This window comes from Centroberyx affinis, unplaced genomic scaffold, assembly GCF_046629955.1.
Source record: "Centroberyx affinis isolate AG114_WGS23_722 - 3 ecotype Tasmania unplaced genomic scaffold, CSIRO-AGI_Caff_v1 ptg000530l_1, whole genome shotgun sequence".
In the NCBI taxonomy this organism is placed as follows: domain Eukaryota; kingdom Metazoa; phylum Chordata; class Actinopteri; order Beryciformes; family Berycidae; genus Centroberyx; species Centroberyx affinis.
In genome coordinates, this window is record NW_027279178.1 from 6,857 (window position 1) to 151,035 (window position 144,179).

At 41.8% G+C, this 144,179-nt stretch overlaps 4 protein-coding genes across 5 annotated transcripts in view; all 4 read left to right on the top strand.

Annotated features, from left to right (window-relative positions):
* Nucleotides 1-3,944, top strand: part of pde9ac (phosphodiesterase 9ac) — an 8,914-nt gene extending 4,970 nt beyond the window's left edge. For both annotated transcript variants that reach the window (XM_071517848.1, XM_071517849.1), the window contains exons 11-18: nucleotides 309-413; nucleotides 626-708; nucleotides 1,332-1,488; nucleotides 1,687-1,800; nucleotides 2,118-2,222; nucleotides 2,473-2,601; nucleotides 3,240-3,335; nucleotides 3,894-3,944. In XM_071517848.1, coding sequence (XP_071373949.1) covers nucleotides 309-413; nucleotides 626-708; nucleotides 1,332-1,488; nucleotides 1,687-1,800; nucleotides 2,118-2,222; nucleotides 2,473-2,601; nucleotides 3,240-3,335; nucleotides 3,894-3,944 — 840 coding nt within the window. The remainder of the gene's footprint in view (nucleotides 1-308; nucleotides 414-625; nucleotides 709-1,331; nucleotides 1,489-1,686; nucleotides 1,801-2,117; nucleotides 2,223-2,472; nucleotides 2,602-3,239; nucleotides 3,336-3,893) is intronic.
* Nucleotides 3,945-17,720: 13,776 nt separating this feature from the next.
* oafa (OAF homolog a (Drosophila)) lies at nucleotides 17,721-34,732 on the top strand. Its single transcript, XM_071517850.1, has 4 exons — nucleotides 17,721-18,460; nucleotides 30,384-30,518; nucleotides 31,524-31,704; nucleotides 32,670-34,732. Exons 1-4 carry the CDS (start codon nucleotides 18,230-18,232, stop codon nucleotides 32,942-32,944), a joined length of 822 nt encoding a protein of 273 aa, XP_071373951.1. The 5' UTR covers nucleotides 17,721-18,229; the 3' UTR covers nucleotides 32,945-34,732.
* A 1,964-nt stretch (nucleotides 34,733-36,696) lies between these two features.
* On the top strand, nucleotides 36,697-37,945 carry LOC139642823 (TLC domain-containing protein 5-like). Its single transcript, XM_071517851.1, has 2 exons — nucleotides 36,697-36,892; nucleotides 37,407-37,945. The coding sequence occupies exons 1-2, from the start codon at nucleotides 36,697-36,699 to the stop codon at nucleotides 37,943-37,945; spliced, it is 735 nt and encodes a 244-aa protein (XP_071373952.1).
* A 4,315-nt stretch (nucleotides 37,946-42,260) lies between these two features.
* On the top strand, nucleotides 42,261-84,311 carry arhgef12a (Rho guanine nucleotide exchange factor (GEF) 12a). The gene is made up of 40 exons (XM_071517847.1): nucleotides 42,261-43,658; nucleotides 57,731-57,751; nucleotides 58,951-59,042; nucleotides 65,695-65,793; nucleotides 67,449-67,498; nucleotides 67,739-67,796; nucleotides 67,912-68,081; nucleotides 68,391-68,468; nucleotides 68,928-69,047; nucleotides 69,455-69,562; nucleotides 69,898-70,032; nucleotides 70,308-70,409; nucleotides 70,614-70,724; nucleotides 70,813-70,911; nucleotides 71,487-71,529; nucleotides 71,861-71,966; nucleotides 72,425-72,562; nucleotides 72,696-72,728; nucleotides 73,396-73,510; nucleotides 73,616-73,721; nucleotides 73,867-74,070; nucleotides 74,155-74,293; nucleotides 74,385-74,417; nucleotides 74,519-74,670; nucleotides 75,015-75,161; nucleotides 75,534-75,619; nucleotides 76,417-76,542; nucleotides 77,498-77,612; nucleotides 79,137-79,237; nucleotides 79,527-79,604; nucleotides 79,811-79,886; nucleotides 80,043-80,210; nucleotides 80,462-80,549; nucleotides 80,648-80,725; nucleotides 80,823-80,917; nucleotides 81,035-81,238; nucleotides 81,371-81,607; nucleotides 82,217-82,446; nucleotides 82,564-82,639; nucleotides 82,738-84,311. The coding sequence occupies exons 1-40, from the start codon at nucleotides 43,627-43,629 to the stop codon at nucleotides 82,746-82,748; spliced, it is 4,260 nt and encodes a 1,419-aa protein (XP_071373948.1). The 5' UTR covers nucleotides 42,261-43,626; the 3' UTR covers nucleotides 82,749-84,311.
* The last annotated feature ends 59,868 nt before the right edge of the window (nucleotides 84,312-144,179 follow it).

Consider the following 144,179-nt stretch of genomic DNA (forward strand, 5'->3'; position numbering starts at 1 on the left):
AGTCAGAACAGTAGAGAAACACTTAGTATGGATACATGCAGCAATGCACATGCTATGTAGGCCAGATTTAGATCAAGCCTCTGAAAGTCTTATGTTGGACTTCACTCCGACAGACTGGTTCTCTTTTGATAAGGAGCTGCTGATTAGGGCGAAGCTGGTTAAATGAAAATCAATAATGGGTACAGCACAGATTAGAAAATACTCATTAAAGGGTGCAGTGTCAGGAATACTTCTATCTGTTTTGAGAATCTGTACTCTGTGTTTGGAGAATCTGTAATATTTGTGACCACTACATTTTTGTCTTCTAGTTGGGCATTCAGGAGAACTATCGCAGCAACCCCTTCCACAACTTCCGCCACTGCTTCTGTGTTAGTCAGATGATGTATGGCATGATCCATCTTTGCAACCTACAGGTGAGAAGTGTGTGAAAAGTGAAAAGTGATGGAAGTAAAGTACATGTTGGATTTTACCATTTAAGTACTAAATCATTTTAACACCTCTTCTTACAAATCACTTACGGAATCATCTGTCTTTTTGAAACACTGACGAATGAATTTCAGGTTGCACAACGTTTCCAAAAGCATTTTGGACTTACACCCTTCATATATATGTGTCTGTTCTCCAGGAGAAGCTGACTCTCACAGACATGGGCATTCTGATGACAGCTGCGGTGTGTCATGACCTGGACCACCCTGGCTACAACAACACGTAAGGCTCACATTTTTCACACTTTTACCTGTCTGTCTGGCCACAATGTCAGGAGCCTAAAACAACTCCATCAACTTTCATCCTGTCTTCTCACATTGTTACCCCTCCCACACCAAAATTATGTATCATTATGGAGCTAATATATACAGTATCCTGCTAACCATGTATACATAATATCCCCATATACATAATGTACCAATATAGACCATGCAACTCATTATAGCACATGTGAAGAGCGGGAAAGAGGGATGGAACTCTATAATTAGACATGCGAGACGCAGCCATTGCATCTGCAGCATTAACTAGCTCTGTAGGGGTGCTGACAGATTGAGCACTACAGATGCCCATTCACCACAGTATGTTTTGAAATACCCTGCACAACACTGTTGTCACTGAACTGTGAAACTAGTTCAGCATGGAGAGAGTTCAGGTATGAAAACATGCTGACTCAGATTATGCATGTTGTTTGTGGTCAAAGTTCTACCCGGTCGCTTCTTCAGGTGAGAGGATTTTTAGGGTAGTCAGGGATACTTTCTGACAGTATGCTGTTAATAGGGATGCTTCAATGTAATCATTCCACAGTTGGAGTGACTAACTGATTTGTCCATCCCTCCATCCATCAGGTACCAAATCAATGCCCGTACAGAACTGGCAGTGCGCTACAACGACATCTCTCCGCTGGAGAACCATCACTGTGCTGTGGCCTTCCAGATCCTTTCTCTGCCTGAGTGCAATATCTTTGCGAATGTGGATCCTGAGGCATTCAAACAGATCAGACAGGTGGGGAAGATGTGCAAGTATAGCTGTCCTTAGTGAACAGTGAAACAGTTCTGTAAAAGCAAAATGAAGCCAGGGATTTCTTCATCAAGTCTTATGATGTACAGGATTAATCTGGAGAATATGTTGACTTTGTGACTTGATTTGTAAGACAATGTTCATGTAAACCACAGGACTTTGACTTTGCTCTTGCGCCTCCAGGCAATTATCACCCTGATTCTGGCCACTGACATGGCCAGACACGGGGAGATACTAGACTCCTTCAAACAAAAGGTGGACAACTTTGACTTCACCAATGAGGAGCATGTCACATGTGTGCGTATACATTATCCCTTAAAATATCACATTGCATCTCCACCTGACAGAGATCAGCTGTTTATTGTACACATGAAGATGTGACCTCGGCACAAGCCAGCCTTTATCTGTCAAGTCTGTTGTAATCAGTATAAGCCATAGGGATTGTATTAGCGTAATTGGGTGAGTGGTCACAGTAATGGATGCTGTAAGGCAAGGCTGTGTGCGTTGATGTAGTGTATAGTGAAAAGGCTTCTTTATCCTCCATTTGGTGTGTGTGTGGGCATTGTATATGTGTATATGTGTGTGTGTGTGTGTGTGTGTGTGTGTGTTTTCAGCTGAAGATGGTTTTGATCAAGTGCTGTGACATTTCCAATGAGGTGAGGCCCACGGAGGTAGCTGAGCCCTGGGTGGACTGCCTACTGGAGGAGTACTTCATGCAGGTGACCTCAGCCAAAACGCTCACTTTACCCCTGAACCCATAAGGTGATGCTCAACTCATGATACTTGACTGAAAACAGCAGTAGAAACAGTCATGGCGATCAATAAACAGCCACAATAAGTACAGCTTTTCACGATTGTCCCTCATATATCTAAAGTGGTGATCAATTAATACACACTACAGTGTAATGGTAAGAAACTGCTCCTTGGTGAGGATGGAATGACAGTGTTTTGCTCCTGTGTGGCGGTCAGAGTGACAGGGAGAAGTCTGAGGGCCTTCCTGTGGCTCCCTTCATGGACAGAGATAAAGTCACCAAGCCCACTGCTCAGATTGGATTCATCAAGTTTGTCCTCATCCCAATGTTTGAGACTGTCATGAAGGTAGGCCTGTGTGTCTACGCATGTGTGTCTATGAGTGTGTGTATGTGTGTGTGTCCTGCATACACACATCCGCTTTGATTAACACTTTTTTCTAATTTGGCACACTGACAAAGAATGGTACTGATTGGCCCATGAGGGGCGCTATAATAACCCCTGGGCCGTTTGCCATAGAGATGTGAAACTGATATGTATGTGGACCTGCTGAACTATTTTGCCTGTAGGACCCCTAAAAATTGCCGCCATTTTTGATTTTTTTTTTTTTTTACTTTTCGTCTCTCGTCTTCTGAACCACAGGTCAGAATTACACAACATTTGTCAAGTAAAAATATCAATTTTTTAAATTTGCACAAAATTTTCAACTGTCTGTAAAATGATGACATAGTAATCAATCCACTTGAAATTCTACAGGTTGGTCAGAAACCTAATTTTAAACAGATCTACCAAGACACATGCTGATATGTTGAGATTTGAAGAACCCTTTTGAACTTACAGTATGTTGTGTTGTGATAATAACAGAGACTCCAATACCCACAATGCCTTGTGGGGCAATCAGGGAACTCAGTGCATTCTTTGTCACATTGTGGTAACCTGTTCATTGCTGCTAGCAGCTATATGTTTTATACTGTGGTGTCCATCAGCTTTTCCCTCAGATAGAGGAGATCATGGTTCAACCTTTGAGAGACTCTCGTGATCACTATGAGGAGCTGAAACAGATCGATGATGCCATGACAGAGGTATAACCTATTCTATCTATCTATCTATCTATCTATCTATCTATCTATCTATCATCTATCTATCTATCTATCTATCTACTGTATCTATCTATCTGTCTGTCTGTCTGTCTATTTATCCATCTAGATACAGTATCATCCTACTGTATCTGTCTCCCTCCCTCCCTACTTTGATGCATATTGTGCTGTGCTGTGTGTGTTTCTCAGTGTTTCTTTCACTAAGTGATATAAAACAATGCCACCTATGCAGGTTTTCCACAGTAAGATGAAGCCTAATAGTAAAGAAATCCAATGTAGTCAGTGTAATTTAAGCCTAGTGCTTGGTGCTTTTCACCTGTGGCTAGCAAACAAACTCTACAAATCATCAACCATGCTACTTGTTTTAGATGGGAGGGGTCACACACACCCACGCACGCACACACGCACTCACATACCCACCCACACATACACACACACACTCTCTCTCTCTCTCACACACACACACACACACACACAGTCACATGCATACACACACCCATCCAACCACTTGCTAACATAAAGGTGTGTCTTTTGTTCATTGAGGCACAGAAGAAAAAAACTGAAAATATGTCATTAGGCGGGAAGAAGAAGTAAGCTCTCTCTGCAGTGAGTGAGTGCAGTGGTAACTGTGTAAGTAAAAGCAACTGACTTGGTTGTGCTCTAGTGTTAGTCATGAGTGCCCCCTCTGTCTGCCTCTCTCTAGCCTCCCCATAGCTGTGGAAAGCCCAGACCTTTAGGAATGCACAGCACTTTCATCACTTTGTATATTCACCTGTTAAACAAACACCAGTGAGTTCATATCAATTTAGTCACGAAAAGGAAAACCATTTTCGGTAATCCCTTTTAGTTTGCTCAAACAAAATTGGTCCAAAGTCAGAATGTTTTGGCCGATGTGTAGCTCTCCATAGTAAAGAAGTCCAATAGTCTACAAGTTAATGAAAAAAAACAACTTAACAGCTAGAGACAAAATCAACCCAATTAATTATCAGATAAATACCATTCTTGCTCCTTTTCACAGCTGTATTATCAAGTCAGAATAAGACTTTAAATATGAATTTCGGTAACACTTTATAATAACCATCATTAATAAATGGTAAATTGATAGTTAATTAAACTTTAGTTAATAGTTATTTTACTGTTAACAAACAATGAAATGATCATTAATAATGTTTACTAATTATTAGTAATGCTATAATTTATGTTATTTTATCATTTGTTTGTGTAATATAAAATCATTTGTTTATAAATTATATATTGTATCATAGCTTTTTACCCTTTTTACCGTCTCTTATCAGCTATGATACAATATATAATTTATAAACAAATGATTTTATCACGAATGATAAAATAACATAAATTATAGCATTACTAATAATTAGTAAACATTATTAATGATCATTTCATTGTTTGTTAACAGTAAAATAACTATTAACTAAAGTTTAATTAACTATCAATTTACCATTTATTAATGATGGTTATTATAAAGTGTTACCTGAATTTCTTCAAAAGATTCATTTTGCCACTGCCATTTAAACTAATGCTTAAAGAATGCTGTTAAGTTTTTTTTTTTTTACCCCTGAAACCCAAGCAATAGTGATATTATCTGATTAAAAAAAAGAAAACATGACTCAAAATATAAGTCCTAGGTCAAAACAAAGTGGTGAAGTTGTTGCTCATTTCTACTAGATTTCCCTCTTAACCCAATTTTACTTATCTTATTTTACAGTGACAAGATGCAACATTATCTGCTTCTGAATTAACCTATAATTTTCTTTTGTTGCATCTGACATTCAGCTTTTCCACAGAGTAGCATGAAGTTGCCACCAGACTCTGTCTGGGTCAGTTTTGACATTTCCCCACAAATGGAGAGGGAAGCCAATCCTCACTCAGAACTCAAGGGCAACGTCAGTCGGGAGCATTTTGTTTTTTGATTTTATCAATGAACACTCTGGTGGAAGAGAACCACACAGACTTTTGGTGGTCAACCATGCTTTTGTGCTGACTTTGCCACAGTGTAGCTGCTGGCTACACAATTGCTGTCTGTCAATGAGTTGTATGAGTATTTAAACCTAGTTTGAATTGTAAGTTTCCTCTTGAGATTCTTCCTGTCTCCCCCTGCCTAATTCAAGCTGTTATTCCATTGTAGGGGACTCAATTTGTGATCAAATTCAAAAAAGAGTTAAAGCATGAATAAGGCCTGGTTGAGGTCATTCTGCACTGCGGCCTGGAGGATTACAGATGGAGCAGGAAGGAAAGAAAAAGAGACTGCTTGGCTACATACTGAACTAAACTTAGGCATCAAGGTGGCATATGTTGAACTTTGACTTAGACTTCTGCACTGGATGTAACAGAGAGGGACCTGGTGACCTCTCTGCATGTTTATGGTGTTTATATTCTGCTCTCTACTCGTTTTTCTTTCATCGTGCTGCAACTGTATGAAAACTCAATTTCTCTCCAAATAACTAACTTTTGGGAAATTAAGAAAAACAACCTTATTTTCAGATTGATGACCATGCATTTTTGAAAATATACAATGGCTTTTGAATAGGCCTCACGGACCATAGGTTCATGACACTACTGAGCACATAAATGACCAGGTTTTTTCCAGTAGAAAAATAAAAAGCACCAAAGTTTCAAGGAGGAATGCAGCAGCAGTTAAAACAACTTCACACCTACACTCTTACCTCTTAGCTTGCACACAATCAGAAATTCATTAAACCTTCAAAATTCTATATTCTCATGTGTTCAAGAGTTTGACTTGTAAATGAAAAATAAGCCAAATTCACATATATAATAACAATAGTAATAATAATAATAATAATAATAATAATAATAATAATAATACCCAAGTGTACCCAACATTTAAAATGTAAAGTGTTGTACAGCCTCACAATACATGGAAAACTCATGTTCATTTGTCACACATTGTAAGTCCTTGTATATAAAGGTTAGACAATATATTTCACAGTGAACAGGTATCTTCTATCTCAAGGCCAATACTGGGATGATGGTGTTTCCACAGAGGAAACCATACTGCGATCACAAATTGGGGCTTTAACACAAATGAATGAAGCAGTCTTTAAGTTGGACTGAGAACATCCTCAAATATAAATTGACACGGTCAATAAATTTGCCTTGAGTCTGTTCAAATACATTGATTATGATACAACTCATGAATGTGAATGAACTCTTGATGTGCGCTTTGTGTAATAATGCCACATGTGAGTCGTTAAATATTAGCATTGTGTGTTGTCATCCTGTTGTTAATGCATACAGTAGAGACCAAAATACACCACAGCAAGTGCCTCTCTATATGTCATTGTAGTTGCTATTATTATATTTAGTTAACACTAACATGTTGTTTTATATCTGTTATGAAGAAAGGTTTAAGTATTTGTGCAAACAGAATGTGCTCTTATTAATCTGAGTCAATAGAGTTTAATGGCTTGATAAATTATTTCTCCCGTTGTTTGCTTCCTCATTGCAGCACATTCTGCATACATACTGCTGATTACCTGTTAAAAACATAACATTGATACCTAATTACCATCCAAGTAATTAAGGGAAATGTGTGTGTTCATAAGGTAGACTAGTTCTAACATCAACACCACATCATATCTGATAAAGTGTGGACATATTTCATGGATGTGCTTGGCTTTCCTACCCATTATCCTGATGGAGATCCATTTTAGGACTGTATTTTAGACCTGAGGGCTACAATACAGTCAGGATGTGTTGAAATATGACTTGTTACCTGGTCGTGTACCACCCAAAGGTGCCACTTATCTCAGCCCACCCCACGCCCCCCTCTCTCTCTCCCGGGGTGCCTCTGAGCCCATATCATAGGTGGGTGGTTTTCCTCCAGATAGATTTACTGTGCAGTGTTTTTATAACTGTGTTTTTGGCACCATCTTCCCCATACTTCATAGAGATAATTGTCTCTCCTGTTGGCTGCCACTCACACGGTTACACCATACCACCTACACAGTTCTGATGACATCATGTCAATAATACAAAATAATGCTCAGTATGTATCACTAAAGAATCCAAATACATTCATTATATACTAACCGTTGTTTTTGAGGTTTGCTCAATGACTTGTTATTGTGACTTTTCAAATCAAGTAGGAGAATAAGTTATTGCTTTAATTTCTCTACTGTAATCTTTAGCTTAATTTGATGATTGATTTGAAGTCTCAGAGACACCACTAATTGATCTATTCACCTGTTTTATTGTAATGGCCTGATGGTTTCTTGGGGCTGTATTTTTTGCAGAAATATGATTTCACCATTCTGTTAAAATCTATCTATCTTACTGTTGAATGTCATGTTAATGTTGTGTAATCTTGCATCTGTATTTCCTTCTTCCATTCTTGTTATTCGCAATCCCACTTCTGTATAAGTCGAAAATCTCAAAGCAATAAGAAAGGAAAACTGACTTGTGGGATGGAACATTAGACCATGTTTTGTTATTCCAGATAATAGAAATTCAGGTTGTGGGCTGACACATTTGAGTGTGGGTGATGTTTGAATGAGCGTAATTACCCATCGGCTTCTCCCACTAGCGTGCCAGACTGTGTATTTACATTAACCTGGAGGAATGCTCTAATTAAACACCAAGCTCTCTTATCACGAAAGGATACTGCACTGCACTTTGCTGCATGGCCACTGATAAAAGCAGTCCTATCCACAGATAAATGGAGCTTGTTAGACACGTAATGAAGTTTGACAGTTGTGACAATGTGCATTAATTTTGCTATATTTTAGTGTCTTGTTTGTTTGTACCTCTTTGAAATGAGAAAGAAAAGGCATAAGATGTGGTTTTTCAAAATGTTTTGCTGTTCAGTTTGTCTTCTCTAGATTGTTAAGTGACAATATGTGTGATAGCAACGTGACGCTGCACACTGCAACATGAATACTCACCATGAAAACACGTTGGATGTTTTCATCTGAGTGCCTCTCTGAATATCATTCCACTGCTCTTCATCTGTTTACATTTCTGTTCTCTTTCCAACATCAAAAGATCAATCACTCAGACTGAGCATCCACCCATTGTTAACTTTTCACTCTGTAGCCTGTTAGAAGTTGTTTTCCTAAGTGCAACTCTAATTAAAGTAACTGATCACCAAAAGCCCTTCTATTTCTTTTGCCTTGAGGTTGGGTGTCACAACAATAAAGTGTTGAATTTTTTCCACCACGATTGCACTATATTGGACCTTAGCATGCAAAGGAAGGTGTGGCGGTTTAGGATTGAAATTTGATCAAACAATCCGTGCAAAGAAATGAATGCATTATCATACTACCTCATACTCAACATTGCAGTAGTTATATTTACTTTTTTAGCATGAGTGCAAAGGTAGACTTCTACAAATAAGTGCTCTTCTTTGCTCTGAAATGCTGAAATGTAATTTGACCCAACTTAAGTTTTTCTCCCCAGTTTTTATCGCAGCTTATCGGGCAGAGAGTGTGTGAGAAAGACGTTCACAGGAATGTTAATCAAAATAGATCAAATCTTCAGTTTGCACAGCAGCACAGAGAAGCATATCCACTGTCTGTTGTGTCTACAGTGTCATTACTCCTTAAAGGCCTGCGCTGTGCAACTGTTCTGACTCATCTGTAGGCTGCCATACTATGTTAACGCAAATAGAAATAGATAGTGCTTAATCCAAAGCCTTAGAGGGGAGTAAAGACGTGTCCTGAAGAAAGTTTCACCCATTCGCCATCCGAGGAGCAGCTTGGACCCGTCTCTGGACAGCTCTGTTAGCTTTAGTGCGCTCTGCGATATTCTCATAAACGAGACAGTTTTATAGTAGCAGTTAAACCTTTTGGCTGCTGTTCCATCTGCCTCTCTATACCTCATCCCCTCTTTTTTCATTTCTCTCTCCCTCACTCTCTACTTCCTCCTCTCCTCCTCAGTCTTATTCCTTTTCTCTCTCTCTCTCTCTCTCTCTCTCTCTCTCTCTCTCTCTCTCTCTCTCTTCCTCCCTGCGTTCCCAGGTCAGAACGCACCATGGAGAATATCTCCCAGCATGTTTTCTTCCAGGGAGTTGAGGTTAAAGGGCATTTTGTGTTTTTTTTGTGTGTGTCTGCGTGTGTGTGTGTGTGTGTGTGTGCGTGTGTGTGTGTGTGTCAGATGAAGCCTTGTATCTCTGTGATCTGTCAGCAGGCATTCCAGAGAGAAGTTTTGCAGCTGGAAGCCCTGGATGATCCATGGCCTCTCTAGTTTCATAGGAAACTGGGTAAAATACAGCACATGGCATGGAATGAATTGTGACAGTGCAACTACTAGATAGCTGTCTCATTATCCTATTATCCTTTACATTACCCTGTTCTTCTTTATTATGTACTCCCAGCCTGTACGCACTCATTTGAATGAATTATGAATAAGCTGCAGGATTCTCCACCACGTCTACATAAAACACACGCAATTCCCTGCTTCTCTTTTGCCAGACCACAGATTACACTACAGCGCAGGTCAGGGGCTTGAGTCAGGCTTTTCACCACTGACCAGACAACAGACAGACAGACACAGAGATGGCTCAGTGCGGTGCAGACCTGTTTCATGTGAGCAGACACGCACCCACACAAAGGCGTGTTTATTAGAAAGGCAGTGAAATCATCATAGATGTTCTGTTCCCTCGACTCCCACGTTCCCAAGAATGCCCAGTGCCTTGTTTGACCGCTGGGCTGTGAGGACAGAGGCGAGATAGATGGGATAGACAGAGACGCACATGTCCCTCTCCTTAAAAAGGAAGAGAATGGCAAGAATTAAGGGTCAGAAGTGAAAGTTTACCCTAAGTTATGGCCTTTGCATTTTTGTCTGAGTGACTTAGGAATCTGTAGCAGAAGAAACAAAGAGTGATGTCAAATAGAGTAAATCTGGGAGCCGAGCCAAAATAATTCTTTCCCTGGATGACTTCCACTCTGACAGTTAATTCTGCAAATAATTGTCTCTGTAATGTGGCTTTGTCCTCTCCCTCTTTAAAAAGTGCTTGTTAATGTCTTCGGTCAAGTCATAAGAATAACCTGATCCAAAAACTCATAAATTGGTTTAACAGCTACACTTTTTACAAGCTGGGAGGACCTCACACACTCCGAGAGAGGGAAGACACCTGTGCTCCATCCTGATGAAACAGGTCTTAAACTAAATGTCTCGAGGCGCTGAAGAGAGACTATATGATTCCTGTAAGTGAGAAGCAGAAGGCCTCCCACACTGATGAACAAACTGGTAGATTCACTACGATCTCATTATTACTGAAAATGAGTTTGGTGTCTTGCTTGAATGGCATAATTTGGCCTCATTCTTCAACTTGACTACGGCATTTGAACCAAAGATATTCTTTATACAGGGAATATTGCAGCATCTAGCTTCCTCATGGGGCCATCTTATTCAGTAACTACATCATCCATCGTCAAATCACATATCAACCCCCTTCCATGCAGTTTTAGGTTCCCGGGACTGAACTATCAAAGGCAACGCTTGCTTGAGTAAATATTGAGCGATCTTATTTCCAATGAGCTGTGCACATAGAGGCTAACTCAGCTTTAAGTATCCGTTTCCTGCATACCAGCATAGTCCAGTATCCGCGGTCTTCTGGGCTCCCTCATGCAGGCTAACCCCTACGTTAAGACAAGAGTTACTAACGCTCTGGTGATGGATATTGTCAGAGAATGGCTTCATCTAAGCCTGTCTGCTCTGTTTTCCCTCTACTTTTTTTTTTTGGTTGCAAAGGTCATTTATGGTCACACAACAAACCGGTCTACCTGTCTCGTCTGATTTTTGTTTCCCCCCTCAACCCATCATTTTTAGTTTCTATGAGGGGGCCATATTGCAGTGATTGAAAAATGTGGTGTTTATTTTGGAGAGGGAAAGAAGAGTGGATGGGAGCTCATTGATTTGAAGCAGACACCAGAGGCACAGAAAAAACACAAAAGAGACATGGAAGGATATTTGTTTTCCACAAGCTGCCATGCTAAACGGATAGCCATTGTGAAACACTAAGACATATTTTGTTCTATTTCATCACTGTACAACACAGTAAACTAACAATGCAGCCATAGTTTTTCATAGTCCCTGTGGTTATTTCTTAATTGTAACCTTTTTTATTGCGCTCGAATAAGAGCAACTATTTTACATTTACCCATTAGAATGTTAGTTTCTTCTTTTAGTTCAAATTAAACTCTACACATATAAAAACAAAGGCTCATTGACGCAGATGTAAAAGACAGCTTCAGTGTTTCCCCTCATTTACCACTTACAGCATTCTAAAAACAGATATTTTACTGGTCTGCTGTTCTTATTGGGAAAGGCAGTTAAATTAATAGTTGCTCAAATCAAAATCAGACAACCAGGGAGCCAGAAATGATATGGTTTCAAAAAGAAAACATCATCATATCGTACGGTCAAAATTATATTCTAAATCATTACAGATGTTGCAGCAATTCTTTATGCTTTCCTGGAGTGCTGATTGGACTTTTGTGACAGTTCATCTGATTCCATCGTGCCAGACACTTTTAGTAGTATTTCAAAGGAAGGAGGAGCTCAAGGTCTGGCAGCTGACAGTCGGAGATGGTAATCCCAGTGCATGAAGGAGGCCTGGCAGCGTGTGGAGAGAGAGGCCCAGACCGGTTTGTTTACAGCGTGATAATCTGGAGCAGGCATCTTGATTGTGCGCTGGCAGAGCATCAGCAGCCGTGCCACGACCGCCGGGCCACACGGCAATTACACTGGCCTCTTATCTGTATGAATAGCAGGCCTGTTAGCGTAGCGGGGCAAGCCCAACGACAGATGGACATGTGGGGTACGGTCACAGAAATGGAAACACCGGCTTAAAGAATTCCCACAATAATTGTAGCATGCGGCGGGTGTGGAATTGGTTCAATCGTCTCAGAAAGGGCAAGGTTCATGCTAATCACTTTTAACATGATGATTTTCTGGGCTGTCCATCCATATAATGGTGGTGAAAACCACTCTTTGACATTGTTCCAGAATATCCCTTAAATTCCCATCCAAAATATCTGGTTGTTGAAAGGGTTTAAGCTTATGGGCAAAATCGTAGTCCTACTTTTCAAACTATTGGATAACTAGTCATTCCTTTTTTATAGGTGCAACATGGAAGACACCAGTCCTCTTAAGAAAGACATGGTATGTGCTATGGCAAAAAATATGACACTCACACACACGCATGAACACACACACACACACACACACACACACACACACACACACACACACACACACACACACACACACACACACACAATTGCACATCATCCACGGATATGAAGAGTATATAGAGTACAACACTCTCACTCTATGAAGCAAATATTTTTAGGACTTGCACAGCATAAATACAAAATAAAATTTATCCCACCAGAAATCTGAATGTAACTATCATGAATAAACTATGAAGTTTAATTGCAAAGAGAAACTGTGTCAAGTCATTCCCCTCTGAATGACCCCCCACTGTGAATTAGCAGTAATTGCTACTTTAGCCCCAGCGGCCCTAATACCATTTGCAGTCACCGTTGCATGAGTTTGATTAATTGAATACTGGGTAGATCTTCCCTGTATCCCTGACAGATGTTTTCTGAGTCATGTGCTTCCTCAGACCCAAGGCTTTAATCAACACCATCTGATGGAGGAAGAGTTGCTGTGTAGCTTCTTGGCCAGTCATCAGCCATCTTGAAGGTCTATCCACAGTTCCCCGCCACTACCGCTAGTATAGTGACAGATTTTTTCCTACATCCTCATATCGGTTGGTCATTCAACTCCTGGGCTGTAAGTTTTATTACTACCAAGGGTGTTGGAAGATGGATGTATTCATGCTTGTAAAAAAGGACAAATCAAGGTTCACCAGATGTGTACATACAGGCTAGCATGGGACAGACCGGCTCCTTCTGTCCTGTAATTATGAGCACATAGAAGCTCAAGACAAAGTCTTTGTATATGTATTCTCTAGACAGATAGAGAGAGAGAGAGAGAGAGAGAGAGAGATAGAGAGAGAGAGAGAGAGAGAGAGAGAGAGAGAGAGAGAAGTAGCTCCACCTCAGCTATTAGATCATAACAGCTTTGACCTCCCATAATGGGGAAAGATAAATGATATGTTCCTGCGTCTGTGTTTAAAGTGGGATTGTCTTTCATCTAGTGCTGGGGCTCTGCCAGGAAAGATTCTCACTGTGGGGTTTAATGCTCCGAGCTATGAGTCCAAACATGTTTGTTTATTTTTACAATTCAAAAGAACCTTTTTTTCCCCCTTCTCTCTCTCTCTCTCTCTCTCTCTCTCTCTCTCTCTTTCTCTCTCTCTCTTTCCCTCTATCCTTACGGGAATTTCCATGGAACTGTGTTGTAATATAAGTGATTGAGGGATAGGGAACCATCTGTGGAGCGGTGATGCATGTGCTTTCTTTGGAGAGGCAGGGGTTAAATGATCCCTCGCCTACTATTTCACTGTGTTTTTCCTTTGAACTGAGCCTCTGGTAGTGGTGACATATGAACATCTGGATGCCACTCACAGTGTGGTTGCTTTGCATAGCGTAGAAACATTAAACAGCATCTGCTTATTTGATGGTTATTTAACATGAACTGACAATTTACCTATTCTGACATCATGATTAAACATTTCCAAACACTCTGCCCAAGCATTGATTTTCTGTACACATTAACTTGCTGGTAAATTACCTAGCAACTAGATGTCGTAATTAAAAGCTTATTCATGATAAGCAGAGCTAATCCTCTTTTTGCCGTCACAGTCTTAACCAGGTCAAAAGTGGCATGTCAGGGTCATCTTCTCTTCTCTTCTCTTCTCTTCTCTTCTCTTCTCTTCTCTTCTCTTCTCTTCTCTTCTCTTCTCTTCTCTTCTCTTCCACCACCATTCAGCTTTCCCCTGCTCTGCTCTCTTTTCCTCCATGCGAGCCTGTGCTCCAAAAGGGTTACCCAGGCCCCAGAGCCCCACATGTGTAAGAGGATATCTCCTCAGTCAGCCTACAGCAGGGAGCTCACTGAGAGACTGGCTGCTGCCCCTACATACTGGAGGCAAAGCAGGCAGACAGAGGAAAGGAAGGAGGGGGAAGAAAGATATGAAAATATCATCAGAGGAGCTGGAAAGCAGCTTGATTTCAACCCCTGCAATCCTTGTGTAAATACACACACTTATGAGCACACACATACACACGCATACGCACACACACTTCTGACATCTGTCTGGAGGAGAGATCAGCCTCAGATCAACCACAGAGCTTGCCTCTCCCCCAGCTTACCTCTCCCCCACTGGCTCGCCTCTTGCAGCAATTCTACAGTGGGGAAAAATCATCTGCCTGTTGCTTTTGGAGGCTTTCTGATACCCAACATTTGGGCCGGTCCAGCAGATTAACTCTGAACACATTTGTTCAAGCAAATCATTATGGAGAAAAATATCAGGGCTTCACAGGGAGAGTTAGGGGTATTAGGGGGCTGGGTTACCCGCCTGCATGTGATGGTGATCAACCTACAATGCAAATATTGTCTCTCTCTATCTTGAGTTTTCAATCCCTACAATGAAAGCAAAGCTGCTTTTACAGTAACAAAGTGTGCCAGTTGAGTAATAAGTTCTTTATCCATGTCGTTGCCTGTATATATTATATGATACAACTGATGAGATGCGTAAGATTTGGCCTATAGCCTATTGTTCAGTTCACTGGTAAAGATTACTGTTTTGGGGAAAAGCTCTGTCTGGGTGGTACAAATCCCCTGTCAAAAGCAACCGTTTTATACTAACTTTGTGCATGTCCACGCACATACACACACATAAACACACACACACACGACTGGAATGCAGTATTAGCACCCTGGCTGGCTCACAAATAAGCACAATTGTCCTTCATCAAAGGGTGGAAATACTTCACATTTTTAACAGTCAAATCAGTTAAGTGTGTGTGTGTGTGTGTGTGTGTGTGTGTTTGTGTGTGTGTGTGTGTGTGTGTGTGTGCGCGTGCGTGCGTGTGTGTGTGTCAGCAGCAGTTGAGTCCTTTTTGTATGGATTTGGCGTGAATAATTTCACAACTGAAGAAATGCAAAACGATGTTGAGATTACAGATGTTTCGATAAGGGAAACCTCTGCAGCTGTGTTGTTAAGATGAAAAAGCAAAACACTTTTAGATTCTATGGGAGACTGACCAGACAAGACTGCAGTGTCTATTTCACAGGTTCTGCCCGTAGGAATGCAAACAGCTTCTCTCCATCACAACTGCGACATTCAACTGAAAGTCCCAGTGAATTTGAGAATTACAAAATTGAGAGAAAGACACTGAATAAGGAAGGCAAACAGTCTGTGAAATAGGTTTGAATTGAGTTGGTGTCACACCATGTTGTATCATTGCAAAGTTGGAGTTACCAGGTATAAAAAAATGTATAACTGAGCAGACATGGAATTTGTTGCCTTTGCTTATCTGGCACATTGTTTATGAAAGGCCAGTGAGGTAAGGCACTGACACGGTCACCCATAGACCGGTCATTGTATCCCTAATTACTGCAGGACGAAGCAATTGCTAGTTAATCATAAACACGTTCTGTACACTGTAGCCGGGTGGCCTGATTATCTACCTGTGTTATTGCCAGGCAAACAGCCGCACACAACTACTGCACTTTGGACTGCTGTGTTTGGAGAGAGCATGAAAATTCGGAAAGCCGAGCAAGTGCGACACGCAAGCACATGATTTTGAATGAAGCCGCAGCACTGTTGAGGCTCCTGAATGAATGTGACGAGTGTGAAGGACCGGTTTTATATGCTTTTTGCTTGCTGGCAGCCTAGAAAGGATTATATTCTTACACTTTGAGAATCACAAGACTTGGTAAAATGCTTTTGATAATACGCATCCCATCACCTACAACAATTATACAGTTGTCAGCCCAAACCTATAGGGATCATTTGTGTCCAGCTGTTTGATTTCTCTACCAAATCCGGGTGTTCCTTCCTAACTAAGATGTTTCCTGAGACCACTTGAGGACTGAAATCTCATCACAAAGAGTCTTGTTTGCCTGACCTCCTCTCCTCCTCTCTGTCAGGGTCCTGGGCCCAGTTTGCCAGGCCCAGCTAACAGTGTTTGCTCTGCTTTATGGCCTCTCTGTTTGTTTTCCCCTTCACTGGAGCGACCACCACTTGGTCTCAGCAGCGCTCGAGTGCTGCCACTGCCGGGGTCACCAACCTGGAGCCCGGCCCACCCAGAATGCAGTGCGTCAGCCAGCACAGATAACAGATCTACTCAGGTGGTTTAGTGCAGGAGCGTCACACCACCTTCGCAACACACATACACACACACACACACACACACACACACACAGACACACACACACTGGTAATCTACCGTTTAATGCGGCGCTGAGATCTTCCTTAAGATATACAGCTTTTTCTCTGTTTGGCAGGTCTCACCTCAGATTTGTCAAGCTTTCCCTCGAGGACATCATAAAAGTGAAAAACATGAGTCAGGAGGATAAAGGAGTAACAGTGTGTTTTTTCCCTCTGAGGGAACCAGAGAATCAACCATATGTTGTCATAGAAGGCAATAATTATGTGATGGATTTATTTTAGAAGGGTGGCATCGCAAGTAATGATTGAAATCATAAATAAAAGAGAAGAAAGTAAACAACTGTGATGCAAAGGAGTGAGCCAGCCCACAAAGGAAAATTACTACTCATCTTCATTTTTATACAAGTTTTGTTCCGCTGTTATGATAAAAGTGGCTATTATAAAAATCAGGGGAAATGTGCAGATTTATAAAATACGCCTTCATTCATTATGGCTCATATGGCTAATTTTAACAGTAATACTCTCAATAAGCCACAATGTCACTTTGATATACGAAGAACATGGAACAGTACAGAACCTTTTTATGTCTTATAAGCAGGAATGTTGTGGAGGGTAAACCCACCAAAACTCAACTTACCCACTTTTTTGGTCTTACATAAATATTTAGAACATAAACTCATTGCATGCATTGTATGCATCTTAATAAATACTATCTAACTTAAACTTAAAAGTAGTCTGTTTTAAAAGAAAAAAAGCACAAATGAATGCTTTTCCAAAAAAATATAAGTGATTTTTGTATGTGCCAGTGGTTTTGCTTTATGATGATCACCAACTGGAGCTCATAGTTTACCCAGCCTTTTTTTTATTTACCCCTACATCACAAGAAGACAGGCAACAACACCCACAAAGCTATGATTTAAAAAGCTAATAACACCTTTGTTATAATTGTTGGGGGTATTATTAGCTCAGCCTACTTGTTGGAGTGGAAGATCACATGAGGCCTTAGGGGGATGGGCAAAGTTTTCAGAGGGTGGTATAGCTTTAAGAGTTTACTACCATCACTGCACTCACACACAAGTTTGGAGGCCAGGCAAGCGAGCAGTGGGATACCGACGGATAGGAAGTGACGGGACTGCATGAATTGCAAAAGGGGAAAAAAATAGACGGGAATATCAACACAATGCAGAATGAGAAGCAACGTGCCATCATCGGAGTATTGCCTGTAGTGCGGGAGAAACTGAATTGCGCATGATCCTATTAATAACGCCCAGACAAGTTGCGGACCCAAAGACTTTCAATGGAAGTGAACTAAGCTGCTAGTAGTGAAAAGCAGAGATTTTAGAGGGGGGATTGTCGACTCGGTGTAGTCTAATTTCCATGACCGATCTTGAAAGTCTGGAAAATACAGGCACTAGGGGTAGTTTTAGAAGGACTTAAAGAGTATGGAAGAGGAACGCGTAAAGTATAATCCTACGCTGAATAGGTGGGAAAAGGCTTTCCGAAATGCGAGAAAATAATTAGGGGATATTATGAACGCAGATCTTTGGATTTCGCCTCGATTTTTTCCTCTGTCCGGTTCAGTTTTGCGTCTTTTGGGATGTTTGCGAGTTGCATCTCTCCGGCGTCAGTTCGGATATTGACTTCACTTTGCGCCCTGCTGCTGTTCGTAACTCTGGGACTCGGTTCGGAGCTGCGGGTCCGGGTCCGGCTCTCTGACGGGTTGATCACCGAGGAGGTGCTGGAGGCGGACAGCGAGAGAGACTTGATATCACTTGAATTCAAGCAGGGAGATGGGACGCTCATTACTTTTGTCGCTGACTTCAAACAGGTGAGGGGGGGTCCTGTTTACCACTTACACCAAATGTTGCCGTGCCTTGCAGGGTGACTGCCCGGCCACCTAGTTTGACACGTTTATAATGTGAGATTAAGATGCTTTCAAAACGTGTAAAATCACCCACTATACAGCTGTAAATGTTGTCAGTGAGCCGACTTTTAACACAGTGGGTCCCAAAGTGAGGGGACCCCCGGGGGTCTTTCAGGGGCCCCAAGGGGTCCCCGAGTAAGGAATAGTTACATTTTGTTATTATTACATTTACTGGAAGTTAACCCAATGAGAACAGAATATAGTAAGTATGAATGACTATTCTCATGAGGTTACCTCTCTGCCTGCAGTATAAAGTCTGTGTTAAATCATATGTAGCAATAAAACTCTCTCCAGATCAGTATACCTAGGACAAAATCATACCAAACAGGGGTCTGCGACTTTATTTATCTGTATATATATATGTAGGGGTCCTTGACACTCTTGGAAAGCCCTTCTTTAACAAATCCAAAGCATGTTGCTGTGTGTGTGGTAGGTAGTGGAAGAAGAGGTGTGCTGTGTGTGTAGGAGTAAATGTCCACTTACTTACCTTTTTACTTTAATATCTTTGACTGAACTTTTCTTTCTTGGTTTATCTCATGAGCTCTGCCTCAAGTCTACTGCTCATTCAAGTCCGCAATTCTCAAACCGGTGAACCACGATGGCCCCTTGGCTCAGGCTAAATGGTTGCCTCTTCTTGCTTGGATGTAGGGTCACAGATCTGAAGCTTAAAGGGAAACATCCCACCAGCCTGAGCATCACTGGAGCAGATGCTGTACCTTGCACATAAACCCAACAGTAGGGCTCATAGGTGCGTCCATCCTGCTCCGTCTCCAGTGTCGCTCAGTGTTGGCGCCCCCCAAACATCAAGTCGGCTATTCTGCTCCTCTCAGATGTGGATGCCCGCTGACCCCGTAGCCTTAAAACCCAAAAGCTGCTCATGTGTTCAGCCCACAGGCCATCAGCGGCCATATTTAGCATTCTTCTAAAAGTAGAGGAGCGGATCACGTATCACCGCTCCCTTCATGATGATCTGAAAGGTGAAACCGCATCACTTTTGACAATAACTACTCGAAAGACACGTGAATGCCAGTCTCTGGACGGGAGGCTACAACTGCTGAGTGTTCGGGGGACTCTATGAGACTCACAGAGCAATGGCATGTGTCTGTGATGGTTGCTGTCACACGGAAGCTGACAGGCTGGCGAGATGTGAAGAGGGAGATTTACCAGGATTAAGTGGGCATGTCTGACCTTTTTTGATCTGGACGTCTGGTTCACTAACCAAAACAGCTAATTTAGAGTTGAAAGAGAGGAGGCCGTCACCCCCAATCACTGGTGACACACCAAGATAAAGAGACATACACTGATCTGCGAGCAGGGAGCCGACACTTGGTTATGTAGGCGCCTCATGTTGCCGTCTCTCCCGTGCGTGCACAAGTGCGTGTACACACACACACACACATATGGTTCGGTTTATTTGAATAAAGCCAATAGAACCTCTTAGATCACTTAACTTTTCCGCTGGCTGATTTATCTCTTCCAGTTGTAGGTCACTCTCCCTCGCTCTCTCCCTCCTTCTCTCTCATTCTGTCTCTTACTTTCTTTCTTTTTCTTTCTCTCTCTCTCTCTCTTTCTCACTTCCTGCTCTCTCCTCATTCCTCCTCCATGTGGTTTTCATCCGGCCCTCGTTGCAGTATCTCCAAGATTTATGGAAAGTTGGATGCACTGTCACTTCCAGCTGCCATAGAGAATTTACAGTCCAGATGAACACATGTGGGAAGAAGAGTGTTTAAACAGGGATGTCAAACAAAGGAGGGTTATAACTTATAATGAACCTTACAGCCAAAGGTGGATAGGTATTGAACAGGCTAAAGTTCTGGTTGGAAGCATTATTCCATTTATTCTCTGAAGTAGTCACAGACTGAATATAACTGGATTGGTCAAAGTAGTATTTCATGGTATAACTTCCACCAAGAATAATAATAACACATCTGAGTTTCTTTTTTTGCAAGGAATTACATGTTTGAGTCATTCAGTTTTCAGGTCCATGATTTAAACATTGACGTAAGTCGAAGTTTAAATATCGAAATGCCAAGTCACTCTTTACAGAGAGTTTGTCTGTAATCACTTCTGACTTTGGCAATGGCTGTGATAGTTTCATTTCAACAACGAATCTTTCATAAACGATCAGAGAGCAGCAGTTTCACTTTCAGCTGCTCTTAATACAAGGCCAAGATGCGATGGGAAATGGGTCACATGCTTGTGCCGTTACTTAGCAGATAGTTAATGTTCTAGTCATTAAACATTGCCAGAGTGATGAGCTGGCTGGGGATGTGAGAAGGAAGTTTAGTCAACCTTGTCCAGGCAATGGATCACTGTGAGAATGAGTCATACTGTGATTTCAAGAGGGTTGCGTTTGCGCTAAAGGCATGTGGACATATGGAAAAGATGATACGCTTTAGCTTACACATTACACCTCTTTGGAACTGGTGAGTGAAACTGTTTGGTACTGTGGGCTTGCTGTGAGGATCCTGGAATCGACAGGGTTTGAACAAAATAATGCACAAGCAGCATAAAGATCTCCCCTACTGATACTGGGTCTGTAGCAGCACAGGTTAATTTTCTGTCATGGTTTTAGATTTAGATTTAGATTTATTTGTCTCTCCGTAGAGAAATTTGTCTTGGACCATAAAAAAAAGTTGCTGTCATTCCATTCCATTGCACACTGCATTAGACAACACATTAACACACACATAAGCAAGTATATCACGTATTCACAGTAGGCTACAACCATTGCATTGCATATCAGTCATCTGAAAAGAATACATGCATATCAATGTAAATGTTTTGCTTGACTCATCTCCCATTAGGCAATGTTACTAATCATAACAGAGATAATTCTGAATAATTTGGGGCCTCAATCTTGTATACTGGCGGTGGAAAACGCTGCCTCAGATGAAGTCTCACATTCCCATAAATATTTATTACGATCATATGTGGTTGTTGAGAAAACCTCAGCATATTAACAACATGTTGTCTATGAAGCTCAAACAACCGAGCAACTGTAACATTATCATTTTGGAAGACGCATCAGGAAAGAAATCCATAATGCAGTGAAGCTGATCATTCAAAATTATTCTGCAGTACTGATTTGAATTTGCTTAACATTCTAAGGACTGAGTAAACCCAAATTCTGCCAAAAATAAATGCACCACCCACAGGTGCTGAACAACCAGAGCCTTCACTGTCAGGAGCACTTTATTTTAGTGATTTCATCATTTTGTCCATATCCTGTATCACGGTCGAGTGTTAACAGCTGAATCTACTCCTGCAATTGAACTGTACATTGAGCTTAATTCAGTAATATTCTGACAACCTGCTCAATGTCCAAGTACAATTGTGCAAAACTAGACAAATCTGAACACAACTGTGCCTTGAATGGACAGATGAATGTATCTGTTACTCCCGTGTACTTCTGCTTTTCCTCCCTCATCAAAAACACTGTAGCAGTTTGCGGTCACACGCAGTCTAAGACCTTGAACAGAACATAAACCATGTCTTGGAGATTAATCAAAGGGAAATGTCTCACATATTTTTTAGAGGTTTTAAGAAATGGATGTATTGGGTCTTTCCAGATGTATGAACTTTTGTTTGTGCCTAGCAGCATACATTCAGACCCCAGACTAGTGGGTTTGATCAATGCAGGAATGCGAGTGACTTCACTGGCGTCCCAGTTGAGTTAACACTTGAAGCAGGTTTCATCTCTGAGACGCAGTGAGGCAAAATCTTAGTACATTTATGGTTCCATGTGCCTTGGCTCTATCATAATACGTTTAAGTTTGTTTATTTAGCCCTTTATCACAAGCATGTCTCAGAGGACTTTACAGAGAATGATCCTAACTAGATCTCAACTGATCAACAGTGAGCTGTAGAACAAAATGATATAGGACAAACAGAGAAAAGCATAAGACACAGATCATAATACGTTGACAAGGCAATCTTATAGGTATGGTGTTAACTTTTTAACCTTTTTTTAAAGGAGATGAGACCTTAGTGATTGGTGCTCCCTGATCCACTCCACACTGAGCTGTTGGTTCAAGTGAGCAACAGATGTTGGGAAGCCACTTGACACTCAATCTCACACTATCATGTTAAATAAGTGGGGCTTTTGCTGTAAACAATGGCACAATGGTGTGAATGGGCACGTTAGTCACTTTATTAATTATCTTTTCAAGTCAGCCTTATAAACAGGGTTGTGTTTCAGCCGGGGCCTGTTTTGCCCGCAGGTCAATTCACTCTGCTGCATATCCTGATTCTCTTCAAAGGTAGGAGGCTTTATGAATACACCCAACAGTTAAACTTGCTCTGAAAATGAATTGGAGATTGTTCACGCACACCCACATGTGAGCGCTATGTAAAAAGCAGAGTGAGAGGTGTGTGTGTGTGGGTGGGGGGGGGTTAGTTGGCCTTTCTGTGTGCCCTCCCTTTGGGATATACAGTATCTGTGACCCATTTTGGCAGATGCCCATCCCTAATTCTCTCACAGCCTTCACATGTCCCCCAGGGAAATTGGGCAAATGGCCTAAAACTTGAGCAAGAACGTGGACGCTTTAGCTGTGCCCTTTATTAACTATCAGGCAAATTGGTGCGGTGCGTGGGCGGCCTGCTGGCGATCCATTATGTTCGTTTTAATTCGCGGGAAATGGCAGTGTTTGTCACGAGAAGCAGCTCTGACTTGTTTTTTCCCTGCTTGTAGGTACATCTGTTTCAAGTCAGTGCAGTGCAGTCACCATGCTTTTTATGCTTGACTTTTTTCTATTCCGCTGCCACACCTTGCCTCCCACCCAACCCTGAAACATCATACCACTTTGTCACTTGCACAAACTTGTAAGGTCTTTTTTACAGGTGAGTGTCACCTATTCCGGGAAATGTTGTGGTTTCAGGTGCCGCTGAAGACACGCTAGAACAGAGGGGCACCTCAGGCCTCCCCTCCACTGTTGTGTAAGGTCACTGTGAGTCATCTGCAAGTCAATAACGGTCACTGAACTCAGCCATTCCAGGTTGAGTGAAAATGAACTTCAACTTCAAATGAACCTCAGTGTCATTTGAATAAGTATCACATCCCCAACAAGTGCTCAGAGATATCCAGGCTATTGTTATTTAAGTGGTTTAAGCAGTACCTTAGAAGACCTCCCCTCCTACTCAGTTTCCCTCTCCATGCTATGGCTCATCTCCATGTGGGAGAGATAAGCTCCACAGATAGCAAGGTTATTGCATAATAAAACAGGACATGTTATGCACAGGAATTGCACTACTCTGCCTTGGCTCCCCTGAAAAAGTGATTTAATCTCTCTGACTTGTTTATTTTAATAAATGCGGGTCCTGTGAAATACCTGTTGAAAGGGCATTGCATTTATGCACAATTAAGAAGCATGCACTGGAATTCTGTATTTTATACCTGAAATGATTTAAGATGATATTTATTTTTTAAGAAAAGCTGTTGGTTATATTATGTTGCCTCTGTTTCTGCATCCATCTTTCTACATTGTTCATTGTAGCAGAAATGTATGCGATGTGTGTAGCAGGTGGACCTTTTCTGAAGATGAACTCATACTCTAAGAAGCCTTTCTCTCCTATAGCCACCTTTTGTTCCCTGCTGACTCGGACTAGCATCTTCTATGGCCTCGTCGTGGCCCCTCTTTGGCCTCCCATGGCCCCTCGGCCCCCGTTGATGTCTTTATCCTTTATCCTGCTCCCACCAGCAGGCCAGATGTTGGCTTCTCAATGCTGCTGATAAAGAAAAGGCTTCCCATTCCCACAGTCACTCCCAGGCAAGGAGGGAGGCCAGAGCAGACAGCAGACGTCCACCTTTTTTAGATTTTTTTCCTACAATCAAATGATTTGGGAGGCTTGGCTCCACAGTGCTGCAGTTAACAGGCTTTGATTGAAGAGGAGACAATGGTTGTGGCTTGTGCTGTGCATAGCTGTGATCATTTGTAACCACTTCAGGGGTTTTAAGATTGCAGCTAACAGAGAAAGTTAACAAAGGAGTAAGCGCTGCCAAAGCTTCTGTTCGCTACACAGTGTCCTGAAATGTCCTTTTGTCAGTGAAACAGTTTTGTCTTTATCTTGTTGGCTAGGTCAACTGGGTTCGTCCAAGTCAAACCTTACTTGACCTCTCTGTGTGACCCTCATGATAGTTCAGTCAGTTTTAGTGCTAAATGTAAGACGGTCTGTACCTGAGATAGTATTGCATTGCCCTTTTTGTTCTTGCCATGGAGACTGTTCTTCTTGTCACCTTTCAAGTGTTACTTCTGTTGATTCAATTCTGGGAAAAGGGGGAAGGATGGATGGAACTAACATCTGCTGTTCTCAGAAATATTGTAGAAACTAACATGAGGCTACATGATTTTCCACTTTATAAAAGAAGGCCAGTAAAATTGACAAAATAGGCTGTTAAAAAAGCATATGCTCGACAGGAAAAGCAGTTGTATTCTGTAATTCCAATTTATCCTTTTCTTTTACCCAGAAGATAATCTGGCACTTGTCAGTACTTCTAAACTATTACCCACACAAAGAAAGCACCAAAAGAAACACCAAACAAATACCATGTGTCTGATCACAACCAAACCTTTACTGATGACAATTCCAAAAATTCAATTTGGGTGTTTTGAATTCAGGCGGTTTAAGACTATTTGCATACAAGGCTTTGATAAAGACAACTTTAATCTAGGCCTTTGCATAAGAAAGATTAATAATGATATAATGGAAATAATACCATTGTTTTTGGCCTTGGCCGTTAATATTGTGTGTAATTAGCTGTTTGCGTGTCCTCGGCAACAGGATATGAAAACTGAGGCACAAAGGTTGGAGGCTGAATGGGACTGCAGCCATCACTGTTGTTTATGCCTTATCTATCTGCCTCATTTCCTTCCCTGTTAGCACTCACTGTTTTTCTCCCTCTCATTTCCTGAATGCAAAGTCTCCAAAAACAGTTTGGGTGTCTGGATAATTGCGTGCAGATTCTGTGCAAGCGAATAGATCCCTCTTTGTGGCCTGCACATATTTTGCACAGGTGTGTCAAGTCTTTAAAGATTAAATTAGTGGTTGTTGCTTTATATTTTTTATGGCTGTATAGCTGAGTTCATGTGTAATACTTTTTTCTATTTTTTAGCATGTTAACGCTCAAATCCTCTAGCCGTTTAGTTAGTTAGTTGCCCTCCATTGTTGTTGAGAGAACAGCCAAGGGGAACACCTTTCTTTCAGTGGCCTCCAGTGTTTGCATTGTCCATTCACTGCCACTGTTTACTAATTGGCTCGCTACTTTGGACAGCCAGGTGTGACCAGCCCCCAAATGTGACTCCACATTCCTGCCTTTAGAGCCTCTGTAATTAGCCTCAACTCAAGCATTTCTCAGCACGGCAGCTTTTCTCCCGCTCCTTTTGTCTGCGTCTGTCTGTGTCACCCTCTCTCCCTCTGTCTCCAAACCTGATCTTTAATCCCTGGCTACACCTGTGCCTTTTGACTGGGCTCCCCCTCACACACCAAGACAAATATCCTCCCCGTCTCCGAACGCATGGTAAATCCTCATGTTGTTTTTAAAGGGGGATCGGAGACATTTAGGCAGGGGGAGAGATCTTAAAACTTCAGATTTCATCGCTGATTCGTCTACAAATAGAAGTCAAAGGAATCAACTGGTATGATGCTGAAGCTGTGTGCTTTTATATTTGAACAATGCAAAGCCTTTTCAGTCTGTAAATGTATGTAAACTCAGCGGGTTCATTTTTATAAGGATCCTAATAGAGAAATTGTTGTTGTTTAATAATTGAAAGGACTTGTTGGTTTCAGCTCTGAACACTTGATTACAAAGATAATTTCTGTCAGACACACTCAAACACGCACACATGGACCCACAGTGATCCCAAATGACTCATCAGAGCGTGGCTGACCAACGAGCCTCCCCAGTCAGCCATCAGCCTTATCAACAGACAGGGTCTTAGAGGGGATTGGAAAACAGGAAGAACCTCCTGCCCTGGGGAACAGCCACTGGCGCACTCTTTGTGTGTGTGTGTGTGTGTGTGTATGTGAGTGTGTGCATGTGTATGTGTGTGTGCATGTGTCCATCCGTGCATGCAGGCGTGAGCTGGCACAGTTAGCATGGCATCCAAAGTGAGACTTAAATGTCTGGCAACAGTCATTTCACTCTGACAGCTGAACCACTCTTAACCACAGAGACCCTCATAGAAAACAACCTGCTTTCCTTTCAATAGGGGCTCAATGTTATGACTTCACACAACGCTCATTTTCACAGCCAGTAAACCAGTTATATGCTCTATGAACAGAACGCATTTGGCCGGCCTGGTTACAGCTACAGTGACGGAGAATGTTCACTGTAAATGGCACCCTTTGAGTGTCTGAATAGGCTTTTGTGCACCTCTTAAATAATCTGGCCCACCAAAGGTAACCACCAATAAAACGGACCCCCAGCCCCTCTCCTGTTTAACAGGTCTTAGTATGACCCACTAGTCAGGTTGCATGAATACACACTTGTGTTTGGCTGTTGGCCAGTGGTAGTTTGTCTCCAAAATGGACTTAGTCCCTGGTGTCAAGGAGCAAAGCTGAGGAATCTGTACTTGTGTGGATTATTTATAGCTGTGCTGACATTTACACAACTGTGGCGGGGAAAACTCAAGGCTCCACTGTCTTTGATTATGGTATTATCCGTCTTTTTCAAGATGAGAAAATGTCACTCTTTTAATTCTTAACGTCCACGCAACGAACTACCTGGTGATTTTCCCTAAATGTTGGTCTGCAAACCTTTAATTTTATGTTCTTATGTGGAAATGTGCTTTTAGCGGCTGACTCATTCTCCTGATATAGGCTTCAGTTCTTCAGGAAGTCGTGAATTTCACTGACCTTGCTCTTCAGTTTTAATGCCATTTCAGGGAATTTGTTCTATGACATTCTAAAGCTGAATTAGGGTGTGTTTTCTCACTCTATGTGTCACCCGGGGTTATCTTTGTCCACTGATTGATAATGTGCGGTATTTGGGCAGCCATTTACAGGATCTGTATTTATACCCATAGCACAGAGGAAGCAGGTTCTGCCACAACAGGAACCCCTCCCCAACACACACACACACACGCACATGCACACACACACAAACACACTGGTGACCTGAGTTTGGCACCAGCCTCAAGCATATTCTTCTGATCTTCCGTGAAAGTCATCATTCCAGTATCTTCCACCATCAGCGGTTTGCATAACGCTCTGATTTTTAAAAAACGCTACCAACCCACTTGGCGGATTTTAAAAGCAAGAGCTGTTGTTTGATCAGTCAAGTTCAGAACTCTCTCTCCCTTGATGTTTGGTTACTACCTGTCATCATCTGAGCAGGTGTAGAACTTTCTTTAATCATTAATGTCTTGCCACTGCACATTTCACTCTTTTGCTATATTTTCTTTTATCTTGCATATTGCTTGTACAGTTTGTGTGTGTGTGTGTGTGTGTGTGTGTGTGTGTCTGCCTGCACACACGCTTCAGTGCGGATCCTCGTGTGTATGTGCCAGCCGAGTGTGAGTGAGTGAGCACAGTGCTGGTTTGAGGCAGGCAGAAGTGAGTCTAGTCTTGTCCAAACAAACACAGTTGAATCCTACTGGTTCTGTCTGGGTATTTACAGCGCAGATGATGTCATTGTTATTACCCTATTTGCTTTTACAAGCCACACCGATTATTATCTCAGCAGCACCTAAACCACTAAGACATCAACATGGGTTGGTTATTGCCATTTTAAGGCCTCGGTTAACCTTCATTTCCATTAATTGTTGGCTTGAGATCCATTGTTTGCGGACAGAAATGTGTTGTGTATTCGCTGTTACCTGTGTGTGTGTGTGTGTGTGTGTGTGTGTGTGTGTGTGTGTGTGTGTGTGTGATGATGTCAGTGTGCTGCGAAGTTACATCAGGAAATGTTGTTGGCGCAACAGGTCTTGGTGCCCTCCCCTTGCCCTCCTGGCCTATATCCAAGAGCAGACCAGCGGACTTGGAGAATCATTAATCAGGACACATGCATTCACCACATGCCTGGTGCACACACACACACACACACACACACACAAACACACACACACACACACACACACACACACACACACACACACACACACAAGCGTAGGAGGAGATATTGGTGTCTACAGTATAGTATTGAGTAGGTTCCAGAGAAGCAGAGTTGGTGGAGCTCCTCTGTAATTACCCAGAGAGCCCTGGGGCAATCCATGTGGCTGACAGGAATGCCCTCCCCCTTCTTTTTCTTTCTCTGCCCCCTCACACACATACATACACACATGCACACACATGCACACACATGTGCACACACACACACACACACACACACACAGTGTCCCAGCCTAGCGCCATGTGTCTGCAGTCTGGGAGGTCCTGAAGTCACGGCCTCGGTGTCTCCCTGCTCTTGAGGGGAAATGACACTCTTATTTGCTCGTCTCTCTATCGGCGTTGTCCTCCCTCCCTCTCCCCTGCGTCTCCTGTGGTCTGTCACTGTTCACTGTGATATATTCATGCTTCCTCTTGACATACTCTTTAATCATTTGGACTTTGTTCTTTCCCAGAACCTAGAGTGCCGGGTTATTATCACAGTATAAGAAGATCAGTCGCTGAGGTGGATACTTTGGTCTATGTGTTTTCCTTTCTGTCTTTGTCCTTGTGTTTTCATGCCGCTTTAAGCCGCTTACAGAGATGTGTGTGTGAAATCTCTGAGGCTAATATCACATCAAGCCCATAAATCAATATTTGCTCAGTAATTTGCTTTCCAACGGTCAAATAGTATCGCATGATTGTCTTGTGTAATACCCTTGCTTGTCCTGTACGCCTGCCAGTAGTTCTTTGCACAGACAAAAGCAGTTCTCAGAATGAGAAGCCAGCGGTCATGCAAAGTAGTCTATAAACAACAGGAGAGCGTAAACACCTCTGAGGCAGGTTGCATTGCTTTCTTGCCAGTGTGTACAGTTCTGCATACAGGAAGTGGGACCAAAGAGCTTAAGGAGACAACAAAGGCTTCTCTCTGGCCTGTTTATCTGAGTCGTCCCAGAGCTCCTCCTGCCCGCGGAGTGAAAGCCTCGAAGCTGCTACTCCTCTGCAGCCTGTCTGCTTCGGACGGGTGTGTGAAAAGCGGAGGAGGGGTGTTTGGGACTGTGTGTGTCTTGGGGGTGAAGCCAAGAGGGTGTCATGGTGGGGGGGGGGGTCAGATGAATAGGAAGACAGGTCTGTTGCTCCGCTCTCCCCGCTGCTGGAGCTTCCCATCATGCTTTGCATGCCCTCTCACAGAACTCTTTATGGCCTTGGGGCTGGCGCCAGATCTCTCACACGCTTGCCAACAGCAACAAGTTTTTTGGTGAATTCTCCACCATCTTAATTTTTCTACTTCCACGGTTCGACGTATAACAGTGTGAAATCGTTCTGACTTGTGATGGCATGTGAGAAACACTGTGATAATTATGTGAAGAGAAAGTCCCAAAGCCCTAATTTGACAGCACAAATAAGCAGGGCTGGAATGGAGCAACACTGCGCAGGCCTACAGACAATTAAAATGATCAACAAACTGTCAGATGAAGCACTATTGGTGCAGTGAACATAAACCCCTCTTGGCTTTTAGTGGACAGTTGTTTGAACATCTATAAACTCCACATATTAGATTACTGTGAGCGTCTGGAAAAGTGCTATGTTAAGTACACACACGGAAAGAATATTTGTTATAATCTGTTTTGAGCCTGTACAAATAAACAGTAAGTTAATATAATCCTGTCTTATGCACCACTTCAATGCCTTCTTGGAATCAACTGTTTATCCATTCAGCCATTGCTGTGTCTGTGCGTTGCAGGATGTGAAGATCTTCCGAGCTCTGATCCTGGGGGAGCTGGAGAGAGGGCAGAACCAGTACCAGGCCCTGTGCTTCATCTCCCGCCTCAGCCACAATGAGATCATCCCCAGTGAGTCCATGGCCCGACTCAGACAGGTAAGCAACAATGACGGGATGGAATGGGAGCTGAGAAGGCAGCATTTATGTCTTGTATTATGCATATAACAGGGCGTGTATGCTAAATAGAGTGACAGCTGAATATACTCCAAATCACAGAGCGAGCACGAGAGGACATGTTCACTGATTTGACTTAATAGGAGTGTTGATGTTAGCGTTCTTGTTTGGAGCGCACTGCCCTGTGTTTCTGCACCCCCAAGATGTTAAGAGAAGGAGGGTATATTAACAGGATGGGGTTCAGGAATAGGAGAAAGATTTACATTGTTGACTACCTGGAGGAGACTGTTATTGTTGGGATTGGGATGCGATATTTAAGATAGCTAGTGAGGTACAGGTAGCAAGCGGACATTGTTATAGGAAGGGGTGGAAGTAGAAGTACTGTTATCTTGCTGACATTTTACTTAAGTAGAAGTAAAATTACCGGTTGAAAAACCTGCTGAAGTAAAATTAAAATATACTCAGAGTAAAAGTTACTGAGTTACTTTTTAGACAAGAGAACATTGTTACATGTGATCTTTTCTGTGCAATTCTAAACGGATGAGAGGACAGAGTTCAAACTAGATTATTTTCACTAGAAAAATGAGAAATTACTAAATAAAGTGCACAAACAAAAAAGCCAGATTACTCTTCTCTTCTTTGCTGACTGACCGTTCACTGTGAATGGCTTCATGATTGACTTTCTGATTCTTATGGAAAGGCTACAAAATGTGTTCTCTGGAATGGATGTTACTTAAAATGTAGTACAATACTTCAGCAAAAACGTGCTTAAGTAAAAGTAAAACTACTGAATTTAAAAAATACTCAAAAAAGTACAAGTACATTAAAAAGCTACTCAATTACAGTAACTGGGGTAACTGTAATTAGTTACTTCCACCCTTGTTATAGCCACTGTCTGAATAAATGATGCATTATTGGGAATGCTCCTGCTCCACAGGACATGTGAACATATGAGTGTGAACACTGATCATATTGTTGTCTGCTCAGAAAAATCCTCAGGCCATCCGCCTGGCAGAGGAGCGCAGAGGCCTGGAGCAGCTGACCATGAGCGTGGCGGTCAACCTGAGTCGGGCCTGGCAGCTCAGCTCCCACATCCACAACATGTGCAGCGAGGCCCGCGAGGCCATCTACACCAGGGAGGCCGACGTCAAACACTGGCTGGACAAAGGTCAGGGGTCATCGCACTGTAGCTTTCTCCACCACTGTCACTAACGTTACTTATGGTGGGGGTTTGAGCAAATAATGGTGTCTCTTTCACTGCTTTCCACATTTTGATGATGATACTGTCTGAGTTCTCTCTCTCCCTCTCTCTCTCTCCCTCTGTCACCCCACCCCCTGCCGTCTCTTTACTCTATATCTGCTTCCCCTCTTTATCTCCCTAACACTCTGTCTCTTCCCTGTGTGTATCTCCTCAACAGCTCTTTCCACTTTAGTTTAGAGACGCGACTTCAAGTGTTATCTCCACCGCTTTTGCTGATAAGATTAGACTCTATTACTGTGGTCTTTATGCTATCTGCCTGGTATTTTTCCCCCCTCCCCCTTGTCTCTTTACATGCACATACTTTCCAAATGTTCCACTTTTCCACTTTTTTCCACTTTTTAAAAACCACTTTCCATCTTTGAAACAATGTAGACTGCTGTTAAGGTGCATTTTAGCCTATTCCCCTAAGAGTCTGTCACATGTTTATACTATGCTCACATTACCGTAAATTGAGAACACAAAAAAAGAAGATTTTATTTCCAGTAAGCAGTTGTTTGTATGGGCTATTTAGCAATGAAGTCCAAATTATCCAGGGTGAGGAGAATCTGTATGACAGCAGTATTGTACAATGACAGCACTGTTATAAAGGAAACAATGTTGATGGTCATGGTTCACCAAGCACTCTGCACCATTATCTTTGGAGGGAATCACAGTAGCATCTCCTTTGCATAACAAAGTCCCCTTTTTACTGCGCAATCTCCCCTCCTAGCCACTTTGTTTGCCCTCTCTCCAGTTAAATACAGTATTTAATTGAGTGAAATCAGAAAGAGAATCATTTTCAGTATGATTTGCACATCTCTAGATATTGCTTACCTTTTGTTTTTATTACCACAAGCGCTGGTGTTTACTCTCCCTTCCTGCCTCTGTTCCAGGAGTGGACGGCTCTATATTTGAGATCCTGCCTCAGACAGCAGAGGTTCCCAGCTTTCAGGCCTGCCGCTCCACTAAGGACCTGTGGCAGCCGTGCCTCTGCGTATACAGCCTGCGTCTGGAGTGGTACCCTTGCCTGCTAAAGTACTGCCGCAGCCGGGACAGCACGGGCAAAGGCACCCCCTACAAGTGCGGCATAAAGAGCTGCAGCAAGGGCTACCAGTTCTCCTACTACGTTCCTCAAAAACAGCTCTGTCTATGGGACGAGGAGACCTAGCATTTTTTTTCTGGATTGTAAAAAATAAAACAAATGGCGAGAAATCAGTTTTCCCCAGCCAAGCCAATGCCTCTCCACCCTCCTATTCAGAGATGATTACGGTGACACCGGATCTCTGTTTATAAGATGTATAGTGAAGCTGTCTCAGGTGGGGAGCGGTGAGATCCCAGAGGCTGAAATAGAAAACAATTCAGGTTCTAAATGAGACCAAAACCTTTATGGAAGCAGAGCTGCAGTACGTATGTACAGTCTAAGAGGACCCACTGACTTTAAAACTCATAGGGAAAAATTACGTAATTTCAATTTTGAAGCCGTTACTTTTGTGCCTTTTTTTTGGGAGAGAATATTGGAGCAGAAAAATGTCAAAAACAACAACAACCTCTCATACAAACTTTATGCACAAAGCTGGACAGTGCATTCTCTTCTACTTTTCTGGCCAGTTGGACACCAGCAGCGGAACAGCAGAGTCCCGTTCTCATCAAAGGAGCCGTAGGAACAGAATCCCCATCCTGGTGAAGGAAAATTTGGATGGCGGATCGATCTGTCAGTGTAAAAACGTGGCGTGGTGAGAAACGGCTTCAGCCAGCTGAAGTCCTGTTTGTAACAGTGCAAGTTGGCTCACAAGGAAAATGTCTCTCTGATGCTGGCTTTATTTATTTTGGTTGCAAAGTGAAATTATGGAGGATTATTTTTGTACCTTTTTTTTGTTGAAAATAACCTCATGAGATTTTGTGTTTTCTTTTCGTCTTCGCATCACACAAGCTCTTAAATCATGCATCCACACTGCCTCCTGTCCTCGTTTAACAAGAAGTTTGCTTAAGTAAGAAAACATTTTGGATTCGGACATAGTGTGAAGTCCCGTCTATATGTCATGCTACTTTGTTGTCAGGTTTTCGTGGTTGTAAAGAGGGTGTGGGTTACTAAACAGATTTATTATCTTCTTTGAGTGGGACAATTTTAGCTCCACCTCACCCTCCCACCACCCACCTCCCCCCCCCCATGCCCATAGCTCACATTCTCATGCTCTTTTTAAAAGTGTCAAGTAAACCAAAGTCAGCATTCTCAAAGGAAATATTGTCAAAAGAATGGTGTAAAGTTTCAGTTTCTAAAAGCAGGCTCTACAGTAGTTTTTGTCATTTTGGAATACACTTAACACTGCAGGATATTATTTTCTCATAATCTATACTGCCACCTTCTGGTTATACAATATTTCAGTTTCTTGTATTTCCTGCTAACAGTGATATATCCCTGTGCCATAATTCTGGTTTCTGGTGTCTGTTCATTTCAACAAGTAAATGTGTATCATTCATGCATCACAAATCCCTGATAAGTTATATTGTGTAATTCAAGGAGCACTTCTTGAACTTGTGGGACCAAATTTCATTTGTCTGTCTAATTGTATGTAGAACAATGGTTTGAGTATGATTTTTATTTTTTTCCAACCACAGTTGTTTTGTCTTGCCTCCCTCTTCATTTCACTCTTTACTGCCATATCAATGTTCATTTTGTTGTGTGTTGGTCTGTCCTCCTAACTGAAGAACCAAATGAGTGAAACATTTCGATTTGTGGCCTTTTCCGGTGATCAAGTGCCTTAACATTTCCACTGATAACTTTGATATGTAATTCTAGAATAAGTTGTTAAACATATTTTTCTATGAAAGAGTTTTGAATATGTTGTAAAAAAAAAAAAAAAAAAAAAAAGTTGCCCTAATGAGAAAATGAAGCAATTAGCTTATGTACCATTCAAGAGTTGTGTTTTACATGAATTGTTTCAATAAAGTCTTTCTTTGCACTGCATTAATAATAATAATAACGATTATGTGATGCCTTGTTCATCCCATGGGGAAATTATCTTTCCACTGCCCTCTGCCAGGGAGGTCAGAGGTCAGCACTAGTGAAACTGGTAGGGATTCAATGTCTTGCTTAAAGACACTTCAACAGGGAAGATGCTTTCAGACACCAGGGTTTAAAGCCAGATCATCCAGGTGAAGGACTGTCTCTAACCACTAGACCACTCTGCAGCCACCAGCTATACTTACACTGCTACATGAACCAGTGTATTACTAGTATTACCTACTTCCATTTTGTTCCCCTGCTGGAGGCTGCTTTGCTGCCCCTTCTCAATTATACAACAGAAATGTGTAATGCGTGCTATTGACCACAAGGTGTCGCTGCTTTTCAAAAAGACGATCCAACCCTTCACCACAACGGAAGAGATCCAGGAGGATGCCAAGGAAACAGGCAGCCTTTTTGTAAAACACCGAACAAGCTGGCCATCACCTGTACACTACAGTTCAGTACATTACAAATAGGGAACCATCCTTGTCAGTAAATGTTAGCGACCATACCCGCATCTATACCGAGTAAATGGTGGAGGGGGAATTAAGGGATGCTGAGGTTGTTGTTGCCACCGGCGGAGCGCAGATAAAGGGACAACAAATAGCAAACAAACCTGTGACAGTTCCCCCAGAAACATGCCTTTACAGGACACAAAAGACTCAGGATATAAGCGAACCAGAGCTTCGAGGCACCGTTATTTTAAATAGCCACATGCTCAGCATCAAGGTAATGGTTTCTTACTGTATTTGTGAAAATGCTGTGCAGTGTTGGAGTGTGTTAGGAAGGCGTTTCGTTAGCCTTTTTAGCTTGCAACTAGTTAGCTAGGTTAGCTATCCGATCCTGCTAACTGGGTAGTTAGCCTGATGTAAGAGCATCCTCCTAACTTGGGGCTCAGCTCGGGTCCTGCCCAACTCAGGCAGCCAACATGAGCTGCTGTCGTTGTAAACACATATCAACTAGTGTAGCAAGAGAATAATAATATTGAGTAACTACTATATACGCTGCAATATACAGTTTTACCATCCTTTCTCATATGGGTTTGCCGAGACTAAGACAAGATTTGTGCTTCATGTAATTTTGTGCATTTAAAAAAAAAAAAAAACTTGCTGAACCACGCCATCATCCTCCCATTCAAACAGCCTAAAACAGGCCCATCTTACTCATCCGTCCTATTCCTCATCGTCATTGCTATGTGGAAAAAGATTACCAAAAAGATTATTAAAAAGATTTGCCTGGATTTATTGGGAAATCTACCCCAAAGCCAGCTAATGTGAGAGCTTCATTAATACATCCATGATCCTGACATCCATGACATGTATCCGTGTCACTGTTAATTCTGCTGCACATGACAGTTTTTTATACAATCCAAATGACTTTTTAACTTTGCTTTGAGAAGTGCTATAGAAATAAAGTTTATTATCATTATTGTTATTATTAGATCACTGTTTGAGGAGGCTTGCATGGAATGTGCAGTCTGTTATGAGGACTGTCTGTAGCCCAGGACACAATAACCTCTGATCTAGTTTTGAAACTCCTTGAAGTTTGTAAGCATTAAATTTCCTTGTTGCCAGTGAGGGTGTAGGCCTGTCCATCTGTATGGTCTCATCTCCTAGTACAAACGTCACAAGAGCAGAAGAGACGTCCCCCTCACCCCACAGCCAACTGTAGTGCTATTATAGTTCAGGCAAAGGCTACTTGTTGTTCACATACAAAGGATTTCACAGTGAAAGTCTTTGGATGGTAATTCAGTTTTTTTCTTACTGTAACTGATATTATTTTATTTTCCTCTTTCTCTTTTGATGTCAGTCAGAGTTGACTTGCTGACTGCTGACAGAGTAGTTGTTGACGAGAGAGGGAAACCGTAAGTTGGCTCTATCAATAGTTTGCTTGTTTGTTTTGTCTTTAGCTAAAGGATGCCATTGCTTGTGGTTTCTGCGCTGCTGTGCCTGTCTGCTTGGGTCTTTCTCTACGTTATCCTGTGTAACCTTAATGGGTCCCGGGGTTACGAATGGAACTGTCGTCTGGTCACCCTGTTACATGGCATCCTAGCGGTGTGTATCACAGCATACATAGGCTATGTGGATGGACCCTGGCCTTTCACGCATCCAGGTAGGATGCTTACCATTGTGGATCTAAGTCTCTTAAAATATAATCAAATTTACTTGTACTGTATAGAGATAATCAGTGAAATTGTCACAATAGCCACAATAGACATCACAGATACGTGATTAAAATATAGGCTTAAACAAAGTAAAGACATATAGTCCTACTTTAGTCAGTTGTAAATGTTAGTTCATTAACATTGCTTAGCAAGCTGTTGAAAATGCAGAGTGATGGCTTATTTGAAACAGCTGTTAGTGAGCAGGTTGATGGCCTGATAACAGTCACTGTTATTGCTATTCAGACTATTGGAATGAGTCACAAAGTGGAATAGGTCTCAACCCTTGAGCAGTGACCAAATAATCTCACCTTTCAAATAAATAAAATGTTCTGCACAAAGTTCTCCTTAACAATGTCATGCTCTTGTAACAGTAATAACTTGTTTCATTACACTGATTGCTATCTATTTTCTTGTATTTTCAAAAATATATTAACACCGTATGTTTCTATTTATGCTTTCCAGGCACTAAGAACACCCCTCTGCAGATAAGTGCCATGGTGCTAAGTCTAGGCTACTTTATTTTCGATATGGGCTGGTGCGTGTACTTTCGCACAGAGGGCCCCGTTATGCTGGCCCACCACACCATGAGCATCCTGGGAATCCTGCTGACCCTCTGGCTGGGGGAGTCTGGCATCGAGTCCTGCGCCGTGCTCTTTGGCAGTGAAATCACCAACCCCCTCCTTCAGGCACGCTGGTTCCTCAGGCAGACGGGACACTACGCGACACTGCTGGGGGACGCTGTGGACGTCCTGTTCGTGCTGCTGTTTGTGTTGATGCGGATCTTCGTGGGAGGCACAATGTTGTACTGTGAGCTGATCTCCCCCAGACCCAGGTTCTTTATCAAGTGTGGCGGAGTGGCCATGTACGCTCTGTCCTGGGTGTTCATGGTGGACATCGGTCGATTTGCCATCAGGAAGAGCAAAAACTGGAACAGACAGAGGAGAGACCAGCACAGGGAGGAGATAGTAGCAGTCAACGGTCATGAAGGGAAAATGGACTGATGGGCAGATTTCTTTTTCTACACTGTATTGCTTTTCTGAAGGAAACTAATGCACATTATGTCTGTGTACCTTACTTTGGACCCGCGAGTACGAAGGGAATCAACTTTTTGTATGTTATACTGAGATAAACATAGGGAGGTGTCAGAGCCAAAATATTCTTATGATTGAGGAATATTCTTTGACATCTGTTTGTACGGTCAAACACTTGTGCATTTTGAAAAACTAACTTTTTTATGAGGACACTATAGAAAAAACTATGTGTTGTAATAACATAGTCTAAAAACTACAATTAGCTAAAAGAAATTAAGACCAAAAGCATCTACTATGAACACATGAGCAGATGTTGCTTTCAAAACCTAATTGCAGTGAACTGTAGCCCAGTCAGATGTTCTGGTCTTGATCCAAAAGGAAGCTCACTATTAAGAAATTGAGAGTTTTGATGTCCTCAGTCATTGTGAAACATTTTTAGTCACATTAAAAAGTTAGGTGTGTCGTGTCACAGCGCTTGAACCGGTCGTGCCGGACATTTTGAGCGAGTGAAGGTGTGCAAGGTATACTCAGGGATATGATGTCATACCAGAAACTTGGGGTGAATTTTAGCAGGATGTTTGATCATTTTTTTTAAATATCAATAGCTATATAGAGCTTTCACCTGCTCATTTCTGAAATCCTATCCCAGAGTCTGCCCTAAAGACCACTCCTGTGACTCCTACCAACACATTTCTTTTAATTCCCTCATGTGAAGGGATGCAGAGAGGAGAGACCTCTCGTCACAGAGACCTACTTCAGTAACACTAATATTTGCAATGCACTGGAGATTAATGGAAAGTGGAAATGTAAATGTAAACTGTTTCAAATGTTTAGTGAAAGTGGTATCAGAATTTGTAGCCTATATTGTACTTATATGTAACTAATCTCATTATTGTGGAAAAGCCGTGCACATAATTAAGCCATTTTACGTAGGCTATACCTTTGCCTTCAGCCCTGAAAATGTCATGTTGCTTTGAGTTTTAACACAAATCAGTCAAACATTTGGAAATATTTTATTGCATAACACATTATTGGAATGTCGGTGCATGGCCAAAATTAAGCAAACACGAGCGTAAAGACTGTTTTGTTGCAGAGTGATTTTTGTTTTTTTCCTGGCATGGTCGTGGTTCAGTTATCTCCTGGAAGCAAGGTCAGTCTTTAGTGAGGTAATAATTTTGAGTTATCACCTGGGCCCTCCATCTTTTTGATGGTCATTTCAGAATGCCTTGTTTATAAAGGCATTGCCATCCTGGAAGACACTTCCTCTGCCAATAAACAAATGCATCATGGGATGAAGGCAAATGATCTCTCAGAATTATTATGTGTACTGAGTATATTGCCTAGCCTTCTTGGCCGTGATTAGATTGGTTCCCTGCCAAGAAAGTTATCAAACACCAGTGTGGAACTACCAGCATTCTTCTTTGTGCTGTCGGTGTTTCCTTTATTTTGGCTATTTCTTGTATATTATTTTGCTGCAGGTGAATTTCTGCAGTAATATGCTAGAAATGCCTGTATTTCCATTGTTTACATGTCTATATGTTTGAAATTCAATTTGATGCTCTCATACGAGGTCCATGTATTTGGTGCCGATGTGAAGAATCCTGTGAGCATCATTATCTCTATGAAGGGGAAAAGCTAACTGGTGTGTGCCTTAGTGATCTGAATGTACTTTCCTTTTAATCGTTTTTAGTTTGTTTTGGGGGTTTTTTTTGTCTTGTGCTGTACCGTGAAACCCCCGACACAAGTGTAGGAGTAATAAAGAACCCTTTTCAATTTTTTTGTTTTATGATTTGATTATACACTTTATTATCCCTGAATGAAGTGAAATACAAGTCTAGTGGGTTGTTTATATGCTTCTGAATTAATTTTAAATAACAAAAATCCTAACTCAAACATTAGATACCATAAGAAGCATTTGCATTAAATGCCACCGTTATACAGATACAGCATTGGATTGAGACCTGTTGTTACCTAAACTATCCACATGATGGTGTCATATCGGTTTTGTATGAGTGATCAAGTGAGGAAATGAGGAGACAGTCATTTGGCAATGCTAAAAGAGGGATACGTTATAAAAAGGCTTTTACAACTTTCTCATTTGAAAATAGTGTCATAAAATCTATCTTAATCAGACAAAGATGACTGCAGTGATTCCTAAATGGCTTCAAGGCTGCAGTGACTCCAGCCTGCCTATACAATTTGCATCCCTTGGGTAATGAATCTATTTGCACTGATATTTAGCATGAATGCAAAGTGCAAGACAAATTTCATAAGTGTTCGATGTTGGGGGCATACACATTTTCTCACCTGCTATATAGGGTCACCTGCCAAAAAAATTAAATAATGAAGTGGGGTTGCAATTCACAACACAAATAATGAAGTAAAAGGTCATCATATAGCCTCTACTCTCTTCTTGTTGTTTTTTGCTAAAACATAATTATTCCTTCAGGGCAACATAAGGGTAGGGTATTCACTAAGAAAAATCAAATACTCGTAGGAAACTTTTCAAGTACTTTATAGTAATGGCAAAATAGCACTTGCTACAAGTTCTAACAATATTCTCATTATTTAAGTACAATTTTCATCTAGATTCCCTACATACAAACACAGCTTGGTATGTTCTCTGTATGAACTCTGTGCTCGTGTGTGTGCCTGTGTGTGTGTGTGTGTGTGTGTGTGTGTGTGTGTGTGTGTGTGTGTGTGTGTGTGTATGTGTGCACATGTGAAAGACAGAAATAGGAAAAGAAATTGCACACACCACTGTCTCACACATACATACACAAACACACTGTCTATTATAAGGTAAGTAGCATTTGGACAGAATGATGGTGATGCTGCAAAAAAAAGTGTCTTTGTGGACCCCCACCACCAACCAAATACAAAATTATGTAATTTATGATATAATGATAGGTAAATTTTCTTGCTTCAATTGGTGAACTCACAAAGACACATGCATAATAAATATTAGTATATGGGAATAAGTGGCCTTCTATAGATAATGCTGTTTGCTCAGGGCCTGTAATGTTCCTGAGTGTAACACCTCAAACTGAAAATATAAGAAGTGTGAGTCATTAAACAATGTATTGTAGATAGGGGAGAAAAGTCAGTAGGAGTTATGAGCCTTGGGAATGTTGTGGTTCTGATTGTGGTGCAGAGGTGCATGTCTCCATGACGATGATACCTGAGTGCAAACTCATCAATGAATATTTATGATTTTCTCCATATTTATGATATCAAGTTTTAGTCTGACGACCCATGTGAAAGAAGAACCAAGCATAGCCCAGGTCAATCTGTCTGTCTTTCCCCAGTAATAAACATTTAAGACACTATCATTACATCTAACTCATTATAATATTGATTGTATGTAGACCTAGTAGACCTATAGCTCGCCTCCTCATCTGTGTGTGTGTGTGTGTGTGTGTGTGTGTGTGTGTATCCTTCTGTATCTCTGTCTCTCAAGTCTTCTCTACAGAGGAGTTACAAACAAAGGACCAGACCATCTGGGATCCCACACAGGCTCTAAATAATGAGCATATGATCCCAGACCCACCATAGACTTGACTAGAGTCAGACAGCCATGAAAGCCATGATATAATGATACATGTTAATCAACCACTTAAAGGATACATGGTTCATCCAAAGTCCCCAACTCCTGGAAACCCTCTAATAAATATATATAAAGACTATTTTCCCAGACATGTAACAATCAGCAGCAAAATTTTTACCACTTTTACCACCACTATTTTACCACTTTAAAAAAAAAAAATCCCCCCAAACCATGAAAGTGATTGTATGGAAGAGGCAGTGGCTGGCACGTTGTTGCTATAAATGCTATAAACAGCTAGGCCTGTACATTTTAGAAGGATACTATACTGTTATCACAGCCAAACTATAAACTATATAATATCCTATAGGACATTCATTCATATACATTCCCTGTAGGGATAAAAAAATAATAATAATAATAACACAAGTAAGCTACTATAAACTCACTATTGAATACCATTAGGGTGCTCATACGACATACAGCAGATCAGTGGGTTTCAAACTTTTTTGTGGAGACTGAAATTTTCAATAAAATTCAGGCACAGGCCAATATTCTTATTCTCGTTATTGTTGATGCTGTTGTGGTCGTCGCTGCCATTATTATTATTATTATTTACGGGTTGTTTTGCAGCAATATTTCCCAGTAGGAGCAGAAAAAAAACCTTATGTAAAAACATAATGAGTTTTCCCATCTCCCGGCGGAAGTGGTTAGTGAAGCGCTGTTGGACCCTCACAGCTAGCTGGCTAGGGCGTTGCTAGCGGCAGAAAGTGGGATTTTTGGTACCTTTCCGCAAGTTATATTCTTGTACAAATAACGTCTTGCGTCGGGAAAAAAATAGCGTTCGGTGTTAGTTAACGGTTTTCAGCGCTCCGGCGGTTATTTTTGTCGTTGTTTATGGAAGACTGATTGTTGCTTTCTGTCCCGTTAGCTAGCCACATAGCTAGCCTGCTTTGCATCCACGGGAATTCTGCCGAGAAACGACTGAATTCTGGAAACATGGAGTCAAGGAACGCTGCGCTGTGCTAACCGACTTCACTGGATCTTCACTTGACTTTTTGAAGGACATAACAAGGAGACAATTCACATGCCGGTCAACATTCATGCGGTGTTATATATATATTTTTTCGGTCGTTGCCCAGCTCATTGTTGTGAACGGGAGTTTGCTTAGTTTGCACTCGAAACAAGAGCACACGAAGCAAAGTTTTTTGCTGAAAGAGCTCATCTGTTTTGTTAGCTGGTAGCTGGCGAGATACAACGCCAGCCAGCTTGCCGTGAGAAAGGATTTGCTAAAACCAATGCGATTTTTATCGGGCATCTAACCAATATTGTTTTGTACCTAACGTTTTATACTGCTATAACATTAGCTCTAGTTGTTTGGCTAATTTGTAACACGGGTTGTTTCGGCTCATTGTCGGTATTGAGCGATTCTCATGGTCACGGGAGACTCGTCCCCACAGCCACAGACAGGCATTTCTGGGAGCAGGGAATACCAAATGGGACTGGAGGAATTTCCAACATCTTCAAAGATCATTTAGGCACCAAGGCCATTCAACCAAGCAGGGGTGGTGTGGCAAACGGACTGTATCACAGGGCCAAGGTGTCCTTTTCGTTTACGTATTGGAATACTAATAGTTCACGTTACACATTTGATATCAGCAAAAAAAGTGGGATGTGAATTATTGACATCAAAGGATTTGCACAAGGAGTTCATGCATGCACGACAACTTGTGTCAACTGGAGCAATATTTTTTCTTGTTGCCAAAATATTGTTGATAGCCGGGTAGGATATCAGCTGACTATAAAGCTAATAAGGCCGAGGCCCTGATTCATTTTTAAGGGTCTGCACTGTAGATTCCTTGCTACTATTCAATTTACTGTTTGACAGATAGCGTGCAGCTAGTCTCTTTGATTATCCCAGTGTTTGGACGTGCTTAACAAGAACCCGCCAGCCTCCACAATAAATTATTTCTTCTCAACATCATCCTCAAAATCCCTGCCTACTAAAGACGAATGCCAGAGAAGGACGCTCCGGGAAATCGTCTCATCACATTCTGGAAAATGTTAATCGGATATAATTTGCTGCAAATCTAGATCCGGAAGCCCAATGAGTGACACACAGTCCAGTTTCACTGACAGGTACAGTACAGTATATCACGACCTTTCTATTCTATTAATACATAGCCTGCTGTTCAAACACACACACACACACAGTCCTCAATGTAGGTTTTATAAAAGTTAATCGATTTAGTTGTGATGATATTGGCCTAAAAGACAGCCCTTAGCCTGTTGAAATTATTTTTTAAAGTTGTCCATCTAAAGTACTCCTTTGTGGTGATATTCCTGGTAATAACTGTGTCATACAATCTAATTACTAAGGAGGGCCATCAGATCTTAATGGAAACTCTGCTGATCTCAGCATGGGTAATGGAGTTCTCTGCAGACACTAAAGTACTACTTGTCCAAGTGGCAGGAAGGCCTGCCACTGTTTGTGTGCCAGGGAACAGTCATCTATGATCCTTGTACACCTTTCAACATCACTATTAGCCCTAAGCCTTTAAAACCAACCTTATCCCACCTACACCAATTAAAACGATCTCTGGATTTGGCCCAAACCTAAAACTCTGTCAAGTAATCACCTTATCTACCATCTACTCATCAACTTAGACATGATGCTGGACAGTAGTGTTTAGACCAGTGGGTTAAACAATTGTCTATGGACTGAGTAACACGCTACACTGTAGAGAGGAATGTATCCGCTTTCATAATGTATTGTGTTACAATGCAAGTTGTCAATATTCTCTGCACCAATACAGTCAGGATGAATTCCTGTACATTTGTTGTACCTGGAGAAGAAAGAGGCTGTTATTCTGATTTTGATGTGTTCTGGCAGTGTAACAGAGAAGTGGAGATGTGATGTTATGTCAAGCCTTCCCACCTGAATCCCACATACCTGCAAGCAGGGCAGGCCAATGCAGAGGAATGTCGATGCTAGATTCAGAGCAAAAAGAAGCTTATTGCACAGGGATGGAATATGAAATGTCCTCATGTCCAGGGCATGAATTAGAGGCTAAAGCTTAAACTTAAATGAAGCCTAGGCTATCCCATTTTACACGCCCCCCTCCCCCCAATGCAATGATGGCAGCAGTAGCTGGCACAGACTGTGTGGTGCTGTTTATTTTTTTGTATAGCATTACCACAGCACTGCACAGGGTTGACTTTACTGTTGCAGCTACCGCGGTGTCTCTGGTGACTTTCATATCAGTAAAATGAACAAGTCAGTACTCTTAAAGGACTCCAGCAATATAATGAATCTTACACTGCAGTTGATATGCAAATAAATCACAAAGCCATTCTTGCTGTAATGAAACACCTGATGCTAGATTGCTGTTGCTATACGAGAATGAAGTGTGTTTTAGAACATCATGTGAAAGGTCATTTTCTCATTTGCTGCTACATGTGATGCCCCATGCTGCAGTTCGTTATTTGGCAACTACTAAAACCCAACATCTGGGAGCTTGAAAACAAAGCTACATAAATTAGTGTTGTTGTTACTCATTTTCCCATTGATCAGAAGAGTACAAGCACCAACACCCATAGAGTGAGTTTGTTCGCCTCATTTGTTTTACTAGCTATATGTATTAAAGCCGCCATTGTTAGTGTTCCAGTAGAGCCTCATGCAGGCTGTTATAGTAATGCAAAACAAAAAAATGCAAAACAGTGTGACAGCAGTCTGTAGGCCATGCAAGCAACTAGCTCTTAAGTTTAACTCTGTTGCAGCAAAATGAGAGCCGGACTGTGATCTGGATTGTTGTTTAGACTACATCAATTTCTGAGGTTGTTTTCCTAAGTGACCTTATTGACCTTATGTTGATGACCTTATTGATTACTGGTGGTGTCTGTCTTTCATCTATCCCTAAGTCTGTCTCTGTTTCCCTCTACTTGCGTCCCCCCCCCTCTGTGGTGTGTTGTGCATTTTTGTTTTTGCTCGGGCTTGGCTATGGTCGTGCTATGCACCTAACATCTATGGGGCTGGGCCGCCAGCCGGTGGGTCAGTTTAGTGTGCTGTTAGCTCTTTGTCATAGAGTTCTGCTGATCTCCACGTTTTTCCCACCCCCCTGAGGCCCTCCCGGGAAGTGGTGCTGGTGACATCACTAATGGTAAACAATAGCTTTCAGTGGGAGCAAACTCGCTGTCCACTGTATGTTCCCCTCAGGTCCACCAGTGTGGGTCAGGTATTCTCACGCAGACTGGTTGGAGGATGCCTCCATTTGTTAGCTTGTTGGAGGAAAAGTGTTCATTTGTGTTTGTGGCTAATTGGTAGCCTAGTGTAATGATAATAACATGGCAGTGGAGTTGATATTTTCCTTACTGCAGTGGAATTTGTTTCTTAATGATAAATGTTTTTTTCAGGAATAGGTCTGAAAGCTAGCTCTGTGCTTGTGTGCTTTTTCCATATTTGGAATCCCTCCATCATCCAGTGATAATGCAGTATGCTTCTACTCTATCAAGTCAGTGCTGACACAGAGGAAGCTGTGTCAGCTGTTCTGAACTGTGCATTGAAGTGAGCATCCAGAGGTGCAAGGACTCAAGCTTGACATGCAGTGGAAAATGCCAGTATTGATGCATTCATACATTTCCCACAAGTTAAAAGACAAAATATAGCCTATATAGTCTGTTTCCCTAAGATGTAGGAAAACGTTTAAGTCATTCTGGATCCTGAAATTAATTGAACAATCATAAAAGAGTTAAGCCTGTTGGATCAAAGGCTATAACATAGCCTACTATCTGTCACATAGCCAGTTTTACACTTAATGGCAATAGGCTAAGGTAGCCTAGTTGCTGAATAAGATTGAACTCTGGGGCAGTGTCTTTGTGATTATCATATTGTTCTTTGCCTAGAGATTCTTAATAGGCTTTCTTATGTTAAAGGGCCGTGATTCCCCAAGGGCAGTGATGCTTCATGACTACCCAGGAATCCACTTTTTCTGTTGAAATTAAGAGGAGAGACAAAATCCTTGGGAGTAATTTCCATACCGTAACCCTAGTTATTGTAGCCTGTAGGCCTAGCTTTTCCATTAAAATCTTTGTTAGAGCAGTTTAAGGTCATGACAAGTCTCTTGTCAGCCTAGATTTCACCCAGCGTTAGTCTTCTGTTACATGATCTGCAGACTGCAGATGATTATTAATGTATAGGTTGTTCTTCAGGTTGTGAGTCTCTGCCTCTGGTTTTCTGATTATCTTACTTACAGAGTGTATTTTTCTCTCTCCCGCAGAACCACACACACACATGCACATACCTTCCACCGCATCTTTCATCTTTCCTTCTGCTCACCTTCCCCACCCCCATCCCTCCCCCACAACCCCTACCTTTGATTCCTCCCACCCTTCCACAAACTCTCCATCTCTCCAATGTCAGTCTGATTTCTCTATGCTTTAATTGTCTTGGAGGCTTACAGAGCTGAATAGAAGTCATCAGACTGTCACTGGAGTGTAAATGAGGAGCTTAGGAAGACTCTGCTCACACCTGGATGTCACTTTGGCAGGCACACAACAACTCTTACCATACTATGTTCACTCTCACTAGGTCTCATTTAATTTCTCTGTCTGTCTCTGTCACTCTCCTTCACACATTCTCTCTATTGCAATCATCATTTATCGTTACCAGTGCTTCCTTCTCTGCGGTAATCATTGTCACATCTTCCCATCATCACCAGAGACTGCCAAGGCTTTATTTTGTCTCAGGGAAAGGGGCATTTACTGTTATGTTAATTTGCCTTTAACCATTGATACAAATGAAAAGTGGAAAGGTGGAAAAGTTTAGCCTCGTTATTTTTGTGTCTTACCCTTTACTCATTCTACATTCTTTGAGGGTATTTATAATTCTGTGGTTAGATTAGTCAAGTCAAGCCTAGCTAGGAGGAGAGAAATAGACAGTGAGATAGAAAAAGAGAGAGAGATGGGAGAGAGGAGGAGAGAGAGATTCAGAAACGGGCAGTGCCCCAGGGGTAGTGATGTTGGGGAGTGGGTGGAGTTTGGGCATTAGCCGGGGCGCTGACGTGCTGGAGGAGTTGGAGTCTGTCACCCAGCCCTGTGATGCTGATGCTTGTGGACACCCTCTACAATCCTCCCCTATTTGCCAAGAGAGCTTCAGGGCCCAAACATTACTTTCACTTCACAAAAGACAGGATCACTACAATGGAGAGAAAGAGGACAAGGGAAGAGAGCTGTCTTGCCAAAGTGTCATGTCCTCACATGTCCATGTTAGGGTTTTTAGCCATGAACTGGGCTAGTGCCTTCAAGCTAACTGTTGTGCTTTGTGAAGCCTTGAGAAGTGATGGTGGCTGTTTATCTTAGCTTTCTCTCTTTTTATAGGAAGGATTTAGGAGGAGGCTGCAAGAGTCAATAAGTTATTTTTATTTCATACTGCATTTGATTGGGTGAAAATATTTGTGTGTGCGAGTGCACGTGTATGTTTGTTGCTTCTGTGTCTGACATAGTAGAACAGAGATGGAGGGAAGTTGAAAAGCAGCATCTCTGCAGTGGCTGATTGGATGTGATTTATCTGGCCTGCTTAGGCCCCCCTTCCCTGGGTCTCAGACTAGGGATGCTCTAATTGAATGTGGTCTCTCTGTGCCAGGCCAGGCAGTACTGTAGAGAGAGACCAGCAACCTGCTGCTGCACTGTGATTAATCTTACACTGCCTGTCTCTGCTGATTCAGGGGAGTGAACAGGCTAGCACACCACTACTCTTTCTCGACAAGGATCAGTGTCAGAACACAGATTCTGTCAGCAGCCTTTGAAGTTCAGTGGGAGGGGCTGGTTTCTGTACGAATTCAAATGGCTTTGACAAATAACAATCAATGCAGTATTTTAAATGTGAGAGATAAATTCAACAGTAACATCACTATGCTTGAGAGCAGGAAGCAGGGAGAGGAAAAGGGAAGGCAAGGAAGAGAAAGTGCAGGTATCTAAAGATTTGACTAGTGCTCTTAGAATCTTTGGTGTGGTGATGCTGATAGTCCCAAGAATGGCCTAATGCTAAATAACAATAATAGTATTTTCCCCTTGTGATGAAGTCAGCAGTAGATTAAGTTCACCATTTTGCATTCACCTTTGTGAATTGTGTGAACTGAGGAAAGTAAGCTAACAGAACATCCTAAATCTTTGGAGAGAATGCTGTGCGAGGAATATGCTTTTACTATAACAGTATCTTACATCAGCTTAAAAGTCATTATAGGTCTGCTTCCAACGCCCACTGATGGATAATTGAGATCATTGCAGGATACCTAATCATGGAGTGACAATATTCTTTGCTTGATGGAGATCATTAAGACATATCCAATTAGTGGCATATGATATTTTCTAAGTAAGCACCTAACGCTAGTCTTGGATGAATACACCTTTTTTTGGGAGTTTGGCCTGTTGGTCAATTTACCCATTAAAGGAGAATTCCACCCTCAGATACTGTTATACTGTTCTGTCTGTGATGTCTATCTGAGATCTGTGATAAACATCTGTGGTGTTTAATCCATTCTAGGGGTTATTTTGTGATGAAGTGTTGTAATTTACCTTTTGTTGTATCCACTTTACCTCATCCTGCCTCGTGCACTTCTGCTTTAGTTAGTGATTTCCTACATTTCCCAGAATGCCTTGAGACATCCTCCAGTGAACTTGCCTGGGCTTGTTGCATCCAGCCGTTTGCTTTACATGATGGGGAGAGCAATAATAACAGCGATACTAGCGGGAAGAGAGTGATATTTTCCAATTGAGAAAAAAAACGTCGTGGCCCGTACTCAAAACGCAACATATCTTGCGGCTGCACTGCATTATGGACTATTGAGGTTACTGTTGGAGGAGAAATTGGTATCTCTTCCTCTTCTACGTTGGATTTCTCCCTGTGTGATTGTTGAACGTTGGTGGCAGTGCAAAATGGTGAGTCTAGAAAGTAGAAAGTGGAAGTCTTCAGTTCTGAGGGACTGACACCAAAACCTGACATTTATCATTAATGCTCTAGATCATTGAATTTTCTGCCATTAAACTCCATTGTAGCTGCACTGGAAATAGCTCAATGTCATATCGTCTACGTTTGGCCAGTTATTCGTGGAATACGACAAATACACCACCACACAACGAAATGGACCCAGGAATGCAAGGTACATCGCCCATAGCTGTTTTTAACAGTATTAAAGTGTGTTAGGGTGGATTTTTCCTTCAAATTATTTGAGCATAGATTCTAAAATCATCCATGTGTCCCTGGTAGATTCTTCACTCTGGAGCTCCATGATAACACTAGAACATATAGGCTACTAGTACTAGCAATAACGGGTTAAGCTTGGGTGAGACCACAAGACTGTTCAAGTCTTGCCAGACTAGGGTAGTTCAGACTAAATGTTTGCCATCTGGTTGGAAATCTTTTCACACTATGTGAGGGGACAAAGACACCACCCGATTCTGTCATTCAAAAATGTTTACCCATTTGTCCAGAACAGTTCACTGTAAATACAATTACAAAATAGGCCTAGCTGTTCTATTGTTTCTTGCTTCATGGTTCAGAAGCTACAGTTTTAAATTTACATTACAAATGTATTTTGAAGTGACATCATTACAAGAATAATGTTGATGAGGACTACCATTTTATACTATTTTATATGAGATTTATTCCTCCAAATTATATTGTATAGCAAGTTATCAAGAGTGGAGTAACTGGAGTTGAGAATCTTGCTGATACTGGCTAAACTACGTATGTGAGTGGGCATTTTTGTTAAACGTCCCTACTTTTCTCCTTCATTCTCTTTTTGTTTCCCCTGTGTCTAAACCCCCATTGGCTGTTGCCAGTGTCACTCAGATTTCAGTCTTGGTGAGTGTTGTACTGCTTCACACTACAGGAGCCTGAACAGACTCGGCCCGACAAAATCAAACATGTTTGAAAAAATTGCGTGAAGCCAAACGGCCAGAGTCGGCAGTCTTGAGCCCGTTCACACTACAGGATAATCTGGGCCGGAGTGCACCCCCCACCCCCCACCCCCCACCCCCCAACCCAGACTAGCCCTGATTCAAATCTGCCTTAGAATCAGTGTTGAAATTGCTTAGTTTGACCTAGGTTTAAATTGATCAACAGGCCAGTCTCCCAAAAAAACTCTGTTTATTCCTTTAAGTCAGGCTTCTACTAGTGACCATTGAACCACAACCCTGTTTTTGGTGGATAGTAGATAGTGCAGTTACAATGATTTACTCAGGTCAGATATCTTCATTGATCAGAGTTGTCAAGTTTTGAGGCAGGACTCGTGGCCAACAATGTGCACACTATAGAGCGTTGAACCACCTCCTTTCCCCTCCCAGTGTTGGAGGACAGCAGACAGCATAGCGTGAAGAAATGTCTATCCCCCGGCCCTCATGTCAGGAATCCTGATGAGGTTTATTGGGGCAGAAAGGGCACCGTTTTCCCCCTGAGGCTGTAGCTAGAGCTAGGGAGCTATCGCTCCTGTCTCTCTAACACACACCACACCTCTCTCATTCTCTCTCTCTCTCTCTCTCTCTCTCTCTCTCTGTCTGTCTGTCTGTCTGTCTGTCTCTCTCAGTCTCTCTCTTTCTGTGTGTTTATCTCTCACATAAACTTAACACTCACTTATGCTCTCTTTAATTTTCTATCTCTACCGCCCTCCATACACACAGTCACACACACAGTCACACACATAACTATGGTCACAAGTTGTGACATCAGTGTCCTGAAACATCGGTGAGTGAGAGTGAATGTGTCCAGTAAACCAGACTTTAATACAGAAGGTGCTTTTAAACTGAAGTATCACTGTGTGGGTGTAGTCTACTCCTTTCTCAGGGGCAGGGAGTGGAAAGCAGTGATGTCATGGTGGCTGTGGCTGTATGTGTATGTGTGCAGCCTCAGTGTGCGAGTGACTCAGGTATATAGATTAGATAACAAGCACCGTGTGTGTGTGTGTGTGTTCTCTCCCTTTGGCAGGCTGTAGGCATGAGTCAGGCTGTTCAAGAGCCTGTATCATTACACCATTGAGATAGAATCACAAGCCTTTGTGGACGAGGTGGTATGAATGGCTGGCTGAGGTGCTGAATAGGGAATATTGTCAGTTCCATAGGCTACTTGGCAGGACACTGGCATGACTCAGCATAAAGCCCTGCTGAAGAGATTGTGCTATCACCACAGATTTGTGCTTAACATAGGTTTTTTGATGTAACCTGTCTAAGGATGTGTCGTGGGCTGTGTGCAAGGTTATGTTGTGAGTATTTCACCTCATGGAATGGAACACACCCCGGCCTGATCTCTCCGGCCTGGGGGCAACTCCCAAGACCACCCAATCCTCTCCCAGTTTGAGATAGGCCCCTCCTCTCCCAGCCTCAACACCTGAGAGCTATGTCGCCTTGCTGCTGGTGAGATTACTACAGCAAGCGCAACTCCGTTTAGCACAAGTTACAACAGCAGCGTTGTCTGAGAGGGAAAAGCAGTGTGTCTCCTAAAGCTTAGTTTATCTAGCTAAGTTCACCTACCTTGTTCCATAACTTAGGTACATCAGGGGTAGGAATAAAGCCTGGTTACTGTTATTATGATCTTAGTCTGTTGCTGATTTTCTGTTGGCTATTAGTACATTTTTATTCAGCTGACTAAAACTCAACTCTGAATGGGGAAACTTCACTAATCAGTCTTTATCTGCCAGATTGATTCTCAGGGGAACTGAGAGTAACCTGAAGTGCTTCCCCTGAATCTTGCGTGAGTTGGTCTTGTTCCTCATTGTTCACTGTTTTCCTTCCTCTCCTGTTTGGGAGACCCTTTCACAGAAATGGCTCTGTGTGTCAGAGAGTCCTGCTCCCTTAGGGCTGTTCGTCCCTCCCTCCCTCCTCTCCTCCCCTCTCTCCATGGTCTGGTCTGGTCCCGGCCTCTCTTGCTACCACTGCTGCTGCAGTTGGCCCAGCTCTGCCACAGTTTTCCATCAAAACACCAAACCTCAATGGAGCATTCAAGCCCAGGCCCGCTTCAGTGCTGCCCCTCCCTCCCATCCCACCCTGTTCTGACTCTGCCTTCTCTCTCCCTTTTTCTCCCTTCAAATGTAATGGCCCCGTCCAGGAAGAGGTCCTAGCTCATACTTGAAGGCTTTTATAGCTAGATCTGAAGAATTGTGTGACCTGAGGAAAATTGATTTTTAAAGACAGTTTGTGGACTTTTAGAAAAGCACTGCCTTTTGTGGACTGTTGTTTTGGCAAGTTGTCTTCAGAATTGCTGCTGGCTATCTACTGATCATCTGGTGTCTAAAAAAACTAACCCCACACAAGCAGAACAACTGTGATTGGCTAAGTCCCTCTTGGAGGAAGATTTACGAGCTCTAGACTGCATTTTTTTTATGTCTGACCCAGACACCAGATTTCGAAAGTGCTGCAGCGGGGCAAAGCAGTGTTGTGTGATAACAGGCTTTTTCATAAAAGAGCTTTGTTTATTGATCCGTCTAGATTCATAGTAGTAGTATTTTAGAGAGATATCAAAGATCTATCAATCTTACAAACAAAGCCCTAGTGCACTTTTATAATCGCTGTGTTGAAGGAAAATTATGTTTTTGCAGCCCTTCATGTTGTATTTCAAAATATTGTTGTATTTTTTTGCCATTATTTAAAAATCATATACAACAAACATTAGTAAACTTCTCACTACTTAATGTTGGATTTAAATTTGATGTTGTGCTATTATGCATGCCTATATACTGTATGAAGGCATACGTAACAGGACACTATATGTCTGTGTGTGTGTGTGTGTTCACATGTTTATATAGGCATATTTATGTGTGTGTGTGTGTTGCTGAGGTTGTGATTATAACTATGCAGATTATATTATCACAATTAGATGTATTATAGTAGTTTTTAAATTATCTTTAGGGCATAGAACAATAATGTAAGTACCACTGCCAACAGGGCAGAAAAGCTACTCACTGATGGAACTGATCTGATAGTGACAAGGTATGCTCATAAAAAAGGACTTTCAAAATTAGACAATTACAGTGAAAGCCATCTAGTTATGTGAGCTGTGCTTGTGTTTCAGTGATACCTTTTCAATGCAGTCAGAGAAACTTTGCCCTAGTAATGCAGCCCTGTAGTGGAACCAGTCAACCTTTTACTGCCTGGATTTAGTTTTCATCAGCATACAGGGGTACTGTAGCAAACATCTCTAACAGCATGTACCTCATATTTTTTCTTGCCTTGCTATTTCAGAATTTGTTGAATAGCAAGTCTGTTTCATTTCATCCAGTTGCAACTATGTGTTGTAACCTACTATGACAAGTAGTTATGTCTGACAGAAAAGCCATGTGGCTTTGCAATATTGTTCTGTGGGTCAGTTCACAACATTTATACAACAATACTAAGGATAGCCTGTATGCTTTTGATGGAAAATCCATTGCCTTGTAATTACATTTTTTTTTCTGCAGTCAGTTCTATTAATTTAAAGCATTGGGCGGCGTGTGCTGTGTAGTATCCATGCATTGCTCAAGCAGCATTAGAAAAACATTAGGGTAGACCAGGGGGTTGGGAAAGGGGAGGGCGGTTTTATATTTTGTATATTATATGATGATCTTGTATTATGTATACCAGAACCTTTTGAAAATTCAATAAAGAGATGTTTTAAAAAAAAAAACTAAAAAAAAACCATTAGGGTTCAACGTTAAGAGTTTTCCTCCAGTTGTCTGTGTTCACTATCCCAGCAAGCAAAAACAAAAATAGGCTACTTTTTCAATTCATCACTATAAAATGGATGAGCCATCATAATGATAGAAGCTTCTCTGTACAAAAAAACCCAGCAGTAACATGAAAAAAAAAACAAGTAGAAATTCATGAGGCTGGTAAGTCTGTCCATTCATTTGTCTTGCCAATACATGAATGGGACCTGATGAGGGGTTGTCAGCTAGCTGCTTTGCTAACATACAGGCTAGGTGCTGCAGGGTCTTGTCATGGGCATCGAGTTTGTCTTTGCAGGACTTACTGGTGAAAAAATGTGGCAGCTTAATGTGCCTTACTTTATATTGTACAGGACTGATTCCTCTTTTTCAACCCAAAGAAACTTGCTTACTTCCACAATGAAAGAAACTCTTTCACTTTATAATTTAAAATAGCTGCTGCCATGTCTTCCCCACACAACTCTCTAACTGTGAGGTGCCATCCAATCTGCTTCGTCAGAAAAAGCACAACAATAAAAATTTTATTTTTATTATTTTTATTATCATTACCTTTGATTGTAGAGGGGGAGAGGGAGGGATATGAGGGCAAAATTGCATGTCTTTGATTTTGTATATTTTTTTGGCAACTGTGAAATAAATAAAAAATATATAAAAAAAAGAAAAAAAAAAAAAAGAAAAAGCACAACAGAGAGGCGAGTGGGCCCGTGGCAGAGCAGAGAGGTATAGATAACAGGCTCATGAAATAATGATATAAATAGCGATACCAGAAACTTTTTTTGAGCACTAGCCAAATTGGGCCACTGACTGGCCAATCTACTGGCCACACCGGCCCAGGGCCATCTGGCAGTTTGTTAAACCCTGAAAATGCATATAATAGTGGGAAAGCATAGTCTTTTTTTGCAGATTAAACAGTTTAATTGATAAATAAGCAGATATTTTGATCTGCTAAAAGGCTGTTTTACATGGATATTTGTGTCTTGCCACATGGAAATGATGGTTAAAGTTTATGAAAATGCATTATGCTACAATATCCATTATGGCAAAATTAATAGCACGATGTGATGCGATATCCACTTTGAAGCCGACATAACAGCCAACCCTATCACTTTCAGTACTTCGATCTGTTAATCTACAGAAGGCGGTAGATGGGGATGAAGAAATTATTTCACCCCTTTCTATAGCCTTCTGTAGCGTGGTTACCTCTTTGTTTTGGCTAAGTTGACATTAATGATTCGGCTTTTGACCTTTGTAAGTCCTTTAATATAGTGCCATGGTGAGAGTAATGTTGTTTCTACACACACCCTCTCTCTTACTCATTCTTTTTTGTTGCTCTTCTTTCAGCCTGTCCCCTATCTTGTCTCTCACTCTCCTCCCGCCTCCTCTCTGTGTCATACTCCGCTTGTCAGCTCTTCTCGCTCTTCTCGCTCTCCATCTCCTCTTGCTTCTATCCATCACCACAATCCACCCCGTAACCTCCTCCCTCCCTCTCTTCAACCCTCCAACGTGTCTCAGTCAGGCCATTTCTGACTGGGTGTTTTCCTTTTTTCTTCTCAAGGCTCTGCTCCATGGATATTCAGGATGTAGGCTAGTTACTGCATGATATAAAGTCTAAATACTAGTAATTCATCTTCGAATAAGTGTGTTTGACAGTCTGTTTACACATTATCGTTGTTTTCACTTAATTCAGACAGGCCTAATACTTAAAACCTGAACATCTATCAAGTGCATCATATAGACCTGCAACTTCATTTCTGAAAACATGATTCAGAAGTCTAGTTCAGCCTAGACAGTCTGTGATGCGTCATCTCACTTCTTGGTTTGCTTGTCATGTTTTCATTTGTTCCTGTATGATTAACCAAGAACAACATCTGCCTACTCAGTTTTGCCACCCTTAGGCATGTGCGTACACATGTGCCTATCCAGTGTGTGTTTATGTGCTGACTTTTCCATCTCTCCAATTCAGAGGTTTCGAGGGAGTGGGCTAGTTAAAGCTAGTTTTTTTTTCTGCTGGAGGCTCTGGAACTTATTACAGTCGGGGGGGATGTTCATAAACGGGCCATTCAGCTGCCCCTGCATGGTTGTGAATGGGACGCACTGTCGCCAGGAGAAAGAGAGTTAATGTGGGCTAGTTAGTCGTGAGACCTCCCCATTACAGAAGACTGGTCTGCTGAAATCTGTGCTCATTCTTACCGCTGTTGTGCATTAATGTGGTGTGGTGTATGTGCTTAGAATTTAAAGGAGAATACTGGTGTCATTTAGAGTAGAGTAGTAGCAGAAGTAGAGTAGAGCCCATTTACTACTGACATTTATATTCCCCCAATCATTTTGCAATGAATGCCGTAGGCAATTAGATTTTTGACTCGTTTTTCATTGTTTTTTAAATACCAACTTTACTGTGTCAAACCTAGTTTGAAATTAACTATTGTTCCTTACAAAGACGCCCTAAATAAAATGGCATAGATGTGACAAAGTTTGTAAGGTGACATGTTTTTCAGGGATTATATCCTGGCGGAGACCATTTTCCCTGCACGTCAGGTGATTGACAATAAGCAGAGCGTAACATAATGTGCACACTGATATGAAAACACTCAACTCGGACAAAATGGAAACCATAAAACTCAAACTGACAAAACTTAATTAAGGCTTAATGTTAACTGTGATTGATTATCTAGCTCGGGCAATTTTGATGTCTGTGGAAGTTGTTTTTTATACTGTACAAAGATGAATGGCAGCAAATGGCTACTTCTGAAGGGAGGAAAACAAGCTTCTGTACCTATGCTGACTGTGTGCAGACACCACCAGGAATATTGTCGAGGAGAGAGGCAACCTAGACGACTGACACAAACTCCATACTTAAACTTGCTTTGGGATAGGCTACATCTGTTCCCTCTTAGACCGATAGTGAATCTACACCTTAAGCTAAATCTGTGTGTACAGGCTACATCTTATTGATGAGATGGAACACCCATCGCTGAAATTTACCACACAAAATCTCCTCGAATATACATTTTAATACATTCTGATGTGTCTACCAAACAGCAAGTCAATACAGTACACTAATCCATAATTTCCTGGAAAACCTCCCTTTTTCCGATATGGCGCTGACAGACTCCCTAGATTATTTCATCTCTACATCACTCTGTGGCACTAATCGGTCTCGGGTTGGTCTGCCTCGAAGGAAACAGGCCATGGACGTGATTAGGATATGATTATGACAGTCAAGCCGTGATCTCTGTGAGGACCTAAAGGGGGGCACACACACACATAGCTGAGATCTAAGAGGCGGAGGACATTTGACCTGGAAAAGCCTTTAATCTGCAGCTGAAGGAGGCTGATGTTTGATCAGGATTATCATGTTTACCACTATACAGTCTCAGGAGAAGCTGTGGGCTAGGCATCTTGTTTTTCACCCTCCATGTAGACATGGACAGCCCAGCTTGTGTTGTGATTGTTTTGTTATGGTAATGTTCTGTGATGTCATTGCTATCGGATAATGATGGTCTCCCCTGTTTTACCTTGCAGGTTTCCCAAGAAAGCAAACAGGTAAGAATCTTTATTTTCCTCCTTTTTAGTGCAGAAACAGGCATGCACACAGGTAGGTACTCGTGTGGACACACACACACACACGCAGACCGATGGGTTACATACACAGAGCACCAGATGAAGGAAATGAGGCAGTTTTTAGGAGGGCTGGCTTGCTGTAACACAGTGGTCTTCAGAGTCTGGACCAAACATACACTCTCTCTCCCTCTCACTCATGTACACACACACACATACACACACAGTGAGGGACAAAGGGGTCCCTCTTCTGAGAGCGGCCCATCTCTGCCTTCCACTGTGAACAGAACAGTGGCCTTTCACAGTTGGGGCCGGTATAGGCAGAGGCAGCCATACATAGCCTGCCGAGGTTCAAGCCGGGGTCTGGCCTTGTGGCACCTCCTCTGAGGAGCGCCCTTTCTCTGGCCCTGCTCTTGGGGCACTCAGCAGAGCAGCTCCACATCCTCCCCGGCTGTCACATTATACAGTAGACACACTCAGCGTGATTCATACACTAGGAGGTCCTCTTGCCTCATTATCCTTGATGCTGAAGTGAACAATTGATGGTTCTGTGTGTTGGTCTAATCCCTTCAGAACCTTCAGTGGCCTGCAGATTGTGGTGCGCATATAGGACGGCAGTACAGAAAGATACTTGCATTGCAGTCCGCAGAAAAAGCTAGATTCTATACTAGAGACTACAGTACTCTTGTGTGACCAGTAACAAAGCACATCCTGTTAATAATGATAAACTCTTGCACTATTCACTAGGGCTGAAAGATATTGACAAAAAATCCAATTGCGATTATTTGACAGAATATTGCAATTGCGATTTTAAAAAGGTTTTTCTTGTCATACATTTTTTAGAACTTTAAAATTGTTTACAGAAAAGTTATTTTATTTATAAAAAGATGTCAGTTTACAGGATTTACTGAGTTTGAGTATGATGATAGGTTTTTACCACTATTATACTTGCTTCATGGACCAAAGATTACCTGGAGCTCTAAAACACTTTGTTAGAAATCCATTTTGGATGCCCCTCTCTCTTAAGCAATTGATTGCAGCGTTTGCGATTTGAAAATTGCAGAAGTTCATATTGCGATTGCGATTTTTTTTCAGCTCTACTGTTCACCAACTTGTTTGTGGTAAAATGGGATTCGAGTGTGGGATTGCTTGTTTTTGACACAGATTTTTTTGTCTTTCTCTAGAACCAGCAGCATTCTCAGTAAAGACCATCCCCCAGACAAGAAACCCAAAAGTGATAAATCCCCACTTCCCTCCAATGAGTTTGACCCTACAGGTAACTTCTCCCTTTCATTTTCTGTCTTGGACTCTTTTGTTTCTATTATTTCCTTCAGTCTCTTTCTCATTTTTCTCTGTCACACACTGTGTCTTTTTCATCATGTTCCTCTTACTGTCTGAGTTCTTGTTCATGCTTTTCTCTCTCTCTCTCTCCCTCACTCTCTCTTTCTTTCTCTCTTTCTTTCTCTCTCTCTCTCTCTCTCTTTCTCTCTCTCACACACACACACTGTCTTATAACACAATTGTGTCGATGATGGTTTGCACAAAGCATGATGGGATGGTGAAAGGTTTGGTGTGTATTATGCTCTATGCTTTGTGCTCTCTTTGAAAACCACACACACACACATACATACACATACTTTTTACTTGTGTGTTCTGCATCTGGGATGACAACTTTTGGTGGCTTATCACTGGAGTATGACATCTTGACAGGGAACAGGAGTTAGTCATCTTTTTGTTTTCTTAATTAAACTAATGGAGAGAAGAAGATGTCTTCATTGTCTAAAACATGTCTGTTTTACACTGGCTTACAATGAGCCTAAGTCACTTTAAATGTTATTACTTCTGGGTTGATAAGCACAGAAAGGTTGACCATAAGATCTGCAGCTGCACGTTTAATGTCCGCATGGTCCTTGCCATTTTATATAAATCAGCGTATTGTTGGTTTTTCATGCTCAAAGTGGTTGGGTGGCCTTGATGCATACTTGAAGGGCACAAAAAGCCACTAAGCCTTTTAGTTGCTGCAGTTTCAAGTTTATTGCAGTTAGGGCCCAGGAACAGACTAGTTTGATATGGTGACACTCCTTGTGGTGGTATTTGTCAGCAATCAGGGCAGTATGATTTGAGATATGCCTAAAGCTTCTGTATTCAAAACAAAACGGAGTAAATCCTCTGCACTGCCTGTGGGCTTATCTCAATATGATGCAACAAAACATGGACAAGATGTGTCCTCTGAGTGGTTACACAAGACATGCTCTCGGTTATCTGTCTTTCTGTAGCGCCTCAGTAAATCATTTTTTCCATGCATTTTTATATTGGTTAAGCCCACGTTCAGATGCAGTGATTCAGCAAAGTGCACAGCAGCCACAGAGAGAGAAGCAGCGTCTGCTTTATTTTACTGAAACCTGCCTCTGTCAATCCTCATTAGATTATTATTTCTAGACTAGATTCATATTTGATAATCTGTCATGTCTTCTCTTTTGCATGCCTGCGTTGTATTAGTCCATATCTTTGTCTGTCCCCTTTTTGGCTGTCTGCTAGTTGCATGATCTCTTGAACAAATCTTTGCCCGGATTGTCTCCTGGTAGCACCTTTTCTGTCATGATTTCAAAGTGAATTAGGGTTTTCATTAGGGATGGGCACGAGTAGTCACATACTCTGGACACTGGAAATTGATGTTGAAGTTGACTTTTGGCTTTCAGATTTTCAAAAGAATGGATAATGAAAAATAGTTATGAAAATTATTTATTAACTTTGGTCAAATGCAAAGCAAAGTCCTGCCTAAAATACACTAGTTATCGATACCTTTTTAAAATAATTCAGGCTAATCATTTTGATTGGTGGTGTGGGTGGCTCAGTCAGTTGGGTAGAAACTGATTTGTACGACAGGGTCATTGAACCGGAGTAGCTGCCGATGAGACCCTGGAAACTGGCATGAATGATGGAGACCCCTAACTCCTATGTGCCACAGCAGTTTATTGACACTCTTTTTGGGAAGGTCAAATGTGTCATGGCTGCAGATTAAAACAAGAAAGAAGTTTACTTAAATGACTCAAATGGTGATAGAGCAGTGAAAAGCGTTTCCAGACTTTGTGTCCTTGCCAAACAGTACCTTGTACCACACCCGCTGAGTGCTTTCCACTGCGGGGTATAGGGCTGGTTACTGTCAAGGACCTCACAATACACTTAGATTTTGATACTATGACTCACGATACAATATGATGTGATGATTTAATTCGATACTTCACACTGTATTGAATATTATATGGAAAATTGCAGTGAATAGATAGAGACTATACCGTTTTTATTTTTAGTATTTGCGATAAATGATTATGTGGATTAGGGGACAAATTGAGGCGAAATTTCTCATTGCACATTCCTACCTACTGTAATGTGCTGAAATAACTTCTAATGAAATGTAAACACAGTGAAAATGCAGAACTCTTTGTAATTTCTTAAATACTCACACTAGTAAATAGGCTCAGTTCCATCTGACAGGTGTCTAGTCATGTAAAGGTGCAAATTTTTTGTATTAACATAATATTTTAGGAAAGGCAAAGCTAACAGATGATGTTACATTAATTGAGCTTCTGCTGCTCTGTTTTTGAACCTAAAATGTGCTCACACATCTGCCTTGACATGATAATAATTATTATGGAACAGACAAATGGGGCGGTTAAATGGGGCCTCTGCACTTCTTGAATGCACAAATATATTGTCATTAGAGTGACACTTATAGGAGCAGAGGTCTTTATAAAAATGAGAAATGAAACCTGCTCTATAAAACAGTTGGGTTACCAGTATTGATACCAGGATTTGTAGAATTGACTGAGATGAAAAAAGTAAAATTGCAATGTATTGAGGTGTCTGACTGACATGAGACTAAGACTGACATGAGTTAAGTAAAAAGGCCTAAGTTGGTAGAAAATGGTATTTGTTTGGCATTGCAATTTCCATCTCTTTTACCTGAGAAATAATGTTTTACATAATGGATTTGAGCCTATACACAAGCAATTGAGACAATTTGAAAGCCATGGAAAGCAAATCAATTTAAAACTGAATTGGTTCTACACCCAACCTGTATCTTGTGCATTTCAGATGGTGACACTGATGATGTACTGCAGGTTCTGGCTAGTGGTTACATCACAGCCTATTGTCATCAACAAAACCAAGCCAGTTCATTTTCAGTGGCTACACTCCTGCCTGTCCAAACCATTGCCTTTTCTTATGTTTTATTAAGCCTCCTATTTGTTCATTTAATTTTTCTTCTCCCATGATTGTTTCTCCCTCATGATTTTCTCTTTCCTGTTTTGTGTTTCCTTTCCTTTTGTTGGTTCTTGTGTGTGACTGTGTGTGACTGTCTCTGTGTGTGTGTGTGTGTGTGTGTGTGTGTGTGTGTGTGTGACTGTGTGTCTGTGCTGCTCTGCTGTCTGCGCTGTGCTGTGCGTGGTGGTTGGGGCTGTGAGCAGAAGCTCTGGTGGTGCAGAAGAGTGGCAGCAGCAGTGTGCTAGCGGAGGGGAAGCCTGAGTCCTGTGGTAAGAAGCTCCTGCTGGAATGGGTGGTGTGACAGCTGCGTCTAGATACATGCTGCAGACTCTGGGGTGAAATTGCCACTAGGTGTTTGTTCTAAGCAGAAACATAATGCTCAAGTCAGTTGCATCAAGAGGGTTGAATTTTTTTTTTTCATGTTTCTAAAGCTATTGTTGTTGTCAAGCAACATGCTTTTGTGGACACCTTGTAGTCTGAGACATTCAAGAATTTTTAAAGATGCAATAACTAAGATTTTTACTGCACAAAATGACTATAATATATCTGTAGGAGTTTGTTAGCTTTGATGATCAATAATAATATGCCTACACTAGTATACTATTACTACCTTGAACTGAGATGTCTAACTTCCATAACTTTCAAATCAAAAACAAAAAAATCAAATGACAAAACAGTATGACTTTTGCACTGTGATATTACTTCTTCACTAGACAATTCTGTTGAATCTCTGCTCTAATTGCTCTAAACTAGCTTGCTTGTTGTGAAAATGTCACTTTATTATTTATGTCTGTTACAGCCCCACCATAAGCTCTGCCAGAGACTTGTCGATATTGTTGTAATTCCTTGGTTGCCGATAGAGGTTGAAAAAAAGTCATAGATTAATTAATGTCCCGTTTTTAAGTATGTGTTAGAAGGCCAGCCACACTGGAGACAGTTGATTACAGTAGAAATAATGCCCAAATTGTACTGGATCAAAACATAATGCATTTGATAGTGAAGGATAATATTGACTCTCAGTGGCACTTTTTAAAAATGTGACTCTCGATGGAAACTTTTAGTGGTAGCTTGCACACTTGCAAGCTAGCTGTCTTGGATGTTTGCAGCCATCAAAATATTTATGAGCAGTTGTAGTTAAGCTGTAGCAATAGAAAAACACATCTAAGTGTGTTAAGCCAAAAATATCTTGGGTAATGCATACTCACTTGCTAGCTATAGCAAGTTTGTTCAGTTGATGTGTAAATATGTAGCTGATTTGTAAATCTGAGATGGATGGACAAATAATTGCATTTCATTCTCATGCATCTCATCCATAAAAGTTGCCAGATTAAGATTACAAGGATGCACCAGTTTGTTTTTATCCTAATCCTACGCTTGGGGCAGGTCTCATAGCCCAGTCTTAATATTTGTGGAAACTGGCTCAACAGCTTTTTTTGCTAAACTGATACATATTTGACAACACGTGGCACAGGAAGATTAATTATTTATAGTTTAGGTAAATATCCAAATCCGTCTACAAATGTTTGTTGCTTACAGTAATGTGTACAGTGTATTGACAAGCCACACAGTTTACAGTAATGTGTACAGTGTATTGACAAGCCACACAAATTACTCTAAGTTAGATAGCCATCAAAACTGCCAGTTTCTGCTGATGATAGTCTAGACTCTAGAGATTTTATACAATTTATCAAGAATATTGTTCAATATTGGATTTAGCAAAACATTGGTATATCTTTCTGTTGGAACCAATTGTCTCCATTGTACCTGATCTTCCAGCATATAATCGAAGAATTTCTGAAAATCACAGATGAAAGGCCTGGGGAACAATATGTGATGCTGTTTTTTATGGGACATTCTATTTTCTGGAGAATATTCAAACCTCTGCATGCTGTATTCTAATGGATTTGGGTCTAATTCTTTCATCATGTGACTGTGGGTGTAAGAGTACACTGTAGGTCGATACTAAAGGTCAACTTATTCTCCAGGGTACATTTCCTTGTGTTCCAGCACATGGGTGCTGATCACGGATCAGTTAAACCTCTGAATAATGCATTAGCCTAGATGGACGAGCCCCATCAGTGATCATGTCAGCACTCCTACTCTTTATGGTTGATAAATACCAACCCAGATCTGTAACATGCTGTTCAGCATAAGAAAACAGACAAAAGATCAGCATCTAGAGGCAACTTCACACTAGCTTCTTCACCCGTGTTGCTTCATCTGTTTCCTTGACCCCCCTGCCCTCTCTCCTTCCACCGTCCCCCTCTCCCATCCCCCTGCTCCCACAGCTTTACCGAACCCTCTCTCCGTTCCCCTCCCCCCAGCCTGGGGCTTTTGCCTCTCCTAACCTCTCTCCCTCTATGCACTTTTGCTCCTTCCACTCTCCAACCCCCCACCCCAACACTGCCCTTATCGACACACCTCTGCTTTGGTTCACACTGCTCTGGCTGGGAAATCTTGGACACAGCAAGAAAACAGTTCAGTTCAAGGGTCATCTCACTCAGTTTGGGTCAATGAATTTAAAAAAAAAAATCTGCTTAAGAGATGGTTTCAAGATAGAGTTGATTTATGTAGGGAAATTAAATTTTAATCAGGCTAACATGATGTTCTTGATAACATGAGAGGACATTTAGTCTATTTTAGCCTTTTACAGTCTTTGTTTTATTTCTCTGTTGTGTCCTATTCTATTCTGTCAGTCTAGTCAGAGCATTGGCTAGACATTAGATAAGGCCTAATCTGACATAGTCCATCTCTTCTTTGCATTGCTAATGCAACACCACACGAAGAACCTGAAAAGTAACGTTCCTCCTTCTGTTCTGTGCCTTGTGGAACCAACAACCAAAAGTGTCTGCGGTGTTAGTTGTATGACAAAAGCCAATCACCTCACATGAAGTAAGGATACAAATTATCTACATTTTAGAGATTAGAAAAATGCACACGTGACAAATAGATTTTTTCCCAGGCTGATGATTCTTATTTGTTATCTAGCCAGTAAATTTGTTAGATAAAACAAAAAGTAAAATTGAACATTGTTAAAATATTTATAACCAAATCATATAAAGTCTCCCTCAAAATGACAGCTTCTGAAATGAATTATTTTCTGGCCAACCTGGGAACAAGCTTTCTCTGATGGACAAGCTCAATTAGTGTGCGTGAGCCTTTTGATGGGAGACATTACAGTGACAGCAGACTACCAGGCTTCTAGAGATGGGTTATGTTCGCTGATATGTCAAATCGAGGGTCTACTCCCATCTCCCTCTGAAACCCAGTCTTCACACAGCATTTATCTGGACTACCACATAAAGCAAGAGTAAAAGGTTATACTCAGACTGTATTGAACAGCACAATGTGAATCAGTTAAATCCCTCCACCATACAAGTCTCTCATATTCAAACTTATTTAAAATATATGACAACAGTCCATACAAGGGTAATATTTAGTTTTGTGGAAATTTCAAATGTTGTGGCTGTTTCACACACCATCAACATTCAGTTATTACTCAATGACTACTCAAAATTTGCTGCATATTGGGTTTTTATTGTTCTTTTTATTTCTCAAGAAGTTCTCAGTTAATGAATGAGCTTCAGTGAGTTTAGTACATTTCCACCAGTGACTTCCTGGTCCTATTAAAGACATTGTTATGTCTCTCTCTGTCTCACTTGCAGGTCTGGTCCAGCGATGTGTAATCATCCAGAAAGATGAAAATGGCTTTGGGCTCACTGTCAGCGGTGACAACCCAGTATTTGTGCAGCTCGTCAAAGAAGGTAAGGTGAAGCTTGGAGCTTAAAAAAGAGAGGAGAAAAAGATGGTGTTACCATCGTCACTATTGCTGGTCTTAGCTGTCATAATAGAGATGTAGGCTCCTTTTTCATGCACTGACATCAAACTGTCATGGTAGTGCGCTCTGAACTCGCAGATATGAAGGGTAATTGGGACTCGGCAACCACTGCCATCCCGAAAAACAACTGCATGTCAGACTTTTCACTTGTACTAGCACTTATTTAGAGGAGTCAACTCTGAAGCCCTTGAGTATATATTTCCTCCTCGGTAGTTTCACAGTGGTTCTAGCCTCCGCTCTGTCTATGGCAGGATACTACTGTGGTCCCCAGCAGGCTCGCATTGTGTGTAGAGGCTGATGTGGGTTGTCATCAGGTCACAGAAAACATTAAGACCGCCTGAATAGCAGTTGAGAGAGACAGGGGAGGAAGGAACTGGTTAAGGAGTTTTGTTGCACTCTCATCAATGTTTGGCAGTGTTTTAGCCCCCCTATATAGCTCCCCATTTGCTTTGTTAATGGCACAACACAAAGGGAAGTCTACTTAGTGTCATCTGAATAATTCATAGAATTTCCTTTTTCATTGCGATAGCCTACATAGTGATAAGCCAACAGAATGTATCTTTTGACGCTTCCCTTTCAAACTAGTGTACTGCTTTAAGTTTGAGAAGGGGCAAGATTAAGTCTAGCTCTAAGCTCCTATTTGTCAGCCAAATATGGTAAAATTTTGATTCACAGTTTTGAAAGGACATAAAAAACAAAGTGATTACTTGGACACAATGGAAAAACGATGCTACAGTTTTACTGACATAGGATGGCTGAGAAACGGCTTGAGATAGCATCACATTTGGGAAAAAAAGGTTTCTCTGGGAACTAAATATACATTCTTTCTTTGCCCTTGAATTTGATCTGAAGTTTGGCAGATGAAGTGTAGGCTACTTTTGCATGTAATTTTGTTGGCATTTTAAGCACATAACATATTATTTGGCATCATGTTATTTATATATATATATATATATATACACATATATACACACATATACACACACACACATATATATATATAGATGTATATGTGTATAATACTGAAAAATCTTTTGTTAATTGCATATTTTTGAGTATAGCCACAAAAGTTATCAATCACATCTGTCTTTTTACATTAAGACTAATCGATCAGACAGGATCTAGTCATCCTAATATGAAACTGGAGGCCCAAACTCCAATGTATAGATCACACATAGTAGTCAGTACATTAGTAGTGATAACACTGTGTCAGGTTCGCCTAATACTCCAGCTGTATGCTGCTGACTGTACAGTTCCTCCACAGACTTGGATCTCATAATAACCTGTCTCATTCCTAAATCCCTTTGTTTGGGGTGGAGCTGTGAAACAGGTCCTACTCATAATATAACCACTGTTATGGTCTTCCAAAAATGGCACTCAAATAGTCACTTTGCACCATCTTGACTGTCAAGGCTATATGGTGTATGCATTGTGTAGCTATATCCACAATTGCACCATGAGGCCTTATGTTTTTAATGTTTCCCTCCCTTTTTTCTCCCATCCATCTCATTCTTCCGTTTGTTCCATTTCTTTCCCCACCTCTTCTGTTTCTTTAACTCTTTTTCTCAATGTGTTTGCCAGATGGGGCTGCTATGCGGGCAGGTGTTCAGACAGGAGACAGGATCATCAAGGTATTGTGTTCTTCTGCCTCCATATCCTAAAACTGCTAACGTCACTGTTTTGTAGTCTAAGGCTAATACACAAGCTCTACGCTGCCACCTTGTGGTTGGCCAATTTTACTAGATACAAAGCAAAGTGTATCTGTGAATGCCTGAGATGTCTTATTGTACATGTAGCTGGGCTTGGTATGAGAAGGTTAGACTTTTTATCTAGGTTTTAATTCTCATAATTGTACCATTGCCTTCTTTCAGGTTAATGGGACCCTAGTTACACATTCTAATCACGTTGAAGTGGTGAAGCTCATCAAATGTAAGTTCTTGATTTGTTTTGGTATGCTGCTGTGAAAAGATTTGCGTAAAAGCCACATTTATAAAATAATACTTGTATATAGTAAAACATACGTAGCCTCTTTGTTTTTTTCCAGCTGGCTCCTATGTGGCCCTCACAGTGTTGGGGCGCCCTCCTGGGCTTGCCCAAATCCCCCTGTCTGAAGCAGAGTCTGAAATGTTGGGAGTCAGTGTTTCCTCTCCGAACTCCCCAGCAGCAGAGCGCCCCTACAGTCCTCTGGACCGCATCTCCACTTTACCACCATGGGTACTGAGGACTTCAGTTACTTCTGTCGCTCCTTTTCTTTTTATGTACCCATGCCCTTGTCTTCCTCTTTCTCCTCATCATCTACATTTCTCTCCATTCATCATGAGTTATCTACTTTTTCTCTTTATTCATTCTAAATAGGCTCTCTTTTTCATGGCTACTTCTTTTATCAACACTTCTTTCTGCCTCTACTCCCTACATCTCAGAATGCCTAAATATGTGCTTAATGCATCTGGTCTGTATCTAATGCATGTATGAATGCATCTCATCTAATACTCACTTCTTCCTCTGTTTTCATTTTTCCCACAGGATGAGAATAGCAGTGTCTACAACCAGAAGGTTGACATCTTGCAAAAGATGCTCTTAAAAGAGCAACAGGAGTTGCAGGTTGGTATGACAATCACTGTATCAGTTATTATCTTCTCTCTATGGTATTATTGTTTTCTTAGGTTGATAGTTGCAAGAGTGAGATTATTCATAATCATCATTGCAGTGGATTAAACCCTGTTGGAGAATGTTGCGTCATTATCTGTGTTGAAAATTAAAGCTTTACTCTCATCTGTCTTTAAATAGAACATCGCTTTAATTAGGAGACAGGGAGTATACACTTGATAAGACTGCTGTTTTTAGACAGTATTTTCGAAAACATCCCACTCTTCATACCAGAGTCTGCATATGAAATACTTTACTTGCTTCATTACATATAAATGGAATATTAAGTCAAATGTAACACGGTACTGCTGTCAGTGTTTGCTTGGTTTGTTTGTGTTGAGAATGTTAATTGATGGACTTATTCTTAATTCTCTGTGTCCATACTTAATGCTCCCTGCCCCTCTTGTTGTATAGGCCATGAAGGAGGAGTACAGCAGGAACCCTTCCCCGAAACTACTGAAAGACATCCAGGAAGCTAAGAAACACATTCCTCAGCTGCAGGGTCAGCTCTTGAAGGCCACTGGGGCAACACAGGTAAACTAAATAGCCAGATACCCCCCTTTAACTAAAAATTTTACCTCCATAAATAATTCTAGCCTTTAGTGCATCTAGGGACAGTGTCTTTGTATGATTTGTTACAGTGCATTTAGGGATAATTCCAGACAAACATTAATCCTAATCTTATCACAGGATTAGGCTCTCTGTTGGAAACCACTCCTTTGTGTCTGTGTGACAGCTTATTTTATACGCATCAGTTGCACACACAAATGTGTCATGTGTGATATATTGGCAAATGTCAGTCTGCACTCTGCATTTCAAGAATTGGGTTACATTTTATGTGGTTACACTGCCAAAAATGCTAATAAATGCCTAAATGTATTTGTCAATGATTACCAGTTGTTCACAATTGGTGACAAATATTGTGTTATATGAATCCCAAGGAGGCTGTTCCAGTGGGAGATGCAGATGATGGTAGCATGTTTGAGACAGAACACACTCCCTCCTCGAAGGGAGACAACAGCACAGACCTGTCCTGGAGCAGCTCCCCTGTAAGTTTTCACCTATCAACATTACTAACCAGCAGAACTTAAATTTCCCTCTGAAGTTTCCATTAAACCTCGATTCCAAGGCTATGAATGGAGGCTGTAGAGCAATGTGATGTGATAAATTCATGGTGTCAGCTCTACGCAGCCCTATTCGGCTGTAGCTACTGAAGGAGATCAAGGCAGCACCACTGCTACAATGACATACCATCAGTGTTTTCTACGTATACAAATCTCTGTTGGTCATATTTATTGGCTAATGAAATCTGCTGCTTGTTTTCTTTGGGGATCTCTTATGTAGGTGACTGAAAACATAATGCCCTGTTTCTTTCCACCTCCAGCTTTCTCGTGGTTTCGGCCTCGGATCTCCAGAGAGCCTGTGCCCAAGAGAGTCATCCTGCCCCAGCCCAAAGAGCACTCCCAGAGACAGCTTCAACTCCTGCCACTCCCCCGAGGCAGAGGACACTACTGACCTGGTAGCTATACACCTGGGCCCTGTGCAAATTCTCCTCAAGAAATTTACTTACTCACTCACTCACTTCCTTGGTGTAAGCTTGAGAAAGAAGGTGCTTTTTATATTTTGTCTCTTCGACAAATATTGAGCGGTGTCAGATATTTGACAGCAACAATCCCTAACTAGATGACAGTTAGTGTGTGTGTATATGTCAGGTCGCGGGGTTATAAAAGTCAAAATTCAGCATTTCTTTGTGACGAACCATAATTCCATAATATACGCCTGTCTTGTCCCCAGGACTCTCTGTCCCCCACCACAGTCAGCAGTCCCTCCTCCTCTCGCCTCGTCTCGCAGATCATTGGAGCTGAGGACGACTATTTTGATTCAGACCAGGAGCAGGTATTTTACTACAGGAAAATGTTAACACTTCTGTCATTCCTAATATCAATCAATGCAGCTGTCATATACAAAATAATGAAGGCTTGATGCTTTTTATTAATCCAGTTCTTCATTTTGTAAGCAAGATCATGCAAAGTACCTTGCGCCATATGTGAGGTTAGCAACAATGACAGAATGTAAACTGTTGGACTGAATGTGTTTCAGACAAATGGCCAGTGCAACAGCTTCCAAAGCATTGAGCTACTCAAGTCTCGCCCTGCCCACCTTGCAGCCTTCCTGCACCATGTCATGTCTCAGTTCGACCCTGCTCCACTGGTAAGACACTTTTTCGTTGGTAGATGTTGGTATGTTTACTAAATGTATATGTTTCTATTCTTGATTACTCCTAATCTTTTGCCCACAGCTGTGCTACCTCTACGCTGACTTGTACAAGCAGACCAACTCCAAAGAGACCAGACGGGTGTTCTTGGACCTCCACAACTTCTTTATTGACCGGGGAGCAGTAAGTACAGTTTTTGTCCCCTACAGTGAAATATGGGCATGACTATGAATCATTCTCCTTTTGCTCGGCCATCTGGCTGTCCATCACACACAATGTGTCAGACTCCACTGATTGGATTTTGACAAAAACCTGAGGCAATGATGCATCCCACCACTTTGCTGTAGCATTTTCAAAATTAGATTTATATTGATGAGCCCAAGAAATGTCGCTACATCAGTCATTTGTCCATGTGTCATGCACGATATCTGAAACACAACTGATAACATTTTGACAGAATTTATTTTGGCGAAATGATGCACTCAAAATTAAACTAATTGGTCCAAGGGGACTTACAGTTATAGGTCAAAACGGGGTGATACATTGTTTGCTGATTGGCCATGAGAGAAACTGCATCATTTTCAGGGGTTTACCAGTGCCTTGTTTTGCAATCTGCGTTCATTAGTATTCCATATAATTTGAAACATGTTCCTCCTGGACCTGTTTAATATTGCTTTGCTGCATTTCAATATGTTCACTTATTTTTCTTCGTCCATAATTGTTATCAGTATGAAACAATCTTTTTTCTTGTCACACAGAATTTAAAAGTTGCTGTACCTGAGTCCATCTCTGCTGATCTTGGTGAGTATGTTTGACTTCCGTTGGTTGTCTGCCCAGTGTCATTTTGAGTTAGCTGTGCTTTTTTAATGGTCACCTATTATACTGCTGTTAGCTCACTTCAACCATGTGGCATCCCCATTATACAGTCCCTGTAAGTTTATCGTTTACTCAACCATGCAGACTCCCAATTGAGGTGTTAAGAAATCAAATGCTCTGATGGTTTGGAAAGTATTGCTTCACCTTATTAGGATGTATTTGGTGTGCACACGCAACAATCTCCTGAGACTGTGTGTGCGCGTGTGTGTGTGTGGTGCGTGTGTGTGCTTGTGCGTGCAAATGTACGTGTTTGCAGACCGGCGGCGGACTGAGCTGATCCCAGAGGAAATAAACAGACAACACGTTCAGACACTGCAGGACTCTTTACTCCCTGACATCCAGAGGAACCTTGAGGATTTCAGGTAAACTTCTCAACCCTGAGTTTTTATATTTATGGTAATGAATTAGGTTTGTGTTATTTGCACAAACAAATGACAAAAACAGATGAAAGGGAAAAGACTAAAACATGTACAAACCATGCAGGTGTGAACAAGAAACTCCAAGGGACTTCTAAGAACTACATCACACACTAAAAACAATCAAAATGATAAAGACAAAAGTGAATTGGCCAACAGAAACCAAATAACATAAAAACTCAACAGGGAGGAATATTCTTTAGTACAAGATTTAATGATTTTACTGATCTTTGGTCCCACTGAGGCTCACACATGCACTTATTCCTGAAAACAACAAGTTTAATTAGCTTAGCGCGCTGACTTCAACAAGTTTAATTAGCTTAGTGCACTGACTTCTTGTAAGCTGTTTCTTTCTGTGGTATCATAAACCTGATCAGTATATGACCCTGATATGGTGCATGCAGGCAGAAGCGCAGTATGGGCCTAACGCTGGCTGAAGTAGAGTTGGCCAGGCTGGACCAGGAACGAGTCAGAGACCGCGTCACTCTTGAGCGAGAGCGCTCCTATGCTGAGAACATCATCACCAAGATAGACGATGTCCTGTGAGTAATGCATATACACACATACACATGCCACTCAAACGCACAAACACTCACAATCCCATGCTTCTAATCAGTAAAGTGGCCAAATATACCCCAACCAATAAGATTATTTTATTCTTTGGATTGTTTATAGGTTGACAACTCAGACCACAGAGGAAGAGAAATGGTAAGCATACTGATATTGTGGAACATTTGGACTGAGATGAAGAGCGTTGCTCAAAGGGGATGGAAGGGGATGCTTTAGGGCTACAAGGGCTCCCATGGCCTTTCTAACCATCTGTGTCTTTATTGCATGTACAGGCAGTGATGTGTCTCCCAATATTCAAGAAGAATCACTGGGGTTATTATTGTGTCACTGCATGTTTTTCCATTATTTTGATTCTATTAAATTGATTTAATGCAGCTGTCAATTTACAAAAAAATATTGGGCAGCGATATTAATTATAGCTAGTGGTGCTAGTTTTGATCTTTGAAGTATGATCAACTGTTTGAAGTTTAGACCAAGCGCACAGCATATTTGTGTCATCCAAGCCCCATTTCACACCACAAGAATTTAACAAGTAAAGAACTGTGGCAGTCTCTTAAAAAATGTATACAGTTTCTGCAGTATGGTTTTATTAATGCATGCAAAATTGTGACTGATTGAAGTAGCCTCATTTCAAATACCATATGGTCACAGCATATCCCAGATGGTTTGCACAGAAATTGTACAAGAAGGACTGGTATGACATATGGTACAAGTCAACATTATGGGCACTTGTTCTTGAAGGTCTCTTTGAATTTATAGCATTCTGTTGGCCAAAATAATTTATTGTCCCTTTGTTTTATTTTAGCACTACTATGCAGTATGTCATCTTTACATACATGAAGCACCTTGGTGTGAGGGTCAAGGAACCACGCAGCCTGGAGTCCAAACGGGTCCGGATCAACTTCCTTCCCAAGATCAAGGTACTGTGTATCCCTCTTTCCCTCATCTCCCCCCCGTTAGCTTCCTCTCTCTGGCTTCATCACCCACTTGACACTTTCTCCTCTCCTGTCTTTGATGACCTACAGAAAAGCATCAAGACGGAGAAGGAGGGAGAAGAGAAGGTGAAGAAACCTAGATTTCCCAGTATCCTTGGACCTCAGCGTCGGCCCAGCCGTGTTGAAGCGGCATCAGGTGTGTTTAGAGTTTAGAGTAAGCTAAAATGATAACACTACTTCTAAAGCGTTTATCTTTTCACCTAGAAGGCTTGCCATCCACTAGTAACATCTATTGCCCACTTTTGTTTATGAGGTTTTGACACTTCTCTCTCTGTATGCAGTGGGTAAAGCCCTGGATGGGCGCCCCAGGCCTCAGAAACAGTTGTCTCAGCCAACGCTGGGGGCCAGTGAGCACCTGGAGGGTGGTCGTCTGAGGGGCAGCCAGTCCAGCGAGGGCTCCGAACTCACACACTCCATGTCTCTCACCACCTCGCCCCCAAACAGCGCCACTTATAGCTCAGACGCTAGCAGAGACGCAGATATAGGTGAGCTACTGAGCCAGTGAATTCAACAGATCAGTGTATGAGAATGAGAAAGCAGTGGTTTCTAACTTCTACCTTCTCCCTCAGTTGGGACTCCAACCTCAGGCCCCTCCAGGCTGAGTGACGGCCTTCAGTCTGACCCTCTGGATGGCTTGCCGTACCCTGCTTCGCACTTTGACATTTACGGCCTGGACCAACTGCAGGAGGAGGACAGAGAAAACGACAGGTACATTCACAGTCAATTAGCTATAACGCTGTTGCTCCATTGCATTATAGCATACTTTTTATCAATGATTTTTCTGTCCCTGTTTTTGCAGAGTCCCCGAGGGAACACCAAAGGCCATAAGAAGGTGACTTTTCTAACTGAAGTCCATTTGTTTGGGATGATACGCAATAGTAAATTTTTCATTAGCCACATGAAAAGCTAACCTAGGCTTTGTGTCTTGCCTAGGCTTGAGGGGCTGGGTCCTGCAGATGTCCAGAGTGAGGATGACCAGGGAACAGACTCGGAGCATGACCCCCTGAACTGGCAGCAGCTGGTGGGGCGAGAGGTCCTCGCCAGTCTCAGGCCTCATGAAATCAAGAGGCAGGAGGTCATCAATGGTGAGGAGATGGTTTCCATTTCACATAGTATGAGATTTTACAACATATTACAGCCACATTTCTATTTTTTAAAGAGAATGAGAAGTCCACCAAGTTTTTCTTTTTTTTGTATTCATTTTTGTGACATAGTATATATAGCGTGGAGACACAGGAAAGGGAGAAGAGAGAGATGTAGCAGCATAGTACTAACTCGGATCCAAGCAAAGTTGCAATCACAAGTACATCTTTTTTGCAGTAACTGTTTGGGCTACAAGTGTGCCATGTGAAAGCCTGAATTGAGCTGTACATTATGCTGTGCGCATCATCTGCCTTCTCTAATTACACGGGGTTGTCTGTGTTTCCAGAGCTCTTTTGCACAGAGCGAGCCCATGTGCGGATGCTGAGAGTTCTGGACCATGTCTTCTACCAGAAGCTCTCCAAAGAGGCCATCCTGCCTGCTGCTGACATCAAGAACATCTTCACCAACCTGGAAGAGATTCTACAGCTGCATGGTACAGCACAGCACACACAGATTACACACGCAAACTGAAATCTATCAAAATTACTCATCTGTGCATGATTGCGCTTGGATCGTGGTTGGGAACCAGTGAAAGAGCCTCAAAATTAAATACTACATAAGGTATACTACATAAAGGCATAAATACTTCAGGTGCTAATAATTTAAATAAAGTTGAAAGTAAAAATACGTTGAATGTTGAATGAATAAAAGTAAAACACAATATAGAAACTTAACAGTGTGCATGCACATAGGACCCTCAGCCATTTCGTGTCCTATTCTTCATCTCTGTTATCTCTCACATACTTGCACATACACACACACACACATGCTGAGTGAGCCTTGGTGTCTCTCCTTTGAATTTCAGTTTCAATATTGGAGCAAATGGCAGCCATTCGGAAGAGAAATGAGTCTTCAGTAATTGATCAGATAGGAGATGACTTGCTCTCCTGGGTGAGTACAATTCTCAGGCTGAAATTGTATTTCCCCTTTGAAACATTCCCTTCTATTGAATAAATTTCAAGATGACTGATGTGGTAGGAAAAACCGTACTGTGCACAAAGGAATGGAACTGTTGCCTGAAATTGCTTTACAGTGACAAAAAACGGTTATGTTGATATGAGATTGCCTTTCTCAGCCCCAGATCTGTTTATTTCTACATGTCTTATGTACAAGATGATGGTTAATGATAGCATATATGGTAGGGAAGGGCTCATTAATGATTACTGTAACAATGTAACATTAAATCATTAAACTCTACATCTAAATCCTGAAGGACAAAAACTTGAATATGGCACAAAAGAACAACTCTCCAGTTCCCTCCACAGTAGCAAGGACCAATGTCTCAGTGGAACCAAGCTTGGAAAATGAAACCCCATTCTCCAGTAAATGATTATATCATACAGTGGCCTAAATTTGTCTGACATCTCCACATCTCCATATCATGTGTGATACATTAGATTCGAGGTAGCCACATAATCAGCTGGCAACCCTGCCTAAAATGGCTGTATGGGGGATAAGTAGGGTAAACGGTCCCCTAGGGGTGTGAGCATTGATCTAGTCTACATTTAAGCTTAAGCTGTCTTTGCTATGGAGGACATAAGCCCGGCCCCCTTCTGAGAGTTGCTGCTCGTTGTAGTGGTTAAATACTAGACATTTCCATGGCAACTACCCCTGACCCAGATTGACTGACTAACTGTTTGTGTCTGTCCATTCCCGCTCTGTCCTATCTTGGATTGGGTGGTTTATAGTTCAGTAGTGGAGAAGAGGAAAAGATCAAGCAGGCTGTGGGGACGTTCTGCAGCAACCAGCCCTTTGCTCTGGAGATCATCAAGACCAAGCAGAAGAAGGACTCGCGCTTCACTTCCTTCATCCAGGTAAGAATAAGCTCAACAGGTGTAATGTACATACTTCATATATGTAACATGATAATCACAGTACATACCAGCTCTAACCATGGTTTCTGATTGGTTGAGTGGTGTTCTTAGAGTGCTAATAACTGCAGCACGTGAAAAGATAAATAAAATAAATTAAACCATTCATTGCTAATGCTGCACAATAACTCAGGCACTGCAGCCATCTCAGCTGGCAGGAGTTATAGTTTGTTTTTAGATATTTATTCTGTGTGGCTACTAGAGCTTTGCATGCTTGTTGACTATCTTGTTGAATCTGATGCATTTATTTGTAGAGTATAGGCTTAATTTATTTGGAAATGTATTGATAGTGAATTTTTTATGGCTTCCGTTGGTGACTATAGCTAGACAACAACGTGCTGGGAAGGTACAGAAGCAATACATTTAGTCTAAATTAATTGAGCAAAAACACTTTATCTTTGAGTCACATATTGAAATACTCCTGCTGTATAATTGGGCCAACTCGTACTACTGCTCTGTAGCTCACAGTTGGGCCTATGGCCTCATTCCAATGATCCCAGTACAGCCGTTCCAATAATCTATATTATTGATTTAATGCAAACACAACAAAAGCACAATCAAACCTGTAAAAGTATGGTTAGATTTCACCAGTATAGATTGGGCTGGTTAGTGAAAATAAGTTTAAGCTTTTGAATTGTCTAGTTATCTACTGCACTGAATATGAAGTAAAATTAGATTTGCATTTAGAAAGTGTCCATGAAGTGTCCAAAAGAGGAAGATGTAGAGCTGCATATTCAGGGGAATACAGCTGAAATGCCACTTCCCTACATAAAGGCCAAAACCACATTTACTGCAGCTCAGAGTCACTACTGGCAAGTGAACGCCATATACTTATTAAATGATACATCTTGGCCATTTGTGTTAAGCATAACCAACCTGTATTTTTATTGGTTTGCAGGAGGCAGAGAGTAACAGACTGTGTCGCAGGCTGCAGCTGAAGGACATCATCCCTGTAGAAATGCAGAGGCTCACCAAGTACCCCTTGCTACTAGACAACATCGCCAAGTACACAGGTGCTGTCTTATCTAATATTCAAAGTTCCTTAGCCACAGGTGGACATAACTGCCAGTAATCTGTGCACATGGTAATAACTGAATGTCCACAAAGTTGTTCCAATGCTTAAATTAGTCAATTTATTATCCTTGAGCGTGGTCTTGATTTGAAATAAACAAAAAACATGGAAAGTACATGTTAATCAAATAGAACAAAAGAGCATGGTAGGGATAATATTCGTGATTAATAGCACCTGCCAGTCACTACCCTTGGCCTTGGACACACCTGAAGCCTTTATGGTGTCCTCATGCCTAAAGGTGGGGCAACAGAACTGACAGACATTTGTGTACACATACCTACTTTCACTTATGGTGCATGCAGGTACAAAAAAACTGATATCTGTTCTTGCACAAACACTTTGAAGTCCAATGCACTCTGTCAAGAATACATAGTCAATTGTGGACACTGTCTGTTGCAGGGATAGAAGTTGTGCTCTACCTTTCACAGGACAATTTCTAACCACTATCATCCTCACTCTTGCAACTCTTTTACACAAATTCACCATTACCTACTGCCTTAGACTGTACTGACATGACTAGTGATGGCAGGCTGCTCCTAGTGGACCAGTTCATCACACAGGCTCTGTGATGTGCTCACATCAGTGTAACTGATAGCCATGTCTTTCCCCTCCACTACTGGGCCTCCGTTGTGTCTGCTGTGTCCCGGGGACCGGAGGAATTAGAGGGCAGCCAGAGGACAACCAGCACTGTTTCTGGATAGGGGCGTTGCCTGGTGGCCTGCCTAGCTTGCTGCACTGATAGTGGATAACAGTGTATAACACAGTTTCTCTCATGGTTGTCATTGTCATCTAGACAAGGAATTAATTCCCATTGTCCAAAGTTTGATTGCACTGCAGCAAACCTCTACATGTGACCTACTTTGATGGCAGGCCTCAGTTGTTGTAGCCTTTCTATCTATCCTATGATCTTAGATTTAATGAGATTCTATGAGGTAATTAATTCACCATGGAAATTAATTTACTCATATTACATGTAACCACAGAAACATGATGCAAGAATAATAATGCCTCCTTTGCATTTTCTAATCTAAATGCAATATAATAACAATAGAAAAATGGAATCCAACTCTTGAGGTAGAAGAAAAGAGGGAGAAAAGAGAACCAATTGAAGTCTTATTGGAGCAGGGCTCTGCATGGCAACATGCCAAGCATTAGTGAATTACAGAGACAAATGGAGAGATTATCATTTTAATGGTCCTGGAGCGGTAATGCACATTTTGGGAAATGTCTCCCCCATTATTTGGTCCATCATTTTAGTCTTGGCTGGGGTTTGGGTTCACACCGAGAGAATGTACTAACGATAAAGTATAACCAGCTATTATGGGAACATAATGCCCCCTCTGCTTTACCATAATTTCTGAGAATGATAGTGTGTTAATGGACGGAGGAAATATCAATTTGCCGGACGCCCCCCTGCAGAAGTAGGGAGGCTTTACTTCATGTTGGATGTCATAATATCTTTCAGATAATGCAGTGGAGAAGGACAAGGTGAAGCAGGCAGGAGAATGCTGTAGAAAGATCCTCAATCACGTCAACCAGGCTGTGAAGGAGTCCGAGGACAAGCAGGTGTGATAGTCTGGATTTTTTTTCCATCCTTCCTCCCCTCAGTCTTTTACAAAGCTCTCCTGTCCTGTTTTTCTTGTTCTACTCTGTCCGTGTTTTATACCATTCCCTAGCCTTTTCTGTCTCTCCCTCCTCACCAGCCTCACCTTGAGTCCTTCCTTTTTTCCTCTTGTACCACATTTCTTATTTTTCACCAACTTCTTTGCTTTGCTCCCCAGGTAGCACCTTCCCTTTATAGAGCACTTAGTCATCCCTCTTCCTCTGTCTCTGTTTCTCTCCCTTCTTCCTCCAGAGGTTGGAGGACTATCAGCGAAGATTGGACCTCTCCTCTCTGAAGCAGACCGACAACCCCATGATCCTGGAGCTCAAGGTGACAATTATCTACATGACACTTTTGGCCCCAGTTAAAGCATACTGACTGGCTGCCCACCCACACTGTTAGAAATATCTGCTAGGTGGGAAAATATCTGCTAGGTGGGAAAATGGTGCTGCAAGGAAATGCCTCCATGAACCAGTAGCAGTTTCTTATGTTATTAGATCATTTCTCCAATTTATTCCCTATTCCACTTTCATCAGAACCTGGATCTAACCAAGAAAACGATGGTGCATGAGGGACCGCTGTCATGGAAAGTTAACAAGGACAAGACTATCGGTTTGTAATTAGGGCAATATAAGAGTTTGATTATTTATCGCCAGCTCTGCATGTATTAAACAGTTGGATTCCATTTGAAAAACCCAATTGACTGTTCTACAATAAACACACTCTTCAAAGGTGTCAGATACTATCTTCCACTCTGTCTCCTTTCAGAGTTGTACACACTCCTCCTGGAGGACATCCTGGTTCTGCTCCAGAAACAGGATGAGCGTCTGATCCTGAAGTGCCACAGCAAGAACCTGGCAGGCACCGCCGACACCAAACATATCTTCAGCCCCATCATCAAACTCAACACTGTTCTGGTGCGATCTGTGGCCACAGGTCAGTTAACAGCCAGTCTCTTGTAACAGAAGTGAAATGTGTTTTTGTGTTCTGCATTTTAAACAAATGGCTTAACAGTAACCTGATGAATCGCTGTTAGATCAAATCACACAGACCGTCAGCATACTGTAAAACCGCGAGTCATACGGCACAGAGTAAGATTCCAGGAAGTCTGTGGCTTTTCATCCAGAGCAGAATATTGACAAATCTTAACCAAATCTTTCCCATCTGTCCCTTCTGTCTCCTGCCAGACAACAAGTCGTTCTTCGTCCTTTCCATGTCAGACAACGGAGCCCAGATCTATGAGCTGATGGCACCCACAGTCTCTGATCAGAGAACGTGAGACCAGATACCCTTTGAAATATTTATTTAATAAATACTTTAATCAGGGCCCCAGTTGTTAAATGGTCTGATGGTCGTTCTTGTCCTTTCACAAGGTGGCAACGTCTAATCACCCAGAGAGCTGATGCCATGAAAGTCAAACCTCACAGCGTCATACCGTTACCTCAGACTGAGTATGTCGCTTCGTCCTCTTTATGATTTGATTAATCCGATGATTCATGATTGTTGAGCTTGTTACTTACCAGAGTTATTTATGTGTCTTTGTGCCAGTGGGGAGAGAGACGGTGTGGAGATCATTACAGCAGGAGTGTCCAGACTGAGTAAAGACCCAGACCGCACATCCACTGGCAGCACCCGGTCTACAGGTAACTGAAGCCACTTGCATCAAATAAGCGTTCTTCTTATTTAATATTACCTATATTTGTTGAGTAAGCATATCCTACTCAACCATGACGTTCATTCTGCTAATTTTACCTCCTCAGATAAAGAGAGCAGCCCAGCCTCTAGAAGTGTGATGCAGAGTTCTCTACCAGGTAATAATCCATTTGAAGGAGTGAAAGCAGAGGAAGAAGAGGAGGAGGAAGGTTTCGTGGACCCAGAACTTCCTTACCAAGGGGCTGAGGATGGTAGCGAAGGAGACTCCTTTAGCCTCTTTCCCTCCAGGGCAGACGAAGCACTGAAGACATGTAAGCAAGGACTGCAGAGGTTTTTTGTACACTTTGCCTGCCACCCACCATACTTGGCTGTGGGCTTTATGTGTATTATATATTTATATTGTATATCATTAATCCTTACCCCTCCCCTGTCCTGTCCCTCAGTGGCAGCATTAAAGCAGGTGTTGGTGACCCAGCTGATGTCCCAGGAGGCCAGTGAGCGTGCCCAGCGCTCCTCAGGGGCCCGTCTCCTCAGGACCACCTCTCTGCGGACCCCCGTTGACAGCCGCGCGCGGGTGATGGTCCACAACGGCTCCGAGAGGAACAGCTCCCAGACGGAGGACCCGGCTCAGGACCTGGGCTCTGGAGACACAGGCTTCTTCGACTCCCCCGAAGATTATGGTGAGGCTGGTTTGAACATTTGGGAGCACAGAGGGAAGAAAGTTGACATTGAACAAAAATTCAAGTTCAAGTCAAAAGTTTGGACACACCACATTTTTTGTTATTTTTACTATTTTCCACATTTTAGAATAACAGTAAAGACATCAAAACAATGAAATAAAATAAATGGAATTATGCAGTGACCAAAAAAGTGTTAAATCCAACCTATCTCATATTTTAGATTCTTTAAAGTAGCCACCCTTTGCCTTGATGGGAAGGCAAAGGCTTTGGAAAGAAATTCACACAGAGGCATCAACTTCACTATTTATATTTGTCTAAGAGACAAATTTCAAGCATTTAAGCATAAGCCTTTAGATCAAAATGGCTTTAAGATAATGAAAAACATTCAATCAGGTGTGTCCAAACATTTGACTGATAGTGTATGGCATACAGTTCAATATACACTGTAGTTTTGAATTGGCTGGACTTGTAGATATCGTGCCCTGGACATGTATTTTATTGTGAAGTCTGCATCGTAAGGTCTGGTCAGTGTTCAGTGTTCTATGTTTCTCTGTGATCCTGAGCTCTTCCCACGCAAGTTGTACTTAAAAGCTCCTTTGATTCTCTCAGCAGGATACCTCGTCCTGGAGGGTTATGGTGGCCCAGGGGAGAGCAGCACAGATGATGACATCTTGGCGGCGAGCACAAGGAAGCAGCTGAGCACCTCACGAGGCTGCGCTGCAGATTCTGGGATCAATTTGAGGTTTTCTTCAACATCACAGGCCGGCAGCCTTTCCTCTTTCAGCAGACAGGTCCTGTCTCACCTTAGAAACCTGCAGGCCAACCTCAGCTATCTGAAGGTAACTTACACTCATTCACTGTCCTCCCCCAGACACACACACACACATACAGTGGCTATTTATATCGCCTGATCTTAGAACTGACAGTGTAGTGTTTCTCTTGTTTTTCTTTTGCAGGAGGTTGAAGTCAAGTATAATAATCTAATACGCCAAAGGCCAGACAGGTCAGCAACAGACACGGATGGAAACAAAGGTAGGTCAGTTCATACTCTGCGTCAATATATGAATCACTTACTGTGCAGCTGAGTGTTTGTCCATGTTTCTGATCCCAGACCTGTATTCTTTTCCCAGATAAGAGATAGTGGAAATCCATGCCCAGGCCTTTGGCTCTGGTCCCAAAGAGGAAGTACCGACTACTAGTCTGTTCCTACTTCCTGTGTCCTGGACTTCCTGGACGTCCTCTATAAGCTTGTCCTCTCACTGCTGAGCCCCTCCCTCCATCGCCGTCACCCACGGTTGCCACAGAGTACGAGAGACTGAGCATGAGCAGAGACGGTTGGAGGGAGGAGGAGTCTTTTTTTGATGCCCCTCCCCCTCCATCAGCACAAGGCAATCAGGGAAGTGGGATTGCCCCCAAACCCCGCCCCTTCATCCATTCTAACACCCCAGTCCCCTTTTTCCCCCCGACCTTCCCTGCAAGAAAGAGAACTTATACCAAAATGTACAAAGATGTGTGTTTAGAATATATATATATGAAACACAAAACAAGAAAAGGAAAATTTTTAAGATAATGTATTAAGATTTTTTTTTTTTTTTATCCCAAGATGTATTTATTTTCTTTCTTTTCATTTTTTAAAAAAGTGTTTCCCACAATTGCTTGCATGCTTTTTGGCCATGGTGTTGTGACCTTTCCGGCTGCTTTATCCTGCTTCAAGACACACAGGGGTTGTGTGAGTGTGAGTGCACGCCAGCATACTTAGCACGCTAGCCTAGCTTACCCTGATGAAACGGCAGGAGTATTTTCAGACTGAGAGAGGCCAGGGTTGCACTGGTTACAGATAGATCCTAATGTGTTTAAACTCTAGAATCGTGTTAAAGTCTAGAATTTCAGATAAATTCTAGGAGTGGTGTTAACTAGAATGAAGAGTCTGAAGGCTCTGATCTGGTCCTGTTGCATTTCTATACCTGGCATTTCTGTGCTGCCTCCTTTCTTCCTTCTTCCTCCTCCTCTCACTTCCTCTCCTCTATTCCCCTTCTCCTTAGATCCCCCCCCCTCTCCCTGTAAACACACTTTTGGGTGTCATCCTCTTCCGTTCCCCCTCTGCCCCAGTGGCTTTCATGCTTATTTATCCCCTCCTTACTCTATATGTCATGCTTTCCCCTCTTTCTCATCTCATCGGTATCTTGCCTGGTTCCCCCTTTCTCCTTACAAGGAGCGGTCATGCTCTTTCTGTATTGGCTCCAGACAATAGTGCTGCTTCTTCTGCTACTGCTGGTGATGCTGATCTTGACTGCCTGATAATCTAATAATGTCACGAAGTTCAACATATACTGTACAATGATCAAGTTGGAAGGCTATGCATAACTTTAATAAATAAATGGTGCCATGACACATTTCAAAAAGGAAACCCTTGCCTCAATTTTTTTTCTTTTACCTTATGCGTATTATGTTTTTATATGTGTTTAATATTGCAAATTATTATTTCCCAGGAAGAACATTTGCTGCATGTTGTCAGGCTGCTACATAGGCACTTAAATCCCTTGCATGTACTTATTAAATGTCAGGTACAAGAAAAATGAAGTAACTGGGCATCATTTTTCCCTTTTTCATCATCGTCATGATGAGTAAGATCCTCAAGGACACATGGGTGTTGTTGATGGTAGATCAGCTTTTACACATTTTGTTGTGGGAGTTATTTGTGATTTCTGGCCTTTGCTTGCTTTTTATGCAGAGTACTCAACCAAAAAATGTTGTTCGTAAATGTACTCGCTCCATTTGTTCCTTTTGGATTAAATGATCACATTGGCCAAAATATATTCAGCATTTTATATCATATGTTGCTCAGAAATCATCTTGCGGTTCCATTTGGAGACGTTGAACTTGTTGAAACAGTCTATTAGTCGTAATGTATCTTGTGCTGTATGTGCCACTCTTCTGTCCTAATGTGTGTCAGATGGTATAAATTTCTCAGTCGGCAATATGTCTGCACCATTCTTATATGTTCTTTATTCCTGGTGATTAAAGTGATTCTTATTTCTTGTTAACAATGCTGATATCATGCATCTTAATTTATGTTTTATGCATCAGAGTGGACTTCCCATCCTATAGTTGCAGTATTAGCTTCTTGAAACATCAGAAACTGAACTCCAATGCCATACACAGTATAAGTGAACCATCTATTCTGCGATGTGCTGGAGCATTCTGATGATTCTAATGTTTATTGATCGCTGGAGGGAAAGTATCTTGCTCGCCCCCCTCCAGGCAGGTCAGAGTGCAGGTTCAGCTTCAGGAGCAGCCTCCCTGCAGCTGGGAGGGACTCAGTGCTTTGCCCACAGACACAGAGCTTGAACCTCGGTCATCCCGTTGAATGATGAGCTCTCTAACCACTTTGCCACCCTGTCATCCCCATTTAAGTATTTAATGGACACGGTCTTGAGTTCATTAGCGATTCTGAAAGGACAATGTCGTTCAAAACCTATAACTAGAACATAAAGAGGAAATGTGAGTAACAAATATGAAATGTTAAGTATACTTTTGCCCCTGAGGCTATTGAACTAAAATGAAAAAGGGGTGAACACTTTGACAACGCAGACATTTTAACTTGATACTTTCAGTTAAACTCGAATTTCCTTTTCACCTCAACAGAAGGTTGAGGTGAAGCACTTTTTGAGTTCATTCTCAAAATATTAAAAAAGTCAAGAGGGTTAATGCTTTTTAAAGCAGCCATCTGAGAGGTTTGATGGAAGACACCGGAGAAGGTGATGCTCATTACCAGTAGGTGGCAAACTTTCACCATTTAATAGCGAGTCATGAAGACCCACCCTGAAACCTGCAGTGACATCAGTGTTTTAAATAAGCCAAGGTATTATGAGGAAACCTATTGATTTCCCAGCTAAATTTGACTCTAGTGTCTGACCAATAAATGGACTAAGCATTGAATCCAGTTTTCCTCCCTAATGACAGAAAGCTGTGGTCAAGAAACGTGGAAACTGTACTGTAAATGGTGACATTATTTGGATTTGTCAAGGTTTCCTACAACCTGTAGTGCTGGAGTCAGAAGGCGCACATCAGTGTTATGCCTGGCAGTGATTTTGCACGGTGCGTCGGAGAGGAAAGCAGGAGGAAGCTTCACAGACTGAACCTCTCCTCTCATCCCTGTCTGAATGACATGTTCCCCCTCTCTCTCTCCCTCACCCTGACTGAAGGCATGCTGCGGTAAAATAGAGAGAGGAGAGAGGTATAAGGAAAGAGAAGACAGGTTATGAAGAGAGGAGAAACAATGAAAGCGAAGACACGAAACGGGGAAATGGCGGAGAGGAGGCAAAGAAGAGAAATTAAGAGTAGAACAGAAAAGGGAAGCGGCAAAGGGACAGAAGGGTGATAAAGACACGGGGAAGATGAAGAAAGGACAGAGGAGAAGAGAGGGACGGTAATTGATTGTCTCGCTTCCCACATGCACCTGTCACCGAGCTAATTGGAGTGGTGAAGACAAAGAGGAGAGTGGTGTCAGTCACATCAGAGCCCTTCAGGAGGGCAGTCTGTGTCAAGCTCTGATGAGACAAGCCTTTCTCTTCCTCCCCCTCAGCTCTGCTCTGCTCAGATACGCTGCAGCCGCTCCAAGTTAGAACGGCACTGCTGAAGAAGAAAATGAAGCTCTATCCCTTGGAGGAAAGCATGTGTCTTGCTGGGTTTCACCAAAGTGGCCCCATGTACTGTACAACCAAATGTGGAGACCTATATTGTTGTTTTCTTAATTCCACCCACCAGCTCTTTTAAGTTGTGTCTGCCTTTAAATAGAGTATAAAAAACACACAGAACAGAAAACATTCACCCACACATTTTCAGTGACAGATTTGCATATGTTGTGCATACGTATTTAAGCCTCAAAATCAAGTTGAGGATTTGATGTGTTTACCTGATGCTCTGTGCCACAAAGAGCTGTTGCAGATGATTATGGGAAGCGCGTCATTATGGTTGTTGCCATGGGGCTTAATTCCAAGATAAGGATGCTTGACTAAATAACTCACCTGTGACAGGAAACAAACAAGGGGAATTTTCTCAAGAATGTGGGCTTCTTCATCCACATTTCCCAAAAGAGCTTTGAGATCATTAGACTCTGAACAACAGTGTAAATAATTGAGCCAAGTGTGTCCACATAATAAACACACACACACATATGAGACACATGAACACATGCACACATAGTGATGCACATAGTGATGCTGTCTCCAAAGACATTTGATATCAGTTTCTCATCAATATGCAAATGCATTTACAAATGCATGTATTTCCATAATGATGTTTCATGTCTTACATGCTTACACACGAATGTGTCTGTCTGCGGCCACCGCTCATCCTGCATCATTCTTGAATTGAATCAAATTTATATTGTTACTGCATGACTGGTTGCTACAGTACAACTGGCATTGTCATATAGTCAAGTATTCAGTGTCACTGGCCATGATAAATCTTGAAGTCGTCAGTCAGCAAATCATCCACAGAATAGGCCTCATTCCCTATTCTATGCGCTTCATTTTATGGGCTTGGTGGAGTGCACTATTCATCAATATTCATCTGTCTGTTTGGAAGGGGGATGCAGACACAGTGCATCCTGGGCTGTTGTTCTTCCAATACACAGTCAGTCATCAGTGTAATCAGCACGACTTGGTCAAACATAAGATCAGTCAAGAAAATAATTTGTTTTATTCATCTATTACCTCGGCATAGATTTCCTTGCAGAGTCGCGGAGGGACAGGCTGTTTTCCTATGCAATAAATCATTGTCTCGTTGCATGGCGCTCATCAAAGACTATTATATTTCAAACCTTGGAGGAAATGAGTAAAAAGATGTAAATACACTGGATTGCTCCTGAAAAGTTAAAGTTGGATTTTAATGAGTCAGCTATTTATATGGTGATTTATAGCAGTGATCCTATTCTCACTTATTTTTGGGGTTTTTGTAACTGTTTGTCAAACTGGATAAATGAGTTTGTTTTTCTTTCCCTTCTGTAGGCTTTTTCTAATGTTTGCATCTCGGAAATGCCATTATCCTCATAAGTATTTAGATAATTTTACTCAAAGCAGAGAGTTAATTATTTTTTACCAGAAGGTTGTTTACGATCAGAATACTGTCAAATGCATGTCATACTCAATCAAGGACATTTGATCATTCCCCGTAACACGGTCACTTCAATTACAACCTGTTTCCTAAACGCGGACCCCTGACCTTAAGGGATTGATTACCATGCTGCACTACTTCCCCTCCACCAAGCAGAAGCCAATATCAGATTGATCGTACTGAAGATCAATGCATTCTCCACAGACTGATTAATCCATAGCCTCCCTGGAGTAATCACTCACACCGCTGTCAGCGTGCAGTTTGATTGACACCTCTGTCCCAAACAGGTGGTGAGTCAGAGGAGACGTGGAGGGGACACGTCGTTAAGTTGCTGCTGAGATATGAATGAGCTGGCTCATGCTAAATAGGCTATAGCCTACACTGCAAAAAATCTTTATCAAGTCATTTAGTCTATTATTGAGTCAGAAAAATCAATCAATCAATTTTCTTAAAACAAGTGAAAAAATATGCCAATGGGGTTAGAACGTTTTAAAAGGATTTATTTTAAAACACTGGCCTAAAAATTACAAACAAGACGTTTCGGCGTTCATCTAAACACCATCATCAGGGGCACGTTCAATCTGAAAACGGTGTGCACCGTTTAGCTACGGTTTCCGGGTTGAACGTCATGTTTCCTCGAAACGGTGTGAAATGAGCTTTGAGGTACGTTGTCTCTCGTTTGGTGGGTGTGTCAGAGGTGTTACCTAATCAGCAGCAAACTCCACTCTACTCCTCTAAATATATAATGGTAAATATTACAATATCATATCACAACAACAGTGATCAACAATAATGATAGGCCTAATACTCATAATAAAATAATTAGCTCATATAGATCGTAGCACAGTCTTAAAGGTAAGAAGTGGATTATCCTTCACCTGAAATGTTTGCCTTGTCATCCTGAAATGCAAATGAGGCAAATGTTGGATCACTATAATTAGGAACCATAGTTTCCACAAACCCCTTCACTCCATTGGGATGTTCTCTGCTATTCTGGATGGCAAGGGCAGTGACTGTAACATCGAGCGTATTTTGTAGTATTAAACACATATTTAAACCGCTTTCATCAGGTTCTGAAAATTCTTTGAAAAGAACGCAAAGAATGGCCTTCTCAGCTGCCATAGTTGCAATGCTTGCGGAGCACAAAAGGGTGTTCAACACACCACCGTTTCCGTTTAAATAAACGTTTTGTTACGTTTTGTTGGGGCTGAATGCAGGGTAGTTGTAATGAGTGCAACAGCAAGTAACTCTGGCAAATAAATACGCACAAAAAAGTCACATGACAAGCACATGACATGAGGTGTTGAAGTCACATGACTTGTTGAGATGTAGTCACTGAGTGGTGCGGTCGAATAGTCAAAAAAATACATCCTAACTCCTATTCCTAACCACTTTTCCTTGACCTCGTTGGAAAACGTCATGAGGTCAAGTATGGAGGGTTTTATTAAGGCAAGGGTTTCAGCATCTGTGACTGAAGTAAAATTAATTAATGATATTCCTAAAGGCTGGCAATACAACAACGCTCAGAATGAAGAAATAACTAATGCAACCTGAGCATGGGTTACGCTACAACGTTAACTTCACTTTGATCATTTTACAACAGCAGCGTAACGTTCATAGTTCACCTATGGGTTTAACATATTGTTGAAAGTTCAAAACTTATAAGCATATTAGCAAGTTATGGCATAAGATGGCAAATGCTTAATAAGCAAAGTAACTTGCATGATGATCTGCGCCCCGTCGCTCATGATCCGTGTTTTCGTGGACCAATGATGCGTCACTTTAAATGTTGCTGCTGTGGGACAGCATTATCACCTTTCCTTTCATAACGGATGGTCCAGTGTATCCTATGCTAAAGGAGCTAAGTAAGGAAGCATTGAAGCACCTTTCCTTAGCATTTAGAGAATTTGAACAGCTCTTATCATGGCTGCCACTTAGATACTTCCGAGTCATTTCACTCAGTTAGGAACCTTCCTAAACAAAAAAGACAATTCGACTGCAGCCAGAGTGTGTTTGCCAGAGAAGATGGTGTTCCCAGCAGCTTACGGTCATGCCCCTTCCCCCGCTTGTGAGGTGGAGCAGGTTGGTTTGTCCATAAAGCGCCGAGGAACTGTTTTTAACACAGCATTGTAGGCTGGAGTGATGTCTCAGACCCCCTCCTCTGTTTAGTGAGGGTCGTTCCAATTTAACATAGATGGCCTCCTTGACACCTCTTTCAAACCATCCATCTTCTCTGTCCAAGATGTGTACATCATGGTGGTGAAAACTGTGTTCCTTTTGTTGTAAGTGAGTGTAGACTGCTGCGTCTTGTCCAGAGGAGTTTGCTCGCCTGTGTTGGGACATGCGTCTACTGAGCGGCTGTTTGGTTTCCCCAATATAGAGATCTTTGCACTCCTCATTGCATTTGACCGCATATACCAGGTTGCTCTTTTGATGTTTGGGAATCTGGTCCTTCGGATGGACCAAACGCTGTCTCAGTGCGTTCTTAGGTTTGAAATACACAGGCATGTTGTGCTTGAAAATCCTGTTTAAACTTTCTATCACCTGGATGTTTTGAAAATGAACCTACACAGATGCCTAATTTTGACAACACATTACAATAAACCCAACCAATAACAAATAGGCACCTGTGGCTTGGCTTGGTGTTAACCCTGTCTAATTACCACACCACACATTGATGGAGTATCTGGGAAAAAAAACACTTTAGGCCAGCTGGCATCGGGCTTCCCGGTTCAATGTGCTGTGAAAGGGAAACCAGGGGAGAGGAGAGCACAGGCGCTGAGCTGCGACCTGGGACCTGGGACCGCACCCCGGCTGCTTACACCACACAGCCACGGCACAAATCAATGGCACTGTTGGCAGACACGCTCCCGCCGATTTTGGTGATCAAAGCTGGCAAGGTGCACAGTGGTTGCTTCTGTTTTTGTAGTCTATAATACTGGGTGTAGTGAGAGAGATAGAGAGAGTGTGTTTGTGTGTACGATGGCATGTACAGAGAGAGAAAAAAGAGAAAATAAGTCAGGATGATGAGGGAGTGAGACGTTTAAGTCTTAACTGGACTGATAGGCATATGGCTGGAGTCAGCGTCTCTGCGTTGTCCTATGGACTTGTGATAAGACTCTCAAATTCATCGCTGGACGTGTCCTCAGGCGTGTGACAGGGATGAATGGAGACTGCTTCCTCCTCCTGATGCTGGATTTGGTTGAGAGGAGTGATTGATTAGTTATTTATCATCCTTGATATTTGGCTACCACGACCAAGAGGCGCAGGAAGGAGACTAATTCAAAACAGGACAGGACAGAACACAATAGACTACATCTTTATTGTTCATTAAAACATGATGCACATTCAAATCTTTTCATAAATAGATCATTCTAATCTACGGGAGGAGTGCAAAAGTACCATGTGTGAATGGAGAGGTGAATTGGGAGTTTGGAGAGGCTGATTGCACTTAGTTGCCCATGGCAGCTTGTACAGCTACCCAGAGAGCAGCGTGTCAGAGTCACATCGAAATGTGAGTCATCATCTTGGAAACTCGGTGTAACTGTCTCAGAGACATGTTTCATTGAGATGTTTATTTTATATGTTTCTGTCATAAATTCATGATTATTTGAGTTCAGTCATTAAAAAATGATTAAAAATGTAATATGTTATGTAAGATGTTAAAAGGGTAACATTAATAAAAAAAATTGTCTAAAATATACCACCTTAAAATAATGTTTGGTTAAAAATGCAGTGCGCTTTATGTAAGGTTTATTTTAATGTAGAGTGTAACGGGTCACATGACCAGAGTTTAGTTAAGGGCATAACCGCGGCATTATGGGTCAGAACCAACATGGCTGCAGAGGAAAGACATACGGCCCCAAAGTAACCCTATTCTGCACGTGGTCCAAGAGGCGCACACGGTAATCTTTCATTTGTTTTATATTTGTGTATAGTGTTTGTTGATGTGCCTTTACATGGACAATGTGATACATTTTCAGTAATTTTATTTGATCTCAGCACATTTCTGTTGTGCTAACGTGTTTGGGCCTGTATATCAATGGACACTAGCTTGAGAGACTTTAAAATGACTGAGAGATGTATATTTTGAACCTTTTATGTCTTTTATTTTCTTGTATTCACAGTGTCTGCTGTCGAAAGAGAGAGAGAGATAAAATAAATCTTCAGAAGACATCTGTATAATGCGTGGCCATTATTTCATTGGACCAGTGTAGCTACACTCGGGGATTTCTTTCTCGTGTAGAGTGTGCACATACGGAGCCCCTCTGGGGTCACATCGTAGAAAAAAAAACTCGATGTGTAAATCCAGAACAGATTTGTAAACTGCGTACGGATTTCTAAACCATGCCCTCGGATTCACAATCCGTGCGAACGGATTTGTAAACTGTGCGAATGGATTTGTATTGTGAATCTGAGGGCACGGTTTTGAAATCCGTTCGCACAGTTTACAAATCCGTTCGCACCATTTACAAATCCGTACGCATGGATTTACACATCAAGTTTTTTTTTCTACCATGTGACCCCGGCTCCGTATGCACAGGTTCATTGTGTGACTATTCTCTGACCACTAGGAAGCGACAGAAACTCCACTGCACTACGGAGGACTACGAAGGACAAACATTGCAAAACACCGTGCATAAAGGCTAACAGCTAAGCCAACCGTACCTATGGAGAAGTGTTGCTGGTTATCAGTCTCGCTTTGCCAGAACTTTCTCCTGGAGGTAGGAGGTTTACTAGCTTAACAAGTTTACTCGCTCGCTTCATCGATTCTGCCATTACGAAAAATTTTCAGGAATGGGAGGGGGTGAGGGGCCGCTTTTAAACAGCGAGGGAAGTGGCAAGCTTTTTTTTCCCCGGTCCATACAGCTAGCTACTGTATGGACCGGGAGGAGCTTAGACCCGGTAACCTGACGCGCCAGATGGTTTGTTACACAGAACCATCTGGAAAGTCGTGATTGGAAACTGTTTGGAAAAGGGCAGGCACTTTCAAAAAAATACTTGGCAGGTGATTGGATGAACCATCTGTCTTTCACCGTCTATCACGGGCTAACTTTAACCAATCAGATCAACGAACCATATAAACAAACTCTTGCCGAAGCCGGTCTGGAGAAGAGCGAAAACATCTTTTCCATCCAGAAAAGCCTTCAGTGCCGTTCTTTGCTCTTCTTTCAATGAAGAAATACTTTCCAGTTCAGAAATAACTGATGTTATAGTAGCATCTACGCTAGCCTCTTTAGGAGCCGCCATTGTTGTGAAGGAACAGTCGCTTCTCGCTGTCGCCACACCTAAACCACACCCGTAGCTGTCCTCATAGGACGCTGATTGGTCCGCACCGCTGTGGTTCGGCCACAAACGCATAACTTGAAGCCTGGCAAGATGGATTCTCGCATGATCGTGATCTCGCGAAGATTGCAAAAAAATGAAGAAATCTAGAAATCTTTAGCGTTAGTACATTCCAAGACAAGATTTGAATGTGTCGTATTTTTGAGCTGTCAGCCTGTTGAGGTAATATTTGTACCCAGTGAGGTGTCAGGAGGGGTGGGGGGGTTGCGTTACCCCTCTCAGCTTTCACAGCTTCAGCTGGATTTTAACATTAGATAAGGAGTGGTAATGCATGCTTGTCTCAAAGTCTTGAACGGATGCTGAGAGACCAAGCTGGGGTCAGGTGATTTAATCTACCTGACACGCTCCCGCAGAGCGCTGATCAATAACGCTCCAATGCTAATGTCAACACCAGGAAAGAATGAATCCACTATGAGAGAAAAAAACGAAGAAGAAGAAGAGTGAGAGAAGAGAGGTAGGAGAATAACAACAAAACCTGACTGGAATTGGAAATCTCTCTTTTGTTTGGTCGTCCGTTGCTATTCTCTCCACAGGCTGGAGGCTCACAACTAGTCATTTGGAACATCCGAGAGGGTCTCCTGCTGTCCGGTTTAACTCATCTGACAGCGTCCTGCTGGCTTCTGAAAAGGGCACCCACTCGCCGGACGCTAATAATCCTCGGTAAGGCCTGAAGGTGAGCTGTCTCTCAAGACCCGTTCGTGCGGAAGTTCACCCAGGGGTTCTGGAGAGAAAGACTCCAGTCAAGGGCCCCTGCTAATCCCACTAAACTGGTTCACAAGGGCACTATTTGGCAGCGGGGGGGGCACCTATTAAGTGGCGGCCTACAGAGACGGGTCCTACTCTCTCACATTAAAATCTCCACCTTGCAAATTGCATGAAAGGTGCTTCTGCTGACTCTCTAAATGTATGGGCTTTTGTCAGGTGTAAGGTATTTTGACCTATCAAAATAATACCCATCTCTTCATTTTCTTTTTTTTTTTTTTTTTTTTTTGCTTCCCCAGCATCTGTTCTTCAGAGACATCTTATTTAGGTCATAGCTGATCTGGAAGAGGCTTTCATTTCGCCCTGTTTAGAGAGGATGTGCACTGATAGTCCCGACTGCCAGTGGCTACGATGTAGTCCCCCGATTACAAAAATACACTCTCCCAACGTGTATTCAGTTCTGCAGGGAGAGAAAATGGTGATCTATGCCATTTAACCCCTAATAAAGTCCGGGCTCGTGATTGACACCCAGACCTGATTACTCCTGAGCTGTGGGAAATAAAGATAAGAGAGGAAGAGGATGTTGGGGAGGAGGTCAGGACCGTCATCTCAGCGGAGTAAGAGAGCTAATGAAAAGATCCCCTATGGTCCAATTGGGTGATGAGGTGTTAGACTGCTGGAGAATTTTACAGAATTGAAACTCGCTCTCTTCGTTCAGGGCTGAAGAGGTCGGGGAACTGTGTCTTGATTTAAACCCCATGGCGCATGTTCAGTTCCCCCGAACCTAAACACATAGGCAAGAACAGAGCAGCAACAGAGGTGTAAAAGCTGGCCGCAGATACACTACCAGTCAAATGTTTGGACACAGACATTTTTCTTTATTTTTAATATTTTCCACATTTTTGGAATAGTAGTAAACACACCAAAACTCTGAAATAACACAAATGGAATTATGCAGTGACCAAATCAAAACTAGATTATATTTTAGATTCTTTAAAGTATCCACCCTTTGCCTTGATGGAAAGGCAAAGGCTTTGGAAAGAAATTTACACATAGGCATCAACTTCACTATTTATAATTGTCTAAAAAACAAAATTTCAAGCATTTAAGCATAAGCCTTTAGATCAAAATGGCTTTAAGATAATGAAAAACATAGTACATTCAATCAGGTGTGTCCAAACCTTTGACTGATAGTGTAGATGCATGTTATTCTTTGTGATATTAGGTGAGAATGAATCAACGCTTGAATGTCTGCACTATATTTCAAGGGAGCACTACTTGATCTTGCTCTCACATAAGGACAGTTCTGAAAGTGGAGGAGTGTTGTGTTTGTGTACCAACTCAGGTAAAGCTTCCTCCTCGCCAGCCAGATGCCTTCCAAGCAATGATTTGAGTCATGCCTCAAACGATTACTGTGACTTAAGTGATCCCACCTGTCCTCATTGCTCATTTCTCCTGCCTTACAATGAGTAACAGAAACACTTAACTGCCCATTCTCTTTAGCTGAGTGCAATAGCTCTTCTGTGTGCCGGGGTAATGTTTTGCTGCTAGTGATGAAATTGTCCAAACAAAGCACGAAACCCAGGGTTTCCCCATCAGGCGCTCTCCACGCACAACAGCAGCTCTTCTGCAGAGAGGCAGATCAGCTACAGCAGCTGTAATTCGGAGCCAGACAGTTTACTCCATCTAACTGTATGATTGTTTTCAGAACTGCCACATATAATTAGCATCCGGATGGCCTGGCTGTGACAGCAACCACGGAAGAAGAGTCCTTAGTTTGCTGCTCCAAATCCATGTTCCTGCCCTCCCCTTCACTCTGTTTTTCTGCTTTACTTTCTCTCTCTCTCTCTCTCTCTCTCTCTCTCTCTCTCTCTCTCTCTCTCTCTCTCTCTCTCTCTCTCTCTCTCTCTCTCTCTCTCTCATCCCTCATGTTTTGTCTCTCCTCCTCTCTCTGACCACTGGAAGAAAGCCAGAGCCATTAGCCTGCTGTCTGTCTGAGAGGGGATGGGGATCTATCCTGTTAGCTGATGCAAAATGAACATCACCACTTGGTCACACAATGCACAATGCTGCTGGACTCAGAGAGGAAGGAGGGGGCAGGGGGTTAGAGATAGAGAGCACACACATATGCACACACACACGCGCCACACACCCTGACACATCGACATAGCAGCGCTGCACCAGTGCAGCAGCGGTCTGATTCATAGCTAATGAATATTTACCAGCCATGCCTAGCACCGCTCCGGCTCACAGGGGGAACCAAGGTGTTGAGCCACTCGTGACTGAAAGTTGTAAATCACTCTTGAACACAAGCAGCTGTCAAGGTAAAGGGGGTCTCTCTGCGTGGATGCATGTGTGCGGTGGATGTATGTGCGGTGTGTGAGGGCTTTATATATGTGCATATGTGTCCATATGTAATGTGGCATCAGAAACACGCTCTCTCTTTTATCCCCAGTGGGCTCAGACACGGTGCAGTATGATTGAGAGCTGATCATCCCTAAGGACTGTGAAATCAAAGATTGGCAATCTGTGCTGTATGGTGCCACTTGGCTGCATTTTACCTTATAATTTGATCATACAGCACGATCAGTTAAACGCATTTGTATTATCCCTTGCTCTAGGGATCCATTGTTTCAGTTGTTCATCTAGTATACCTCACCTTTCGCAAATATACCTTCTCGCGCACCGTGACCTCTCAACCCCCCTGCTGTTGGAATGTAATTGCCTGGAAATGGCTGTGATGTTTTTCAGTTTACTCACTATATTTAGTGAACCTGCTCAGTAGTGCTATTGCGTTTCACAAATTGACACTGATTTCTTCCAGACAGGGAAGGACGGAAGAAGAAACTTAAGACCATAAAGAAACATCTTCAATTATTTCCTGCGAATGCCACAGAGGCATCAGATTGTTACAGTAGAATGACTCTCACAATCAGATTGACTGAATAATTAGACACTTGTTATACTCACAGTGATGAATGGTGAGTGTTATGATGACAATTTTGAATTGTGAAGTTCAGCGCAGAGTTCACGCCAGTTCTCTGATAGAAAAAGGACACTTCAGGTTGTCTAAGGAAAGAGAGCGAGAGAGAGAGAGAGAGTCTGCGCCAAAACAGTTGTCGATAGAATAATGCTTTGAATGCAAATGAGGGAAATTGCTGACAATCCATGTTCTGATTTGTCAGTAAATTTTACTCCCAGTTAGCGCACCTTGCCAGCTTCCCTCAATCAATACGCCAGTGGGGATACACCCACTCTCTGACTTCAGCATAAATGTGTCATCTATTGTGAGTAGCATCACGCACTCGTTCACATCATTGTGAGGTGATTGTTGTCTTTTCCTTCCATTTCAGCATCGCCAGTCTCATTCAGATCCCAACCACCCATACGTTGCTGTAGCTCTCTGGGGATTTAAGACTTTGTCAATATTCCATATTGCAATGTCAGTGTACTGACTGATTACAAAACGACTCTGCCTCAATTACCTTTATGTGGCTGAATTTCCGTCTTGCTTCTATGGTTTGCAATTCAAAACAAAAGCTGATTCTTTCAACTGTTAAATGTGGTTATGAGGAATATGTCTTGGAGTGGAAGTTCCAGGGCAAATGAATGGGGCAGTAAAGAAATAAGAATAATAATAATAAGAAAGGAAGTAAACAAATAACTATAGAACAGTCCACTGGTAGAAATAAAGCTCTTCTATTCAGAATTCTGCACTTAAGTATTAAATTAGGCTATTTGTTACGAAAGGCACTTACGTTTGAAAGGTAAAATGTACATGTTTGGTAGCATTCGTTCATATTTTAGCGACAGGAAGCATTAAATCTTCATTATAGCATCCAGCTAATGAAGTGTGTCTACGTATCTTAAGTAGCTCTGTCTGAGCACAGTACTCAAGTAAAAACACTCAAGTCTTGAAGTAGCAATTTACAATTACTGTTGTTCCTGTAACTGAATAGCTTTTTGGTATATTTGTACTTTTTGACTGTTTACTGAAGACAGCGATTTAACTTTCATTTAAGTATGTTTTGATTGGAGTATTATACTTTGCTACATTCTAAATCACATTCTGTATAGAGTACAAATTTTATAGGCTCTACGTTGGCATTGGATCAGAAACTGGCAAATCATGATAAATGATAACAATAATAATCTTTATTTATGTGTCACTTTCCTAAAAACAGTTCACAAAGTGCTCAACAGAGAACCTGGGAAACAAGGCACACAAAACAAACAGTAATTAAAAATGAACAGCAACAACAAAAGATTAAAAACATGAAAAGCAATTACATAAAAGCAGGTCTATAAAATAGTGTCTTGAGAAGTGATTTAAAAGAAGGCACGGACTTTGTTTGCCTAATTTCCTCAGCGTGGGGGCTGTAATGAGGAACGTCCGATCACCTTTTGTTTTCAGGCCAGACTGAGGGAACAGACCGAGGGCGTTGTAAACAAGGCGGCTTTGTTCTGAAGTGTAACTGGAAGAGACCAGAGACGAACGTCACTGTCTCTTCCTGGTAATTTAACATTAGCTCTTTCATAATGTCATAAAAGACTTAGTAGTTTACTGGCCTTCCATTTTCGTTCCACTTTTCTGCACTCTCTCCTTCAGGCGGCGGTCACTGAGCTAAGGCAGGGATGTTGGTTTGGATTTTTTATTTAGGAGAGGAGAGAGGATGTTTGCCTGATGAAGGTCCTATGACCGAAATGTCACAATAAAGTATTATGCAAGTGTAGACAGTGTATATTTCTTTCTCAGTATCTGCCTTTTGTTTTTCTGTCCTATGCACCGCTCAAACTTTTAGTTGTGCAAAATTGATCTTATTTTTGAGAGGAGTGAGCATGAGGAGGTAGTTTTAAGTTCACTAACTGTAACATCAAATGCTCAAATTTATCCATGACTGTAGCTTAGTTAACATCAGCCAAAATCAATTCAAGCAGTCCATTCAGCTACATTCTTATTGGTTTGTGTTTCCTGGCTGCTAGCTAGCTGGCTATCTAGTAGTAAAAGAACATCAGTGTAGTAAAGTTGGTGAATAATGCAGATCACTATGTTATTATAACCCAATCACACACTAAATTGTTGTGTTGAGTTGATTCATGCTTTACTTTGTTATGGACTGTACTTTTGCGTTGTTTTCTTTTGAAAACACCTAGTTTGACTTTTTTTTTGCATTGCATGGGAAAGATCATGTGTCTGTTTTTTCTAAAGTAACTCAGTACCTTCTACTCTGAGTACATTTTAAACAAGCTCATTTTTATGTCTGCTTACTAACTACACTTCCTCTTCAGCAAACTTTCAGCAGCATAACAGCATTTCTACATGAAGTTTCTACTTGGATTTTTTTGGTACTCTTTCCACCCCTGAAAGTACTTAGTAACTCTGCATCCAAGATATTGAATGGGCAGGACATCTGTAAAAGATCAGGACCTACTGATTGCACTTTGTGTCCCCAGGGACTGAATCCTCCTATGAAAGATAGCAATAGTGATTTAGCCAATGTATTCTGAGAATAGCAAATAGCCAAACACAAATACAGTCAGCATAACATTGTGTTTGTCCCGGAGGCCCTATGTAAAATTAATACAAACTCTATCAGCGGTGTTACGCCGCCCTGCATTAGCGGACACAAATATCCCATTACCTTTCCATTTCTGGCCACGTATAATGGAATGGGAATGATAGGTAGCACTTGATTGAATCCCACTTGAAGCATTCTGATTTCATTTTTTATCAATAATAGATATAAATTACTCAACACATTGCTCACCGTATGGTTTGCAAATGGCATTAGTGACCTAGTGATAATGCACTTCAGGTTATGGCAAACCTGCTTACTGTGTTTGCCCACATTATAATTCATTTATGCATTGTATTATTCCAGAGGCTATAATTTAAACAAGCCTGTGGACACCTCAATACTATGTGAATTTTCTAAGGAATAAAGTCCATACGTAGTCCTAATCCAAGAGCAATTCAACAAAAGAAAACATCCCCAGTCCACTATCATGGGAAAAGCATCCTGAACTTATTTTCCTCGTATCCGCCTGTACGTGACATGGTTCTCTGATTCTCCAAGCAATTCTCTGTCGAATACGGTTGCATGTGGCTTGGATTCTTATCATTATTTCTCTGCAACCACTCCGCTGTAATGACATGTATGACATGATTGGTGCGTGTAAGAGAAAGGGGGGGTGGGGGCATGTCTGGATCATTGACATTCACTATATGCAGTCATTTCGGTTATTGTCCCACAGTGCACGCTGACACAGGAGCCAAATGTCAAGACATCATTCTCAAATGTCCATCCACAGCTCTCAGAAGCACTTCCACAACCCTTCCCCCTTTTACTGGAGTGTTTAAATGGACATTTGACACTACACACTGAGCCGGTGTGCGATTTATCAGAATGGGCATCTTCTTACTGCGGCTTACCATTTCTCTAGCTTCTAATACTGTTCATCCACGAGGATCAATGCATATAAACTGTTGACCACTCTGGAGTCTTGGCAGAAGCTGATAAGTGCAGAAAATGTGTGGAAATGCTTAACCAACACTCAGTCAAAGGGCAAGACGGAGCACCAGTATGACCTTATTGTTCACCCATTAAATCCCCCCAGATCCTGACAGATGTAAAAGTGCAAGCCAAGGCTGTAGGCTGTTTGTTGATTGGCGATAAGGTCAGTAGGAACTCATCTCTGGAGGTTACGGGGTATTATTATTTTTTTTATTTTATTACCTGCGCAGGAGACAGAACACTTTGTTGCTATACTTTGTCTGTGCCCTCCAAATGGTGTTGATAAATTCCCAATGGGCAGAGTAAAGATAGATGACCGCTGAAATGAATCTGTTTACATTTTAACCTGCCCAGGGAGGTAGGAGAGGGTAAATCCACCCAAACCCGTTTTATCCACCTTTTTAGGCTGACATAAATATTTACAGAGTAAATTCAATTTAAAGTAGCACCAAACTAGAGTGAGTTAAATGAAGATATAGGCTCTTTTAAGGGAAAAAAAAACATATTCATTATTTTGACTTTGTTTATATTGGTGTTTGCCTTGTGATGATCATCCACTGAAGGTCACAGTTTCCCCACCTTTTTTATCCCCCCACCACATCACTGAACCCACCCCATACATCCACATTTAAACGAGCTGGACGTATTTCCACTGATGTGTCTATTTCCAGTAATGTCAGACTGGCTTTCCACTTGGCTGCTGCTCCCTTAATGTCGAAGCAGCACACCAAATGCAGTTCTGAGTTTTCACTGCACCTATAAATGCATCAAGAGTCCTGAGCGTCTTGCTTTTCCTGTCTGATCTGCCGTGGTGTGAGAAAGGCACCCAGACCCCCTCTATCTGTCTATGTGTGTGTCTGTATGTGTGTATGTCTGTGTGTGTGTGTGTGTGTGTGTGTGTGTGTGTGCGCGCGCGCGGGAGAAAGAGAGACTTCAGTTGCACCGCCTGCACCTCAGTCTGCTCTGCATCTTTTTACCGGACCGCAGTGGAGAGGCTGTATCCAACCCGACCGTACCGGAGTACATCCAAACAACAGACGCTAAAGAAGATTTGATAGAGCATATTTCAAGGGGTTTCTTCTTTGGAGGAACGCGGCACACAAGGCGAAATCACTGCCTGGCATTTGGAGGCTTTTTCTTTGCGCTCTTTCCTCAGTGGTAAGTGGGATGCGGGGTACGCAGCATCACCGTTATCATTAGAATAAGACCTTCCAATTCAATAGGCCCTACTCTTAAGATTTCAAGACAAGGGATAGACTTAACAGGGGGTAAAAAAAAAACTCTCCGTCGGCGTGAAAGGACTAATTTTCCTCGAGGGATAAAGTGAAGGATATTTCCAACTATTTTGGATGTGGATATTTTTAACGAGGGAGCGCCAATGCAACTTAAAACAGCAAACGAGCCGGTTGTGTGAAGAATAAGCCAAGAGGACTGGAAATTTAAGCGGACTGGTGTTGGTTATCGATACGTCATTTATCCGCCTACCTTTCGGTGTGCATGGAGTGTCGGTGGAAGGAAGCGCAGAACAAGAGCCAGAGAACTATACGGGGGGATTGAGTTGCATGGCATTTACGCTTTTCTTGCAAAACGGTGTGTTTTTTTTTCTCCTCCTGAGGGCAGCGGACACACACACACACACACGCGCGCGCAACCTGTGCCAAACTAAAGGAGAATTTAGCTATCTCAAAGCCGTGCAAGAAGCAGCTACAACCGGAGACTGAATCAGGTAAGGCATTTAAGTTTTTTTTTAAATTTAAAGTCGAAATAGCCTCCGCAGTGCATTAAACAGGATCACCTGATGAACCGTAATGGGTTCATCGTCAATTTTAAAAGGATTACTGTTCAGTTGGGTGCTACTTTAGGCTACGTTGCGTCAGTGAATAGTCGTTTTGTGCTCCCTTTCCAATATAATTTCTTCATTATGCAGCAGAAGCTGAGACCTGTAGGTGCTGGATAATCTATTAAGCTAATGAAAGGATTTTTTTTACACGTCTGATTTTGATTTATCCAAATTTCAAGTCTAATTTCAATGTGTGATGGCTGTACATTCCTCTCGTTTAAGATCTCATTCACGTTGGTAAACTCCTGGTTTAATTGTTGCTTCATCCATAAAACTGGGCGCAATGGAAACTGTCCTTGTAGCAACCACCAACACAACGTCTCATAGTCTCAATGAGGCTCACAGAACATAAACTGGTAGAAGGCCAAGGTTGAGGACGTTTCAGTCGTGACTGATGACCAGGAAGCCTTACAATGATCAAGTGTTCAATTTAAGTGAAGTGATAGAGATTAATCGTATATTCATTAAGTGATTGATCGATTGTCGCTGTTGTTAAGTGTTAATGTGACACTCTTTATACTAGGATATTAATTTAACTTTTTGAAGGTGTTTTACTAAGTAGCAGAAGGAAAGAAGAAGGAAAAGATAGACGTTGTTGGAATGAAATAGCAGGGAGAGGAGAGAGGGGAGGTGGAAAGGGGGGGGGGGGGGGGGGGGGGGTACAGGAGCCCATAATTTTGGCACCACCTTGTGGTTCAAATTAGTGTCTCTTGTGGCTCCACTCCTGACATTCACAGGTTTTGCTGCCATCATTTATGAACCTGTCCTGAAAACAAACAGTTTTGTAAAGCATGATGATTGAAAACCTAGCCTACTGTTGTTTGGCATAAGCCCCACTTTTCCAAGCAGTAACGTTATGGGCAGTGATATTGTGGTAAATAAAATGGCAGGTAAACTATGACCCCAGTCACTGATCCTCATAACCACCAATATGAGCAAAAATAAAATGTGTGTGTGTGTGTATATATATATATATGTATATATATATATATATATATATATATATATATATATATATATATGTATATATATATAGTTCATTAATTTACACCTTTCTCCCTTCTGCATATAACTTTGTATCAAGTCAAATTTTATTTATATAGCACATTTCATTACAAAAATCAAGACAATGTGCTTCACAAAACCAAAGTTAAAGCAGTACATATAATAAAATAAGAACATACATGTCATCATACATACATACATACATACATACACATGTACAAATGCAAAGGACATAGACAATTTAAAGTGCATATAGATTCAAGTAAAACACCAGCAGACATTTACTCTAGAAACCCAACATTAGTATATTAAACTACCTATTTATAAGCAGCAGTAAAAAAAAAAATGTTTTAAGTCTACTTTTAAAAGAACTAAGTGTTGGCACCTCTAATGTATCAACAATCAGCTTAATGATAGCCTACTACGATATATGAATTTACATCGTAAAGATTTCTGTCAAGCTGAAAAGGTAAACTCATTTGCCAATAAAAAAGTTTTTATTTTAGGTGGGTTTACCTTCCACTATGTGCACTATTATGTGTAGAGGGTGTTTGTAATGCCCCCTTTGTTTCCATCAGGTAAGGGATAATACTTAATAGCCTAATACCATGGCCACTTGCCAAAAATAAAAAAAGATTTGTTAATTCACCTTTTCTAGAGTAAAAATATTATTTGTACTTTGCTCACTCACCACTTTCAGCAACATAGTCCCTCTGTAAGTAGGAACTTTCTTGGCAACTTGCTTGCTAACCACCTGTTAGTGTTTGACTGGTGCCAGCCGATGCTAGCATTTCTGCAAGCGCAAGTACTTTTGTGATGATCCCAAACTGAATAAATGCTGCACCCATAAACACCAAACTGCTTTGCTGGCTCTATCTTGTTGTAAGTAAGATATTTGCTCCACAGAATAATTTTTACGTTCATAAATTTACCTGCAGCAGTACAAGTTCACACACTATTTGATGCCAAGAGCCGACTCAAAGGAACACTTACAATTTGATAGCTCATTAATTGGGTATTGTGATAATGCTACCTTCAAGTGCTTTTGGAAATATCACAATTCCGAGTTGAGCGCACACGAACAAGCCAACAAAGTGATAAATCCGACTGGGAAAGTCTTCTGGGGAAAGAATTATCTCTGATATCTGAGTTGCTGATATGTTTAGGAGGCTGGGCACGTGGCAGCCATGTCATCAACTGATGGTTCAAGGGAAGTATTTTATTATTATATGTTATTGATTGGCATTCTCTCTTGAACACACGTACACACGCACACTAACAAGGCTAATGGAACAAATATACAACGTTTGGCTAGTTAATTACATTGTCATTAAGTAATTATGACTTTTTATCGACCTAGAGCAGAGATACAACAGTAACATCTAGTGAAGAGGTAATGTATCACAATGCAAACACTGCAATAATACAGCTTTGTCACTGTTGTTGGGTTTTTTTTTGGCTTGAGAATGAATTGTCTCACAACATGGGGCGGTGAGATTGGGAGTGACTTGAAATTTCAATGGGAGGGGAGTTTTTGTTCCAAAACAGAAAGGGAAGTGAGTTTTGAAAGCCAGAAGCCTCAGCACCAGGCGAAATAATCGTTGAGTCATTGGTATTGATCAACAACCCTATCAAACCCCCGCAGATATTATGGTCATATTGTGCTATGGGACAGTGAAACTCTTACCTCGCACTTTTAATTAAAACATCAGGGTCCCTTTGGTCCTTTTATTTTCGGAGCTTAGGAGGAGCGCTTGAATGCAGCAAAAGACTACTACATCAGAGCCATTCTGAAATTAATTCAGCCAATCAGAATCTAGTATGACTGAGGCAGTAGTTTACTAGCTCTATTCCTTACCAATGCTTGAGTGTTGGACCTGGAACCGTTACAGAGCCTGGGTGTGGCGGTCCTTTTGGGAAAAAATGTTATTTTGTGGTGATTTGTGCACATGACATTCTATTGTGCGCTCACAATAAATAACGTGCACATGTAATAAGCTAAGTGTGGACCAAAATAAATCCTCTATAATGTCTATAACATCTCTCAAGTCTGCATGACAGTAAAGCCCATTTGCACTCAATACCCTTGTCAGTTATTTATTACTAACAATAATGCATTGCATCGCAAGTGTCAGCAGGCAACACCTGGATAACTCATCCCGTGTTTTTTGTACTGTAAGTAAAACTTGATAAAAGTATCTCTATCCATTATACCTTATCGGAAGAAGCCCAATTCAACTAAATATGTTGTCATTGCACAAAATAAATAAATCAATGCTATCAAGTAAATTCAAGTGGGTGAAATCATTTTGAAACTTGCTGAATAAGCTAAGTGGAGCACAGGATTTATAAAATGTACGCACATTATATTATGGGCATGTGTTCATTTTTTTTGCACAAAGTGTACTCACAAAGTAATAAAAGTAAGGGCATGAATTACCCGAAATGAGAGAGCGATATGTATCTTGTGCAGTCAAATTAACTGAAGCAAGGGCACGAGGTCAGTGCCATCTCCTGCCCTTGATGTAGCAAATCGTGGCCCTTGAATATAGATTTTCTTCTCCCGCAGCCACCCCTCTGGGCTCTTTACAAGAGAGATCCACTCAGTCAGCCCGCGTGTTCATAATGCTTCTTCTACTGTAACGGCATAGACTAATCATTTCGGCTTTGTGCTTTTCTCTCAGCATGAAGACCAGAGAAGTGTTTCTGTTGTGTTCCCTGTAATTTACAGACGTGCTACGAGAGCGAACACGCGGCCGGGCTCTCAGGGTCTGTGTGTCATTGCTTTCCAGGGTCCTGGCTGATTGTGCTGAAGGTTAATTATCATCGGCAGCTCTCTGCCTCACAGTGAGGGACGGAGTGACAGTCACTAGTCCTTAACGAAGTCCCATTTCCTTGGAGTGGGAAGGGGAAGCTCTATCGTGCTCTGCATCTGTCCCACTTCATTTAGCCAACCTTCGCTGCTGCATACTCATGCTCTCGTGGCTGCATGCTCACACACACACACACACACACACACACACACACACACGCAGCATACATTAGACATGAGATTATTTTGTCTGTTCGCAGAGCAGACATCCTGATTTCATCCCTGCTCACATAGGTCATGTTTAGCATATTCACTGTGCTGAGATAGCTGGTGGTGTTGCAGGTAGAGTCGTCGGCTCAAGGGTACGCTAACAATGTTCCTCATGTGATAAACACAGCATCTTAATGGGACTCCAGCATGCCTCCCCACCTTCCTGATCTCCGCTCATACTGTACATTAAAAAGACGTTCTTCAAGGTTGAGTGTTCAGGGCGAATCCTTGGAGGGCTGCAGTGGAGCGGCGGCTGGCGTAGGGTCACAGAGGGGAAAAGTAACTAAGTACTTTACTCATGTACTTGTACTTTTACTCATGCATATGATCTTTTACACAAGCACTTGTACTGCAAGTAAAAATAACGCTTTTTACTTACAAGCCTACTTTAACTTACTAATTATTTTGAGTAATACTTATTTTGACTTTGGCTTTAAAGTCACAATGAAACAGCATTTTGAGAGCATCTTGCTTCCTTAATTAAATGTACTTGCGGTTGAAACAGGATATTGGGGCGAGACAGAACATAATGCAGGGAGGGATCATTCAAAAGTGTAAACCAAATCAGTTAAGGAGAGAAAGGTAGTTTCATTTGATGGAGAGGCGGAGGGTTGGGATTGTTCAAAAGTCTGTGATGGTACGCACTGATACACTGTTTTCCAGGACGTAAATGTAATGGGATTTTAATATAAAAATACAAGAAAATAATACACTGCACAGTTTACTGGGAGGACTACTTATTCCCAAATGGAGCTATAGCTGGAGCTTTGCAAACTATGATTTAACCTGGAAGCCAGTTAACTAAACTACCTTGCCAATCATTGGAACAAGCTCACCACCACAAGCATTAGCATTTTGTCTGCACAACAAGCTTTCAAAACTAAGTTTTAACTTTTCAGAATTTAGCTTCAAGCTTCCAGATTGTGTCAGCGGTCTCTCTCTGTAGACAACAGTGTTGTTAGAGATGTTATGTCTCACAGGTTCTGGCATTTTATTGGCACAACATTTTGATTGAGAGAAATGAGATGAGATTATTTTGTCATCCACACTCCCATAGGTCAGTATTGATTTAGTTACAGTGAAACAGAATTCAAAAAGTCAAAATTGATTCAACTAAAAAGTTCACTGATACAAAAACAATGCTAGCTGTGTTTTGCAAAAAATAAACACAGTTGGAGAAAAGCCTTGCTGTGAAGTCACTACAGGAAAGACCAATTTGCAGGCACCATTGCAGGGATCAAAGTCAGCCCACACTGGGTCATTCAGCAAGAGTGTTCTGTAAGTGCAGCATTTGATTTGAGTTTCAAACTGAATAAGCAGCAGGAGGCAATGAAACTTTTAATTACGTATCTCACAAGACGCATTGAACGGCTGTCTAGATAGATCTAATAGAGTAACTAGACTGACCATGATAGATGAGTAAAAAACTCAATAACTTTAAAGAGGCAGCAGTTAGTCAGTATAATTGGGCCTATATCCTGTGATGTGCTTGAAGTTGCATTTTTCTTCTTACAGACCTCTAGTAGGCCTTTCTCTTATTCCTTATTGGTGCTACAACACGCATTTTGACTTCTAAATAAGCTACATTTATTGTACTCTGTACAGGCTGGAGCGGTGTGTAGCTTTCTCCACTGTAATAATGCAAGGCGGTGTTAACACAAAATGTTGCTAAACACATATTTTCCATTTTTGCACAACTTTATAGAATTTTTTCAAGGACCTTATGCTAGCCCATAATAAAAGCTCTCCAGAGCCCTTGTTTGAATAGGATGTTTTTTAGCTGCGACCAGCAGCTCTATAGCTCACTCTGTCGGTTGGTTGGTTGGTCCACAAAAATTTCCCCACGCGTGTATGCATGCGTGTACGTGGTCGCAGCTATTGCAAATTTGTGCTTGTTTTTCTATAGCTATCATGGACATTTTTTCATCTTCCCCTGTATGCCAGGAATTTCTAAAAAGAATATGTTTCTACAGAGTATTTTTATGTTTACCACTAGCTCAATCTGTATCTTTTGTATACTGTATTGTATTTCTAACTGTCAACTACTTGCTTCTTTTTGTCAATATCATTCCTCACCATTTGCACGAATGAGCTACACCTGTCACCACTCCAACGCTTTAAAAAGGCTCCACTTAGCATTCATTCTACACAGCCTGATGAAGGCACTGTGTGCTGAAACGTTGGTTCAAAATAAATGGTATCCTTGGAGCAGAGGATAAGTGTGCAGCTTTCCGTTCTCGTTTTATGAGTTGATCCCTGTCAGCCAGCACCTCCCAAGAATATTGGGTGTGCACTCTCCTTCTGTACAACGAATAGGATTTGCTAAAATAAAATGTTTGCCATATTTTTTTGGGATTGTATAGAATCTGCATGGAAATTGACATTTTCAGTCTATCTATCTATCCATCCATCCCTCCGTCTGTACACACTAAGGATTATGTTATGTTACATGCAATCAAAAGAGATAAAAATGTAAAGGTTGTATGACTGGAAAGCCAGAGAGCGTTTCCCTGCTTGTATTTTGAATAAGTGCCAGGCTGAGCAAACATGATATTATGTCTGCACGGGCCATTTGCAATGCGCTGACAAGAAAAGTGAAGTAAGATGCATGGTCTCATTGAGTTCTTGATCAATTGATGGATTGGACATGGGAGCCCAACTCCCCAAAGCTGTGAAGGTTAACCAGCTACCACACATCCATCCCTTAGCTGTAGAAACATGCACACAGCAACAACTAGCGAGGATGCAAGACAAGGACAATCATTTACCCACATGCTGGTGCACCCCGGGGGCCACTTGCACCAGACATTTGACAATCTCAAGAGTACACATGAGACAAATCCTCTCTCAGATACACTTTAGAGCAATTTGCAGGCTATAACACTGGGATATAACTTCCATATATAACTATAAAAAAACAGTCACTAGAGGGGCACCATTCTAAAAACTTGGATGCAGGCAGACAAGTTTAAAAGTTATGTGCAGAGTTGCATTTTTTTTTTTTATCTTGTGAGATAATTGTAAATGTTGAAGTGGACTTTCCATTTGTTGGAAGATGTTTCAGCTGAACCCATTTGTATTGTTCCTTGCTCCATTGTTTCAGTCAGCCAGGATATTTCACTTTTCAAGCACCTGTGTACATGTGCTTTCTCTTGGGCTTATTTCTTTGCTTATTTCTCTCTGTATGTCTGCGTATGTGTGCACAGCTTGACTTTGGCAATGGTACAACTGACTGTCTAAGATGATCCATATCCACAGTACTGCTTGTCAACTGCGTAGATGACAGTGATAAACGAGGGGGAGAAAATGCACGAGGCAGGCTGCCATAGATAAAGCACCTGCAGGGATTCTGACCTACCTGTGGTCAAGAGAAAAAATAGATGGACAAGGTATAGAGCTATGCATTCCTCCCCCACACGGTCACTTAAACAACATCTCTGTCTTCGTCTCTGTTGTCATAAAGCTACTCCGCTTGCATGTACATTGCAAGCTAACTTCACTTGCTAGCACTTTTGAAGAAAAACGGTTTTGCACACAGCGCACGTGAGCAGTCCATTAAATTAATGCAGGTTATTTACCTTTAAGAGAAAGCAATCAATGTGAGCGACGTCAACATTACTTTTACTTTTCCAGGTGCACTCTCTCCTCAACCTCCACCTCATATACCACAAACTGACATGTTATGTTCAGATGAAAGGACATATTGATTGGTTTCTTATAAGGTACACTAAAGCCAGTGCCTTGAGTTAGGCAGTTGGCAGCTATTCATTCACACGGTCTCACAAAGCCCTTTAGGTCACTATGCATTAGGTTGCATTTCAAAGGTGGCCAATGTAATGGACTCTGAAATGGCCTTCTCAGACTGAAGCATAAGGAAGGGAGAGATGTTTAATTTCCCTTGCTGTATGTTGACACAGATAGATGGTCTCCCTGCTGTAGCCTCGCCCTCATTATTATGCTGCAACAGAGGTAGATTTTCACTACTGCAAATCAATAACACATTAAAGTTGTAAACTAATAAGGGATACAGTAGTGGACTCGACAGATCTTGCTCACTTTTTTTGGAGATAATCCTCCACGATTAACCTCTAATTTCACAGACGGCTTGAACCGGTATGGATTTGTTTTGTGTTTGTTGAGCTGAATGCAGTGTGGCATCATTTTGCATGATTGAGCTCTGTTTATGATAACGCATGATTCAAAATAGTGAGATTGAGGCTCAAAATAAAATCAGTAGCTTGATGTTCCGCAGGGAATTTTGATATTTTCCAGGCTCTCAAGTGCTGTATTTTGACCACATGTTGTAATGCCACAGAGGTGTAATTTAGTGTACGGGAAAGAACTTTCTATAGTTTTTATTCACCTTCATCCAGTGGGGACAATACTTGTTGCCATAGCTTATCCTTACCTTCCACTTTGTATCATTCTGGTGATAAGCCATAAAATGTAAGATGATGTATCCATTAAGGTAGAAATACAAAGCAAATGATTAAACCCATATATCTGTTGTCTTGTCAGCTTGTGGTTATTCTTCAGTTAGAGCAGGGAATAACACAGTGAGAAAGGGGAATAATATACAGACATGTTCCTTTGTTTTACGGGCCTTTCCATTGAAAAGGAAAGTTTATATGCCTTAGTAAAACATTATCTTTCTTTCCACACGATTATTCCAGGGCAGGAATTCTTTCTTTAACATGTAGAGCCATGAATTTATTCAGCTGCACATAGACACTGGTTGTATTATCAGACTCCAGAGGCTCCCAGATACAATAAACCAACTCAGCAGCAGCAACACTAGAAGGGGCTGTGTATGGTCAGTCAGTGTGAAATTAGGCAATGTTGAAAGAACCTACAGTATATCAAGGCTCTGGTGAGTAAGCCTCCCTTCCCACTACTCCTGCTTTGCCAGCCACAAACAAAGACTGGTACAAAGACATTAAGTAAACATGCTCGAAACACATTGAGTGGTAGTGTTGAAAAGATAAAAAAAAAGTATCCAATACCAATGCATATGACTATGGCTGATTAAGAAAACACACATATATATCCATTTTTCATCTTTAGCTGGTGTTGCATTATTTCATTCTCTGTGCTATGTGTGTGATGACTTCTAAGGGCCAATAAGGGAGCCATAGTTTAGTATAATGAGCACTATGCAGATATAGTGTGATAGTGTGGTGCATATATGGGTGGTGAATGGTGAAATTCAGTAGTACATGAATATTGATTCAGTTAATGCCTAAGCATCCCACCCCAGGTCTCTGCTCTGAAGACTATCATATTAATCTATCTCTGTTTGACCACTTCTCCCGTCGGACCGTGCAGAAAATGAACATTGTTAGAATTGATCCTGGTACATCACCCTTATAGCCCCCCGTCCTGTGAACTGGCCCTCTGTGCCCGCCCAGTTCCTCCTCGCTGGCCTATCCGCCGGCTTGCTCGGCTGGCAGCCCCGCACTTCACTTTGATTTGTGAATCTGAATTTTATCAAACATCAATATGCCCCTTTGAATCATATCCAAATGGACATTTTATAGTGCTGCAGGCAAGAATGTGCTCTCTGCTCGATATTCAGCGTTCTCAGTGTCTTTCTCAGCACTGCCAGACCGCCTCTCATTTTCTCTGCAGCTCTTTAAGATCAGAATTAGAATTCTGTTCCCATTCACTTGGCCGACGACAGCACAATCTATGAGTACTAGGCTTTATGTTTCTATGACTTGTGATTTCTAAGCGCAACCTTGACTTCCCAGACCAGAACCTGCTCATGCTCTGGTGTTGGAGGCAGTGTTTTCAGCAGTGTGGATGCTTCATGCTGACGGAGGGAGACTTGTGTTGCACAGTAAACGCTCCCAGCCCCCAGTGTGTAATCTATAGCAGACAAATTGCACTCATTTCTCATGTAGGTTTTAACAACTGCTGTGATTTGTCTTGTGGTGACAAAAGGAGCCAGTTGGTCAGGTCCCAAGGTGCTGGAGCTAAGCATGGTGGTCTAAGGTTCCTCTTTTCCCTCTTGTTCTTTGTTTGCTTCTCTCCACAGTCCATTTTCTCCTTTACCTCCAACTATTCCAACTTCTTCCATTTCTATTATTTCCCTAAAGCCCCTATTTGCTTTTTTTCCCCTTTTCTTTCTGCTCTCCTGCATGCCTAATTTCTTACCCACTGCCTCTTTCCTCCCTCTCTCCTCCCTCTTCTTCTCTCTGATTAGGTCATTGGAACCTGGCAGTATCCACCCATTTTCACTGTGGGACCAGTTAAGGCCTCTGCAGTCCTAGTTGTCCCTCAAGGAGAAACCCGCAGAGTACCAGTGACTATCCTTTCCATCTCCCCTGCCCCAGCTTCCTCTACTTTTAATTATAGAATAGCAGGACTGCACTTCATCTACCTCTCTCTTACCACAGCCTTCTTCCCTTTTTTTCCCCCTCTTCCACTTACTGCTTGTCTTCCTCGCCTGCTTTCCCCTTCTCTCCCTTCTCCCCTGCCTCAGCTTGCTCTTTACATGGAAGATTTCAGTTTCAATGGTTTCCCCAGACTGCTAGAGATCAGTTGCCGCTCGCTCCTCCTTTCTCCTTGTCATCGCTCAGCCCCGAAGAGCCGCAGAGCTGTCTGTCTCTCCCCACAGCCCTCATCTACATACACTTCTAGTTCCGCGAGACCCCACTATTTCTGCAGAGACCCCTTAATGCACGGCATATGCTATGTGACTTTCCAATCACTCTAATTGGATGGTGGGGGTCGTGACTCGGGCCACATCTGCACCTCTCGGCGTGATTGACAGGCGGCAGCGGGGGACCAGTCATATCCCGGGTGCAGTGGCGGTATGTCCTGGGCACTTTTTAATCATGTTCTCCAGGCTGGGTCTGATAAGAGATGTAAGGGTGATTATGGTTCAAGGAGGACGTCCTTGCACCGTGGCCTTGGGATTATGGCTCTTCGGCGTGTGTTCCGGTCGGGGAATGAATGCATCAGTATTCAGACGGCAGCCTCCTCAGGGGGTAGAGAGAGTTACTGGAGAGATTTGGAACGGAGGGAAGAGACGCACTCTGTCAAATAGCAAATGACGAAGGATTGCGCGCGAGATGTGAACTCATTCCATTCTGATGAGTATAGTAGATGACAGGATGGGTGTTAATAGCATTCTAGATATGATGAGCTCGGTTGACCTCAAAATTCTGTCCTCGGTCTACATTAAATATGTGAATATCATAGAGTGGAGGCAAGACTATTCTTGTGTGTTAATGGTGTGAAGAGGAGTCACTGTGTGTCCTCTTCTGATAGTTTCCAAGGGTAAAGCTATCAGAGAGATTTCAAGGAGAAATTGCATTAAATGGTGTGGGATCAAAATAGCATAAACCGTGTCTTTTGTATCTATTGTAATGGCTGGACATGGAAAACTAAATTCAAGGGGAACTTACACTCACAAATGGAAGAAAAAACTCCTCAAACCAAGATGTTTTAAAGCAAACATTTTGCACTGATCATAGGGCAGGTTGAAAACGTTTTGTGCTTTTTCACTTGTCACTTTGTTGGTCAAAATGAAAACGCTGACTTTGTATTTAAACTCCTGGGCTTGTTTAGTTTTTTTCTTACATTCATGAGCGCGAGCTCCGCTTGCATCTCGTCTTCGCTAAATAGTGCAGGAGATAATTATAGCTGGTGCTAAGTAGATTATGCTTCATTTAGTTAATCTTCATACATTTACCAGTAGCTATATATATTTAGGCATTAGTGGCATAAAATGATGTATACTGTGTAAACTGAAAGTATTTATGTTTTATCTAGTAGCAGATACAGTCTACCATTGTATATAGTTGATGTATTTTAGCAGATGTATTTTAGAAGCGGAAGTCGCATGCTTCTAAGACTGCTTGTGTTTTATACAGTGTCAACACAGTGACAGGAGGCAATTTCTCCCGCTGCTGCGAGAGCTACTGGCATTTATGCTTTGTCATCATTCAGTCCATAAGGAGAGAGAAGAGAGATGGGGCCATATGATTATCATCTCCTCTCCACAGACCCGGAGCCCCAGATTACTGATAGACAGCTGACCCTCTCTCACTGTCCTCTCACTCAGCACAAGGACACGGGGGATGTGCTTTCATTTAGTGCTGAAACACACACAAATACAGGCCTGCACGTTTCAACACACATTCACAAAGACATTTGCAAGTTCCATACAAATGAATGAACATGCACACATACACGCAAACTCGCATACATATGTGCACCCCTGCACAGACACAAGCCCATTTGTGCAAACAGACAGACAGAAACACACTCATGCACACACGCACACACGCACACGCACACACACACACACACACACACACACACACACACACACACACACACACACACACACACACACATAAAGCAACTCAAACTAGAAATCTACATTTCCTGGAGGAAATGTGTGGGGTAGCTGTACAGTATTTGATAAGACACAGTAGTAGCAGCAGCAGCACTAATAGTAGTAGTAGAAGTAGTAGCAGCAGCAGTAGTATGTGTGTGTGTATGTGAGTTCCATGTCAGTTGTTGACATCACCCGCTCTGCTCTGCACAATCCATAATTAGCGTGTATTGCAAAACAGTCGCTTAAATGTTTTAAAAAGTAAAAATCATACCAAAACGTTGAATACAAGCAACACAGTTCCCAACAGATGCTACCAGATGAAAGTTGAACACAGTTTCTAGCACAAAGTATGTGGGAGGTTACAGCTGGCCCGCTAATTGCAAAGTAGGCCTATAATGTGCAAGAAATGTTATATCTTCCACTGATCCATTCAAGTGATACGTTTCCAGCCGCCCTTTCTGCTCCTCTTGTCTGGGTTGGTACAGCGCTCTCTTTCATGCATGTCTTTCATAAGCAGAAATGTGCGGAGAGATGAAAAAGCGCAAGCAGATTGCTTATAATTACGTGCATGCTCATGATGATCACAGTGTGTGTGACCTGCAAGGGGAGGCGACTAGAAAATTAGAGTATTTGCTGCCTGAAGCTTCTCATTTAGCCCAAAGCATGCATGCCCAGTCCGCACCCCCATTCACTCCCTCTCCCCCTCTGCTGCATAGGAATACTTCATCATTACCCAACCATCTTTTTTGACCTTTCCAAGCATGATATTCATGAATGCATGGGTGATTTTTCTCTATAGCGTACATTTAATCATCACTGTTTCATTAAGAATAGCGATGGGGAAAGGGCTTCTGCACTGTGTACTTGTCAGCTCAGCAGCTAATTGGGCTCTCATCCCTTTCAGACTCACTGTTATTGTACATGAACGCAACATCGGAGTGTGAAATAGGGTTAACATGCTCAATATGTTCTATGATTTACACACTAAAGAAGTTTTCTCATTACATTATCAGGCCTTATTCAGCTTTCAACAATCAAACGCTGAATGAGACATGATTGAAATGTAGAAGGATAGAGAAATTATTTACATCTTTAGTGTGATTGACTTGCCTCTGACAGATCCTTCTTTACACTGTGCTGGTACACTCTCATGTCTCATGTACCGCCAACCACAATTACTGAAGCTGTCAATTACTGACAATTGACAATTACAATTACTGATATGTTTGAGGTAATGTCCTTAATGTTATGATATTTGCAGTGATAATGTGAGTTATATGAGCCATCTGGTAATCATTTATTTCTCATATTTAGAACCGAACTGATGATGATAAAACAGCCACAGCTACAGCCAATATTGCCACTACTTCTACTACCACTATGACTACTGCTACTACTACTACTACTACTACTACTACTACTACTACTACAAATAATAAGTATAGCCGCAAGTGGCCATTGAGTTAGAAAAAAGTAAAAAATGGCTAAGAAACTATCATGGTGGAAATGAAAATCTGTATGTGCAATGGATTCGTCTTGAGCCAAGGGAAAAAAAAACTATTCTAGACCTTACATTTCAGGAATTTATTGGCCAAAACATAAAGTTGCTTGTTATAGCGCCACCATCTGGCTGATTGGTGTATTTTTTTGCCACCTGTGTAGTATACTGTCTGAGGTACAGGGCAGAAGAAGAAGAAAATGGAGTTTCAGCCCTGCTGCTTGAACCCCTAATAAGAAGAGTACATTCACGTAAACTCAATATGTTAAATATACAAGATTATATAGGCAGAATACTGTGATAAAGTAATACAAACATTGCATTGTATACATTGTATGTATATATAAAAGTTTGTTTTTAGTATACTGTACATTTTATGGAATTAACAGTGTCTGATAGCTAAACTCAGGCAGTTAATTTGGAACCATAGGGGTTAGGGTAATTAGGTAGGTTAGGTAAGTTTTCTCTCAAGGAAAATATTTAAAGTTAAGTTATTGCTGCTTAAAGGAGATTTTTCTAATTACTAAATTAGGGCTTCAATTTTTCTGTAAGTAGTAGCAATGGTTTGATATTTTTGAGTACATAATATAGAAGCTGTAACCTTTTATTGTTTGTGTTATACCACCTCATCCTTAATATATGGAAAAAGAAACAGGCTTCACATACTTCCTTGTGCCATAAGCCTATGGAAACTTCAGAGCTGCTGACTCATTACTGATTTTTTAGGTTACTGCAAGCGATTTTGCAGGGCTTAAAAGGAAGTGCAGAGGAGAGAAAAGGAATCTTATAAAAAATTCACGCAAATTATCAAACCAAGCCACAACATCCTTATCTGAGTACACAGTTGGCAGGAGTTGCTGGAGCGGTGACTGAGTAAAGACTGTTTAAAGAGTGGAACAACATAAAAGAAGACACAGGTGGGTGAGAAGAGGTGACGGATATAGCCCTGGGCCTTATCTTTTCCCTAACCACCACTCTCACCACAGCAATACTAACTCTATTCACTGCTCACCAAGCTTCACGCCTTGTTGACCCCCTTCAATGCCGCGTCCCACATTCAATCACATGTTCAGCAGCAGCAGAACTGTCCTAAAGCCCAGCGATGAGACTCCCTGCCTCACCTGACTCCCAACATGTGGGCTTTAATGCGGGTCAATTGCGGGTTTAATTTATGTAGTGGAAAATTGACAGTGTGTGAGGCACTTTGGGGAATGTTGCATTGATTTTCCAAATGTTTTTTCTGTGTTACCCTTGGCTCTGTTGTAGTTATTATTCCTATAAAGTCTGATTTACCGTCTCCGTCTTTCTCTTCCCCTTCACTCCCTTCCCCTCCTCTCGTCTCGTCTCGTCTCCTCTCCTCTCATCTCCTCTCCTCTCCAGCGAGCCATCGGTAAAAAAGTGGGCAGACGCAAGGTAGCAAGTGCTGAATTACATCTTGTTTTAGCAAGATGGTATGGGTGTTTAGAGAGACGTGGGCATGCCCTTTAGCTGATATTTATCACAGCTTGCGCCCGCTCCATTCACATCTGCTTTGAGCAATACTGGAGTCGGACACCTGCTTCATATACAAACTACAGTCCTGCATCTGTTACTGTGCTATCTTTATCACCCACAGAAAACACCTGCTACTTCGCCGCCAACAATGCTACAATTTGATTCGTCCTTCCCAGAGAGAAAGTAGAGCTCCTCCACCACTGAGTCACTAACATCAGCATCACCATCTTAAAAGCCTGGGGTGATAAGGCAGGGCTTGGAGGAGAAACCTGGGCAGCTGAGAGGAAAAGACACATGAGGGAGAGAGTGAGGATTTGGGGGCTGAAGGGTGGTGTGATGGAGAAAGATAGAGAAAAAAAAACATTGCAAACAAATGACATCCGGTGCGATCTCGTCCAATCCTTTCCAGTTTGACCAGACCTAGCAGGTTCCCACAGATCGTCTCTCCTCCTTATTACCATCTTAATTAGCCTAATGAGTTGAGTGGGTGGAGAGAAAAAAAGCGTGGAAAGCTGACGAGTTTGTTGCAGGCAATTATTGTACTGCCCTTCCTTTACCGGCTTTATCTGCTGAAGGGCGGAGATTGGGATCAGTGGACTAGCAGCCTCGTCCAACCTGGTGTGTGTGCTGTGGAGTCTGGTATCGATCGGAGGAGCCGAGGAAGAAGGGGAGGAGAAAGGAGGAGGCTGCAGACAGAGATTAGTCAGCTCTGATGTTCTTTGCTTGTGGGACGCTCGCTGCCACCACTGCTGCTGTGGCTCCTATAGAAGATGATCCCTCTCACCCAGGTAGAGACTGTATGCATTAACAGCCGTATCAGTGTTGACGGTGTTACAGCCCATTCCGCCTCCTTTTCTGACACCTGAGTTTTGCATTCGCTGTTTTCTCTCTGAAAGTTTTGATTGTTTTCTTTTCCGTGTAAATGCACGCGTTGTGTTCCCTGCGCTTATTTATCACTCAGTCCTGTCCAGAGGGTAAATTTTTTGTGTCTTAATTGGTGTGTGGCAGAGTTCAGTTGATGTCAGTCCTTCTAATGGCACATACATTGCACTTGTACTCTCCTTCTCTATCGCTCTCTCTCTCTGTCTCTCTCTCTCCCTAACTCCCCCACACCCACCCACATATTGACTATTTTTCTGCTTCCCTGGATTTTTCAGGAGGGGCCCCCATTACCCTGACAACAGCTTGTTGTTTTATCTGGAATTGTTGTTTGCACATCTATGTTCTAGATTTTTCACGTGAACCAGTGATCCTCGCTCTATCAATGTTTTTTGTATCATTAGGTATCAGGCGTATTGGCATTCTGTTGCCTGGAAAAAAATTGAAAATCGTGCTAATAATGTATCTAAGGAATAAGGCCTCTCTATTTTTCATTACCGGCTTTTCATCACAGTACAGAGATTTCTTAGTAATGCCATAATGAATCAAATTTGAGTGCGATTGCCTGTGGGCCTTCTGGGAGAGGGAGTGTGTTGTCGAGACGGCGGCTGGCCGAGTTGTGATAAAACAGAAAGCATGCTTAATGAAGACAGGGTGTATTATGGGTCAGGCGCACTGGACAACCGCTCTCCAGAGACAGAGACCCTTGACCCATAGACATTTTGGCATGACCTCGCACACACACACACACACACACATATTCAAACATTTGCACACACACACACACACACACACCCACACACTTGAATAGAGTTAAGGACATAAAACCTTTAATCCCTACACATACGGCGTGATATGTTCATCATTGAACTTCTTGACAGTTAGTAATTAACAAAGGTGATAGTGAGGCAGTCTGTATGGAGTGAGAATCAGTCTAACACTCCATGTGGTGCAGGTATTAGGGCCAGTTAGTGAGAAAGAAGCCAGTATCTCTCTGCCTCATATTGCTGACATCTCATTAGAGGCATGTCAAGTCTCTCAGTTGCTACTACTGTGGGGATAGTATGCTTTACTATGACTGAAGGGAGGGGGAGAGGAGCGCTTGACTGCCTTCTGCTCTCATCATGGCCTGTGATATGACCACAGGGTTAATTGGATGACCAGTGTGAGCAGGATCAAAAGCTTCAGAAAGATTGGAAAAGGGCAATTGTCAAATATAGTTCTATATCAGTAAAGCCTTTTCATCTTTCACCAAGCGCCCACCTTCAAGTCAATGAGAGATCACTATACTGCTGTGATCAGAGAACATAATACAAATAGTTTAATTTTTTCAAAATGAGAATTCTACTGCACATTTTAAATTCAGAATCGCCCCAAAATGTAACTATTTATTTTACAGTCACCTTTAGCACTCAGTATTTACCAGGTAAATACATGGTGAGATTTGTAAGTTACCAAGAAAGTACAGCTGTAGCTGATGCTATGATGGCAAAAATGAGTATTTTGCTAAATATTGGGATCAGGATTATTAATCAGTAGGCCTACCTGTCTAATTTCATCTAGTAGCTGTCTGCGATATTTGTCCAACCACTCTCGAGTATGTCAAATAACACCACACACACACACACACACACGCACACACACACACATACACATACACACACAGTAGCTATTTATATACTATTCTCTCTTTTATTATATGCCTATAAAATGTGCAAACTTTCACACATTAACTCCATCAGAGTAAACCAACCAATTTTACTGTAAAATGGGATCAAATGTCAGCATCATTATAAACCCAGGTTATTGGCTATAATTATCATGGGTAAAGGGCAGCATTTTTCTATTTAGCCCAGGGAGGCATATTGGCACAGGCCTGCCCTGCCTATAAAACCAGGTTATTTGTCAGGAGGGTCAAGAAGATCACACAGATTACTGCTGGGATCATAATTCTTTCTCACATTAGAAGTAACCTGTTGCTCAGTCAAACAGGGGGGATGACTGGCAGCTGAGTCTGTGAATTGGCTAATTCATGGCAACAGGGATACTCGATCGCAGTTTATTAATGTTGAATGTTCACAGCTTAACCCGAATAAGACCTTGTCAATAGCTTTACTGGTTACTTAATAGTATATATTCTGTGCATGTAACATTAGCTCATGTCAGGCCTGCCAGAATAAAAAATATACCTTCCATTTAAAACTGTCAGAAAAGTAACAAAGTAGAAGGAATATGCGTTTAAAATATATCTTAAGGAATAATACTTGTGTTTTTTTTTAGTTTGTGCCAGTCGTCCAGGTTGCCTCTCTCCTTTACATTATTCCTGGTTGAGTCTTTACATAGTCAGTGTAACTGGAGATATCAGAGCTTGTTTTCCTCCCTTCAGAAGAAGCCATTTGCTGCCATTCATTCTTGCGCAGTATGAAAAACAACTTTCACAGACGTGAAACTTGCCTGAGCTAGATAATCTATCACAGTAAACATGAAGCCTTAATTTGGTTTTGTCCAAGTTTCTCAGTTTTATCGTTATTTCATTGTGCCTGAGTTGAGTGTTTTCATATCAGCACGCACATTACGTTACGCTCTGCTTACTGTCAATCACCTGACACCCACAGGAAGAAATGGAAGTCTCCTCCAGGAAATAATCCCTCAAAAACATGTCACCTTACAAACGTTATTGTCACATCCATGTCTTTTTATTTCGGGCGTCTTTGTTAGGGACAGCATTTAAAGCTAGGATTAACACCGTAAAGTTTGTATTTTAAAAACAACGAAAACCAAGTAAATGTTAAAAAATCTAATTACATACGGCATGCATTGCAAAATGACTGGGGGAAAGACTAGACCTAGATAGAGGTAAATGGGCTGTAACTCTAATTGGCACCGGTATTCTTCTTTAAAGGAAGAACAGACTCTCACTATCAACACAGAGACACCTTAGCTTGGCACAGCTGGCAGTTTGCTTCACTGAAGAAAAGAATCGCCAAACTGCAGACATTTTTCCTCCCACCGGAAAAGTATTTTATGGCACCAAAGTGCATGTCATTAAAGTGTCGGTATTGGGATAGGTTCATTTGCCGGTCTGAGTTTGAGTTTTTGGGAGCTGGATCGGTGCCAAACCTGACACTACCAATATAACCTGCACCTCTAATGATAATGGTGATTAAAGCCTAATCCTGTAGATATCTTGAATGAGGTCAGCGGCAGTATTATAGCCTAATCGCACATTGGCTGCTTCGAATTTTGAGCTGCATTTTCCGAACATATTGCTGTTGTAACATAAAGGGACACCAGTGGAGAGTTGAGATTGTATGCTTTATAAACAACAACACAGCACTCTGATGCTGTCTAAATTCTAATTCACAGTACAGCATCTCATCCAGATAAACCATCTTGAAAGGCATACAAACCCCGCACTATATGGGCATGGCGTCTCCTGACGATCTAGTGTGTAAATTACACTTTTGTGGCATAGTGTAATAACAGTTATTATGCAGTATATACATATGTCAGAGCTTTGACAAGGGTGTTATGTTGCTATCTCATTGGCGCTGCTGTACTGTAATGCCCCAGACAGCACTTTAGATGTAGCTGGCCTAGCTACATTTATCTGCAGATGAATGCGCCGTTTCTAATAGCTCAGGCTTTAAGTCTTAGTGTTTATGTTTCATAGCCTCCTTCCCAGCGGTGTTTCTTAAAGCTGCTCTTTACTCTTTTACACTTTTCTTCAGGCTCCCAGCCAAACACAATTGTGTGCCTTTAATTAGCACACTCCCTGCATACAAAGATAACTGGGAATAATAATTTTGCAATACCCATGGGTGAATGAATGTAGCGTTTGGCTCATGCTTCCGTTTCCCTATGGGGAATTTCAGACCAGTATTTCCTAAGTGAAGGTTAAGTGTTATAAGGACACTGCACAGAGGTGAGGGAAGGCAGCCCGATCATATTGACCCAAGGATTCATCTTCCCTTCCCCTGATGTTTAGTGATTTGTGTTTTGGTGTGCTGTACAGTAGCTGGGTGCGTTGTATGTGGGCGGACAAGGTGACCCGTGCTGTAGATCAAACTGCCGAACAACTGCTTGGGGACAGGGTCCTGCCCGCCTGACTGGACGTCATTTTTCTCCATTTAGCCCCATCTCACACCTGTAATAGAGGGGTCGTCCACATGAATGCTCACGGCTCCGCTGGGATGGAACCATGTTTTCCCTCACATCGCCCTGTCATTAACAACAGAAGTCAACAGATTTGCACCGGTTCCCTGCTAGCTTGAACGGGCAATAACTCTCAGTTCCACTTTTTGATGTTTGTTGAAGGGAGTTGTTGTACGAACTGAGAGGTTTAGGACACGTTTAAATTCTTAGTGTTAAAAGAAGATAGGCTCTGTGTGGTCGTTAACTTGGCCTTGGCTACATTGTCAGATATTGATTGTTATGAAATGAATAATGTAGATAAATGAGAATAGCCTGCGTCTGGACTGACCTGTTCTGTCACACAGGCTGCCATCTTAGAGAGATCGGTCCCTTGTTATGCCTGTCTCCCAGACACACTGACATTTCCTCTGCTGTAGCCATGCCTGACCCTCCTCCTCTGCACACACACACACACACACACACACACACGTTCATGCACACACATTCACACAGTTCACAGGTCGGTCTACAAAAGCACCACCAAACACCCCGTTTGTTCTTAAAGGTTGTTTCTCTCAGGTAATATTTCTCTTATGTCTTTTTTTTTCTTTGCTGAAATATAGAACGTTCCTGTAAAGGTTAAGTTGGAAATTTAACTTTGCTTTATGTAACCTTTTCAGTGAAGTATTGATGGATGTAATACAGCAGTAACTGAATCAATATCAAATGGCAAATAGAACACAAAATATAAAGAAAAAAAAAATATATATATATATATATTGGCACTGGATAGCACATATGCACACACACTACCTCACTACTACACTATCTCATTCATTCCACGGAGCATCCAGCTACTTAATAAAAGGGACACCGGCCAAATGGACAATTCACACCGACTCTTTGCACCTCCACTTTAATCTCGGACACTTTTATTATTTACTGTTTACTATTTATGTAGTCACTGTGTATTGTTGATTTGCTTAATGTGTCTTTTATTATATGTGCTCATGATTAAATTCCCCTCAGGGCAATAAAGGTTTTCATTCATTCATTCATACATTCATCCATTCATTCATTCATTCATTCATTCATTGACACATACACACACACAGACACACACACACACACACACACACACACACACACACAATTACATGGCATATGCTCTAGCAGTATGAGTAAAACCATAAATAAATCCATTTCCCACAAACAGCAGTATTGTGCTCAAATACAGTTTGTTAGTTCTGGGCTGGTTTCAGTGAATTAGCTGAGCATGACAGGATGTTTCCTACAGCAGCCCACAATAAGGCATCCAGTCAGCCAGGAAGCCGAGTGCCCCCCCCCCCCCCCCCAAACACACACACACACACATTACTACTATGAGGAGTGAATCATACCAGTTAATGTGTGGGGGCGAGCCACTGTAGGTGGTCCAAGTTCAAGAGCTGCAGGGCAGTTTAACCTGCCAATGGAGATTTCCTCCCTTGTCTATGGGACTATCAATTAGAAAGATAAAAGAGAGTTCCTGACCATGAACATCTTAATCACCATGTCACTACGGGCTACGGAGCCTGTGGTGATTCAGCTCCAGGTTGCTGTTTTTGATCATTGTAACTGTGATCATCATTAAGTCCTGAGTGCACTTGTGAGCCAATTCACTTCAATGTAGAGAAAATATCAATTGGCAAATATTTAGGAATGAAAGCCCAATTGCATTCTGCCCTACAACCACTCACACAAAGCTTTATGTGTGTCATTAATGATCAAATTAACCTTGCAATTGACTTTATTCGCACAGCGGCCATTTTGAACACTGTGGGTGGGAAACTTGACCTGGAAGAGCAAATACAGTCAAGCTCTGTATACTTTTGTGTACCAAAAGGCACATAATACAAACATTTATCATTTCACAGACTCCCCACTGAAAAACACATAAACACACAGAAACAAATTTATCTCAAACGAAGGGATGTAGGTTCACATTTTAATATATTTGGCCCATTATCGCTAGTACCTGCAGCGTCTGGCCTAGATGTAGCTAGTAGCTTACTAACTAGTAAACTGATCTAACTAACTCCCTGTTAAATCCAAGCAGTCATTGTGGTTGAGTAGAGCTGGTAAAGTTTCCCACCCAGAGTGTTCAAAGTTGCTGCTGTGATAAGCTCAATGGGCTCCTGCTCTGGTTTGGCCTCCTCAACATGCTACTTAATTGAGAGAGCTCATCCAACAGAATCTGTTAGTCCACAAATATTTCTCTTCCGCTGAAGGTCAGACAGTTGGGTGGACCAGATCTGACAGCAAAGCCAAGTCAATATGTGTGGAGATAAACAGAGACACCAGATTTTTGTAGAACATATGTCATTGATCGATGCTAATCTTTCATGCGGTTGAGGGCAGTTAGTGTTTTGCCTAGCTTGATGAAGAGATGAGATGTTTTGTCTCACTGAAACAGACACACACACACACACACTCTCTCTCTCTCTCTGAAAACCTGACAGAAGGTTTGCTCTTGTTTGCTTTTAGGCCCTGATGTGAAAACCATGTTATCTTTCTTCCCTCATAACCATGCAAGAACATGCACATGCTCACTGGCACACATTCTCTCTCTCTCTCTCTCTCTCTCTCTCTCTGTCTCTCTCTCTCTCTGTCTCTCTGTCTGTCTCTCTCTCTCTCTCTCTGTGCCTCTCACACACACGCAGCCCTCTTGTTAGCTCTCTATGCTGGGCAGGCCTGGACATGTGCTTGGCTTTGTGGAAGTATTGATTGAATTGACAATGAAACCAGAGAATTCCACTGAGACAGATTGTACATGCCCTCCCGAGGAAAGATCGAGGAAGAGTGGCCGACGCATACAGTATAGGTGTGTATGTGCAGGCATGCGCGTGTGTACACACTCATTTGTACCCTGTCTGCGACTTAAAAGGACACAGATGACAACGGAGACAGCATAAGTGCAGTGAAAGCCCAACAGTGCTGCTGCCCTCCACTTGAGTGACGTCTCTGAGTGATTGCGAAACGTGCTCTATCAAAGGATCAAAGAGAGCTGGAGTTGCTCTGCCATTCAAGTCAAACAGAATGACTTTGGTACACACTTGGTGTGATGTGTTAGCTGATGATAATTGAAATTGCTCCTCTCGTCTCTCCAAGCCACTGCCTGTTCTCTTTTTTCCCTCATCTATTACCCCTTCTGTGCTCCCTGCAGTTGCTCCCTCTTCCTCTCCCCACCCTTCTCCTCTCTGCCCCTGCCCTTTCTCCCTGACTGAGCTGCTCTTCATTTACCACTTCGTTCTCCTCACTATCTTTCTCTCTTTTTGGCTGTCGTCTGAGAGCAGACTGTCAATGGGGCTTGGAGACTGTGCTTAGGATTCACACAGTGTGCCTGGCATAAGCTCATAAGAGTAATTAGATGTTCTCTCGCTGTTGTTCTTCCCTTAAATGGAGGCTATCATTGCTCTCTTCTCTCCTCCCCTATCATTTGACATTCTGACGTCTGCAAAGAGAAACAAAAAGCACGAGAGAGAGAGAGAGAGAGAGAGAGAGAGAGAGAGAGAGACAGACAGATAGTAGGAGAGGGAGACAGAGAAAAAGAGATAGAAAGAGAGAGAAAGAGACCCCTGAAGGCAACGGAGTACAGAGCTTGGCTAGAGCAAAGGAAAATGGAAGCCCGAAAGCTTCTGCTATACACCTAATGATTTATTTAAGGACATAGACAATAAACAGGCCCATTGGTGTATACAAGGATGGTTGAAGAAATGGATACATAGGAGCAGAGCCTGTCAGTATGGTTGAGTGTGTGTGTGTGTGTGTGTGTGTGTGTGGGTTTGACTTAAGTCACTTTCAGGGACACACACCAGACTTAAGACCAGTTGATTGGGGACGGCTTGTGCAATTGGGCACAAAAGCTGTGTCCCCAATTGGTAAAAAGCTGATTTTTGGTCAAGGTTAGGGTTAGGGTTAGGTTAAGGTTAGAGTTAGGTTAAGGTTAGGGTAAGGGTTAGGTTTAGGCAAGTAGTGGTTGTGGTTATGGTTAGGGTAAGTCTCCAGGAAATGAATATAAGTCTATGTAAATACCCCTAAAGTGACATAAGTAAGACTGTGTGTGTGTGTGTGTGTGTGTGTGTGTGTGTGTGTGTCCTCTGCGGGACTGATGTCTCACACTGTCCCCCTGCAAGCCAGGACACACACACACACACACACACACACACACACAGAAATGCACACAAACACACACACACACACACACACACACACACACACACATTCACACACATACACTCACTCACTCACAGACATACACAAATGACAAATCCTTTATTCAGAGTAATCAGATTGAGTGTGATGGCTGTGTGTCATGTCCTTGTCACTCGTCTTTTCTCATCAACAAGACTTCACGCCAACTTCAAGCTTTCTAGAATTCTAATCCTTAAGTGTTGCTGGATCACGTTTGGCAAACAGACAACTAAAGCAAGGCTTATAGCTCAAGGCGCTCAGAGTAAATTTGAAATCCATCTGCCTCTTTCCGCTTTGATAATACAAGCCATGATCGAGCATTTGGCTAAGCAAGCTTGGAATACCTATTAATATACTGTGTGTTTGCACTGCAACAAGAATGCTCAATCATGCTTCATTAATCATGCTTAAATGTATGTGCTAAACAATGTTCTTCCATTATCTTCACATCACTGGGTCAATGTATTATTTCTACCACCAATCTCAATGTTTATTCCAAATTTCATCAACTATTTTCAGACATTTGTAAGCAACATGGAAGGCACAACACACCTGCATTAGGGTTTATAATACCAGGCTGATAAATGTGTTGTAATGTGCAGAAAACTCCTCAATAAATGTGTTTTAAGTGTGTTTTAGGAAGTGTGTAGAAATTGAATACTGATGAACCTCACCCAAGTGTAATTCCTTCTTTTAGTTAATTTTGCTCTAATAAAAGCACTGAAGCAAGAGACTAGGAGACAAGGCACTTAGCATCACGTATCATCAGTTCTCAGAATTTTATAGTCTGTTGACCTCAAATACAGCCACTACAGTCCAGACACTATATATCTAATATGTAAATTTATAGCTAACAATGTGGCTAGCTAGTAAAAATAGAGAATATATTTTTTTACATTTGGTTCTTTGATAATCTAAAAATTTGTGGATGGGAATCCACTAGTGTGTTTTCCCCACATTGCCCTATCCCTCCCTGTGTATGCATGTATGTATATACAATGTCTCTGTGGGGGGGCTTGTTTCAGAGAAGTTGTGTTCTCTTGCCTACTACTGCTGGTCACAATCACTGCTGTATAAGGTTTCTTTTTTTTCCTATTACAACCAGGGGGAGGCAAAGGTCTCACAGTGGGTTCAATGGAGTTTAGTAGACTCGGTGCCCAGTTTGAAAGCTACACCAGCCTGCCTTTTGTGGATTGGGCGCTCTGTGGTTGACTGTGTGGCCTCTGAAAGGATTCACCTGCACACCTGTCTGTCTGTCTCGTTATGTGTCTCTCTCTCTGTCTCTTTCTCTGCCATAGACAGACTTGTTCAATGGATCTCGGTCCATCCTTTAAAACTTGGGAACTGATCTCAATTATAGCTGGAATCTCTGTAGAGGCAGCAGGGAGACAGAAAGAGATCAACAATTCACTCAATTAATTTCCTATAGAGCTGAGCGACCAGGTAAGAAAAGTTGGCCTCTGCTGTCAACAGCCAATCAGATTTCTGTGATTCCTTGTTTCCCTACCATTGTGATTTCGTTTCATGGACAGTTGCTCCGCCTGGCAAGTGCAAAATGGACGAGAAGTTGATTACAGCCATTCAAAGCTTCCCGGTTCTCTACAACTTTTATTTGAAAGCCTACAGGAATAAATGTCGATGCATGGAGAATGGTTGCATCCATCATTGGGGTAGTAAACTATGAAGTAATTTTATTGATTTTTGTTTATTTTCGAATAATGCTACCTAATTCCTGCTTGCTAGCTGTCAGAGATATCACCTAATATCAAACACAGTTAGCTGTTCTATAAAAACAAAACTAATACAACACAAAATCACTGCGATATTGACATGTATAAATACATAACTTATTTTTCTTGATCAAAACTTAGCTGTAGCTGCATGAGACCGCTACATAGATGCAATTGGAGAACTACAATCAACCAAGTTGCTTGAAGTGTGTACAGTCCTAAAAATAGTAGATACACCACAGTTTCACAGTTAAAGTATCGTGGTTGATGCCAAAAGACCTAGTTTATGATTATCATTTATGGAGTTTTGTTTAGTTGGCAGACTCAGTTTTGTGTGTGGATCAAAGCACAGTTTTAAATTGCCACATTGGTTTTCTTGGAGTGAATTCCCAAAAAAAGATTTAGGATAAGTTTGGCATCCAATTTGAAAACTCCTGATCTGTTTTGGGATTTTGAAGTTTATGAGAGCGTGCCATAAAAGATATGCGATTGAGTCATAGGAGGGAGGATTAGCCTGAATATTTGCTGCTATAACGATGTTTCTTCCTTCACCCCTTTCCCTTCACCTATCTTTTGTTCGGTGACTCATTTTTTTTGAGTGCTTTTGAAGACGACTAGACTGACACTTAGATGAGTGTGGCGTTAAAAGCATTATTATGAAGTAATTACTGTAGATAACAACCTACTGCACAGTGGCATACATAGGTAGCCAAGCTGTTTTTTTTCATGAATTACAAAAGAGAAAAATAAAAAAATGACTCAGATGTGAGGAGATAATGGTGAGTTTGAGACAACATTTTTTTGGCAGGACACAGTGTTCTTGAGAGTGACAAATGATGGAGAATGATGAAGTTCTTGGCTAGTTGAGTGGATATTGGACCACTCCTGCTCTGCAGTCACGTAACACTGACTAGAGAGAACTACTGGCCCATGCCATGCTGTCTCTCCCCCACTTTAGAAAGGCTAATGTGGATCTGTGACAGTGAGGGGTCCAATGCAGCACCCCACCTCACACATACATAGACACACACAAACACTTGAACGCTGGACTGGGTTGATCATTGATTGCAGGAATCCCAATGCTCATTTCCCGGTAAAACACCACAGTCTTTTATTCCATCCCCAACCTCTTTTTAGTGGAAACGACCTCATAATGTTGGGATTTGTCCTCTATGTTATGGGTGGTGTGTTCAGCTTTTTAGAGGGCTGATAAAAGTGTTTTTTAAAGGTCTGTTGGGAAGCAGATTTTGCCCTTCTATAGTTTGGAACAATGTCCTTCACCAGAAAGCCAAGCGTTGACTCCTCTGAAGTGGGTGACTAACTAGGTTCGAAGCAACTTGAGGTGTGACTCAGAGAATTGTCCTTGTGTGGACAGAAAACATTTTTGGGTGGCTGTGACATTTGCAGTTGTATGTATATGCATATCCTTTGTCATTCTGGGTAATATTATCCCTTCTGGTTGCACCCAAAGCAGCTAAAAACCTCACAGGTCCATATTCAGAACAGTTCTTTCAAAAATAGATCTGCACTATACAGCACATTTTGGTCTAATGCCGAGATCACACGTTATCCCTAATGCATTTGTGTTGCTTCAAACTGTGTAGAGTTCTTTGCAAGTTTTGTGTCTCAAATTTATTGAGACGAAACTGATTAGACATGGTTCTTGATTGTGGTGTTACAAATTAAAATTTTGTTGCAGCTCTGATCTACCAACAAAATGTTTTCATCATGAAAACAGAAAGTTAGTAAAAAATGGGGCAAAACAATATTTGTTTTAGATTACACGATGAAAGCATATATTGGAAAAATCCAACGCACGTGACATCGCAGCACATTGCACCTGAAATAGAACGATGCAGCAGTTATTGCTTCTCTCATTTGATATGAATTTATTCCTTTGGAAAGTGAAGCATTCAACACATCAAGTGTGATCCCAGCTTGTGAACGCAGGGATTTCTCTGGTCTTTGTGTCCAACTATATCTCAGAATCTCATCTCAGTTACATTTTCATCTGGACCTTGATAGGCCGTTCTGAAACAAATCGAATTCGCTCCGGTGAGATGCAATAAATCCATGGCACATCAAAGGAGCATCTGACTTTTGGAAAACAAACAATCCATTAGCTGTCCCAATGGCTTGAGTGCTCTGTGAGCGATGAGTTGGGCTCCTTTCTCTCCACTTTGTTCCAGCACAGCACTTACTCTGCCCCAGCCTTCTCTAAACGATCCTCTCCCCCCCCTATCCCTCCTCTTTCTATCCCATCATCAACCCCTCCTTACCCCATCAACTCCCCTTCCCTCAGTGACTCAATTACACAGAGCTCTTAAAAAACGGCTATCATCATGTTTCCCTCAAAGTTAGATCATCCACAAATCCCAGATTTTCATTATAGATAAGCCCCACATATGAAAATTCAGTAAATATATGGTGGTGCCTGCACCCCCTGCTGCTTAATAGAGCCTGTATTAACCTAGCTGAGAGAGTGAGAGTGAGAGAATGACCAAGGAGTGAAAGAAAGTATGTCTGCTAGAGAGAAAAAGAGATGAAATGAACATAATGTGGAGGTTCCAGACTGCCACTTCTATCCCCCACCGTCAGCGTGCCAATCGACGTGGCCCAGCTCGCTGCTGCTGATGGGGCTTGATGTGAATGTGGTGGGAGTGACGGTACACTCCCACTGAGAGGCAGAGGCAGCGGCGGCAGCAGCCACTGATTAATCCTCATGCTGGAGCCACTAATGATTTATTTATTTGGAAATTACAGAGCCCTGGGAGAGCTGGGCACGATTGATAACGAAACAGAGGAGCGAGGGTGGGGAGGAAGGGGAGGTAGGCTCGGAGATTTAACGCTTCCTCCCACCTCAGTGTGTATGTGTGTGTATATATATGTATGTTTGTGTGCCTGAGGATCTATACCCAGGGGATACATCAAAAGGCTAATTCTTATATTGACATCAGTAAAATTTTCCAGTGGAATATTTTTGTTTGTGAGATGTTGCATGGGTCTGTGTGCCGCAGGCAGGAGCTTAGCAGCCCAAGACTCCTGCTGCGCAGATATTGATGTTTGATCACAGGGTGTCTTGCTCTAAAAATTGGATGGATTTTTTCTGCAAGAAAGGCTATTAATTCATTTTTCTCTGGTTCGGCTTACACTGAAATTAAAGTCTTTACGCTGAAGTTGGGCAACAATGTATTTAAACGTCTGCCAGCTGTCTTTGACTGAAGCAGAAAGCCTGCGGTGGCGGATTCTATTATTACGCAGACTCTTTACATCCATGGAAGTGCAGACAAAACATACAGCTCAAGTTCACACCAAATGAAATTAGTCATGATCAGCCCACCGTGACATGGCGCTCTCTGAGGTGATGGTTTGTTCTACAATATGCCATTATAGCGTAGTCGGTGTGAACGTGAACAGGAGGCTAGCTTGATGATGAGCTTTCTGTGGTAATGGCTCCAGTCAGTGAATCACCACCAATGAGCCCTGCTAACATGATTCATTTTAGCTCATTAACGCTAATTGAAGCAGCTTTCTCCTCCTTACTGGACCTTATGTAACCAATGAGGGGCTGAGCGAAGGAAATGAAGATCTGCTGTAACCGTTGGATAAGATAGGACAGTTGCATCTTAAAAATGTGCCATGCTGTGAACTCCCATAAGGTCACCGCCTGGCAGGGTAGACTCTACGCTGGCTAGAATCCTTGAATGAATCTTGGCATCTGTGTTTGTGCTCTTGTTTTTGTTCTGTGTTACCACATGTCTGCAGTGTGAGAAACAAACTGAGGGTGTGCAGCTCATTGTTAATTTAAAATTAGTTACGAGGCTTTTGGATGTGTGCTTTGGGTCCTTGTCCTGCTGGAGGAACCGTGACCTTTGACTGACACCCAGGGCTCTGACACTACATAGGACATTTTGCTCCAAAATGCCTTGGCAATCCTCTGATTTCATGATGCCCTTAAAACATTCAAGGCGTTGACTGCCACTGGGGTTTGCTTTTCTTAAAAGTGTCCAAGAAATGAACTCCCATTACTTTTACTTAATGGTGACCTCATGCTGCACTAGTAGGTGTAAATATACATTTCTAACCAATAAAACGATCCCGCTCCTCCTAACCCCTCGCATCAAATAAAACTACCTTTCTCTTCCTATTCCATTGGTTTAGACTTTTGAATGATTCCTCACTGCATTATGTCCCACCTCAACATCCTGTTTCAACAGGAGATGCATCAAATCCAAGAATGCCATCTGATCGTCTGTAAACAAAGTGCTGATCTGCATCGCCAGGGAGCTCTAATTTGGTTTCATCAATCCACAGAACATTTTCCCAGAAGGATTTAGGTTTGTCTACTGTAGGTGGGTCTTGGCAAAGATCAATCAGGCCTTCTTGTGTTTTTCTTTCAGCAGTGGAGTTTTCCTTTGTCTCCTTCTTGGTTCAGTGTCTGGTCTATGGTGTGGGCTGAAACTATTACCTTGTACTTCTCCCGGTCACCCTTGAGATCTTTGGATGTCATACAAGGCATTTTTCAGTGCCTCGTACCAACTTCAATTAATCAATTATTCTCATACCATCACATCCTGGGAGATTCTTAATGAGCGGCAAACATCTTGATAATATTCAAACTGTGGAAACAGGAAAGCCAAGGTTTCTGGTTTCTGGTTCCTTACAGCCTTGTGAATGCTGATATTTGGTGATAATAGTTTTTCTGACATCCCCAGGCAGCTCTTTTCTCTTTACCATCGTCTCAGAGGAACAGGGAAGCAGAACAGACTCATTTTTCCACTTGAAAATGTATCATTGGTTAATTTATACCATGTGGGCTCCTGCAGCCTGTCACAGGTGAGGTGAATCATCCCGCAAACAAGAATCCATTCCCTCTAACCAAATTGAAATGTTGTGAATTGTTCTAAAAGGTGTCAATAAGTGAGTCATGGCCACTTTTAAATTTTGAAGCCGCACAATATATTTGTTTGTTTTTATTGTGATTGTTTGAGTATGTCCTGTTGTAAGTCAACATGATTGATTTAGATGAACAAATTAATGTATGAAGACTGAATTTTTCACTCATTTCAGAGGATAGTGTACATTAGCAACATTAAAATACAAGGGTACCAATTTAAAACCTTGCACATAGACATATAAAACACTCATATATAAATGTAAAATACCTACTGTATATATGTATGTGTGTGTGTGTGTGTGTGTGTGTGTGTGTGTGTGTCTGGGTGTCTGTGTGTGTGTGTGTGTGTGTCTTCTGTTAAGACTAATGTGTTTCATCACCTTCACCAAAGTACACCATCACTATGGCGATTTTTCCCATGAATTATCCTGGAGTTCTCCCATTGAAGTCTAAAACTAATAGAAATTAACAATGAAAAATTGGCAGTGTTCCAGTATCAAGCCAGCCACAATGACATCTCTCTTATCCACAGTGTCCGCACAGCTTGCCTCACCCTCTTCTTTTTTCTGCCTTCTGTTAGTAATTTGCCTTCCAGATAAACTACCAAACCTAATAAATTCCACACTTGTTAACACAAAGCTGCTGTACTATCTTGATCTATAAGTGGCTAGATATTTGCAGAGAAAAACAGTTTTTGATGAACCGCTGCAATTCGGCTATATGATCTGTTACCAGAGTCAGCTGGGGCGAGCGAGTATACCCAATGCAAGGTGAGGGAGCAGGTTGAGGTTTAATGGTATGAATACACAGGCTGAACAGTGTTACAGGACAGTTTTCAGTGTACTTGACTGCCAAAGGGGCATTTTGTAGCCGAAGTATTTTATCGAGCAAGTGAGACAGCGAGGCAGCATGTGAGTGTGTGAGAGTGAAACTGCAAAAAAAAAAAAGAATGGAGCAAGAGAAAGAGAGAGAGTTAATTAGGCTACTTGCCTCAGAAACGTGGCCTTGCATGACTCCATGACGAAGCTGGGTTTTTACATTTTATACCAGCAAATATAAAGAAACATGAACTATAAGAATTTCCACCAGACCAACGCCAATCCTGATCCAGCAGAGTTTGCAAAAGTTGCCCCCACCGCTGACAGTCAGTAATAGTGCAGTAATGTGTGTTGAGGCTATGTCTTGCCTAGTTGTATAATACCTCAATCAGAGTAAAAGAACACATTTATTTCCCAACATGCACAATGTAGCATCTAATCAGTTGAGTTGAGCTGAAAAATTAGGCAGGAAGGAAAGAGCACACATTTAGTGCAAAATAGAGCAACAGGGTCTGGCATAAGGGCCATATGCAGTAATTGCAATAGTCTATGAGTTTTTTCTCAACCATTATTATGATAATATTGTTATATACTTACTGTTATATCATCATTATAGAAATGTGGTCAATTTTGATATTGCCCAAGCCTAATGTGCGAGCATTTCATAAGCATGTGTGTGTGTGTGTGTCAACAGCACAGTCTGATTATGCCCTACACGGTTTCTCATAAGAAGCAAATTCTGATGAGGGCATTCCAGCACAGTGCAATTAGGCTTTGGGGTGAATGTGAGTAGAGCTTTCAGGCCGGTGGCTGGTGCTACAGTCTGAACAGGGCTAAACAGAGCAGATGCCCCCTGTGGCAGCATGACTCAGCCTGATTAATCCAGGGGCTTTGCTCATATTCAGAAACACAGAGAGCGGAATGTCTCTCTCTCTCTCTCTCTCTAGCTCTCTCTTTCTCTCCTCTTTCTATCTTTCCTGACTCCATTTCTGTATCCCTCTATTTCTGACTTTTCTCTGCCTCTCTTCCTCTCACTCTCTCTCAGAATCTGTGTGCTTTCTTTTCTTTGCCTTACTTTCTCACAACCTCCCTCCTTCCCACTGATCTCTCTCTCTCTCTCTCTCTCTCTCTCTCTCTCTCTCTCTCTCTCTCTCTCTCTCTCTCTCTCTCTCTCTCTCTCTCTCTGTCACTCTCAAATTCAAATTCAAATTTTGCTTTATTGGCATGAATGTCACAACAACAATATTGCCAAAGCATCAAGAATCAATGAAACATAAAATAATATTAACACAACTCTCTCTCTCTCTCTCTCTCTCTCTCTCTCTCTCACACACACACACACACACACACACAAACGGCTTGCCTCAGTTTTGAGCTGGCACATATTATCTCTTCTCTCTCTTTCTCTCTCTCTCTCTCCCTACTGTCTCCTGACCTTGCTCCTTCTTTCCTTTGCCCTCTCAACACTATGCACCAGAGATGAGTGTCTGTGACTGTCTGAGGATTAAGGTGGATCTTTTCATATTGTTGTCGTTGGGTGAAAACCTTGTATCTCCAAAATGTAAACTTTGCAGGAACTAAGAAAAACAGCCTTGTTTTTAGCTTGGCGACCATGCATTTTTCACTTCATCTAATGGGTTTTGAAAGGGTTTCATAAGCCGAAGGGTGGTAGAACTTTCTCAACCTGTAGAAGAATCCTTCAGTTTAAATTAAAATATGAAAGTCACCAAAACTGGAGCAACAAAGTTTTCACCCAATGACGACGATATGTACTGTTTCTGATTCCTTGGGAGGCCGACTGGAGGGTTACACTCCGCTCAATGGGATGTGACAGCTCCTTTAATTAGAAGCAGCATGTCAAGCTGTTGGAGAACATAGGTGTTTGGTTAGGGCTCTCTGTCTGGGGCCCCAGTCGGGGTCCTGCTCCCCACCCTCCTCCTTTGACTCTGTGTCTCTCTGTCTCTCTTTCTCGTTTTGTTAGCATCCACGGCAGACAGCAATTCAAAAAGAAACTTCAATCAAGTCAGCTTAGCTGGCTGCATTGATGGCCTTTGATCAGCCCCGTATCTTCCCCAGCAGATCCCTCTCTGAATGAGGGTGTATTATTACATGTAAATTGCTCTCCAGCAGTTTACGATTTCGACAGAGCCGTAATTCGCCATGCCTTCCCCAGTTTTTCTTTGAATCTCCTCCTCTACCTCACACAGAACATTGCCCTGGTGGCTCTTGTGCTTGTTCAACTGGTTTATTAATTGTGATTGTGCTTGTGACTGTAAATCATTTCCTCCTGCCCATATTGAACGGTTTGTCCCAGATATTACTTTGCTAGCAGCAAACAAGAAAGGTAGCAGAGTAGTAGAGAAGAGCTTATTAGCAATACCATATGCAGACTAAACCCTGAAGATGTCAATATTATTATTATTTATACAGTATTGCACGAAAGAGAGTTTTGATACCGTAGATGGTTGAAGTTTAAGGGTCAGGGTTAAGGTCAAGTGGCAGAGGTAAAATGGGATCATTAGTTGGACCTCTGATCTTTTCATTATCTTCTCTGGAATAGATTCTTGGCTATGATAAATACTGTGGTGTTCATTATGCAGCTGCGTTTTCATCACAGACACACTTACTAAAAAAACACAGTGAGTACGTTGATTGGGTTCAAGTCCCTGTCACAGTCTCACATTTAGTGGAGTAGCATAGGTAATGAATAGCTGAGAAAACACATTCTGTCTCTCTCTGTCTGGCTGTCTCTGTGTGTGTGTGTGTGTGTGTGTGTGCGTGTGCGTGTGCGTACTTGACTCTTTCTCTCTCTCTCTTACACACTGGCACACATATGTGTGCACATGGAAACACACACAGTGTCACACACGCGCACACACATGCACATAATTGTGCACCCTTGGATAAAATTACAGTGCTCCCTTAGCCATGACCTGCAAAATAATACAGTACTGCAGTAGTCAGTGGCTCTCTGCTTGTCAACATACAATGAGTGGGAGCTTGAGAGAAAGCCTTGGACTGTGAGGAGGTGTAATACACTACTGCATGTCCTTAGCTTGACCTGTATGAATGCTCAACTGCTTGGGAGCAATAACTATGGAGTGGTCAAGGTGGTAGAAATGTAAACAAAAACTGATATCCATCACCTATTGTTACACTTTAAAGGGAAATGCCATCCATTTTAAAGATTTACACATTAATGCTGTGCCCCAGGACAGTTCAGTCAATGTTTGTGAACTCGCACCACTCTTCCCTAAAGCTAGAAATCATTTGTGGTGTAACTGGGATGTAAAATTGGAATCAGCGTCCAGTATTGTGAGTACTTAGTCTTCACATTCAATTTCACTATTTCAGTTCAACTTTTAACTTAACAAAACATCATGAAGAACATTATTCTCATCTTGAACTACACAACCAAAAAAATGGAACTGAATAATGCGGGACCTTTAAGCGATCCCGAGGGGAAATTGGGGAAATTGGGTCACTGCAGGAAAGAATAGGATATAGATAAAAAATACAACCAGTAGAACATATTGAATATTAAAGACAGAGCAACTTCATCATGTTAATACAGAGCTCCTAATGGTTTTTTAATAATTGTCACTATGTAGCTTACTAACAGAAGTTTGCAGTTTACATATTTCTTTACAAATGTGCTTTATCAAATTTACAGAGAACATGTTACGTGTGCAGAATTAGCTATTCACATTATGTATATGGAAGTAGCATATGTACATAAGTGTATTCAGAAATATATACCATCTCATGTACAGAAATGTGTCAGAGATATGTACGTACATTTCAAGTGCAGTGATACAGATACAGATTGTGCCAAGCAGTGCAGATGTACAGAGCAGCTCAGAGCATAGGAATGGTATAGTAGACACAGTAAAGTGTGACAAGGCTTCATCTCCATCCTATAGGTGGATGAGGCTGGTGTTTGTAGCAGGAAGAATTGTGTAGCCGTATTAACACTTGACGCGCTCCTTGGTGCTCCTACAGGTTGTCCATAGCTGCACCAGCTTGAGTTTGGGGCTCATCCCACCGCCTGCCGCTAGCCTTTTTTACCGGTTTGTTGAGCCTGCCAGCATCCCTACACTATATTAATGTTGCCTCCCCAGCATGCAACAGCAAGTCACAGAGTTCGGGCTGCTACAGACTGGTAGAGGATGCGGACTAGTGTCCTGCGTTGAATGACTTGAGCCTCCTGAAGTGGACTTCTTTCAAGTTGGTGCTTTCATGTGGAGCGCATCTGCGTTGTCCGACCTCTCTGAGGATTAAACCCATCACCTCTCTGGCCTGAAACCAGACACACCCCTCTGAGTCTGCCAGACTGAGTCTGCCCAGTCCCTTTTGGATCCAGTGTGTTAACAACAGGAGAGGGGTGAAAGGGTCAGTGGACATCCGGAACATGATCTTTTTTTCTATTCATGTGCTGATGTGAGTAATGATCCTCAAGAGTGAATGGAGTTTGGTTTGAAACAGTGTGCACCAGTGAGCAGGTAACATGATTGACCTATTTTCTGCAGACCATTGGCTATCATGCCTTCTGTGTTTACTGCTTTGAGTGGCAGTGTAACATGAAAACTGAAGATAGCTTTGTGTGCTCTGCCTTATCCTGAAGCGACAGCCTGTAATCCCATCTCCCGTTCTATCCTTTTTCTTTTGCTTTGTACCGCTTCACCCCAGTCAGTGTGCACCCCTCTGGCTCCTCCCCTGTGATCTTCTCTTTGACATGACCCACCAACTCCAACGGTTTCACCATAATTACTTAACTTGGGTCTCCTCACTCACTCCTACAGTATATGAGTGAGTTCAACCTTGCCCCCTCCCTGATTTGTCTTATGTTAGTTCTCTGAATGGCACCCCACTGCCGCCCCTCCGCCACCCTGCCGAGAGACTGATCTCTCCGGCCTTACCAACCACGGTGCCCACTGTCACCCTCACCCTCTTTGATGCCTCACCCCATCCTCTCCCCCTATCCTCATTATCAGCGGTTCCCTGGGTGTCGCAGTGGGGTTTAGAGATCAGAGCAGGGAGCAGGCCATGGAGCAAACTCATTAGGGCCGACTAATCGCTACATCGCAAAAAAGAGAGGAGGAGAGGACGACACTTAATTTGATTACGCCATTGTTATTAATGACAAAGTCTGGAGAGACCTCTTCTGTTCCATAATTATGCTGCATGGGTGTGTGTGTGTGTGTGTGTGAGAGAGAGACCACACAAAGATTTGTTCCATATGACAAGGAGGGCTGTGAATAAAGATGGCTACCTCATCTATCAGCCTCCAAATAAAGAGAGCTGTTTTACTGTTTAATGGCCACTCCACTGTGCTTCTATCACCCAAATGAGCCCAGCTGACATTCCCTCCTAAATCCCATTTAACACAAAGTCTTATCTTCATGTGGGGATTCAAGCTAATAATTCTTGTTTGCATGTCGGAACTGCTACCTAGAGAGAAGTTCCCAAAGCTGGCTGAAATTAATAAAACGGTTCGTATTTGCATGTGAAAATGCCATAAAATTCATTAAATTTCCCCTCACACTCTGTTTTTAATAGTTGACCCCGCTCATTCCTGGCACATGGGAATGTCTGCATTTACTCACCTATGTAAACTACCCCATGACATACAATGTATTTACAAAAGCTCTGGTTTTAATAATCAGTTTGTAGAAACCCTCTAGGGTTAGGTTACATTTAGGTAGATTTGATACTTAGCCTTTTTACGTTTTCCACTGTCACTTACAGGCAGAAAACATCATAATGACATTTGTACAGCTGACCTGTGTCTGCAGAGCCACTTGTTTGAAGAAAGCTCTGGTGCAGAAAAGTAATTATGTAGCTATGCAATCTAATGACTAATTATGTAGTCTAATGACTACCCAACTACCTAGAAAAAGGAGGAATAAATAATTTGCAAAACATACTGTAATAGGAAAATAGTAGAGACTAAAGGTACTTAACTCCAAATAGGTAGAAAGAAAGAGTGAGGAGCTATGATTCCATAAATGGCAAATAACTGGAAAAATAACTGGCACACTGGATAGATGAGGGATTATTTAGGGTTGATACAGTCCTGCCAGTAATGAGATATAACAACAGCAAATGAGCAAACTGACAGCAGCTCCCTTTCCTTGCAGTAGTCTAGACAAAGTGGGAGGGGTGGGAAAATTGATTTGATCCAATTTCGATTCTTGGGGTCATGACTCAATTTAAAATCTATTCTCGATTAATTTTCAATTATTTGGACCCTTCACTTTCAACTTAAACTTTCCTTTATAGAGTATATCAAAATATACTGCACAGTGGGAGACCTCTTCCCTTTTAACAGCATTTGTGTGTTGAAAGTATTAAACACAAACACACACACACACACACACACACCGAATGTGCTTTTGAAAAAAGTGCAAATTAGTCCAAAGCTTTTTGAAACGTGTTTGTATAATGGGCATACTGTATATTCTTACAGATGAACACTGCCACCGACTCCGTTCTGTCTGTGAGGGCTGAAGCAGACGGCAGCTTTCAGGTGACTGCTGTATCCAGCTGACTGCTTCTGATCCACACGTTTAGCAACATCCAAGTGGCGTCTAGTCAGGTGAGCGTGTTTAGTTTGTCCTGTTACCAGAGTCTGTTTCATTCTGAAATCTGAAATGCATCCACACATCTGCCATGAGACTTGGTTTAATGGCTTCCACCATTGTCCATCACTGTAGAGCCATGCAGAAGAGGGCGGTGTAAGCTAAAAGCTAAAAATTAAAGGTATACTGTATTAGATTTATGTAAAATAGCAGCCCCTACAGAGATAAAATCTGCCTCCATAGCGCTGAATGCACCCCCCCCAGTGCTGAATGAAGTGAAACACAGTAATGGCTGGGGATCAGTGTGGGTTACTCTCCAGGGTTTGTGAGCTTTAGATTATCATCATCAAGGTTAATACATTTGCTATGGCACATCAAAGTCGACCATGTTGACCAATTATTAATGTGTGTAAGGCTTTTCCAAAAGACCGGATGATCATCATAAATAGAGCTAATGGGCGATAACGTAATCTCTCCCTGATGTGCTGTGTTATGTTTCTCTGCTCTCTGTACATATATTTAGAGAACAGAACAAAGACAATAAAACTACACCAAATCTAAAAAGTCCTTGATTCATAATTTCTCAGGGAATTGGCTGGCTAAATTTAGCCACAATTGGATAACAGACATATAGCTTTTAATGTTAATTAGTTCCCTGATAGCAATGGTCCAGATAACAAACATTAGGTAATGTTTTCAACCTTGCTCTATCAAAGACAATGGGGGAGGCATACCAGAGGTTTCCGGTGTTATGACTGGCTGTTCCACCGTCGTTTACACTATGGGACCGTTGTGGATCGTTATAAGGGGTGGGAGGGGCTTCAGCTATAGGATGAGCTTTTTCACAGCTCTTAAAAAATACATTGAGCTGAATACAGGAAACAACAACAAACCAAATGGCACCTTTGTGGGTTCTTCGGCTTGAACCTATAACATCACCTTTTCATGTAAAACCTTTGTGGATGTAGAACCTTTTTTAGAGGTCGGGTGTGCATGGCTCTTTCTGGACCCGTTTATCCAACGGAAAATAGACATACAAAATAGATTTAACTTTATTGCTAGTGTACCTCAGTCCCTAGACAACATCCATTTTTCAGGGCCCCCTTGTAACAATTAATATTGCATGACTCCAATTTTATAGCTTATCTGCTCTGGATCTGAGCCCAGGACAAGCAGATCATTTTTTGGTGCTTAAACCAACTGAGCAACACAGGAATTCTTGTATCAGCAAAGTGTATATTTTAATGAATAAATCATGTCCTCGTGGCTGTTGTCTGACAAAGGTCTCCATGACCCAAATGGTACATTATTGCTATGATGTCCTCTTTTGATGGAGAGTCTGTTGCATCAGTCTTCTCCGATGGATCTCTAAACTTTTGTTACTTGTCCGGTATTGTTTGAAAAAAAAAAAAAAAAAAAGCTACTAAAACCTTTTCTAAATCAATGACTTACTCATGCAACACTGGTCCTACACATTTCTGATTTTAGCTCCTGCTCACCTCTTATTAAATCTTACTGACTCCGAAGAACTGTTTCTTTTTCACAAAAAAACAAAAAAAAACCTTTTGGAAACCTTAAATGGAACATCTATCAAAGAGAGACAGAGAGACAGAGAGATCCATCCTCCTAAAAGAACCAATTTCTTGTGAGAGAACTCAGGAATAAAAAGAAAATGCTGTAAAGTAGGAGATGCATCATTTCCCAAAATCTGATCAGTGGTGTGTAATGTTGTTACCATTTAGATGCAATTAATGTAAACAGAACTCCAGATTTACTTAAAAGGAATTGATCCTGTTTGATATTTTTTTTATTGAGAAAAAACTAATTTGCAATAGCCTCAAATCAGACATGTGTATTGTAATTTATTGTAATGTGAAGTATTGTATCTGAGGAACAAAAGCTGAGATAAATGAAGTCTCAAAAGTCTGAAAAACAGCACCTCACATCTGTACAATTTATTTTCAATTACGGTGATGTAGACTCATTTGAAGTTTACAGTACAAAGAGTTCATAGCAGAATAATCAGACATCAGTGAGGGAGCCTTGATATGGAGATGGAGGAGAGAGGTGGATTATCAGACTTTCATCTAGAAGTAGCAAAGGGTTCGCACGCACACACACACACACACACACACATATATACACACACACACACACACATACAGCTTTATCTTTGTCTCCTCTGCCACCTTGACACTCTGCCAGCTGCTAATTATTAATGAGTGATAGGCTATGGTAATGCTCAACAGTGGAAATCTGGTCGTAACATACTTCCAATGTGTAGGTGTGTGTGTACGTGTGTGTGTGTTTGTTTAGGTATGCAGCTTTTAGCTTCTCACAGGAGCGATGATTTAAATTATTACAATTTAATCAGCCAAATTAATTCTCCTGTGTTTAAGCCTGAAAGGTCAAGCGTGTTTACTCTGGATAAATAACAGCTGTAGATATTGTGCATATTTCTGTGGCACGTAAATTGAAATGTGTGTGATCTTTTGAATCTCAAAAATGATGCGCTAATTAGAATTATGTCTATATGGAAAACATACACAAACATTGCACTCGATCCTCGTACAGCAGTGTGTTTTGTTTTATCAAGCTTTATTGAATTCACAAATACAATTCATTCATTTGACTGAGTGACTGTATATCTGCACCCCCCCCCCCCCCTTGTTGACATTCCTGAGATACAGGAATCCAGTTGAGATGAGACTATTCAACCAGGCTGATGTAGCGGGATGGAGGGCGGGGTGGTGATGGGGCTTCAGGATATGAGATGTAGATGTGTGAAATCACACAGCGGGGAAGGGTGTGTGTGCATGTGTGTGTGTGTGCGTGTGTGTGTGTGTGTGAGAGAGCATGTGTTAAATGGGCATCAGTACATTATCTCTTCCCTTGTATTTGACTGCGTTGATAAACTAATTGTGGTTAGCATGTAATTACAGTGTTGGGTAGAGCCCGACAGCGGGGTCGCTACAGATCGATCGATTAAATGTGATTCAGGCCCGCCGCCCTCGTTAATGGCTGCAACGACACATCATTTCCTGCAGCCCGTCCTGTGAAAACAAGGCGGATGGCGACAGATGAGGGATGAGGGAACGATGGGGGAATTGATGTGGGAATTGACGGGTTGTGATATCGGCTGCTCTTGCCTTGCAAATCCCTTCCTCTCCACTTCCTCTCTGTTTAGGCTGAGATCAGATAGGACGCTTTTTTTCTCATGTTCAATTGCGAAGCACAGCGAGGAACAGAAAAAACTGAAAATCAAAAAGCGAATTAGATGCATTTCCATCAGCTGGGTTGAAGCAAACACATAGACTTCCTGAAATTTGCCATTTCCATTAAGCCTTTCTA

Excerpts from the sequence above, each read along its gene's own strand:
- oafa (XM_071517850.1), top strand. The coding sequence starts at position 18,230 with ATGTTTGCGAGTTGCATCTCTCCGGCGTCAGTTCGGATATTGACTTCA. Across the intron at positions 18,461-30,383 it reads TTGTCGCTGACTTCAAACAG|GATGTGAAGATCTTCCGAGC; the intron begins GTGAGGGGGGGT and ends TGTGCGTTGCAG. Across the intron at positions 31,705-32,669 it reads CAAACACTGGCTGGACAAAG|GAGTGGACGGCTCTATATTT; the intron begins GTCAGGGGTCAT and ends CCTCTGTTCCAG.
- LOC139642823 (XM_071517851.1), top strand. The coding sequence starts at position 36,697 with ATGCCATTGCTTGTGGTTTCTGCGCTGCTGTGCCTGTCTGCTTGGGTC. Across the intron at positions 36,893-37,406 it reads CTGGCCTTTCACGCATCCAG|GCACTAAGAACACCCCTCTG; the intron begins GTAGGATGCTTA and ends TATGCTTTCCAG.
- arhgef12a (XM_071517847.1), top strand. The coding sequence starts at position 43,627 with ATGAGTGACACACAGTCCAGTTTCACTGACAG. Across the intron at positions 70,725-70,812 it reads AGTTCGACCCTGCTCCACTG|CTGTGCTACCTCTACGCTGA; the intron begins GTAAGACACTTT and ends TTTTGCCCACAG. Across the intron at positions 80,550-80,647 it reads ACAGTCTCTGATCAGAGAAC|GTGGCAACGTCTAATCACCC; the intron begins GTGAGACCAGAT and ends TCCTTTCACAAG.